At 41.1% G+C, this 144179-nt stretch overlaps 5 protein-coding genes across 20 annotated transcripts in view; 2 read left to right on the top strand and 3 right to left on the bottom strand.

Annotated features, from left to right (window-relative positions):
- Positions 1–9284: 9284 nt before the first annotated feature.
- LOC119133358 (R3H domain-containing protein 1-like) lies at positions 9285–43329 on the bottom strand. Of its 14 annotated transcripts, none has more exons than XM_037269153.1 (29): positions 40985–41149; positions 40732–40911; positions 36831–36984; positions 35436–35627; positions 31617–31634; positions 31140–31229; positions 27277–27400; positions 26676–26754; positions 26528–26587; positions 26107–26247; positions 25854–25962; positions 25588–25683; positions 25294–25319; positions 25004–25057; positions 24545–24777; positions 23091–23360; positions 21418–21572; positions 20192–20296; positions 19369–19704; positions 19161–19302; positions 17367–17521; positions 16805–16926; positions 15535–15623; positions 13046–13227; positions 11764–11899; positions 11186–11268; positions 10974–11058; positions 10716–10743; positions 10089–10262 (listed from the first exon to the last, which is right to left on the bottom strand). In XM_037269153.1, exons 4-29 carry the CDS (start codon positions 35586–35588, stop codon positions 10232–10234), a joined length of 3102 nt encoding a protein of 1033 aa, XP_037125048.1. In that variant the 5' UTR covers positions 35589–35627; positions 36831–36984; positions 40732–40911; positions 40985–41149; the 3' UTR covers positions 10089–10231. The 14 variants fall into 14 exon arrangements, 13 of the variants coding, with proteins under 13 accessions (XP_037124982.1, XP_037125009.1, XP_037124999.1 ...); XM_037269143.1 differs by having other exon boundaries at positions 10089–10265; XM_037269171.1 differs by having other exon boundaries at positions 10184–10262; positions 10716–10738.
- Positions 42832–97660, top strand: zranb3 (zinc finger, RAN-binding domain containing 3). Of its 3 annotated transcripts, none has more exons than XM_037269068.1 (22): positions 42832–42942; positions 44253–44425; positions 51239–51257; positions 51494–51672; positions 53228–53459; positions 55547–55632; positions 58563–58734; positions 61188–61322; positions 65800–65919; positions 67778–67897; positions 67987–68166; positions 70093–70263; positions 70415–70862; positions 74119–74403; positions 78931–79040; positions 82037–82141; positions 84065–84207; positions 89108–89248; positions 93192–93332; positions 93572–93764; positions 96262–96393; positions 97128–97660. In XM_037269068.1, exons 2-22 carry the CDS (start codon positions 44277–44279, stop codon positions 97224–97226), a joined length of 3360 nt encoding a protein of 1119 aa, XP_037124963.1. In that variant the 5' UTR covers positions 42832–42942; positions 44253–44276; the 3' UTR covers positions 97227–97660. The 3 variants fall into 3 exon arrangements, with proteins under 3 accessions (XP_037124963.1, XP_037124954.1, XP_037124944.1); XM_037269059.1 differs by lacking the exon at positions 42832–42942 and adding an exon at positions 43164–43282; XM_037269049.1 differs by lacking the exon at positions 42832–42942 and adding an exon at positions 43515–43677.
- Positions 97661–111966: 14306 nt separating this feature from the next.
- Positions 111967–119419, bottom strand: ccnt2b (cyclin T2b). The gene is made up of 9 exons (XM_037239781.1): positions 119212–119419; positions 118669–118750; positions 118459–118587; positions 117499–117559; positions 116796–116858; positions 115989–116034; positions 114007–114170; positions 113863–113933; positions 111967–113792 (listed from the first exon to the last, which is right to left on the bottom strand). The coding sequence occupies exons 1-9, from the start codon at positions 119367–119369 to the stop codon at positions 112788–112790; spliced, it is 1779 nt and encodes a 592-aa protein (XP_037095676.1). The 5' UTR covers positions 119370–119419; the 3' UTR covers positions 111967–112787.
- A 754-nt stretch (positions 119420–120173) lies between these two features.
- On the top strand, positions 120174–128590 carry LOC119135110 (transmembrane protein 163-like). Its single transcript, XM_037272470.1, has 8 exons — positions 120174–120810; positions 122096–122215; positions 125289–125332; positions 125407–125498; positions 125778–125874; positions 126929–127040; positions 127122–127263; positions 127330–128590. Exons 1-8 carry the CDS (start codon positions 120627–120629, stop codon positions 127388–127390), a joined length of 852 nt encoding a protein of 283 aa, XP_037128365.1. The 5' UTR covers positions 120174–120626; the 3' UTR covers positions 127391–128590.
- Positions 128591–130425: 1835 nt separating this feature from the next.
- Positions 130426–144179, bottom strand: part of mgat5 (alpha-1,6-mannosylglycoprotein 6-beta-N-acetylglucosaminyltransferase) — a 28756-nt gene continuing 15002 nt past the window's right edge. The window contains exons 11-17 of the mRNA XM_037272457.1: positions 141289–141422; positions 135054–135203; positions 132323–132469; positions 132114–132230; positions 131140–131214; positions 130881–131038; positions 130426–130780 (exon numbers count right to left, since the gene is read on the bottom strand). Of these exons, the coding sequence (XP_037128352.1) occupies positions 130582–130780; positions 130881–131038; positions 131140–131214; positions 132114–132230; positions 132323–132469; positions 135054–135203; positions 141289–141422 (980 nt within the window). The 3' untranslated portion in view covers positions 130426–130581. The remainder of the gene's footprint in view (positions 130781–130880; positions 131039–131139; positions 131215–132113; positions 132231–132322; positions 132470–135053; positions 135204–141288; positions 141423–144179) is intronic.

Consider the following 144179-nt stretch of genomic DNA (forward strand, 5'->3'; position numbering starts at 1 on the left):
GCAATGGATAATACCGCTTCTTAATAATTAATCATTCTTGATTGCCAAGTTGCTAGGAGATTTCTGGCTAGAATTTTTATTGAGAAGTATTCCACACATTGCACGGCAGGCCACTTGCTTTTATCTGTCTGTCATCGTTTAATTGGATGGCTGGATGGATGGATGGATGGATGGATGGATGGATGGATGGATGGATGGATGGATGGATGGATGGATGGATGGATGGATGGATGGATGGATGGATGGATGGATGGATGGATGGATGACCAGATGGATGACCAGATGGATGACCAGATGGATGGATGGTTGACCAGATGGATGGATGGCCAGATGGATGGATGACCAGATGGATGGATGGATGACCAGACAAAGAGCATACTGTAATACACATTACATGTCACTCCACAGTGCACATATAGAAAATTATATAATGTGTTGAAAATTTGAGGTAAGTGAAAAGATTTTACATATCATGGTAGACAGTTTTGATTATGCATATTAATTGAGCCAGTGATGTGCAAATAACAAATAAAACACTCCCGTCTTTGCTTGGCCTTGGCTGAATTGTGCTCTGAATTCAATAGCACATAACTCACAGTCCAAATGAGCTGCCTAGAATGTTTTAGACATGTTTTGTTCAGTTGGGCTTGAGCCCCCTGGCTGCTCTCCAGTGGAACCTTGAGACACGGGGATTGATTATGTTGTGCGAGCACACATGAATTGCTTTTAAGAGGTCTATATTTGAACCCAGGGGAGGTTCTGGCTGTTTCTTCAATGCAGCTTTGATTGTTTCCAGTGAGAATTCTTTCAATATGTGTGAACAACACATACAGCCAAAGAGCAACATACACATTTCCTATTAAAGGCTTGAGGTAAACAGGCTATAATACAACACAAATAAAAAAACAGCAGTGTTTTCTATCTTCTGCAACATCATTTTTGGACTTTTGGTGTGGCTAGTATTTTTTTTACTTCAATACAGCTCCACCCTGCAGGCTGTGAGGCTGGAGTCCCGTCTGTTGTGTGGAAACTGTGCCTGCAGGACAAAACACTGCCAGGGGAGTGGGGGACGGGGGATTTTACCCTTTCTGCTATCTGGTTGCCATCTCTCAACTACATTTGGCCTCATTTAAATTCTATCTGATACAATCGTGGAGCTTCACCACCTGGTTTAATGATCATCTCTATTGTTGCAGTCTCTCACGTTTCATAAAGTGACAAAATGGTCATTTATGAAAATATTTTAAACATGGACCACATTGTGTACTTTTAAATCAAATATTGAACAACAAAAACAAAACAAGTGTAGAATGGTATGGAATTTTTGCGTTGCCTTTCTTGGGTCTGCAACTACTTACCAAATTTCCAAATATTGATGTTGGGTTACCCATTAAACTCTAAATCAAGGATACTTTCAAGTGACTGGTTTGATATAAATGTCTGGAAAAAACTGATGTGCTCCAACTTTTCAAGGGTACTGATGTGCTCAAACCTTTCAAAGGGTAAATCATTTTTTCACCAGCTTGTCTCCACAAACCGGTTTGACAATGGGCTGCAATGTGACCTTTCAACTTTTATGAGTTTATTTTCCAATAGTTTAATTTCCAAATTTAACCAATGAAAGTGCAATAAAAAAGATTAACAACTGAGAAGTCTGATGCTGCTCTTGAATAAGTGAAAATCTTTTATGATTTTTATCATTTCTTTTCTATTTTGACCCTGTAGGCTTTAAAAGTGTGTGTGTATGTTGTGAATGTTTTCTCATCAGAGTTCCTTCAAGGTCGCAAATACATTCGCTGACAGTTTTAACAGTCACAAACAATTTTTCTTGTCGCATATCGCTGAGGATGGAATTAACCAAAATGAGATGATGTTTAGGTAACCTTGACAGCGCATCAACAGAAAATCTCCACAGGGACTCTCGGGACTACCTTTCATGTATAATAAAATATGTCAGTGTGCGTGGAACATCCTTGGAAAAAGATTTCTTTTTGTTTGATTATGCAGTTATACAAAACATGATGGGCAATCCTAAACACATCTATTTGACATGTTGGAATGAAAACAAATCACGTGATCTCCTGCAGCTGCATCTGATGGATGTTTTTGGTCACAAGTGGATAATAAAGGCAAACATCAAAGATATGTTCTCATTTTTGCACTTGATCTATCAATACCTTTATCGCAATCCTCAGCTAAATGTGAAGGATTGTTGTGTTAAGAATTTTTTCTACAAAGATCTACAAACACAAAGTTGTTTAATATTAATGACTGCAAATCCCAAGATTAACAGATGCACAGACTCTGTTAAACACAACGATAGCTCATAAAAAGCAACCTGAACGGTTGCAAAAGACAAAATGAGGAGCAACTGGCTGTAGTGAGTGTCCATGTTATTCACCGATATTAAAATGACAAAGAGAAGCAATTGGAACTGCAATGGAGATAAACTGATAGTTTGCCTATCTTCCCCTTGGCTCTATGACAAATGAGTTGACCTACGATTGTCAGTTGAGATTCACACAGGCGTGCGCACACACGCCCAGACAAAGAGAGCAGTAATTAGAATTGTTTTTTCCTCAGGAGTGAGGTCTCTCAATTAAAAAATAGGTTAAGATGTTAAAAATTGGTACATGTGTACCCCATGTTACATTTCTTTTGGTGCGAAATAAATATTTGTAGTTGTAATCCCATTCACCAGCAAAACAAAGCAACTCTGAACTTTCCAATGACGAATAATCAGGGAATAGCATTTAACTTGGGTCACTTAAAACATCTTGCTCGCAAGATCTTCCAAAATGTTGTCATAAAAAAGACTCAAGAATGAGTCACAAATAAATTCAAGCCAACTCTGACGTGATTTCAGCCTTTGGCTCAAAAAGGGCTTGAGGTGAGCGACGAGTCTAGGTCAGTGGGTCTGCCGCCCCTGAGTTATCTCTTGTCGACATGCATTCAATCAGCCGGTCGCTGACATTTACAGCTGGGCCACGCTTACACGCACACACACACAAACGCTTTTCACATCAACAACTAAAATTAAGGGCAGACTGTAAATAATAGCTTTTCCTGAAAACTAGAGACAGTCTTAATGGTTTGAGGTGTCTGGTATAAGTCATGTAAAAGGAAAAATTGCACAAATTGTCTAAAGTGAGTTATGGCAAAAACAAACAGCAAAGGTCAGAGATACATTAATGCTTCCCTGCAGGCAACTTGGAGCCGTCTGATTGAATGGTCCATTTAATCCCGCTCTACCTGAACTACGATATATGAACGTAGAGGATAGAACCATTATGCTTCATGTTTATTTGGATTTTGTTGAGCAGTTTCCAACCGCACCCCCACACATACTGCAACTGTATTTATGCAGCTGTAGTGTCAAGGTTGCTTGGCGACAGCAATTGATGAAAGATAGGAAGGCAGAAATACTCCTTCAGACAGACTCAATTCATCTGTGTATTTTGATTTGTGAGAGCCAACTCTTCACTTCCTTGCAAAGTAATGGTGTCTGGTCCTCATACCTACAAAGGTATGTAGACTTTAGCGGCAGAGGAAATCATCTCCATAATCGCTTGATTACATGACCTGAATGGAATGTGGATTTTGCAAGCGTCACTGATCACAAGTGGGAAGATCCCTAAAAATTCCACTTGTTTTGAGAAGTGATACTCCTTTAAACATCCCTTGACCTCAAGTGTTCTTCCACTGAAGTCCAAGCTTACAAATTTGAGAGATGATCAGTCATCAAGAAAAAAGCAATTGGGCCAAATATAGGCATTTTCCCTTCTTTGACCCGAATGTTGGATGTCTCTCAAAAGATGATCATGAGCAATTATCCTGTGATGCGGAGGATTTTTTCCTCCCTGATATGCTTCAAAAATGGGGCAGAACTGACAATTGAAAATGTTCAACCCTGATTTATTATTATTATTATTATTATTACTGCTACTTGCTTTAATTTTTACATATGAGTCATCTCAAAATACATCAGTCAAGAGAAACACAAGTATCTACAATTTTAAGGTTGTCAGTTGCTTCTGATGCATACAACTTACTGGGACCCACCACCCTTATTTTTTTGCTCCCCTCCAAGCTTACTAACGCATGACATTTTCTTTTAACGAACCATTAGCTTCATATCCTCAACTCATTGTACTGAAGGGCGGCTAGGGCACGGCGCCACACAGAGAGGGGAAAGGCAATGACGCGTTCAAGTACAGTAAGTGTGCCAGTTGCCTTCCATCAGTCATTTGCTCAGTTCAGGCGTAGATGGATACACACTGATGTAATGAGGCACGTTGCGCGGTGTGTGTGTGCATCTGTTTAATAGGCTGAACGATGAATCATTCCGGGGATGACCCGATTCTTCAGGGAGGTATGAGTGTGTGTGTGTGTGTGTGATTTCTGCAGTTAATGGCGCGTGAAACAATGTCTTCATTAGCATCTCTATGTGGACCACATGCAGGGACAATAATCATATCTGTCAGTTTGATTGCATGAAGAATGAATGTCTGTACAATGATGAAACATATAAAGTTGATATCACGAGTGTGGGTGTGGATTCCAAAAAATCTGTCAGTGTTTTTTTTCCCCCTCTCACTCACTTTTGCAAGATAGGAAAATCTTTGAACGAAGAGCTTTTCATTCACACTCACATGCACAACTAGAGACAATGTTAATAGTCTTCAGTGAACTTAACATGCATGATTTTGAAATTCAGGAGCATGAAGAAAAGATACAAACTCCACATACTGTGATAATGCAGAACTGGATCTAAATATGATTAAAGTATGGAAAAAAGCTTTTAGTATGACACAATAATTTATTATAAATGCAACTGCAAAATCTTATATTCTGAATATGGTTGCATGTACAGCTCGGAAGCAACGTGACGAAGATGGAAATATTTCGCTGAGCTCAGTGTAAAGAAAAATTCTCACACGTGTAGGTGATTGAACCAGTAATAGCATTGCATGTACCAAAATATTAAAACGGGAATGTACAATAGCATAATAGTATGTTATGTGAAATCAGTACCCGAGAAATTCCTGCAACTGCAGCAGAGGTTTGGTGGGCTGAGTTTAGAGGGGGGAAATGTCACTTGTCTCCTTTTTGGGGTCTGTCTCCACTTATGGAAGCGCCATAAAAGTGGTAATGCTATGCAGATGGAGACATTGTGCCTGTGAGCGGGCTACATCGAAGGCGCAGAATGCTGAGAATGCCTTTCATCAAGGCTTTATGAAAGGGGCGGCCGCTTTGATGATTTCGCTGACATTTCCAGGAGACGTTAAAAACTTGAGCCTGGCTAATCAAATCATTGCTTGGTTCTCTTGGAGGCATGCTAGCATGCACTTCTAGGAGCATTAGTGGTTTTGGAGATAGACAGATGCCGTGTTTAAGTGCTTTTTGGAAGGAAATAAAGAGTGTGCCGTCTCCGAATGCATGTCTTGTCTGCACAATGCAACTGTGTACACTATACGAATTATGTGAGGTACACAAGTGTAAAAAAAAAGTTAAGTACAACATGCAAATGGGAATGCAAAAAGGAACAGACACTCACCAGCCGTATTGAAATGCCATATAAGAGCTGGATCAAAATAATGGCCATATCCTACACATGATCACTTTCCTTGTTGGCTGACTCCTGAGAATTTACTAGCAACTTCCATCCATCCATTTTCTATACCCCACGGGTGTCACGGGTTACTAGCAACTTGTATATTCTTTCTTAAATTGAATATACATTGACTCAAATGACTATTAAAAATATCCATGCAGTTATTGAATGAAAGCAAATTCACAAATAAACATAAAAAAGGGTCCTACTATTGTTGAGTATGAGTTACTTACAAGTACTATAGACATACTAGACATGTATGGCAAAACAAGCCCAAGTTTTCGGATGTGTTCTGTGTTGCCTGCCAACACACATGCTGTGTTTATTAATTCCAGCAGACAGCTCTGGGTAACACACTACTCTAAAATCTTTTTTCCCCTCTTCATTTTATGTCTGTCATGAATCTTCACAAGGCGCGAAAGTTGACTTTATTTTTGGTATGTTTAGTTTTGTTATACCCTTGTTAACATGTCCACATACTTGGATGATAGTTAGGATAGGAATTTTGAAATATTATGTCGCCTGCCCAGCTGATGCAGGAAGGAATCCATTGCAGCTTGGACCAGGGTTTATTATTGAAGGGAACAAAGACAGAGTGTGAAGTTCACTCGGACAAGGAACAGATACAGGAACAGGTTCTGACCATGAGCCTCCACAGAAGACCAGGGGGGAATGGACGAGCAGAACAGGAACAACAGGCGCAGACACAGACAGGAAGCAACAGTAGACAGCAACAGGGAGAAACACACGGGCAGGGTTTAAATACTTGAGGGAGCAGGTGACAGTCATTACAATGATAAAATGGGTGTGGCTGAGGGTCCGATGGCACGGCACGGCACGGCACAGTTTCACTTTAAAAGTTCAACTTTCATAGTTTTAAGTAATAACTGTCAAAATAATCACACCGCATATTACAGATGGATCGAGAACTAATCTACTTTTACTTGATGTGTTTTCAACAGCAAACTAATAAGGCCTGAATGAATTTCACCAAGAATGTAAACAATTCCAAAAAAGCCTTCATTGTTTCAAAATGCGCGTTGGTCACCTCATGCAGGGAATGTCAAATGATTGACACAAATTGGATAGCGTTCTATGGACCGATCGACCCAAGTGCCCCTTGCCCCCCACCCATCCACCGATCCATCCATCCACCGATCCATCCATCCACCCGTCCATCCGTCCGTCCGTCCAATCTGCACCCATTCACACATTTATTGAAGTGTCTGGAGTGCTGCCTGACTGAAAATGATTTGTTTTCTCTTTAGGTGTGTTAGCCCCCTTCCCCCCTCTATTTCCAAGGCCATTTCTTCTTTCAGCCATCTGGCTCGAGAGGTAACAAAAGCCATGCTTGGCATGGATTTTGTACAGCAATCGACCGGAAGACTCATGGAAAGTGAAAAAAAATAAAAGCACACTATGTCTCCTTTAACATCATAAGCCCTGGGAAATGAAAAAAAAAAAGGCGGTCTGCTGTTTCTGCAGCGAATAAAACACACTTAAGAGAGGCACTATTGTAAGCTTTAATCTATTCAGAAAGCACAATTCCACTTCCTGCATAATGAGGGTGAATGGAAGAGGTGTGATGGAGGAGCAGCATTTGGGGCTCTCAGCTTGTTGACCCAGCGTTGCTATGCCATCTCTCAGCCACAGGCAGGTTTTCATTGTGAGTGCTATTGTTCCAATTGCCGAGACTGTGCGAGTTGAAATTATGGGGTGGTCACAAAGAGTCACTGATTGTACCTGTCACACAAATAATATGAAAATATAATGATTAAGTATACTGCATAGCATTTATTGGGGTTGCTTTTAATATTCCCAGGGATAAGCCACCAATGTCTTTCATGAACGCTACTGCAAAAAAGGAACTTGCCTCCTGATGGATGTTTTCAATGTAGGAGAGCTCCTTGCCGCTTCAACCTATTCCACTTGGTTGTCATGGAAACCTGCCATAGTTCGTGTGTGAATGTGTATGTATGTGTGTGCTTGTGTCTGAAGATGAGTGATTGTCTGGAGTTGTGAGTATGATGGCAATGGGTTTCATTTTACTTAATGACTCAATTACGTGGTGGGAGATGCATAAAAAGGGGATAGCCCTCTGACTGTGATACTAGTTATTTATATTGAGACAGAAAAAAGAAAGAAAAGCCTCATACTGCCACCTACTGCTTAATTTTGGATTTACTTACTCCAATGTACTCTCAAGCAGGGATTGTTAACCGGTGGTCCCGGCCCTCTCGTGGTCCGTGGCGGTATGGTAGGTGGTCTGCAAAATTGGATATGGAAAATAACTAACATTTTAAAAAAAATAAAATCAATTTATTATTTGGACTTGATTTATTTTCCAGTTAATTTTCTGAACAATCAACTGACTTTTTCTTGCCCTCCTGGGAGTTAAGATCAGGAGATGCAGAGAATAATTGTCAACTTTGCCCACGTGAAGCTGTGATTAAGGGCTATATAAATAAAATTGACTTGACATGTTAGTAAATAGTAAAAAAAAGTACAAACTCAAATTACCTGTTCATTGTGTTGAGCATCAATTAGACACGACATTCATGAGTAATGACCTGAATGACAAATAAAATAATAAAGGAGGGATAAAGATTTATGCATGTACCTTTTACATGCATGGAAACAATCTATGTGTACCGTGCACCTCTTGAATCCAAATGATTGCAAATGCACGGTCAAATTATACATTAAAGATGCATGGCAAACAGGTCGTTCAAACGTCATGCCGATTTTGCATGAGGAGGTTGTGTGCATTACCCGCTTTAAATTAAGGGCAAATGAATAATTTTACACAAATTTGTTACATTTGTTTATTTGGTTCTCTAATGTGCGGCGTTTCACTTCAATTAACGTCTGTTTGTCAAATGCCAATTAAACAAACTGAACTTGGAACTCCAACAGTTAAAGTGGTTTGGCAGTACAACTCCGTCACCCGGTGGCCAAAGACGGTAATTACACGTCTTTTGCAATTTGGCAAACGTGTCCTCTATTCTTGTAGAAATAATCAAGACACTGATATTTTGAAGGTTACTTCCCCAAGCATTTGAGAATGACATTCCGAGGGGTTTTCAATAGATTCCCCTGGTGCAGTCATGCTGTAATCCATTCAGTGACAATGATTAATTTTGTTGTTTTGAAAATAAGACAAACCTCAGCTCATTATCTACCTAGTTCATGTTGCTCTGCTTGTTTTATGTACAGCCAAGTTGCACTGCATGTTAATATAAATTGTAAATACAGTAAATATTCCCCAGCCTCTAAAAGCATATCTGCCAAATTGCTCCCATGAGTACCAATTAGTTTACAAAATGTTGCACTAGGACAACACGTAAATGCGACATTGTGCTGTTATTGCCGATAGCAATTACCATTGAATAACAATAAAAACCTGGTATTTTATCTTGACTTTCCAATGGGAGTGAATTGCACAGTATAAAGGGGAACAGTTTGGAAAACAGATGGAATTTTCTTCCACAGAGGACTTTAATGGATGCAAAAGTATTTGCTTTGAAGGGCATCTGAGTATTATCTTTCAAATGGGTAACAATTATTTAAAATGTTGTTCATACAAAACGTTTCTGTAAACATTAGCAAGTGCAGTCATTCTTCATTACCGTTCCATGCGTTCGTCAAATATTAAAAATAAAGTCTCAACTTGTGGAGTGAAAACGTTTATTATTTTAAACAACCACAAAAAACACAACAGTGAGTGAAACAAACAAGAATTCCCCTCACTCTCCCAAAAAAGCCACGTACCTAAATGCTTGCATTTTCCGTGTGCATATAATAATTTGAATTTAAAACAATCAAACTGTGCTGGTTGAGTGCAATAAAGGTCATCCTTAAAATATAAATCTCGGTTACAGGCATTCAACACCAATCAGATCTTCAGTGCAAATGCAACACTGACTTGAAGTAGACATACACTCGGGTGTTGAATGTTTGGGCTCAAATGGATAATTGCTCCAATCACGAGTGTTAAATCTTACTTTTTACCAGTTGCTTAATTTGGCTTGACCTGTTCATTTAAAAAAAAAAGCACTGCAATCTTTCAAAATGGTGGATAAAGCTCTACATTCTTCACAAAAATGTACAATTGTGAACAGCAACAGTGAATACCTCATGATTTACCTTGTAAATAAGGTTGTGAATTAAGATGGAGTCAAAAGATAATTTACAAACAACACACTGTAACCTGCACAGACCTGTTGGCTGGATCGAGGGGGGGGAAAAAAGTAACAAGAAAACATTCACTGTTCAAACCATTATACTGATGTAGGTTTGGGAGATGTTGAAACAGTCCAAAGTGAGGCAGCAGAGGCTGGAGGTTCAACAACATGGTGGCTGCACCAAAAACTAAGCAGCTCCGAGCTGTTTTGATCACACAGCTCCCCCTGAAGTCTGGGTGAGTGACTCCTGGGTTAAAAATGGGCCCACGGGCTGCTGTGGTAACGCAAAGTGTCTGGTTGTGCCACGGCACCGGTAGAGAAGAGCGAGGCTGGCTTTAGGCCGGGGGCGTCTCTGCTGCAGCACAGCCAGGGCTGACGCTGCGTCAATTCACCCTTTTTGCAGACTTGTGCCAGGAGATTTTGAGAGTCTGTCTCACTGGTTTCCTCCTGAGGACAGCCGCTCACTGCTGACAAACACACAACAGAATCAGCAACACGGCTAAAAACGAAAACAACTGTCATGGATAGAGAGAAGCAGTAGACATGCACCAGGGGAGGCTTCAATAAACTGCCGCTGTCAGCTTCAAATGCGTGCAGAATGAGCAATCGCAGCAGTACTTGATTACGTATTCAAAACGTGCACAAATGAAAATCTGAAAAAAAAGCATCTGCACCGCTCTAAGCATGAACGTGCAGCCCACTGGGCTACAAGCAGGCAGCCTCCTTGATTGCATTAGCAACATTTTTGACAAGCACACCTGAAAAGAGTACAAAATATATCGGGGAGTGGGGAAAAAAAAAATGACATGCTATTTGAAATGATCAGCACAACTTCATTTGGTGCAAATATGTAAGGGGCTGCTGGTTACATTGCAATTTTTTCCAGGTTGTCTATTTGACTGCTTACGTGCACATACCTTTTCAACAAGTATACAGGGAGCTGCTCTGGACACAATTTTGGAAAAATAAATAAATAAAAATGAGGGGGAGTATTTCAATACTGGCTGTTTATTTGCTAATGACACCCAACAGCTATTTTGATGTCCTTGACATTATGTTTCATTCTTATTTAACAAACTAACAAAAGTTTCAGTGAGGTAAGATGAGGTCAATTATCTGCAAAGAATAATTGCAGTGTTAAATCAACTGAAGCCTCCCTCTGGATTTCAGATTACCTGCTTCACCTACACTGTGATCTGAAGGTAAAGATTTTCTGCCCGCCTTCCTTCCATGCCCACTGCGCCAAACTCCCATTGGACCCTGGCGAGAAAGGGGTTATTGTTATCGGATATTAGCGGGAGGCAAGTGTTGGAATACACGAAAACATCTGTCTGACAATCAGTACGGCTCAGACAGTTAAACAATAAATAAGAGTCAATTAGTATACCTGATGTTTGGTCATCATATGTGCGGTGTGGATGAGCGGCTTGTACTGCAGAGGCTGGCCCAAGAGAGAGTAGTGGGCTTCACCTAGACGTGCCCACAACAATTAATGACGTGAGTTTTTACAACATTCTTCATTTGGGCCCTCTTTTCAATTGTCGTGTACAATAGACAATTTTTATTTATTTAACTGCAGGGCTGAACATGTAGAGCTTAATTGTACACATGTATTAGAGAGTAATAATTTTATACATTTGTTAAATGGTTACAGAAATAATAATTGCAAAATAGTTTGTAGGGTGGGCACAGTGGTGCTTGTGACCAGCAAGTTTACGTTTCAGTCGTTCTAGGTTTGAGTATTTAACTTCAACTCAAAATGACTCCGTTTCCACTCTGTCAAGCCCTATTTGATACATTGAGGTCGCCATTCTGTAGTGTTTATGTGATTATTTATGCATAATAAATGTGATCATGTTTATTGAAGTACAAATTAATTTGTTGCGTCTGTAAAAAAAAAAAAAATGTTGAAGAATATAATCTCAATATTAAATGGCAATTTAACATCTTGGTGTATTTACTGACCGGGTCCAGTGTGACAGAAGTCTGTAGGGAGCTGCAGTTGTTGCTGGTGAGCCATGACGGGGATGGACGAGATGCCTTTCATGTTGGGCGATGGTCCCGATGAGGACGCGAGCATCGGGGATGAGGGCAGGCTGCTCTACACGCAATAGACCAGTGGTGCAGTCAGGAACAATAGGGAAAAACACAAACACTTTTATTCAAAAACAAACAAACGCCTTACTGCATCCACCGCTCTACACCTCTAATGTACCATTACTCTTTAATGCTTTTATTATGTCTTATTTTTATATTATGTCTCCCGGCTGGCCTGGCAATGCGCCTTGGGATTGCTCGAGCTGAAAGAAGTGGCTGGGGAGAGGGAACTATGGGGTTTTGTGCTAAAGCTAAAGACCCGAATCCGGATAAGCGGTCGAGAATTAATGGCTGGATGGAATATGATTTGCCGAATGCCATCAGAAACCAAGTGCTTGCGTCAAACAAGCACGCACGCACACACACCGTTTCCTTTTTTTTTTTTTTTTTTAAACCAGATTTTATATTCACCTCTCTGTGCCTTCATGAATCCTCAGAGTGGAATGACATTTTTCCGTCCTCTCATTGGTTCAGCTTTGTTTATCCCCTGACTGGTCCAGCTTAAAATGCAAACCAAAAATTGATTTTACAGGGGACGACAGTGTTGGATATGATTAAAAATTCATTTTCAAGGCGCACATTTCAAGGAAAGAAAAAAAGGTTTTATCAGGCTAGGTTAACCAACATTGTTGCTGGCTGATTATTTCAACACAAATGGATTTTTGGGCCACTTTCAGAGCAGTATGTATGAGGGAACAGTTAGCTTACATTGACAGGCAGGCGCAAAGAAAAGTGGTCTGCTGCATCTAAATATTTTTATATTAATATTTATTATAAACTTCTATAATGGAGTGCATAGGTTTTGGAATTGATATAGTTTGGCTTTTTTATTAATGGTATTTATCTACAAATACACAAAATGCTTTTTGTTAATGCCACGCATTGTTCGTATTATTTTGTGATAGTAATGTGTTATTAAGATGTGGATTCGGTCACTTAAGTCTTTATGTTCACTGTTGGCACTGCAAGATATTTTTCAAATACTACCTTAAAACATAATTATTATACAGAGTAGTTTACAAACACAAGGTAAAGTCTGGGTCATTGAGCCAAAATTCAATTTGGATCATACCATTTTTTTTACGAGTATGTATTTTTATACAAGGATGTGTATTTTCCTGCTGCTGATGCACTCACACAGCATTTGTACCTGCATGTTGTCAGACGGCAGCGGGTGATCAGTCGCTCGGCGGCTACGGTGGTGCTCGGGGCCCAGGTGTTTGTGACTGGGTTGCTTTTGTTGGCAGGGGGAGGACGCCTGGGGCTGCTGGCAGGGGGGAGCTGCCATTTGCAGCATCATCATACTGCTGCCGGGGGCCGGAGGCAACAACCCTGCACACGATTAAAAGGAACGCAAAAAAACAGGCGGTTGGTACAAATTTGTGCTGGGGAAAAAAAAATGCAAATCAGCTCAAGCAGTCATGATACAATTTAATTCGGTGTGGCTGGTAAGCAGATTTTCAGCACGTTTACCATTTTTTATTAACGCAGCTCATCACACAACGTCATTAATGCATTTAGACTGAGTGTATTTGTTTGTGCAAATGTGTGTTTGCTCAAAAGCTCTTTTCCAGCAGTTTGGTTCACCTACACACCCTATCCGTGAAAACAACACTATTAGCTGCTCGGCAATTAGATTTTAAGTGCCTCGATTATAAAGGCACATCCATAGGGGCTATAATTGAGTCGTTCTCTTCCTGCTAAATCTTCTGTGATGATCCGGAAGATCCAATTACCTAATTAGTTTGAGCTACGTGAATGTGACTGATGGGAATGGAGGGGGGGGCAATTAAAATAAGGGGAGGCTCCTTCTGCTGCGCCGACATCAAAAACACTTCATTTCAATTCAATACTTTAAAAATTATGTTGACACATGGTTTAACAACAGGTAAAAATCCAATTTCAGAAGCTAATGTTTATATCAATTAATCAAATCAACAAAAAAAGAGACGAGAGATTACAGACGTAAAGCGGTCAACCCAAGATGTTCACGCTTCCTGTTAAATTGAAAATCTGCATATTTACTTAATAGTGGTTTTTAAATTTTAGTCTACCATGTATTTATTATAGAAAAAATAAAAACATGGCATTTACTCACTCATCATCGTAGATCTACTCAAAAAGTAAGCTGTTAAAACTTTGAAATTATGTTCCCATTTCAATGTTTCTTAATTTCTAATTTTTACTTTTTTTTAATCTTTTATTAATTATGTTCATCTTATTTGGGTGTGCATTTTTTTTCTTTTTTTCTATCTGCAATTTCAAACATGTAAGCTGTGTCTTTATGATATTATAATGTAATTGGAAATCACATTAGGACAATAAAAAAATAAAAACTTTCGTTAATTCTCTCTGACGCCCGTGGACTACAGTACTCTGAGTGTGTGAGTTGAGCAAGTATGCCTTTCTCCCATTTATTTCCGAGTACCCTATCTTATTGTGAACACACAAGTTAGGGTGTTTGAGTGCGCACACCGGCTCTCCGTTTTTGCTGCATTCTGAATTTCCCAAATTTGAGTAACTCATTGAATTTCCAAACGGCCGTGCTCCGAGCATATTTTCTGAACGCACCATTAATTTGGTCATGTAAAAACGGAACGGTCATTTTTAATATGGCGCTGTCCTTTGGTTGATAAATTATTATGTTGAACTCTTTTCCTGAAAATGTCATGTTAAGCAGAATACCAGGTTTTTACTCTTGCTATAGTGTCTTCTTTTTAAAAAAAATCCTTTGAGTTGACATCCGCTTTAAAATTCAGATTATTCCCATGCCTGAAGGAGCCAATTAAGAGATTTTACTGGAGATGCTTGAGGTGAGGCTGCCACGTGACCTTCGTCTGACCTCATTCCTGTTGGATTGAAATAATAGCTCCCACCACTCAACATTCACATGTGCATAATAAAGGGCATTTGAGAGGAAACAAACACTTATTTCGATGAGATTCATCATGTCTTCATAACATTAAAAGATTCTTTTGTTCAGACGACAACAAAAACAAAAGAATCTGTTTATAGGAAACAAACACACCTGAGCCTCTGCGGGCCACATGGATAAACCTTTATATTAATCTTATTTGTCTGACTTACAATATGCACATTTATCATGAAATCATTGTTTTTCTTGTCTGCAATGTAGTATTTTATTACAAACATAATACACAGTATGTAAGAAATACATTTGTTGTTGATTTTATGGTGTCAATGTAACAGATTTACTGGGGGCTACAGCATCATTGTCATTTACGCAAACAACAACACTCCATTGTTCATGTGTAATATGTGGTGTTAAATTGAGTCTTGTGTCAGGTACGCATCCATTATACAAACTCGTTTGAGATAATTTTATTATTGGCGTCTAGGTTATGGCTGTGAAGAAAAACTGCGGTTAATCAGAGAAAATTGAGCACAGTGGGGGGGGGCGCTGCACAGAGGCAGATATAAACAGTAAATAGAACTTATTTTCTGGTATATTGGTAAGACATTTCTTCCTTTATGATACATCAATGCGATGAAATGTATGTAATGTGCACTATTCACAACTCATGCCAAAGAGATCATAACACATCCACTCGTATCCAGACGTGACTTTGTCATTTGGCGTAATGCAACTAACGACTGCTTTTAGATTGAAGTACTGACCTGTGTTCTGCTGGGCAACATAGGAAGATGAGTTCTGAGGGAAATTGAGCTGCTCCATCATTGGGGAGGGCAGAAAACTCACAGTGGAACTGCGAAGAAAGGTACTTTCAGGCAAATATCTTCACCACCATCATTTCAAACTGAACTGAAATATATGTTTAGGACATGTCAGATTTGTGCGGAAGGGGGCGATATTTACATTAAATATATGCCCCTGCATCAATTCAAAAATATCTAACAGAGTTGATCTCATCACGTAAATATGTTGAAGCAACCTGGCACCCATAAGGAGGAGTTGTGCGAGCTCAACATTACAGCTGGTGTATTAAATTTGAAAGTGAACGTAAATCTCTCTGCAAAGCAGGCGCTCGGCTCTGTAAGCAGCCTGCCTGTGGGGACTTGTGTACAGCTGGCGAAACACAGACTGCAGGTGGACAGGCAGCCCTTGTGGGAGAAGCGGCGGAGCGCTTCCGATGCTACCGCATAAATCATTCCAGCACGGTCTGTCCAGCGAGAAAACTGTCTAATTTCACACCTGAAACAATGACAATGTGACCTATCCGAGAACGCCCGGGCTTTCTTTGCTTCGGTCCCTCGCTGTCTTTGGTTTGCCACAGATACTGTACAGCCTCGTGTAATGCTCCCAGAGGCACTACAATCACCAATTTCCAGACTGATTGGATCCGTAGAGGCAGAAACTAATTACGTGGTTTGCGTTCTGTGAACTAGTTCTATCAATCTGTTATAACGAGAGCCTGGCGCACCGCACGACTCCACGAAAGCGCAGCCAAGACGAAAAATGGCCAAAAAGCAATTAATTGCAAAAGGTCTCTCAGTCGACAATTATCAGTTGCACAAAGGCGCGGCTCACAGAGTATTGAGGTAATACCATCTTGAAGACCTGTGCTCACATGGTGCTTTGGGGATTCATCAAATAAGAAGCACCTTCACAAGTAAGGCGCAGTGTTACCTGCATATGTTACCAGCAAAAACTTTGACAGCACATAATTTGACCTATTAAAAGATCAACTATGCTCACATGGTGCTTTGAGGATTCATCTAATAGGAAGCACATTCACAAACAAGGCGCAGCAAAAAACTTTTGAAATCCTGACAAATCAAAGCACACAAATTGACCTATTTAAAAGATCAACTCGAACATGCATTAATTATTTCTAAATTAGTATTTTGGATTGAACTGGATTTACATTGTACATTCGGGCAATTGCTTCAAAAAGAACGTGCATGTGCATGAGTATTTAGATGCTACCTCATGGTAGTGTGCTGGTTCGGAGCAGGGAGAAGGCTGTAGCAGGGCTGGACACCAGCGACTGCTACCGCACCTTGTCCTGGCGGGCACAACATTGGCCCCGTATGCTGTGGCAAGGACACCTGGGATGGACCAATGAAATAGCAACTAAGGCTATACAATATATTGAAAAAATATAATTATCACCATCTTGGCCCATGCAATATGCATATTGCACATTGAAAGAAAAATAATTCTTTTATTAGATCATACAAATTTAATTTCTTTAGGTACATCACAAAATTGATACAGCTAAATTCAACAATCATATTTTTTAGTTCCTCACTTTCTGTGCATTTTAATTTAATTCATTTTATACATTTTAGTTTAGCTCCAAACAATGCATCTACACAGACAGGCCACAAAATTATATTGGCAGATTGTCAAAATAGTCGATTAAAAGATTCCGACAGTATGAATCAACTGAACATCAATATCTTTGTAAAGGCAGAATTGTTTTGTTTAGCCCTTGCATTTTACGTCATTTTCTAAGCAGCCATATAATGTGGCTGACCATGCATACCTGATAAGACTGCATTGGAGAGTACTGGACCATCATGCCTTGCATCTGACTGCTAATGCTGCTTTGCTGGACACCAGTGAGAGCAATGTTGAGTGTTGGCTGCATGCCCACTATAGTCTGGTAAGATGCTGGGCTTGACATCACAGGCTGGTGCACTGACAAAAGAAAAGCAAAGCACTCAGGCCACACCACAACAAGCGGACAGAGCAGTGGAGTCAAATTGGGGATTGAAATGCTTGGCCACAAAGACCGGACTCCGGTTAATAGGGTCTTTTCGGGATAAACAACCACCAACAAGGAACATGCAGTGCATCAGCAGGGAGAAAAAAAACAGACGGGGACTTGAGCTGTGCGGTGAGTTGAGCTGTTACAGCAGAGCAAGGTGGAGGCACTTGGGGTAAATGAGAAAGTCGATATATCTGATTTAGCCCGCAGGGGCCTGAAACAGCAACATGAGTGACCAAATGAATGTTGCGAGGAAAAAAACCCCAAACAAACATCAATTTCTTATTAACGCCAAAAACACCTAGGCGATCAGACTAGCAGGGCCATATTCCCAAATGGCATGAAATGGTGGCGCTGGCTCCTGGCTGGAGGGGCACACTGTCAAGGTGACAAGGTAAGACATTTGAAAATTCAGTCCCTGGTGACACACGTGAGGTGCTGCGAGCGACAAAAGAGAGGGCATGCTTTTGTGAAGGTGTCTGCAGTAGGCCTCCTGGGAGAAAGACACAATGAAACAATGAAAGCACCCCATGGAGCAAGGAGCTAGCTATTTTTATCCACCCACCTCTCCCACTTTCCCTCACAAACCGAGCATGAAATGACCGCAATCTTAAATGCACCAGATTTATTCCATTTCAGCAGGCAGCAGATGATTGTGATTCCTCAGACGCAGATAATGACTGACTTTCTCCTCACTGTTTTTGATTGACGCCAGTTTGTCGGGAATTAAATCCTTCCAACTAATCTGAGTATAAAATTGATTTCGCCCTTCCATTGTCTATTTATGACAAACCATCAACAGCTTTGGCCTGCAGGTGAAAACTGAGGGGCTGAAAAAGAGACCGGTTCACTGTGAGATTCATAGAGGCCTCTCAGACAGCGTCCCGGCCCCGCATCCCGCCTCTCATCAGTATTCCTCTTTGATCTGATAATGAGGCTGAGAAAGGAAGTAAAGAGTCGATTTTAAACAAATGCTAAGATATTCAAGGAGATTCTACTCTACCCTGCTCTGTGCCTGCTTCAGCACCTACAATTTGCAGTGCACGCTTTTCCTTTAAGTAATTAGGGACAGTGGGGGGACACACGTTATTATTCACTTAGAAATAATTGATGTCCTTTGCTGTGGTATGGCATCTAAATTTGTCTAACTACTGAACCCAACTAGGGAAACACTGCAGGAGACGTATACAGACTGCAAGAGTGCACATTTGGTTTTATGTTTGAGGTGGCCGCAGTGAGGTGACAAGAGAAGAAGCAAACAGATAAGACCCTGCTGAGTAATCTGGACTCAGAAATACACGGAGGGTGGGAGGATGGAGCAACCCTGTGCCCTTTCCCAAGGTGAACTGTGGCATGATCTTGCTTCTGTATGAAAAACAGTGAAAAAGCTAGAAGAGACTCTTCAACAACATGCCTTTGCTTTTCACAGCATGACACCAACGCAATCAAGGTAAGCGCTGTTGCTTCACATCAAAACCTGCAGACCTGGTTCATTTTGTGTTCATGTGTATCAAAGCAAGCTCAACAAGAATGTCGAGGGCAACAAACCATTAATTGTGAGAGTTGTACCTTGCTGCTGGGCCAAGGTTTGGCTGTGAGGGCTATTATGCGGCGAATGGTTTACAGGCGGACGGTAATGCTGCTGCTGCTGCTGCTGCTGCTGGCTGGAGCAGTGAGGATGCTGGGTGGATGAGCAGTAGCATGTGGATATCTGCAGAAGCACAAAACAAATTCAAATATCAAAAGGAAAGAACAAGTGGAATTGAGCGATGCACACCTGCTGAGCTACCTGCTGGACTGGCTGATGAATGAAGGTGTGCTGCTGGTTCAGAGTGGACCCAGGACAAGCTGCATAACCAGTCATGCTGCTGGGGTAGCTGTGGTGGGGTCCTGGAAGCGGTACAGGCTGGCCTTGGAGCATCCCTGGGTGCCCCCCTGTGGGTCCTGCGACCATGTAGTTAGAAACTTGCTGGTGTGCTCCATGCAACACTACAGGGGCGGGATGGTGGTACACTGCTGTATAATGGCGGGGGTCTGCGGCCGGCGCTCCAGCGTTGCTGGGGGACTGCTGTGCCAGAGTCATGTGACTGAATTGGGTGTTGAGCATTTCAGGCTGGAGAAGAGATTTCAAAACAGCTTACTTGAATTATTGATGTGGATCAATACAGCTTTACCAATTAAGACTTTAATTTAAGATAACCGATAAAGCAAGAAGGGTAAAATAGTTTTGGATGTAGTTTAAATATAACCTCCTGTCTGTAGACAAAAGGAGCCAAAAAGTGGATTTCATCAATCCATACCAATACCACAACTTAAAGTCTTTTCCGACATGTTGTTGTAAAAGTAATGTTTTCCGTCATGTATTATTCAACAATAACATCTGGTGATGAATTAAATATTAATGGAGATTTCGACAGGCATAATTAGTTGCGGGAGCCACAGAGTTAACTAAAACCAGGTCACAAATCAGGCCATCCGTTTTCCCAATTTACTTTCCACTTACAGTGATCTTCAAAAATGTTCAGTGACTTACAATATTAAACAGGCCAAAAATGACTGATTTGTAATCAGCAGAGAAAAGAATGAATGAAGTTATGTACCACAGTGTATTGTTGGTTAGCTGGTTGGAACTGAGGAGGAAGATGGTAAGAGACTGTTGGGTTGTGAACAGGCTCTGAAGACGGCTGGAATGGATGACACATCGGCTGAGGAGACAAGGAAAGAAGAAAACAATTGAGATGAGGAGAAAGGATGTCTAAGGTCTTGAGCACTTGGCTAAGCCCTGCCGACCATCAAGCACTCCATTGTAAAATGACAAATGGAGTTCATGACCATAGTAGCAGACTATGAAACTAATGCATTTTTTAAATATAGTGAAACATTTCCCAGGTGTCAAAATACCAAGGATGAAGAATTGCAGGAACTTTAACGAATATGTTTTGAGGGGGCTGTCCTATCTCATGAAAATGAGCCTCTACTAATACTGCCTGCAGCTTAATTTGTAAAATTCAGAAGAGCTTGGTTATTTAATTTCAAATTTGAAGTGTGGAGAGTCTCTTTAGAGACACAACTACTTGTATAAAGGGAATTAATGTGGAAGTAGAGTAAAAAAAAGTCTTTACAATCGTATTAACTATTGGGCAGCATAGAACAAAGAGTACGATTCTGATTAATATTGCGTATATGGAATATGACTCCTTGTGCAATTGTGATGTTATTTTCAGTAGACAGCAAGAGTGACAAAATAACCACCCCCAGAGATGGATAAAAAACGGGTGGATTTTGGATTAAGCAGTTCTCCTTATCATGGTGGAGGGGCTTGTGTGATTCCGTGATCCTCAGAGCAAAGTTGTTGGGGACTTAATCCCTGGCAGGGTCATGCAGGGAAATAGGTACTAGACGAGGTATCGGACAGGGCGTGGCTGAAATGACTTATGACAGATAAAATCATTGGTGCTTATTTTCGCCACGCCCAGACGTAGGTCACCAAGACCTCTCGGAACTAAGCTTGTTTTGTTTTTGGGCGAGTTCCTAGTGGGGTGGCCTGGACCAGTCAGGCACAACCCAAAAAGCTAAAGTGGATTGTGAGCTGGACAGCATATATATACTATACTTATTGCACCCAGCCCGACGCCTATGAATCCACTTATTCTGGCCATGTCCAGGTGGGATGACTGTTAGATGGGTTTATGCACCAAACAGCAGTTCAGCAATTGAGATTATCCACATGTTGGAATGAAAGCATTTCATAAATACTGTATGTAGTGTATTGTATTGATACATGGAACAAAAAAACAAACAATAACATTTATATATTTTTGCTGACCTGGGAGTGGAGGGCATTGATGTGCTGTTGCTGACTTGCAGCAGAGGTTGGCTGCTGTAGCATCTTCCCTTGGTGGGGGCCCCTGCCGGCAGGAGCTGCGACACTGGCCGGACTATAAGCTACAGCAGTGCTATTAGAATGAATGATTGGTTTTCCTGCCGTGAGAAATTCAAAAGAGAAAACAAATGGGTGAAAGAACCCACATGAGCCTGTATGATGCAAAGTAAACAAAAAAACATTGTGCCTGTAACAGTCAAAGAGCACACACCATGAGGGTACCAACAAATCAAGCGGAGTGAACACAAAATGGTTCGAACATTTAATCATGCCTGACCAATGCTCTGCGTGTGATTGGTTTGGTGGGCATTTCTGAGGTGAGGCAAACCTAAGAAGATAGTTTGAATAACCACGTCAAGGGAAAAAAAAACACGTTTTATTTTTAAAAGAATGCTTCCACTGCCATTGGTTGCTGGGGTTTTAATGACTATGTATGTGTGTCTAGTTATTTAAAATTGAATTTAATGAATTTAAAACTCCAGACTCCTGGGCAACATTTTGTGACATGAAGGATACGTCACAGCGAGTAAGTCAATTTGATTTATTGATTCCTTTTGGGTCTGGCTTGCAAGGGCTACATTTATACCAGCGAGCTCTTCATGAACAAACTTGAGGTGCAAAAATCAACCAATAAAAATCCATAATTAAAGTTGTCGTCAACTAATTTTATGATTGATTCGCTGTGTTGCACAATTACAACCCCAGTCACACTGCTGTCCACGTTCCTTGGCCTCTTAAGGGCAGTGTGTTGTATGCATGCAGATTAGTTGCCATTTAATTGCTTTAATAGCAGTTAAATAACTTTTTCACAGAATAGGGATGGAGACATAGGGTTGTAATTTCATGAAAATTAGTCCATGAAAATAAGTCATTGCTTTTGAATTGTGGTTCAACAAAATGATTTGGAGAAAAAAAAACCTCACAAAACAGTTCTGAACAAAAATGATGTCGCGCCTAGAATTTGACATAATTGGACATAATAACATGTTGAACCAACGTGTGCCCTCTAATTAGCATCACAGTTGTTTTCTTCCAACTAGTAATGAGTCAGTTGGTCTGTTTCAATGCTAGTTATTTGCACTTATCGCAACCCTCGAATGCCAGCGATTTTAGAGAATTTTGACTGATTTTTCAAGACCCACAAAATATTGTGGTCTGTTTATTTTTTACATCGATACACATTTGTTTCTACCCTTTTCCACTCCCTCGTAATCCGCAGGAGTATATAGATGAATTGGGCAATGTATTTAAAAGATCATAATGAATAAAATAACTTATTGTTCCCAGCATTTTTATCGACATCCACTGTACATGGACTTTTGCTATTCGTGGCCTAGTGCCATTCCCCATGAATAGCGGGGGTCAACTGTAAATACATATATTGTTTAAAAAAAAAAATAGCTTCCTTTTTTCTTCCCAGAATGCATTGCATGGAGAAAACATTTAATTAATTAGGTTATAATGACATTTCATACGTGTGCTTATCTTACCAATAATAGTTGAACATAATTTATATTTTTGAAAACAGATGTATAGGTAAACAGAATCTAATTGCACCATTGAACAAATTTCAATGTTTAACCACTATATGCAATACAATAATTGAGCATAGATACCTGTGTGCGGATTCACCAGAATGCTGCCAGGTGGTATCCCCGAAGCTTCCAGTGACATCACATAATAATTTGTTGCATCAGCAGAAGGCGTAGGTTGTAACGGGACACTCTTGATCATGTCAGGGAGTGCTGAGCCTTTGGTGTCTGCAGCTTGGTGGATTAAAGGCGTGCCAGAGATTTTGGGCCGTAACGAGACTGACACGGTGAAAGGACGGTGTGGATGGGAGATCGAACTGGATGAAGAACCAATGCTACTGCATGATTCTGAACCTGGAATGACCAAACAAAGAGTGATACACAATCTTAAAATTAGATTTCATCTTTATTATCCAAGCAGCATCATGACTTGAGAATTAACTATCAATGGGGGTGATAAAGAATAGATGGTGATAATTAAGCAGTGGGGCTTATTCACAGCTTAATAACAGCAGCGGTTGGATGGACTCTTGAGGGACGCGTTGAAGGAATTGGTAGTTCTGCACCATCTGTGCTAGATTTGTCCCTGTGTAATTACTAAATGCTGAGCAAAATAGAAACGAGGCAGCTTCAGATCGGCCATTGGTATTCTGTGAGGTTCAACATGGACTAGCTTGCACTGGATTTTTATCTAAATTTGCATCTTCCAACTGGGTATTGAAACAGTAGACAGTAGCTTTTAGATTTGACTTAAAATATACAAGAAAGAAAAAGAAGTTGTATTTTAAATACATTGAATTTGCCTCACTGTTCCAACAATTTTGAAGATGAGCGCAAGTGTCCTTCAAACGATTACTGTATGTGAAGATATAAGGATAAGGATATTATTTACGAGGCAGGAAATTGTTTCCTTGACTAAAAATAAGGACACGGTTCATAAACTCCACTTTATAGAATTTCACCTTCATTTTTTTATGGGTACCTATTTTATGTGGAGATTGCATGCGTATTTTTGCATGGGACAGTAGTTTGAGGGCAGAAAGAGAAAATGAGATGTCTTCTTGACTAACTGCGTTAAATCCTCATACATCTTTCTCCCCTGTATGGAACAAAATAAGAAAACACTACATAGTGCAGGAAAATGTAACAGTACCTAGATCAATTAGTTTCCTAATCACCTCAATGAAGGAAGCAGGCAGTTTCCTAACTGCTCACCAACTGCTTTTGTCAGGGAGCCCCTTTAATCCGAGAATTTGAGATATTTTCTACCTTTGACAACTTCCCAACAATTTGGGAGGTCCACAGACTTCGATAGAGGTTGGACAACTGTCGCAATGTGGGGTAGAATTTCTGTCTCCAAAGTATAAGACGCTGCTAAAAAAGGATTTCCCATTGATGTCTGTTTAGTGAAATATATTTTTCTCTTTCTAATCAATGAAGCAATATCGATTCATTTGTTATGATTTGCTTTTCTTAAGAGGTTGAAGCTATTTGTGTGGCTATTTGAAGAACAATGGCTTGTGCGTCTTCTTTCTTGCCTGTTTTGGAAAGCCTCCCGGTGCTCTTACTGCTGGCGGTGCTATCCCCTCGTGCCAGGCCGGGGGAGATGCTGCTGAAGCTGCTGGCCTTGGTGATGGCAGGCCGTGGGACGAGGCGGTTAGAGCTGTCCGAGCTGTCAGTGCTGCTCCAGGGTCGGGGTTCGCCGTTTCGTTGCAGCGTCTCTGTCTCAGAGCTGCTCTGCCAGCTGGCGCCTGACGGTCCGGCCCATGACCTGGTCAGAGTTAGTCATTCTTTCAGTCAGTATTAAGAATCACGTACACACATTTAATCGTGTAGACTTTCAAATCTCCTTGGCTCGTCAAGAATAATGTTGGTACCGAGATTTTACCACGGTGTTCAAATCAAATGGACGACTCCCTTCCTTCTTTATTTTGTTTTCTATTTCATTGCAATGGCGTCTTGTGAAGTGTGTGTGTTTCAGGGGGGGTTGACCTTACCTAAAAATTTGCCGCCTGTGCTGGGTACGCGTATATGTGTCTTCATCCTGAGCACTAAGAGGGAGGGGTAGGAGGAATTAGTAGCAGAACGCTGACAAATGATCTGCACCGATCAAGACCAACGGCCGCTCTGACAATAAAAGCACAATTCGGCACACTTCAAAATAGAAATGGCCGCCATCCTCATTATAGATGAGTTGTATTTACATATTAAAGGATGCACTGACTGAAAATTATTCTCGTGAGACTCAACAAGCAAAGACATTGATAATGATCATTATGCATCTTACCTTTGATCCAGTATGAAGTGATCGCCCTATGAGTGAAAATTAAATTAGATCATTGATAAAAATATTGCAATTTACTCAGTAGTATTAATTAGCTTGTTAATGTTTACATGTGGTGTCATTGGTTGCAGGTCTTTTCTAAATATCAAATCAATACCATTCCTGGAAAATTCTAAACACTTAATCCAACACTGTAATTGCTGGTAAAAATGAGCTGAATTTGCACACGAATAGATTTGTGTTAGATTTGTTCAGCATGGCCCCCTCCCCCATCCCGCCCACACAAGGAGAGCTCACATCATGTGCAAATATCCTTTCTCTGGCTCGCTGGTACTCCTCCTCTCGCTCCTCCATCGATTTGCTTTTCTTGTCTGCTTTCAAACGCATCCGAATCTGGCAAGGACACAGCAAACGCACGTACGCACCCCCCCGCCACACACACACACACCCACACACACGGCTTTTTAGCAGCTTTACCAGGGATGCCAGATTGTCCCACTCGTACCGACATATCAGAAATAAAAGTGACAGCTTGGTGGTGGCAGCAGGGTTGGGACACCTACCGTGCTGTCGTCACGATCAAAGCTGGAGTTGTCTCGTTTAAGAATGTAGCGTTTCTGGAAATCGTCTGCCCTGTCATCCTTGATGTGCTCGGAGAATTTCTGATCGGGGCTGTCAGTGGGGAATTTTTAACGGTTAAGGAGGCGAGCTTCATTTCAGGCAGATGCTGACAGCAACATATGTTAATCAACTGGAGGGCAAAAAAAAGCCCCGCATGTTGGCGACATGTGTAACAATTTGCAGAAAGATGCTCACATTCTTGTGTTGGTAGTTTTGTTGATCACAACTGACTTTCCAGTGAGGTCCACATTGTGGTCCATGCCAAAGTAGGCAGCCACACGGTGTAACAACATCCTGTGGTAGGACGTCATGGGCGGGAACGTTCTCTTTTGACTTCTAAAAGGAGACAGAGAGGAGTGGGTCAAAAGTAGAGCTCATCTCTTACATCCATTTAGATAAAACAGAAATCCCAGCACAAATGTACAAGTTAGGAGCAGAACTGAACTCCTTTCAAAATGCTGCAAAAACAATTTGATTCATTCTCATCAAAATTAAGCACCATCAAGGATCAGAAAGTGAAAATATTCTTCTGTGTTGTAGTGCTCAAATGCTAACCCTATTCCTAAATTGGACTTGAAGAGGGATGAAATTCAATGAAACCAGAAACAGGACTCACTCATTATTGCCGATGAAATCCAAGATGTCTTGCTCAAGCTTCAGCAGCATAATTCGGTCCCTAAGAAAATAATAAAGACTTTCCATATAGTGCGCTTTCGGGGTTAACGCGATTCCCAAATTCAGAACCCCAAAGTCCGCGTACTTACCTGGGGTTGCTCTTTAACGTGTTCACTAAAAACTGATGAAGATCTATTCCTGTTGAATCAGTGTAGTCTTGACTGGAATCTAAAAAAAAAAAAAAAGATCACAAGTCCTGTGAGAACTTCTTCGTAAAACTCAATAAAAACGGAGGTGGGCGGAAAAAAATCGATATTGTTTCCCAATTTCCATATAAATTTTTTTAATTTAATTTTAATTGTGCAACTGTATCAGCAAGGGTTCAAAAGTGAAAACCCACTCAGCAAACAATAGTGTGGTGGTGACCGAGAAAGCGTCTGGGACCTATAATTGGGGCCTTGCCTCATCAGTGGTATTCCCTCCACCAAAGGGTGGCAACTTCAGCCTTGTGGGAATCCGTGTAATTGCTTTACACTTTTCAGCCCACCGCAATTAACTGAATCACACTCATTATCTGCCCATCACAAGATATAATTGAAAATAGAGAAGCACTTTTGGACAAACGGGAGGGTAACTTGGGCCTATCCACACAGGCACAAAACGAGAAAATATGAAGTGCGTTGGTTGTGAAATGGTCGTGCGCAATCTACACCGAGCAAAGCCCTCACTGGAGGCTTTCTATTTTCTCACCTCTGCACAGCATTTTCCTCTGCGTTCTGTCAGCTTTGTTCACCTTGTCGCAGACGACTTCTTTCTGAGCCTGGTTTTGTGCGGCTCCATCATCCTTTTCCAACATCCGAAGGAGGATTTCATCCTTAAGTGGGCAAAAACAAAGACGGAACTGTTGTCATTCTATATTAACGAGGTGTTGATTTAGTCACTGAATCTTCAAGCGGAGCACACAAAAAGCCTGATTGCTTGCTATTGACATTTTTGGGGAGGAGGGTCAATATCAAACAAGCGTAATAATAATTTTAGAAGGTAAATTCAGCTTTCAATTTTCCTTTCATCTTACCAGAAGTTCAAGGTTAATTCAAGTGCATCATGCACAATAAAGGCAAATGTTGAAAACACTTCAAAAAGCCTCATGGTTCATCATTCAAATATTTTTCCTTGATGGTAACGATGCATCTGCATCCATGAATTTCAATGACGATAGCAATTAATCATCAAGATTAGCTTGTTTTTATTAAACCATCTGAATAATACATGAATTCCGTCCCCAAGTTAAACAACGCAGCACATTTCATTAATTAAAATTCAGGAGTGGGAAGAGTTAGAGAAGTTCTAACGCCAACTGCTGCAATCTGACTGCAAGCTTTCGGAGGGTGTTTTTTTTTTGCTTTGTTTGCTTCCTTTGTGGAAATGAATAAAAGGGTGCCTTGGTTAACCCAAGCAGAGCTCTTTTTTTCCACAGACCTGTAGCATAACGGTAGAATCGGATTTGCTTTTCAAGCAGTTCTGCATGTCTTCAATGGCTTACAAGTGCCAACAATTCATGCGACATTTGGTTTTAAAATGCGAGTCAGTGGCCACAACAAAAAGTTAACTGATCTCGCAAACTGAAGATAATAGAATGCAATGCTTCAATTTCAGGTGGTGTAAAATCTGTAAAATGTAATGAGCTAATGAGAGCTGCTACAAGGAAATTCCCAAGTGGGATTTTGAAACGACGTCGACATGTCAGGTTTGAGTGCCGCTTGAGCGACAGCACGTTCCTGTCAAAGTAACAATAATGAGAAAAATTCTGGCACGAAGCAGTGGCGGTTGTTGCCTAACGCCACCCTCTGTATCGCATGGAACCCGCCCGGTTGATGTGCAGCTCTTGTGAATTGCCTCGTTTGTTTACCGACACCCATTTATTTCACAAAAAAAGGGAAAACAGCAGGAAAATGATGGCCCTCTGAATGTGTAATGAACATGCTGTCAATCTAACACAAAAAGTACAACGTCCATTCAAAGGCCCTTGACTATAAGGCATTTGATTTGAATTGACAGCCAGTCATAAACAACGTCAGTGCAGATTTTTTTTTCTTCTTCCAGATTTGGACAGCCTATGGATTTATACAGCCTTTTGTTAATGTGTGCAATTTGACAGTGAGGGAGTGACAGTGATGTCTAATAGGAACAATGGTCAACTTCATCATCATGAGCTACAGTTTCACATGTTCGGATGAAAAATTTTGCTTCAAGTGTGCTTCTTATATATCATGGGACTCTAAAGTTGAATTCATATGTCGATTTAAAGCTAAGATTGATCTTATTCGGGTATTGAAAGACTCGCACAGTTGAGCTCAAACATGCACCAATTCAAATTTGGCTCTGCAAAAAGTCATATACAGTACGGACTTCATATTTCAGATGACCTCATTTTGTATGTGTGGGAATTTTGTCATCAAGACATGTGCCAAGCTTTATTAGATTCGTCCTCGGCTCATCTCTCCACAAGCAGTGGAAACCAGCCGAGCAGTTTTTCAACATAATTCTGCCAACCCACAAACTGCAATAACACCCTAGCCTAATTTGGTGGATGAATTAAAAATTATTCAAGTACTAGTTTAATAGTGTATGTGTAAAAATCCTTCATAATGCATGCGAGTTTACAATGGAGTGCACAACAGAAAGGTTTATTCCAAACCAACGTTCTTTTTCTGATTATGAATTAAAATATGTAAATAGCGTTTTGTCCAGAGTGACAACTTCTGCTTTTAAAAATTTGCATTGCCACACTTTTAAAAAAAATAAATAAAAATTCACCCCTCTGGTAATGAAAGAATAACCCACGTGGTCATAGAAATAACTTTGTAATCAAAGTGATCAATAAAAATGTAATGAATACTCCAATGAAAATCCGACATTGCTTTTGAATTGTGGTTCAATAGAATTATTTAAAAAAGCAAAGCAACTAAAGAAATAGAACAAGTCTTTTGTTGCACAACGTTTTGATGCAACTTCTGCACCTATCAGTAGGCCCACTCCGTATGAGCAAACTGCTACAGTAGTCTCAGGTTTGCTTTCTACAGATGGCACTTTTCATCTCCAAGCGCAGATGTTCAATAGGATTTAGCTTTAGCTCTGAGCTATCCCTGAGTTTTTTTTTTTTTTTTTTTATCTGTGTGTTTTGGGTCATTGTCCTGCTGCAAGAGCTATGACCTGCAACTGAGATCAAGCTTTCTGACACTGGGCAGTATATTTCACCCTAGAATATCATGATCGCCTCAAGATCTTATTTTACCCTTCACAGATCTAAGACACCCTATGGCGGATACAGAAATATAGCACCAGAACATAAAAGAGCCTTCTTCATGTTTCACAGAAAGGAGAATGTTTGTGCTGTTCTCAACAGTGGTCTACACCTTAGTTGTCTCCCGTGAGGTCCACTTTACCTCAAACAACAAAAGATGTCGCAATCTGATAGTGATGTACATTGACCTTGGAGTTAACCTTTAATTTCTTTGAGGGATGTTCTGGAGTCTTTTGTTATCATTCACATTAACCCTCTCTTCAATTTGTCATCAATTTTCTTCTTGGGACTGCACCAAAATTCCAGAATAATGGGTGTAGTCCCTGGAACACCAGCATATTGGAAATGGTCTTTACTTTTGACATGCTTGTGTTTCGTCTGCTTTCTAATCTCCTGAGACGGCTTTCTTTTTTGCTTCTTCTGGTCCATGTTTAGTGTGTTACACACTACGTTATTAAACACTTGTCACCCTTTAAACAGGCTCAAGGTTTTTTTTTTTTTAAATAATTCTGTTGAACCCCAATTCCAACGCAATGACTGATATTCACTGGCTCATTTTCATGAAATTACAGCGGTATGGCTCCACCTAACTAATGTTTTGCTTCATTCCCTATTGTCCTAGCGCTCCCCTCCAGGATAGCTTGCCAAAAACAGCCCCGCTCAGAGGCATCTCTACCAATAACTGCGGCGGGGGAAATATCAGGAGTATTCAATTAGGGCACTACATAGCAGTCGGTAGGTGATGTGCGGAAATTGCAATTTCCTCAACATGATTGATGGCGGTAATACAAGACGTCGTGGGAGTGCAGGCAATGAGAGAGCGCGGTGGGAATAACATTGCCCTCTGGTTATGGGGCACGGTGCTGACTGGCTAAATCGTAGGACGAATTCACCTGTGTGTGTGTGTGTGTGTGTGTGTGCAGGCGCATAAATATATCATTAGCAGAGCAGAGTGGCATTTAATGGAGTTTAAGTTTGATCTGGCGGTGTGGGCGGGGCTGAGGGGGGGCTGGGGACTCTTTGTCTGGATGCTGTAAAATAGTTGAATTAACAAATTATATTTCTGCTTGCTGTTTGTGTTTTGATGATGTGATGCTTTCGCCAGGCTGCAATGGTCAGGTATTCCATCACAGCTGTCAGAGGAAGGCGGCTAATAGTTCGCTAGAGGTCCTCCATCTCAATTTTAATGAGCTGAATGGAAGAACTCATCCGTGGTCAGCACTTCCAATAGAGCTACTGGATGTGTGTCCAGCTGATGGGATGACGAATGGATTCAAAGAGGTATTAGATACGCTCAGGGAGTTTTTACCTGAGGTGAAGCTGAAGGCTCAAGAATTGGACAAGGGAAGGACTCCTCACATATTGCCAGGCTCCGAACGAGCTTTAGCCTGGTCTTAGGCTGTCGAGGGGGGGTGTAGGAGCAGACAGTTAAAACCATACACACAGATAAAAAGCAGCCAAAGACACCCACAAGCTAGCAGAGAAAAAAAAGGTTGCAAGCAAATTTTGTCTGTCTCGTGACTGAGGTTTTTTTTTTTTCATCCCATGATGCTTCCGTCAACTGTCCCTGGAGAGGCATGACAGCAAAGCAGCAAACAAACCACCACAGCCTCCAATGTGTGCATAGGCAAACTGACGCTTCACAAGACAAATTGCAAATAAGTCATCTTACACAGATGAGATTTGACAATATTCCTGACAGTAAACACAGGTGCAGCTTCAAATGGATTCCAAGGAAACAATTCACATGCTTCATTTCAAAACATGCGAGTCAAGTGATCCATACCTTCAAGTACTTCACGGGCTGCACCATGTAAGCAGGTGTTTAGTTGGAGGGAAGTTATGCGGAGGAAGAATACAGGAAGTTAAAATCGTCACAAAAACCACTGAACTTTGGAAATTAACACTGTTGCCTAAAAGATCTTAAATTAAACATGGATGGCCAACAATTTGGGCTTCTGTCACTCTACAAGAAATCTGCGGAAAAAGGACGATATAACCCTGCATATCCAAAACACCGTAAAAGAGGAACACAATTTTTAAGGTGAAGATTCAGAATTTATTTGGAACCTTTTTTGCAAAGCCTATACATTTGTCACCGTCCAACAGCAACCATGTCGAGTTCATTTTCTGACAATAATGTCTTTAAATGAACTTGCCAGCGCTCACTCTATTCATTCAGACAAGTCATTAGAAAAATGAACATGTTAGGAAGGTTGTGCAAATCATTTCCAAGGCATAAGTCTTACATAATGTGCTCTTTCTGTGACAATCACTTGAGTTGAATTCCTTTTGGCCATCATGTGAATCAGACTCAGAAGCGGGAGAGAGATGGGGCGTCTGACAGTATAAGTTAAGGTTCAGTGCTCCTCCTTTTGAAGCACCAGAGCACGACACTAATACATGTTAGAAAGTTTCATCGTGCGTTGAGGACACAAGGTGGCGAAGGTAGCAGGTGACCTAGCAGGAGTCGTTCCAGTATAAATTGTACCCGTGCCCTGTACTGTGCCTGCTAATCCCAGCATGAATATCCGTCCTTCTTGTCTGTCCTCTAAAAAATCAAGAGGACAACCACCAAGCAACCCCTTTCTCGAACTGAGCTTGAGGGCCTTAAGTTGCATACAAATTGAAATGGGACGCTGCCTGTGACCTACAGCACCCCTTTCTATATCAGGTAATACGGAAAGGGAGGAGTGGTGGGTAAGGTGGGAGAGGGCTGCGACTGCGTGTGCACCGCTACGCCAGCTAATTGAGCAGCATGGGGCCAGTGGGGAATGAACAATACCAGCAGGAGATAAAGGAATGGAAATAAGAAAGAGGGAAAGGGCTGAAGTCAGCAAAAGTAGGGCGGCCACCAACAGAGGATGGAGCTGCAGAGCTGGAGGCAGATGGTGGCAAAGTCACACAGTACTGCCTTTCACTGAGAGTACACACACTAGCAGATATGCACGTGTGCACGCACACATGCATGCATACGCACGCTCTTGCACACGCAATCCCACTCTACCGTAATTTTCGCCTCCATCACAATCTGTCTCCACCATTTGAAATTCCAAATTTTAGGGGACAGCATTAACTATCACATTGAGACCACAGAATAGTCATTTTTTTCTAATTTGAATAATTTATGAATTTACCATACATTTGATACTAATTTCAGGATGAGTATATAATGAAAGTTGGCTGGTAAGTAGGAACAAGAAAGGACAAAAATGTCTATCGTATAATCAAATGTTCCATCATACAGCATATTTAGCATTTTGTACAGGAAGTAGGCATCTAAGTAGGTGAACAGTTTGTTATGGATCTAAAATGGAGGGCAGGGGGGTCTGCGCTTCAAGTGTAGAAAATATGTTGGTTAGAGTAAAAATCTGAATAACACGAATGTGACGTCGTCATCTGTCCCTTGTACCCACCACCTGCTGTTCAGTGATCACTTGCCTACGGCTGTAGAGCAATTTTTATTTTTTATTTATTTTTTTTAATGGTGAGGTGATGCTAATAAGTTGCCGTGAGGGGGAGGTGAAAAAAAAAAAAAAAAAGCCCCGCCTGCTTTCTCATTTGGGATTAAGACATTAGTTATATTTATTTATATATTTATTAATCTATGTATTTATCGAATTATTTATTCATTTTGCATCAGTTTTGACGCTGGAAAATTGCAAGAATGACTGATTCATCAGAATCTGACCAAGAAAATGCCGCGTTGAATTGAGGAGGTGGCTGGGTAGACGGCTATCAACGCCCCTGCGTCACGACTCTCCTACGGTTAACAAAAAAAAAAATATATATATATATATATATATATTCAATATTTATTTTCATTTTGATGTTTTTTGTTTTAAATTCATAGTTACATTAAAGGCAACATTTATTCTTGTTTAATTTGAGTTGAAATATGCTCGAGCATTAAATGTTCAAAAGAGACAAAATTGAAGGATTATCATTTAATGAATCAGTTGTGTTACATAGTACTGGAAAATCATCCAGACGCACGAGTGAAGGGGTATTTGTGGTACGATAAAAAGGTTTGGAGGCACGCAAGAGAAAAAAGGTTGGGAATCACTGCATTGCTCGAACATAAACCATCTGACTCACTCTCACAAATATATAAAATGTGGAGAATAAAATCTCATGCAGTATATCATACAAGTCACTCACTTCTGTCTTGGTACACAGCTCCTTTTTGCAGCTACCGAAGTCAGTCATGTGATTCAAAAATCTAAACTTGCTCAAGTGGGAAATATGAATTCGCAAGTTTGTTCTGTCTGTGGCTCGAAGGAACATGGCAACCTCCCATGCGATAATGATTTCCTTTGTTTAGCTATAAGGCGATTCAAAAAAACAATTTCTCATTTACAATGTAATGTCAGACCTCAGAGAAGGGACGTCAGCGCGCTGCAACATGCAGACAGCATGAAACTGAATAGATCACGTCGTTATGAATGACAGTGATGTGTGAAAAAGGGCAGTGATGTGTGAAAAAGGGATAAGAACCAATTTCATTTTGTAATGCGATACATTCTAATTCATACATCCTTCATTTTTGAAAGTAAAAGAAAATCTATCTGTAATTTACTTAGATCAGACATTCTGAATACTGTTTCAATGATTTTTAAGTACTCTTTAGATGTTACAGTGTTACTAACGCCGTTATAGATTTCCACTAACGAACAAGCTACTTGATTACTATGTTAATCGTTTTAACGCTACTAACAATGAAATGTGGCTGCTTGGGACGCGTCGACGCGAAAGACAAACGCTTCCGCCTCTCCGCGGACTAACTTTTGACTCGCTACGCCTCACGTCAGCCAATCAGCTTCGGGAATGTGTCGTGTCAAAAACAGAACAATGATCATCGTCGCCGTTCGTGCTCATCCCGAGCTGTACAACACTTCTACCTTATGTAACTGTATTGACACATGCTCAAAATATCTGAATTATTTACAAAGGTGATGCAGTAATTACTTTCCCTAGTAACTAATTAATTTAAGAAGGGGTAATACAATGACTAATTCAATTACTTTTTTGGAAAGGTGACTAGTAACTAATTACATTTTGGATAATTTGTCCAACGCTGCTCATACTGGCAGAAAAGAAAAGGAGAGAATTTGAAGCACCACTGATTCTCTTTAATTGAATTAAATTGAAGCCCTGTGAGTCACAATGGGGGAAGTTGCGAGATTGCCTCGGCAATTCACAGCCGACAATACTTCCTTCATTGATTTAGATATTCACCGTGGTCAGCAGAAAAATAGAGTCAAGCCCCGTCCAGTCGGGAATAATGACGTTTTTCAGAATATATTGTTTTGTGACCTGAAACACCGACTTGGGAATCACCCAAATGCCGCAGGTACGTGTAAATCCCCTTGGGCAGTTTGTGTGTTGGACGTTGACTGTTACAGAGTCACGTGCGGAGAAAAGTGGGGGAAAATATTCCCTATGAAATGCATTCAACCCACTCAGTTTGCTGGGCTGCCGTCCAAAGCTCACTTTTCCATTTAGCTTTTCAGATGTGGCTTGAGCACACCTCCTATCATGCTGTGTTATTAAGACAATCCAGAAGAAGCACTATGTTAGTGGAAAACAACTAATCCTCATTTACCTTGGCTTCCATTGTGGTGATGTTGCCAGCATTTTCTTTGCTGCCTTCATCAGAAACCTCCGACTGGGTGGCATCATCTTTTGAAAACGCCTCAGCGTTGGCAGTTTCGGACACCTTCGTTGTTTCAAAGTCTACTTTATCAGACATTCTCATGGCAAAGTCTTACTGGCAATGTTGGCAAAGTGTGAGAACCTGAAAGAAATGTGCGAAGAAAAAAAAGCAAACTGTGAGGCACAGCCGCTTTCTTCTTTTGGGGGAAAAAGCAAAGCATTTGCAGTTGGTTTAGCTGTTCTCAACACATTATTCATAAAAATCAATATGTATTTAAATTAAAAATCAACAAAACGCAAACATTGCTAGGGAAGCTAAACAAATCATCAAATTCAAATCAAAATTATGGAGTCGAACACAATTTTCAAATAGCAAACACTATTTTTTTTTAAAGTAATGCTTCATGCAGATCATTTAATTATTTTTTTATCCAGATCTATATTTTAGTTACTTATATGATGTCTGAATACATTTTGCGCTTAAGAAATAGGGCTGCACAAAATATCGAAAAAATGCAATATGCATATCGCAAAGACATGCAATGCAAGTTTCTACTTAGATTAGGTCATAAAAATGACATTTCTGGAAGTGCAGTGGAGCTTTCAAGGTGGGGCTTTGAGGAAGGTCAACCAATGTGATGAGGAGTGATCACTACCATTTTCTTATCTGATGGCGGTGCAGCTATGCATGTAACTGACTGTTTATGCTAAAAGCACTAAAAAAGTGACAGTCAATTCGTCCACGTCAAAGTCATTGACTTGTAGCTCGCTCCCAGTGTTTTTCCAGAGAGCAAATGCTGTGCTGGGCCGAGAGGCACGCAAAAACACAGCTGGCATCTGCAGAGTTTGTTGCGGAATTTCAATGACCTGTCAGTCGTTTGACAAAAGCATCGCTTGCTGCTGCTTTACATTATTTTTACATTCGGAGGGAAAACAGCTTAATACTCTAGAGTGTTGCACATTCCTTTGAATATTTAGTATCTTTTACTGACATTTTGATGGGTGAACTCTCTCGAGTTGCCCTGTTCAAAGATTTGCATTACTGGACAGATATTTTCGAGAGCCAGTAAATCAGTATTCTGTCCCTCTCAGCATCATTCATTCCACCAGACACGTTTTGCCTTGGGACAGGAATGTCAGAATCTTTTGGGGTTTCTGACTTTAATATATTTTCATGTTGATGCGTCGTTTCCGAGAATGACTTCAGTATGCCAGTTTTGTTTTATGGATCATCCTTAGTTTTCCATTAAGGAAACATTCTTGAATTTGATTGGCGGAAAATCCGTGGAAACTCTTGTAGCAAAAGAAACAATTGCTATTAATTCACATCAAGCAAATGACATACTTGCGTAGCCAGCGGTGAAGGTCGCGGCAAAGGATGAGCTGTCGGGGGAAGTCAACAAGGCCTACCGATCCTGCCGGAGACTTCTTGTCCATGCCTGCTTCAGTCGCTCTGCATGGCAACCGGGGGCCCCGACACCCTCATGACCCCTGCTGACCTGGCACAAAGACAGGCACTTGAGTTAGCGCTGTGGTGTGTTACAGGTCAGGGGTTACGATTGGCAGCAGTGACAGTAGATTCAGCAGGTTTTAGTGAGCAGCATGGTGGTGAGTGTGTATTTTGGGTCCCATTCGTGCCTGTGCGCCATAAATAATGAATGAATGTGGAGATGGGAATGCAGCTAAGGCAACAGCAACATTAGCTATTCAGAAAGAAGCAAGGAAAGAGCATTTCTGTGCTGAGAAAGCCTTTGCCATTTGGTGGCACACGCTTATCAAAACGCCTGCCGTGTGTTACACGCTGAGAAAGGATGTCTAAAAGAATGCAGACCAAATCAATGACTGACAATACCACAGAAAAAAAAAGTTACTCGTGTTGTAAAATGCTTTAATATCAAATTTGTATTTTTTTTTTCACACGTAACACATTTCCAACTGACTAATGTCCCAGAATGCTCATGTTAAATGGCTGTTCAGTTCTCAAATGAGGCAGATAAACGTCAAACGCAAGACATTTCTCATTGCCTCCCAAAATATCTTTTACTTTCTCTAATCTCTATCGCACTGAATGGGTGTGGCACGGTGCCGAGGCTGGCGTCCAACAGTGCCAAGGGCTGGCTGCTGCTTATAATACGGTCTTTTGTTTCACCCTCCCCCTTCCAGAGCCCCAAAAGGTCAAGTGGCATCCCTGCTAACTCTATAATCTTCCTTCACATGATGCCATCGGCGTCAGCAGCGTGAGGCGATAATGGGTGGCAACTGAGAATCAAACGGTTTACGCTTTACCAGTCAAGTGGTAAAATCGCTATTATTTTTCTTTCAATTTTGAATTTCATTACCGTTTAGTTTCTCTGAGGAGTAATTCAGGTCTTGGGTTGTCCCAAAAAGTGTGCGCCACAACAGCGAACAATCAAAAATGATGCAAAGGCTCGGACGAAAACAGCAAAGAAGACGGCTACGACAAAATGCAAATGTTACGGTGGGAGGAAACATGGCAAAAAGCGTTCCCGCAAAATGTGTTCATGAGGAGAAGTTTTTATATGACTGGAAAAAAAATTTCAAGATACTTATTGTGTATAGAGAGAATGAAAGTAAAGACACTGCATTGAGGACAGCCTTTAAAATCTTTTAAAGTAATTTTTTGTTCCATTTGTGCCATTTCTAATTTCTAATGTGATTATGTGCAGTCACTGCCGTGTGTTAGTAAATTGAAACACACACATGTATTACGCACATTAATCTGTCATAGTTTTGGTTGACATTTCAATATATTCCAAAGCGTTATTATCCTGCCATGAATTTAGACATTATAATGTGATGGCAAATACCATGTCATCTATAGTGGCAGCAACATGCTACAAGGCCCTTTGATACACTCATTTACACAAAACACAGCTTTTGTTATTCAAGAGAACGTGTTCTGAGAAACTACAGCTGTTGCAGAAAATTAGACATGACACACGTACGATAAACGCTGCTATAACATCAATGCAGCTCAGCCAGGCTGTGGGCGCTCCAGGAGGGCGGACATATTACAGCCGCAGCGGAAGATACCGTTACCGCCTCAAACTGAGACATTCAAACATGAACAAACGGTGGCCGTTTTGATTGGTATCCCACAGCTTACATGCCGCATTGAAATTGCATTTTATTTTTTGAAATTCATCCATTCGTGCATCCTCGGGGCAACGTGCCGTCACTGACAGGGAGTGGTTCGCTGATATTAAAAATCACAATAGAGCACAACAATCCTAAAGTGGGTCCCTCCGGCGTCGTTCAGAGTCACCTCGCCAATTCACGACACATAAAATGGCCATCAGAGCAACCTCACACAAAGCAGAAGACAAATTATAAGAGTTCATAGCTCATTTCAGGTTCATAGCAATCAAATCAAAATAATAAATAATCAACGACATACGGATCATATCTTTTTTTGGACTGAACTCATTATGCAGCCATGTCATTTTTTTTCTCCCTATAAAGAAATTGTTAAAAGAGGTTACCAGAACAATTTCATAAGGGTGGCTGAGTTAATCACACTCCTCTTAGCGGACAACACTCACAGACAATTATAGAGATGGCAGGTTAATGAAAAATTTCTGAGGAACATAAGAGGCGACAAGTGATGACACGCGCGGGAGCTTGGTGGTGCAGGTGTAGATGGATGTCGTGACATCGAGACAGTTATTTCCCTTCCGCTTCACATGAGCACACACCTAAATCTCCGACAAATTCCCACTTTTCCCTTCAACACCTCCACTCGGTTCCGCGTGGGTCGGAGCAATTGCCTGGGCTAAAAGCAGCTCGAGTGGAGCAGAAGAACCCTCGATTCCATTCTCCAGGATCAACTCTGCCTTCGGCTCAAATGTGGGGAGAGGGTGACGACGAGTCAAATACAGAGAAAAAAAAAAAGATGAATTCTCCCAGTGAGGGTGGGGAAAAATATTACATTTGTTAATGATGAATTTATTTCCACAAAGGTGGAGGAACATAAGCAGAGAGCTGTGACTGTCCACAAAAGAAACAAAAGCACCAACACAAAGAGGTGAAAACTTGACATCAGCTTTCCATTTTTTTTTTCAAAACCGGCAAAAAGATCCCATAAAGGAGACATTTTCTTTCGAAGAAAGAAATCAAACACAACCAATTAGCCACATATTGTGGCGCTACAATTAAACGATTTGCACACGGCATGCCAAAAAGCCACTTTCTATTTGGCACAGCACACACAACCCGACTAATGAAATAAAACACCCAATAAACAGCTAATTAGATACTAATGCGGCTATACACTCACGGCACGGCAACAAAATAGATTTTTGTGTTTCGCTCAGCCGAGTAACTAATCTACCATTTCCTAGCTATTTCTCCTAATTGCAAAGCCAGGAAAGCATTGACAGGGGAGCTGGAAAGCCATTAGTGTAAAGCCAATGAGATGATGGCACTTTCATCCCCTGCTTCCCTTAATTTCAGGGCAAGGAAGCCCGTGTCATCTAAAGGAACTGCCAGCAAACGGACGGTTAAATTAACTGCAAAAGCATGAAGGAGCCCCTAATTGCGTGCCGTGCGCTGCCTCCGGGTCGCATATGGTGATGCGAGCTCAGGACGCTGCGGTAGAGGCGCAGGCAGCCAGCATTAATAAATTACATTTGCAGCAGAGCATGTAGATAATCCATTACCGGTCCCAGAGGTGAACTTCTTGGGAATATCAATCTGGGCAATTAAAGGAGACACAATAAAAGTGAGAAAACCCACATGCAAGTCTTGCAACGCTGCCTGGTGAGAACCCAAGTTCAAAAGTCTACCTTAGCCATTAAAAGTCCATTTGCTCAAAGGACGAGTCAAACCTCTTACTGGCTCATCTCGGGTAATAACGCCGCCGTGAAAACCCGAGCCCGGGCAACTCTTGAGGAGATTGGCGGCACTAACTGAGCAATACGGTCTTGATGTAACGTAGCAAATCTCACACGAACAAGCCCAAGGGAAAGATTGCACACTTGCTCGGCGATCTACAGCACAGCCATCATGAAACCCGAAAAATATATACATCTTTTTCTGAGTTTGATTTCCATCTGAATTAATTAACCGACCTTAAGGACAAACTCTTCAATCAAATCAACACATCTAATGAATTGCATTAAATGACAGAGGAAAAGAGTCAAGGAAAAAAAGAAGCACGTTGGCAAAAAGGATCAATTGAAGAAGCGCAAGACAATATTGAGAGACGGGAAGCTTGCAGGACCTACCTGCCCTCCATCCCCAAAGCAACTCAGCTCTTTAGCTTCCATTGTGTACAGGAGGCAATAATTTTTGCTGGCTGAAGAGACTGGAGTCGCCTCCCAGCTCGCACCTCCAGCAGCTGCCGGCCGGCTGCCTCCTGCACACTCACGCAAAAGAGTGAGCGTGTGAGATGGGGAGAAGGGGCTCTAAAAGAAGAGGGTGAAGGCGAGTGGGTGTCACAAAGAGGGAGGGGAGGATGCTGCGCAAGCACAAGTCTACCTGCCACAACCCATCAAGCCAGCCAGCCTTGGAGACAGCGCCAAATCAACAGCTGGCTCCCGTGTGATGTCAGAGCCCAAACAGCCAGTCGCAGCAGCCGAGGCCGGCCGACCGGCGCTACGGAGGGCTGTATGAACCAAAGTCGGCGGCGCCTAAATGGGTCTCTTCATTAGCTACTCTGCTCTTCGGATGGAGGCGGGGGGAGGCGGAGAAGGAGGAAAGGGCATGCAGGGACATGGAACAGAATGAGATGGAAGGAGGGAGGAAGGAAGGCGGCATAGACAGAGAGTGAGAGCGCAAAAGGGGAAGAGGGAGGAGGAGGGGGAAGCAAACCTACATCGAAGGGGAGAAGGAAGTTGGCAAGCACAGACGAGAAGAGGAGAGCGGACGGTAACGAAACGACTGCGGCCTGCTAGGTGCTCAAACACCAGGTGGAGAGTCGATGGGGAGGCGCTGGCCGCTGAGAGGCCGAGCTGTTCACTGGGCGAGTGTCCCAATAAAGCTGGCACCCCGCTTCTCACACAAGTCCACGAGGCTACAGCTAATCCTACTTGACTCAGAGAACCTGAAATACCGCCCAGAGCACAGACTGAAAGAAGCCCTGTACGAAAGCAATCTACTTGAAGCAAATTACAAGCTTAATGGATCTGCTGGAAACAATTTTCTGCCTGTACATAATGAGAGCAGAGCACTGACCACCTCCATTTCATCTAAATAATCACTTTGGAGTATTTGATTGGGAAAATAATTAGAGATCATGACATGCCTAGAAGTGTTAATTTCATTAAAATATCTAATATTGTGAGAAGATGGGGAGGTCAAGGTTTAAGCCATCCTCACTCACTAAGATGTGCACTGCGCAACAACCAGTGTCTAGACTGCCATTTTGTGATCGTTTCTGAACGTTTCTCAGACGTTCAATAGAAAACACGGTGGGCGGTGAAGTTCCCACTGTCACTTAGCAACTAGCATCAGGCTGTGACAACCATTCCTTCCTTCGAGACTTCGGCAACAAATGTATTATTGTGCTTCTTTTATCCTATGAAAAGGTCACTGATTAAACAGAAACAATTTATGGATTGACAGTTGAATTATTTAAGAGCCTGCTGGACCAAATAACACAGGGAAGGAAGATTTCCCTTTGGAAGGTGATTAATTATTTAGCCACCGAGCCACATCTTTTTTGAGAGAAAGACACAATATCCTCAACCTCAATATTGGACATCAGCTTCAAATCAACCCTTGATCTGTGCAGGTAACAGTGAATTAAGGCATAACCACTCAATGATTGATAGTACATATTTTACCATTTCGGACGAAATAATAAAATGTCGTAGGAGGGAATACTTAATGCCCATGTTTTTTTTTATAATTATTATTATTATTATTTTTTACTGTGGAATAAAAAAAAAACTATCTGCCAATCTATCTGCACCAGGCTATAGTGCTTGCTTCATGAAAATGACGCCACTGTATTGGTATGCTCAGTCATCCATGCAGTAACTTTAATCTCTGTACATTTTGATCATGAGGCACAATCGCCTATGTTGATACATCAAAATGACCGGACCACTGATTAGACAAGCCCGATGAATTATTCGCAAATCAAAATGAATGTTTTGCCACATTAGACATGTCTTGCTGACGACAATAAATGGTAAACTTCTCTAATTGCATTAATATTCCCCACGTTGAACTCTAAACGTGCAATATGGGCAAAACAGATTTGAAGAACTGCAATTTCAGCAGGAATATTTACGATGCTATTTTGCTTGGATGTTTTTGCTCAAGCAAACACAACGCACATGCAACTTTACAACCACTTACTAAACATCAAAACAAACGGGAACTGAAAATGGCTAGCAATTAACATGTGTTGGCAATGCATGCAAATCTTCTTGCAACACAAACAGGCCGAAAAGTTACTTAGATCAGCGTGGTGACTCTTGCAGGAACAGGTACATACCAGCAGCTAACGTGATTACTAAGCTTGCATATCTAAGTTTCCTTTCGGGCCATGCTCTTTACAGTAAAATAAAAAGACGCAATATCAGAATTGACAGCGATTCGGGGCTAAGCTGTCAGTGTTTAGAGCTAACACCGGCCGGGCCAGCTGGGAGCTGTCACACACTCGCGAGACTGCTGTTTGCAGCTGCTAGCTACAAAGTGCGACATGCCTCGCTTCCATAAGGCAACATTACTTCTGTGAGGGGATCAAGTGTTCCCTTACCGATTGGCTTCACAAATGGTGCAAATTGTATAGGAACAGCCTCGGGTTGTTGTGAGTGACGACGTGAGGTAACGAACACAAGCAAGCTGATCGAAAGCGGTGGCTCCTCGGCTACTTACGCTCGACGGGAGGGCGTTGGAAAATATGTCACGGTTCGCCGTCGTCCGGTGTTAGTGTGTGTATTCATACACAACAGTCATTTTCGCTCTAAACTTCCTCGATAACATACGTTTAAATGATTGCTGGTGTTATTGTTTGATCCATGAGTGTATTTTGTGCGTGTGGCTGCCGTGAATTACTTGTAATAGAAAGTTGATTGACTTGTTAACGTGATGCTGAGGGTCGCAAGGGACGTAAACCGAGTGCACCTCCATATTTTGCCGGGATCTTCGCTTCCCATGATACAGTTCAAGTTGCTCTTTCCAAAACAAGTTTGTTTTTTTACGTTCTACTTTCATATATGGTAGGTGGAAACGCATACGCTTACGCAAATTAAGGTGACGACAGCGATCTTACCTAGTTATACTGACCAAACTATGACGTAAGCCATGCGATCAGGAGCACATCGTGCAATGATTAAAAGCTATGGTGCATTTTGCCTGTCACACTTTTGTCGGGGGGGAGATTAACTGTATATTATTTTATGCATACTGCACAATTGTGCAGGCCTGAAGTTGTCATTTGATTGAGTTTGAGTGTGAATGTCTGAGTATACACGCACACGCACGCACATCATAATTCCATATTTATATTTTGCCCAATTTAAATCCAATGATAAGGGTTGAACAAATGTGACAGATTTGAGGTCTCCTGGTAAATGATGACTTCGGAGGTATGAATATTCTGTCTGATGCCAGTAATATGTCCTATAAGCCCAATACATTGATAAGAAAGCAATTGTTATGCACCCGTTTCTAAAAAAGTAAACAAAATTTGCCCTCTTGTGCCTTCTTTCTGTGCGCAGCAATGTCTTTATTGTAATTTTGAGTGATTTCAAGTGTTTACAGGTCAATGTTTTTGTTTTCATCTTAAATTCAGATCCAAGCCACTGGTGAGGACATAATGCCCGTGGATGATAGTGGCCCGCCGCAGCCCTCTCACTGTGACACAAGATGGTCACAGCAGATGTCAGGCCTCCCTCACAAGCTCCTGCAGCGCTTGATGCCTTTCCAACGGGAAGGAGTGCATTTTGCCCTATCTAAGAATGGAAGGTAAGCAACACCCTCAGTGAGATCATCCCTGTTCTGTTATTTGTTGAAAATATACTGTAAGTCAGGGCAATTTTTTTTATCTCATTTGACCACTATCAACTGCACAGTTATGCACACAAGACTGATGTGATGTGCAGATATGGAAACATCGGTTTGTGAGCATCTGCAGCTGGCACAAGCTGTAAACTAGGAGTGCAAAAAAGTGGTGCCAGCAAAAAACCACAAAAGAGGCTATGACAATGTTTTTAGCCTCACAGTGCCATTGTATTGTATTTACAGTGTAGTGAAACAAAACGTGTCTAAGTGTGTGCTCGATGCGTTATCATTATTCACTTGAATTTATTTATGAATGTGAATGTCTCACGGGTGTTTTATTTTCAATGTAAGTGTATCAACAATGGGGTCTTCTGCAAACAAGCATTTATGACACTCTTTGAGCCAGGAGCATGGATGTAAACAACATTGCATATTATAATGGCTTATAATGTACTATATTTTATTAGTTTTACTATCAGATACTTTGAACAGTATATTTCCTCCGAACAATCCTTTACTTTATCTTAAATAAAATTTAAAAAAGGACTAAAGACCCACCTTTTAACTCTGGCATAAATATTTGTTTTATTGCTTTTATATTTTTACTAGTCTCTTGTTTTAAAGTGTTAGTTGCACTGTAGCACTTTGAGATTTGGTGCCAAATGCAAAGTGCATTATGAATTAAATGTATTATTATTATTATTATTATTATATATTAGTTTTTTCTTATCTTAAATTGGTACAAATAATTCATATGTTGACTGATATGAAACATTTATATTGTGATACAATTTTCAGTCATATCCTGCAGCTCTGTTTGGAAGGTAATTTAGTCAAGGTGGATTTTTTTTATAACTGTCTCCCAAAGGAAGTTTCTTAGCTTCTCTCAAGTATCGGAATTCGGCAGCATAAGTAGACCAGGATCTGACTGTAGTCTAACTTATCCAGTTGATGCATGCTCGAGTTCTCAGGGAGGTCAGCACTGGGGCAGCCAATCTGAGTAGCTTCGCTGTGATGCAGTGGCCCTATTGATTCAGGAACACGAAAAGGCGCTGCTTATGTGCACGGGCAGCTCAGAAGTCAATTGACTTTTGTTGCATTACATGAACAGCCCTGTCAAATGGCATCAGTGTAACAGGGAGAGCTGTTTGGTTTCTGTGTCGTCTGAAAGACAAGCAGAAGTGATTTTGGCATGTCTGTGTCTGTGGCACAACGTTGGTCATCCAGTACCCGAAAGGTTCGCTGTTAGATTCCGGCTCTGCCCGAGTCATGTTTTTGTGTGCTTTGGCAAGACATTTCACCCACCTTTCCTCCAATGTCCCTCCTACTGGTGTATGACTGGGTGTGAATGTTTGGTGTTCGGAGGTGCACACTCAGGGCAGCTGTGGCTACAGAATGTAGTTTGCCACCACCAGAGTGAGAATATGTGAATACATGAATAATAGTATCCACTGTGAAGTGTCGGAGTGTCCAAAACAACGCCATATAAATCTTATTTATTATTATTATTATTATTATTGTTATTATCGTTATTATTTTACACAATATTCCCATAAAAATAGGGATGTGTCTATATGGTGAAAACAATGTTGTTAGTATTAGATTTAGTGATATAAAGTCTAGATGTTAGATCATAGTTGTGAAAAAGTGTCTAATTTAATCTCACCAAACAAGTAAGGCTAAGTGATATGGCCCAACATTCATAATATCCAAAACACTGGAGGACAGGAATTGGTGTCTGAAATCTACTAGGGCTGCTGAATTAATCGAATTTTAATCATGATTACGATTTTGGCTTCAGATGATCTCAAAATTCATATAATCGAGGAAAAATGATTATTTGGTGTTTCCGTTCTAAGACATGCAACCGCTATGCCCCAGCCCCCGCATGTGTGGAGAGTTCAGCTTGAGGCCATATTTAACAGGCAGTGTTCTACCTGAACGCGTTCAATGAACGAAAGTTCATGAACTCGTTCATATTTTAGATGAACGTGAACTGAAGGTAGCGCATTTTAGCTCCGTGAACGTTTTTGTGAACGCGCTCATTTTGGGGCCAACGAATGGTTTTGAATGGCAGTTTACTTTCGTTCAAGGATGCCCCAGGTTTTTAACCTTTCACTTCTTAGACTTCAAGTCAAGTCAAGTTTATTTATATAGTCCTAAATCACAGGCAACAGACTTCATAATAGAACCCTGCTAAACACAATGCGGGGGTAAAAGGATTTGGCAACCCCGGCCACCAACAGTCGCACGGCGCGTGCCTTATTAAAATGCGCCGAAAACACGACGACAGATGCTCCATTCGATGAAAACACGTCATGCGACAAGCATCCCCACTCGCCCTTCCTTGTCAGATGGCAATGATAAGATCTCATCCTGTGAGAGCATTCATGAATTTTAAGAAAAGGTTTAGTGCTCTCAATGGCGTTGAACCACAATTTACTCATAATGAAGTCGTTTCTCTTGTTTTAGTAATTTATTTGGGCTTTGCACCTTTACCTTTGTAATTTTATGTCCCAAATTTTTCCGTCTAGCCCAAAGCAAACCCATGACCCCAATGGGTACATAGAAAAGGGATAAATTAAATAAACCTAACATGTATAATTTTGGGAATGTGGGAGGAAATCTGATTATGCAGAAAAAAAACCCACTCATTGAATGAATTTGACGATGATATAAGCTTGTCAAATCTGCCTATCCATGCTACATTTTCATTGGTTTGATGAGATACTGTAGCTACTGACTTTCATTGTGAGATATTGTAGAATTTTGAGAATGGAATCATTTGAAGAATCCAGCAAACAACAAACAGGTTTTGGTGTAACCTCCTTGTTGGAGGACAGTTTTCAGATCTTAAGTTGTTCTATCACAAGCTCCAGAAATGAAATTCATTGGTCAGATATTCGACCTCATCTTAGAAGTATTCTTTTTTTACCTACAAATTTGAATGCATTTGCTGATCTGATTTATCAGAATTCCTGGGAAATGTAGGGTTTCACTGTACCTGGAATGTAAGTAAAATAGATGTGGAGAATGTTATGGTGTAAAAATAAAAAAGGAAGAAATAGCAGCCCTTTATTACCTCCGATAAGACGCTGAACATCATTGATGTCAGATGTCAGAGTGTGGGAGGATTCATATGCAGATTTTCATTTTAAATCTCACACGTCTTTTCACATTCCAAGCATCAGGAATACCAAACGAAAACACCAAATCTTGCTGCAATTCATATGCTGATGCAGCATATGGAGGAGGACGAGAGGAATTTTATGGGTTTAGATGACAGATATTGTGGGGAAGTTATGGCACAGCACAACAATAAAATGCCATCGAATGTGGTTAGATGTGTTGTTTGCGAAACGGGCGTGCAATCAGTTATGCTGAAACACATTTTGCCCAGAATGCACTTGGTCAGCACTTGAGTGTGGCTACTTCAATATGGGAGGGAAAACATGTCAATTTGAAGTAAAACTGCATCCATGAAGAACTCGTTGTCACTTCCATTAAGATTCTGACAGTGATGTTGCATGTGCTAGCCTTTCCCGGTGTGAGCTGTCCAAAATATCACTTCAACTGACAGCCTGAGTTTTTATTGAATGAGGTCTGCTGCACTCATGCAAGAGGGGATCAATAAACGGACTTTATTGTTCCTTCATAACTCTGTGCTGGTTACATTATATTACTTAGTTTGCTGCGCACGTGTTTCCATCTTAAAAGTCTTCATTCAATAATTTTTACCACTTTTTTCCCCCAGACAGATACCAGTATGAGTATTTAACTCGATAGTTCTCACCAATACTGATACCAAGTAGCCGATACCACTAATAACGTCTGATACAAAAAATTATATTATTCCTATGGCAGATCATATTCAAGAGGGACTTTTATGCATTTCAAAGATAAAAACGCCCTGTTAGCCTTGTAGAAATTTTGTCAACCAATAAACATAGTTTGGTAACAGCACACAAACCATGCACTATAAGCATTCATATAAGCAATCTAAACATACCTATACTTCTAGATATCACATCCTATTCGGATTATAAGAGGATGGATGGAATTGGAAAGACAATAGCAGCCAGTGGAAATTAAGTTAAAAAATAAACACACATTTTAGTAAAAACACACTAGTAATGCATTTTAAGCACAACTATAAATTGAATGTTACGTGGCATATGAAAGGATTGACATGGATAGTAGGAGCACTGGAAAAATATTACTTTCAATGTATGAACCTGAATTTTAAATAATTCATTTAATATTTAAATTCAGCTGTTTTTTTTCTCACCATTTTACTGAGAAATACTAATGTTTTAAATTGACATTTTACTGTGCGAGTTTTGGCACAGCATAAACCCATTAATAACTACAAATGTAAATCAGCATATTTCAGATGCTGTGCATGTTTGTTGTTATTGACAAGAGAATTTGTAGATGAATTAAATTGTTTGCCTGACTAAGAGCCAATCCCAATCCCAAAGGTGCGTCTGTTCAATTCCCACTCAAAGACTGTCAATGTGAGAATGTACTGTTGTCTACTTTATATGTATGCTCTGCCACTGCTACTGACTGGGGACCAGTCCAGGATTTGTCTCCTTTGGCACACGAGGTTAATGTGGAGAAAAAAGGCACTGAACATCCTATTGGCTATTGTTCCTTGTTAGAGTTATGCAGGGTCTGCCAATTAACCCTTTTGCGTTGGTGGCCCTGTTATTAGAATAATATTGGCCCCATATATATATATATTTTTTTAAATATAGTTTAAGTAATTATTTATTTACCAGCTTTATACCGTACCTTTGCACTTATGGCTGACTTCAAAGAATGATTAAAAAATTCTTAAAATATTTGCATTGTACTGACATTCCAACCATCCACAAGCACAATGTAATTTTTCTTTTACTTAATAGCAGCAGCCCCCAAACAATACTGTAGACATTGCAACGGCATTGAAACAATTTCAAAATATCACTCACCACTTCAATGTTGTATGCCGTATTCCGAGTGAAATGTTTACGAAGATAATGACACAGTTCCAAATAGTTTCTTGATGTGCATTTCAAGCATGACTGAAAAATAATGTCTTACTTTTTGACCAGAACTCAAAATTCCCCTGACTATTGTATCTTCATAATTACAATTCTTCAGTAGCTATTCTCTACAGATGAAAAGAAACAAAACCTTTTAGACATACTCTAATGTCAAATTCAACACATGGTTACTCTCTTCAATACAGTTTGCTCTTCTCACCTCCACTGTGAAATACAATATATCCTTAAATGAGCTTGGACATGCTTTATTAAATGGGGATTTTGTCTTGTTGTCCACTCTGTATTGAAACGCTTGAGGTAAATGTCTTGCCGGATACAGTGTTTTTTTTTAAACTTTGTTTTGATTTCCACTTATAGCTCAGTACGCAGTAATTTTACACTTTGAACCGTGTGGGAGCCCCACGAGGTCAATTTTTAGCATCCTACGAGTCGGCCATTTGCGCAGTGTCCAGCCGCCAATCAGCTTTTCACTTAACGAAATGCGCCGCACATTCAGAACTTTAACACTGCTGAAAGATTGGGGTTAGCCATGTGACACATCACTGTGCCGAGGTCAAAGCCATCAAATGGTTGCAAACGCCCTGGAAGGCAAGGCGGGCCATTTCCTGACACTTTGGGGCTTGTGGGTTCCTGAGATAACATTATAAAGATGCAGCGACGGGGATCGTGCTGTCGTCAGGCAACAGCGGTGCAGCATCCTCGTGGTCTCAAACCGTCAAGACGACACTCGGGTTATTTAAAGGAGGATGATTAATGCGTTGAGAAATGGCAAACACCTGCCCCAGCCACGCACCTTCCCCACTGAGTGTGTGTGCGTGTGTGATATGTGCACGAGCACACAAAATATGTTCGTTTAAATCTTTTCACACTTTTGTGCACACCTCCTGTTCCTGATCGCATGCGTGTGCGAATGTGTGTTTGCACGTGTGGACAATGCGCTGACTGAGCCGGTGTGCTGGCAATTAGAAAAACCACCCGTGGCAAGGTGCACATTAATCATGTTCCGCAGCTGAAAGAGAGAAATGGGGCGGAGATAGGGAGAAGGGGGGAGAAGTGAAGGGGAGGGAAGAAGAATAATGAGAGAGCATGTCTGAGGAACTCAGCTGTTCTGTTGCTCTGTTTGGGCTGACAGAAAGGCATTCATGAATACGGCGGGTCATTACAATAGAACCAAACCGCTTGGGCATAGTCGATCTGCTCGCACTACAGAATGTGCTGAAATGTTCATTGTTTCATTGAGGTGCTTTTTTTCTGTATGTTATTTAAAGTTTGCTTCTAGCACAACAAAGCCATGTCAAGGATGGGGCACGTTTTGCTTTACTCTGCAACGGTCACATTTAACGTGGCGCCGACCAAAGTGTCACCTACCTAATAAATCTAGAGGTGGCTGCCACTTTGCATTTTAGACAATTTTCACTTCGAAAGCAGATTAGTGAGGTGAGAAGTCACTATGCACATGATCTCTATTCTTATTCATATCAGTGATGTTTGATGAGGGTCTGAAAAAGTTCTACTTGAAACTCGCCCTGTGAAAGTTTCCCATTCGGGACCAAATCCATGCATTCGTTATTTATTGAATTGTTTCAGTTAATGCTGGTCAAAAGGCCAGATGTCCCCTTTTTTTTATATCTATAAAGCGTACATATTTGTAATTCCAGATGTTTAAGTAAAAGAACAGAATTTCAGCTTCTAAACATGGTTTCTGTTTTGTTTTGTTTCTTCACAGATGTATGGTTGCCGATGAGGTAAGCACACTCAAACCTGGCTAAGCAAATCTATTTTTCCGACCTTCCAAATGAATTTGTCATCTTAGTGCTGCATTGCTACTTGCCTAATCATTTTTGACAGAGGACTCATTCTTGGACCTTATTAGACTTGGGCCTCATATCAGCTCAGCCGTCATGTCCAATTTGCCGAATTGCTGGTGCACAGTTGACTTGTTTTTCTCCCCTTTCACCGGGTGCTGATTTGGCTGGCCCAGATGGGTCTTGGCAAAACGGTGCAGGCCATTGCAGTGGCATACGCTTTCAGGGAGGAGTGGCCCCTCCTTGTGGTGGTGCCCTCATCCCTCAAGTACCCCTGGATTGAGGAGCTGGAGCGCTGGATCCCCGAGTTGCAGCCTGGCGACATCAACTTGGTGGAGAACAAGAGCGATACCATGTAGGTCATCGTAACCCCCCCCGACAAAATAGCATGTGGTTTATAGTTGGAATCACTGTGTAATTTTGGGCCATCTGGCAGCATCAGGCAAAGCCATAAACCGATCAATGAAAATACCGCGGCACATTGTGAGGTGCACAAAGGATGTAATTGACATAATGTGGATAATATTCTGTTATCTGTCTTTGAATTTGACAAGTTAATGACTGACCTAGCAGGAATGGAGCGATACACAGTTCTGTACTGTGTTTAGTGTAACAAAGCGTGAAATTATTCTGACCCTTTTTAATTTAGCATATAGAGTAAATTATCACTCAAATATTTTTCTAGTATGAAATTATTCTGACCCGCTTTAATTTCGCATATAGAGTAAATTATCACTCAAATATTTTTCTTCTCGAAAACCCAGTGTTCCCCAGTGGCCAAGCCAAAGCAGAATAAAATGTTTTAGTAAAATAAAAACTGAAAATATTTGTTAAGGTACTTAGCACTAGCGGTTCCTTTTGTCGTGATCACCATTGAGATGCATTTCTTACAGCACTTATAGCATTCCTTACAGCACTCTTTAATTTGAGTCAACTCCAATTATATTGAAATTTACAGACATTCTTTAAAATTGCCTTTGTATGGCTTTACAGCTGACAAAGAATATCGGCAAGAATCCAGCAATTAATTCAAATAAAATGCCATAGGAGTTAAAATATTGTGTCAAAGCACAAGGATAAAACTTTTCAGGAAATAAATTCGGATGTACTTTAAATGGAAGATGTTTATAGAGCTGTACTCTCTGGCCAAACTGAGCAATCGGACAAGAGTGATCAAGGTGACCAAGAATTTGATTATTTCTTTGGCTGAGCTCTATGAATGCAGTTTTGAGAGAGGTGAAACATCCAGAAGCCAAGGTGTTGTGAAGGTGATGAATGTCCAGGTTTCCTCAACATACTAATGGCTTTTGGAATTGTGGACAAGAGCCCCAAGACCCAAAAAAAAAAACTGGTGTAGGTGTTTAGGGTTCATATCTCTCGCAAAAAGCTCTTTTCTGATTGCTCACACTGCTCACTGTAGGAAGAGGTCATCACAAACTTCCGCCAGAAAGACCCTTCAGCTATGAAACCATTAACTGTAGCTAAATGTTTTTCTAGCCTTGCAGTTCCGTTGACCTTATGGCTTGTTTATGCCGTGATATGCTTTTTCACTTGTGAGGCCTTGTAGGCAGTGGACAGGTTTTTAGGTGTTTGCCCCTTAGTGTTGTCTTTTTTGAGGGGGGGGGGGGTCAAGGAGACACTTTTGACAGTTTGTTTTTCTTGCTTATTCTCATTGAAAATTAATTTCATAAGCCACAATGTGTATTTACCTCACCTACATGATCCTCATCAAGTCCACACTAGCTTAAGAGTTCTGATGACATACCTCAAGCACACAAACGCTGGGTAAATGTTTCCGCTTTGTGATGAATGATGATTTGTTGACTTTTCCGCTTTTGTTTTTGTATTAAAACATGTCAGTCAGACATTGGCATTGCCTACGTCATGCTTATTTTTCCGTGTCCTTGCAGGGGGATTAACAACAGTAAGGTGACCGTGTTGGGCTACGGCCTCCTCACTACAGATGCTCGCTCTCTGATGGAGGCGTTAACCAGGCGGAGCTTCTCAGTGGTTGTGGTGGATGAATCACACTACCTCAAATCCAGGAATGCTGCTCGAACCAAGCTTCTGGTGCCTATCATTCAGAGCGCTAAGCGAGCCATCCTCCTTACTGGGACACCTGCGCTGGGCCGCCCGGAAGAGGTGACGCAGATAGTTTCTAATTGATTTTTAATGATGTCCACTGGGGCCCATTTTGGTGAAATTCTACAAACAACTTAGAGATGAATTTTGCAAGTTTCTCATGCAAAACTCCTTGTTCGGATGAAGGTAACTCCGACAGATTAGGATGTTGGATATTCAGATTTTAGCAGGCCACAAAATTAATTCTACTGTTGCCTCCTGGAACTTGCCCAAGTGCTCCAAAATACCAATTAATTCATTCCAGCATCTCGCGATCTTGTATATTCCAATAACCTTTGTAACAAAAACATCATTTGCAAAGCTCAATATAGAGAGATGAATGCAGTGCAATAAATGAGACAAGTAATAACAAAGCACACAGGGACAGAAACTATTGAATTTAGAGGCAATAAGAAGGGCTCTTCACAGGGCAATGTTGTTTGCTGAGCCACACAGTCATAGTCCTTTTTCATAATGATTTATGATATTTTCATGTGTTATATTGAGATACAAGCCTAGATTGTAGACATATTCTATTGCGTCAGCTTCCAAATATTTCCAGTAAGTCTCATTATGGCACAATGGATTTTGCTAAAAACTAGTCAGCTCATTATAGGCTAATCATGACACATTTTCATCTCTTTTGGCTTTTACACATTTGCATGGTTTCAATTGTCATTTGAATTATTTTGTCAATGTAATTCAACTTGGCCATTACATTTCAAAGCATTTTTTGAAATGAGGACTTTCTTGTTATTGTTTGTTTTGAAATTACCATTAGCACATTTCCCAAATGAGAACAACTTGATTTCAAAATTATTCATCTCCTGAAATGCTTCACTTATCTTGTACTTCACAATGTAAAGAAACTGCTCCATGATATATATATATTTTCTTTCTGAATAATATTTACTTGTTTTCTGCAAGTGATCTGAAAAATTGTCAGCAAATTAAATGAAAAAAGCAGAAGCCGCAATTGTTCTCCTCATTAGATCAGAGATGAAGCGGGCCTGTCATTGAGCTCTCACGTTTTGACTGCTGTGGTGAGGTTAGATTTGAGATAAATCTCTCTCTCTCTCTCTCTCCCTCTCTCTCCCTCTCTCTCTCTCTCTCTCTCTCTCTCTCTCTCTCTCTCTCTCTCTCTCTCTCTCTCTCTCTCTCTCTCTCTCTCTCTCTCTCTCTCTCTCTCTCTCTCTCTCTCTCTCTCTCTCTCTCTCTCCCCTGCTAGAATCTGAAACGGCATATAACATTTTATCATCCGTAGTATAAATCTGATAAGCTCGGTCCCTTTCCTCTCTGCCAGTCTTCATTGCGCTGCCATCATTACTCACTGTGGCTGACATGAGGTTAGTGCACAGCTCAGGGCATGCTGCACCGTTTGTGATGTGCCCCCATTCCACCCACCTATTATATCAACAGTGTGAAGAAGGATTGGGAGGTGGAAGGATGTCTGTAAAGCCTATGATGAACAAGTGCTGAATTCTGAATAGAGCTCTTGCAGTGCTGCTGATTACCTACCATTAGCTCAGATGCAAATACAAAGAAATTGACGTGGAGTGTGTGTGTGTGTGTGTGTGTGTGTGTGTGTGTGTGTGTGTGTGTGTGTGTGTGTGTGTGTGTGTGTGTGTGTGTGTGTGTCTGCATGCATGTGTGTATTCACACATTTAAGTATTCATCTTCAACCTAATAAGCATGAGTGGTGGGAATTTATTTTAAATAATCTTAAAATATTTGAGACAACAATATTAAATAAGAAATATTTAATTTTAATCATGATATTACATATGTAAGCATCTTGATCCATTATTTGAAATTGCCTGTCCTTATTTGAGCCACACAACTCTAAAATGTTTGACTGTTTGTGACGTGTATTTGTCACCCGGAGTGTAGAAATGGAGTGCGATTGAATGCTTACTTTTTAACGTTACTTTTTTCAGTGATGAATCCAAATAAAGTCCAACTTCAAAATGAAATGTGTTCACTCCATTACTAAAAAAAAAAAAAAATGCGCCCATTAAGAAATATTGTTGATGATTGAACATTGTTACGGCATCAAGCTGTCAGCAGATTTGCAAATTGTTGATGTTTGTTTCTTGTGTGTTTTACAGCTTTTCATGCAAATTGATGCACTTTACCCCAAAATGTTTGGAACCTGGACTGATTACGCCAAGAAATACTGCAACGCCCATTATAGGTGAGAGTGAGTCAGACACAAATTAACATAAAAACATTTACGGTGGAGCCCTACATAGTGGCATTTTGGCACCCCCTGATACACATATTCTCAATTGTTTTCTTTTTTTCAATATTGTTCAAATTTGTACAACATAGGAAAAATGTGATATGCAATATGGTTGTCAATTTTATTGTGATAAATTTGGTATTTCTATTTTTTATTATTTTTATTATCTAATGAACAAATTGAATGTTTTTTCATGTGGCAAAATAGGCACGCTCACTGTATTCTTAGCTAATTAATTGTAATTACCTAAAATAATGTTCAACTCTTGGATAGCGATGCCAAGAGTTTATTGTTAAACTGAACAAGTAATTTTGCACATTGCACAAGATACACTACCACTCAATTTAAAATCCCATTGATGGGCTGATAAAAAAATAAATAATAATAATGAATGTTCCCACAAATACTTTAGGAACTCAAACAGACAAGGAATATAACAATACTCAACGGCACACATTTTTGCTAAGTTCAAGTGTAACTTTCTTCTTCTACTCTTATCGCATTGTGTGCACACCATGCATGCACAGCAAGACACTGCCCCTAAGAGGCAAAGGCGTGTACAGCAGGAATTGCTGGTATTTAGTATTTTAAAAAAAAAAAATCCCCCTGTTGAAAGTCTATCCATCTGAGTCACCAGTGTATGGCCATCAAAGTTCGAAGCGTTGAAACCCTCCCCTTTGCTTTTTGTATAAAGATCAAAATATTCATGGAATACCGGTCGGAGCCAGACACACCAAAATCAAAAGCCACAGAATCTTAATTCTTCAACATGTCACGGAGTCTATGTTTGCACCATGATGGAAAGATTTTGAAGAGGGCCATGTTGTGTTGCAACATAGGTGTTGCTCAGTTTATCAAGTATTGAAAGTATGGTTGGATGAGTTTGCTGTGTAAGTACTTGCAAGCCCTGACCTCAACCCCATCCAAAACATTTGGAATGAACTACAATGTCAATTATTACTTTTGCGCTCATTTATAAATTCCCCACACCCCCAGCAGAGAGCAAAATAGCCTGCTCGATTTCCCTCCACGGGGCCTCATTAAGCAACGTCATTTTAATTATCGCTATTCATTTTTGGCCCATCAGTGTTTACATACATCAGCTCTGGCATACACTCAAACTATTACAGATTTTATTGATTGTTTTGACGCAGCCGTCAACTCAAAATCGACATTTTCAAAACAGTTAACGTAGAGGGCTAAACACATTCCACGGTGGTCAAAATGACGTGTTGTTTGCAAAAGGCAGTACCTGTGCCAAAACATTTAAAATATGGAACAAAAGCAAATTTTGCTGTCAAACAACTCAACTTTGACACAAGTGTATGATCACCTATGACTTTATGTCGCTTACATGCCAGTGCCGTTTGTAGTCAAATTTGCCCAAATGCATCAGATATGCTTTGATGCAAATTTTATTGATTACATTCTTTTTTTCAGACTGTGGCTGACAAATAGAATATTCACACAGAGAATACATGGACATAAAAATAAAATCCATTACTGTGTGATAAATTAGGAAAAAAAAAAAAACAGTATTTCACAGTAAAGAATAAAAATCTATAGTAGGCCTATACTATAAGAGTATAAGACAAGTGATCTCTTCTGAGCCCTTCCAGCTATGCCTCCACCTCGCACGCAAACGCCTCTTCCTCTGACCCCCTCTACCTCTTACGCTCACTCTACCTCTCATCTGCTCATCTGCCTTAGACCTCCTCCATCCATGCGTGCAAAGGTCTGAAGACTGATTGCAAATTGAAATATTTTGTGAAGAAGCGTCAGACAGGTGCTTTTAGTGATTACATACTGATCAGGGAGTTTCTAAGAGTTCAGAGCATATGGTTTTTGTTCTGCAAGCACAGCTAAAACAATGGAGTTTGGACTTCTTGAATGTTAATTGTTTTGCAAAAGGGTGGAAAACTGTGTCAATCCAATGAGAATGTGTTAATACATTTGCATGAGGTGTCTTCTGCTCTGCTGAAATGGTGATGATGAAGACTGAAAGGTTCCTAGTTTCTTCAATCAGGTTAAAGCAATCAATAAAAGTCCCTAAATACGTATTTTACATATTTCCCCCTTCGTGTTTGTGTTCTTAAGCCCCCCTTCATATATATTTATTTTTTGATTGTTTCATGACTAGGGACATGTTTTGTTTTATTCATTGATTTATTTTAATTTAGGTCAAAATGAAAATAACTTTTAGATTGTATTCATGCCCTTTTGAATTAAAATGATTCTTTGAATTTTACATAACATAATCTCACCAACTTCTTTGAATAGACGTTTGTACTGAGTAAAAAATTTATTTTTGCCCATTTAAGATTTGACTTACCCTGTAGGTGAGGTCTTCATGTCAATGATCTCATATTCATAAAGTGAAGAGGAATGAAATAACTACTGGTAAAAGTATGTAAAACTGCCAATAAACTTTTTAAAAATAAATAATAATAAATAAAATATTTTCCCTTTCCTCAGCAATATAAAGTCCGAAAACACTCAAGAGTAAAGCTGCAGATTTTGGCACCCCATTGTTCATTTTGTCCAGCCAACATGGATGGCAGATAACCAGCCTTTGTCTACAAGGCCACTTTTATTCTAAAACCCCATTTGGCTGTTGAGTTGTGAAAGTTTGCCATGGCCTCGAGACAAATTTCTTTGCTGCTCTGTAATTGCCCTGACGCAAAAACTCGGATCCCCAACTGTGTGAGTCGAGCTTTTTTCGCTGTTCACAATGCAAGACTGTTCCAGTGCCTGGCAGCTCCCAGGTGGGAATTTTTAAAAGTGTTTAACTACTCCTCCAGGGCACTTCTGTAAATAAGTATATTTAAGGAAGTTTGCTTCAGCTTGTAATGGGGTTTTAACTCTTAATTCCTCTCCTGCAGGTTCTTTGGAACCCGCAGGCAGTGGGATTGTAGAGGGGCATCCAACCTAGAGGAGCTGCACCAGCGGCTGAGCCAGATCATGATCCGTCGCCTTAAAGCTGAGGTGCTTAGTCAGCTTCCCCCCAAAATCCGCCAGCGCATCCCGTTCGACCTTCCAAAGGAGGCTGCAAAGGTAAATTTACATTCGATATTCTAGCGCTCCTTTGCCTCAAGGGATCTTCATCTGTGCATTTTTTCAGCTGTCCAGCGCCCTCCACTAATATTTCAATATTAGGGATTAAGAATAGCTTGGAAGAATCACAATCATTTTCAAATGAAATGAACTTCCATTGTGTATGGGGGGGTGATTTTTTAATGTTTATTGATTTTAGAAATCCACAATCAATTTCAATAATATGCAAATATTATCAGATTTTTTTTTTTCACATCATCGAAGGTCTAGTCGATTGTCAACTGGTTAGCACGTCCACCTCATAGTTCAGAGATTACCGGTTTGATTCTGGCTCCAGCATTTCTGTGTGGAGTTTTTATGTTCTCCTTTGTGTCCTTTGTGATGATAATTTGTTTGCACCTCTGCTGAAGTAATCGGTATTAGAAATTGTGTTCACTCTGACACCGTAGTCGCGCTTTGACCTTACTTCGTTGCATTCTATTCGTTCTTCACTAGATGGCAGTGAAAGGTCAAACATTTCTACACTGTCCCTTTAAATGTGTTTGATGGGGTTGAAGTCAGGGATCTTTTAATATATTCTAAGATGACAAAATATTTTCATTATGAACTAAGGGATAAATCGCAAACCCTGACTGAATACAATGTAATCATTTGAGCCATATCAATTTAGAATGTTTTTATTGTAGACCAGAGATCAACTTCCTACTGGAGGTAACCAGCGCCAGCGTATTTTATTTTTTCACATCAGCAGCTGCAGGAGTTTACAGAGACACAAAATGAGTGCTTTCGATGCTAATTATGCCCTCAACCCCATTTCTTGGAGTGACACAACAATAAGCAAGACCCCCATGAAAGTGACTACGCTGCAATTTTATCCCTGAATTTCCCTGAATGCTTTATTTCCCAGCTAAATGTGGTCAATGTTTCTCCATAGAGGTGCCAATTAGATACAGACTGAACCGTTGGAAAACCTATTGTGTTTTGTAGCTTTCCTTGAGCAGCTCCCTTATCTGAAGTTGGCTGATGCAGATAATTCGTCTCAGGTGGATGCAGTGGCTGCAGCAACCCCTTAGTTATTAGATGAGAGTGTTTTTCAATACTTAAATGATTATGGAGTATCTTGCAGCTAATGATGGGAAAGGGGGACATACTGTGTGCATAATAAGCCCAGCATAATAAAAAAAAGAAATATCCACCCACCATCCCCAAAACCCCTTAAAATGTGTACTCCAGGACCACTCACTAGCTAGGCCCTGGCCCTTCTATCTCATTTTACTCCCTAATGATGGCTTTTATCTTCCACTGCCAGACACATTTTATGCCCCGCCTGCCCTTTACATTTTTAGTCCTGCCCTTTTTGTCTATGGTGGTCAAGTGACTATCATCATGGGCGTAGTGTTTAGCCACTCATTTTTTTCAACAGCAGGTTGTTAAGCTTGAATGTGGCATTCATAATTAGAATCAAAACTCATTTCCAGTCTGTCAAACCCTTGTTTATGCAGGTGCTACTGAGTGGAACATCTGAGCAACAAAACATAAATGGAACAGAGCTTTGTTCTCCTGCAACATGATCTCATTTATTCATTCAGACGTCCTTGACTTTGACGAAATTCGACTGAAATGCTAATCTTTTCGCTAAATGGAAACGCTTTCATGTTCCAAACCAAAACTTGTTTATTATCTTGAACGCAAAGTGGCACCAATGAAACTCTTACAGGATGTGCACATTAATACGTTTCTGGTGCGTTTACCCCCCCCTTCATTTCTTCTTCCCCCTCGAGGAGCTCGCCATATGGTTCTGATGCGACACTTTAGGACGGCATTCAAAGTTTTGCATGGTCTTTGCGATTCAAGTGAGACTTGCAAACAAAAGCCCCAGCATATACCACGCTGCATAGAAATGTAATCAAATTGCAGTGATTCACTACAGCGTGCACATTTTTTGTCAGGCTTTTACATCATGTGGCGCATTATAACCCAAAATAGTGTAACAATGTAGGACACCCTGCTGTTAAGCAAGCACGTATTGCCCTGTTTTTTATGATAAACAGAGCCTGTTTATGAATAGCAGGTCACATATGCTGCTGGCAGCAGCTCCCACTGCAACGCTCTTCACGCTTGCTTTAAATACTCCTCGCCAATCACCTTGAGAGCACACGAGGCATCTTTGATTTATTGTAGCGGCCTGGCTGCTTCTCCATCTTCGACCCCGGCTTGTCACAAGGCGGCTATAATTGGGAGATGCTCCTGACCCACCTAACACAGAAGCCCAGTCGGAGGGGGTGGCATCCTTGGGAATTCTCTCCCTCTTTTCCCCCTCCGTTTTTCTCTTGCCTTCCAGGAAAACTAGGACATCCAGCAGCACCATTAATTGTTTTGCCCTTTATCTCGCCAAAAGTGTTGAGATAGAAAGAGAAAGATGTTGAAGAACTTGCCCTCTCCTTGCTTTGCAGGAGGCCACAGCCAGCTTCGCCGAGTGGGAGAGATTGATGAAGGGATGTGGGTCAGAGGTTGTCGCCACCAGCAACTCCTTCACTGAGGTCATGAGCCTGATCACGCAGATGTACAAGCAAACAGCAATTGCCAAGGTAACGGGGGACCAGGTTTTTTTTTTTTTTATGTCTATGAACTCGACTCTTTTTTTTCCCCCCCTGAACACTTTGTTCCTCTGTTTTTCATATATTGTATTGTATTTGCAATCAAATCAGGCTAAACTGTAGAAAAGTATAACTTGTGGCTTCAAATGCAGGAACATAATGTGAAATTTGCACCATTAGTGCCATCTGATACCAGTCACCAACACTTTTTGAACTAGATCAACCTATACGACACATCTGAAAGCCAAGAGTTTGCAAAGAATAGCACTTTAAATGAGTGGAATAATATCGTCTTCAAGAAAAAGGGTGACTTGATGTTCCGTCTCGGTGAGATCTCATGGCAGAGCATTGCCATGGAAACAGAACTTAATGATTGCGGGTGAAAAGCACTTAGACAAAGGCAGGGATCTAACTATAGTATTATTTAGTCACATCCAACCTGGCATGATTACACCCTGCACCAACACCATTACACCTCTGTAATTGTGTTGCTATGGAAACAATGGCTTTCAGTTTAAAGTGAGAAGGAAATAAAGCAATGGAAGAGGGCGGCAGCATACGTGCAGCGTTCCATTCCTGTACTCTGGGTTTGGAGTGCAGTTTGATCCTCTTGCTATGGCAGCCTGTCTGCATTCCATTGCACCAAGCATAGCATCTGCCATATGCGAGAGTGGTGTTTCTCTTAATTAGCTCGTTGACCCGAGCCGCGAGCAGCGCTGCCCCAAGTTTTGCAAACTCCGGAGATAACCGTCGAATGCAATCACCGTCGCTACTTGACAAGCCCTGAGTTTGTATCTTGTTTTGGACTCCCATGTTGTTTGCTGATTGGATTCTGCTCAATTTAGCTCAGTGCTGGCACTCTATTACATGACAAAAGCCATCTCCTCTGTTTCAAGGCAGATGTTTGTTTGTCAGTGGACAGGATGACTTAAAACTGAAAATTTCCACAAGGGTAAAGGCCAGAAATTTTGGGGGGAATTCCTTTATTTAGCTGTGAATTGATGCCTGTGCAGAAGGTGGGTGTCTATGAAAGTGTACTGTTTGATTCCGATCCACATCCGGATTGTTAGCTTTGGCAGCGGCCTGTGCTTGACCGGGTGCCATCCTGGTGTCCTCTCTTGCTTTTAGTGGGTGACACACTTTCTATACTTTGGGGATTTTTTTTGATCGGTGAGAGTGAAAAATTGCATTTATGTCACTTTGACGAGCAACAAGACTGCCTGCCCGCCTGCCCGCCGGTCGGCCCAGCGATGATGGTGCCAAAAAGTCTTTGGGGGTATTTTTATTGCTTTACCCGCCAAGCATCTGCTCCCAATTACCCAGAGAGGACAGCTCTGATGCCGGACTTAAAAGCTAGCTAACGGCCCGCTTCAGACAGTTGAGAAGTTTGTGCACTAATTAAACTCAGCGGAAAGGAGCCAGCAGAAGCAAGCCGTAATGAGAACCCCCCGATCAGAAAAGGGTCAGCAGACCTGGTGAAGTGAGTTATGATTTGGAGCACCGACTAATTATATCAGTAAGTCAAAGCATAGGTGCTCCTGCCAGAGCAGGTGTCATGGCTGCTGAGGTTGTCAGGTGGAGGTGAGATTTCACACCACCAAAAATATTCTCTGAATTGTCCAGCATTGGCTTTGTTTGACTCAAATATAAACCTTAATATTCCTTGGCACTATCCTCAGTTGCCTCCTTCCCTGCTTGGGTGAAATGAGCTGAGCCCAGATGCCGGACGATACACATGCACTGCACTTCCATATTCCAGCCACAGCCTCAGTCATCAGCGGGGGTGATGGCTGGGCAGCAGCACACGGTGAAATGATACGAGATACCTGCAGGCTACAGTTAACTCAGCATTACATGTTTTCTTAGCACTATAAGCTTCAAGCTATCAGTCAAGGTCACAGGTTGAGCAGTGGCAAGTAGGATGCTGTGTTTAAGTTGTTGTTTGGACTGTCATCATTTGTACTGTGTGTACTTTGTTTTTTCATCAGAACCTAATTCACTTCTGGTTTGCGTTTTGTGTTTTTTTTTCTCATTATCTTTATTTCACAGTCTTGACTCTCATTCTTCATCTGCCTTGCAAGTAATGTTTTCAACCAATCCGAGTTCTTTCTATGTGGGCCTTGTTATGTCGGTAGTCTGTGTTCCTGGTTTGTGTTTTGTCTAATCTGGTTGTTGTCATTTGTGTCCCTGTGTCCGTTTTGCTGGTGTTTTTAGAATTGGGGAATTTTCACGCTGGCGCTTAGGTGCCTCTGTATTGTAAATACTAAACTATATTTGTGTTTCATGCACGGCTTAAGGCCAGGTTCTCCCATGTGCTCAAACACTTTTCCAGCTGTGCACTTTCTCTTGTCAACTTGATGATGCATCCACTCTGGGAAATTTTCAGCTTATGCGCTTCAGGGACTTTATAAAGTCCAGTTTTGGTAATTCTAGAATTCTATTACAACATACACCGCCACACGTTAGGAGGGATTTCTAGAAAGAGATCAAATGAATGTGAAGAAACTGAAAAAGTGAGATTTTATCACAGAGATCAAAGAGGCACTGTGAGTCAGTTAGTACTGTGTTTTAGTTGTGATATTAATTGCCGCTAGCTGACTTTATTTCACTTACAACTGCGAGGAGAGACTCTTGTTAAAACATGGGGTCTGTTTTGCATTCAAAGACAAGCCATGGGAGTTTGGGGAAATTGCAGGGCTCCCACTAGCTCCCACTGTTACAAAAACTTCAGTAATGGCGCCATAGTTAGTTACATATTCAGTCATTGTTTTTGATTTGCTTTTATGCCAAAATGTGTCCGACTCTCGGTCCATGGTGCAAGGAAGGTTGAGCATTGCCGATCAGTGATGCCAGTTACTCATTACTCAGTAGCGAGTTACTTTCACGCGATACATTTTCCACACAAGTCGTCAGACTATACAGTTACTTTTGTAACAGCTAACATTTTCTCAAACACAGGCTTTTTTTTAATAAAAAACAACTAGCAATGTATTATTTAAAATCCAGATTTTTTTTTTTAACTCAAGTCAAAAAGGTTGTCTTATTTTATTTGAATGAAAACTAACTTTATTCTTTCATGTCTGTGTTGAAAACACAAGTAGCTGATGTAACTACGTATTATAAATATTCTATTATAACTCACTTTATTTTAAAGCAAGTAATCAGTTAGTTGCATTAGTTAAGTTAGTTACTTTTTCAAGGCGACTGTGGAAACATAGCTGCTGATCTACTTTTTTTTTTTAATGGACCTCCAAACATGCAAAAAAAATCATAACAAGCACAATGTTATCATCACATTGGTTTTAGTGGATTTATTTGAGACGTCGTTTTAAAAAACATGTTCTTCTTCAAAGTGTTAATGTAAGCAGTCCCCGGGTCCTGACTGCCCGACAACACGCTCTGCAAGGTATATTCATATTCAAAGGGTGCTACATTTTTCTCAGGGATTTCAATATTTACAAGTTTCAGGAAAACTCCCATGCTCATTGACTTATATCCAGCTTCAGAATTCAATGAATATCCTTTTTGGTGTTTGCGCACACATTCTCATCTTGTGTGTGTTGGAACTCTGGTTGGGGGAATATGCGTAGATAAAAAATGACTAAGGCCGAATGGAAAAATATAACCCTTACTGCAAATATGCCATGCAAACATACCCTCCTCCAGTTCTTATTTTATTGCAAAGCTTCCCCACATTCATGGTAAAGATGATCAAATAAATATTAATACCAGACAGATATGCAGTAACCCAACTAAACATAAAATGCCCTTTTAATGCAATTTGAAAGAGATATAAGTCCATCAATTTTCAGAACCGCATATCCTCACGAGGGTCACGTGTGTGCTGGAGCCTAGTGTCTGAAGATTTAGTAAATAAAGATTAATAAAATTCAATAAGGTACGTTATCTCATATGAAATCTAAATTGCTGGATTAGTTCATAATACCTGTCTAACATTTCATCACCGCTTGCACCGAGTTACATGACATTTGACGGCATGTTTTCCCATTTAAAAAGATGCAATATTATGTGGATTCCCGACTAAATTTTAATTGGAACGTAAAATCTTCTTGAATTCATGACAGCATTTCAAATGTAAAATTATGTAATGTGTTCAATCCAAGATTCACACATGAAGCTTTGAAGTTAAATTTTTTCTTCCGTAATCTCAGCGTAAAGCACCAATCATATCTCTGAGTTGGAAGGTATTGATTTGGAGTTGCTTTGTGTTCTCACTCTCTTTTTAAGTCCAGATCTGTTGGCGTTCAATGAAGAATTGATCACACTGAGAGGAGGCCGCTGTGATTAATTGACTTCCTCGCTGATCGAGCCAATTCCTTCCTGTGCGGTCCACAGGTGGATTGATAGATTCAGTGGCTTCCTTTAATCTGCGTCTATTTCTGTGCGTGCGTGCGTGCGTGTGTGTGTGTGTGTGTGTGTGTGTGTGTGTGTGTGTGTGCGGTGCTAGGCTGGAGCAGTGAAAGACTACATCAAAATGATGCTCGAGGCAGAACAACTCAAGTTTCTTGTTTTTGCCCACCACCTCACGATGCTGCAGGCTTGCACCGAGGCTGTGGTTGAGGCCAAGGTAAGGGCAACATCACCCATCTATTCACCATTATCTGTCATCCCGTCATTTTTCAATTGCTTTGAATCGTAAAAAGAATCAGTGAAGAAGTACTTTTCCTCACTCAGAAAGTAAACTTTTACTTCTGCGGCTTCTCGCCTACGACGTAATTCACAAGTTGTCACAAGCAAACGGCATCACTTTGCTCAGCGCTGGAAACTAGCAGGAGGGTTCAAGAGTGTGTGTACGGCATAGGTCGAGGAGGTGTTGGATGTATGTAATGCTTCACGACAATGTGCGATAACACCTTCGGATGTGAGACGCTCATTCCGCCGCGTTCGCACTTCCCAATTAATACAGTGGGTCTAAAAAAAGGACTAATCTGTGAAGGATTGTGATGAGGAGAAGAGGCGGCTGTTTCTTGTGTCTACTAACACAGCACAAATAGCACCTTGCTGCTGCAGGCCTTTTCCCTGTGGCACAACAGTTGAGGTTGCGTTTGAACTTTCTAAGTTCTTTTTTGTTGAGAACCCAAATGCCAGAGAAAAGCGCAGCTGTTAGAACAGCGGGCTATTTCCTCTGCGTCTCATGGCCTTGAGACGATGTTAAAAACAGACAAATCCTTCTTTGTGACGTTTAGAACTCAAACTGGCCTTGTATTTGTATTTTCTTAGTGAGCCACCTCTAAATATTTTTGATGCTGTACTTCAATTGAGGTGCATGTTGGAGCTGCACAGTGTGAACATGGAGCAGCTCTGCATGACCCAAGGATCCAAACAAAAGAAAAGAGCCCTCGCCATGATGCATTAACAACTCAGCCAAGTTGTGCTCGAGTGGACCTTCAGCTGCTGCTCTCTTTGTTTGGCAAAACAAAATACTTTTTACTGCCGTTAATTCATCCCAATCCTTCCACTCAGCTTTGTTCATTTGCACGTCTGTCACAGAAATGTCCCTAATACGAAGTACATGTTAATAATAAACTGCCCTTTGTTTGCAGTGTCCAGCACGAACCACTTTTCTTTTGCAATTGCAAAAGCTTTTTTTTCAAATCAATTACCGTATGGGTGAACACAATTCGCACACCTGACCTCTTTCCAATTGTGTGAGCGTATTTTTCCCTGAGATAGACATGCATTAGTAGAGAAGAGCCACACTATTACTTGTGCACTGCATGCTCGTGTTTTAAATGACATAAACACCATAACAAATGAAAGAAGTGGTGTTTGAATAAATATAAATTCTTTTAAAATTAACATTTCTCTGGCATACTGGATGGATGGATGGATGGATGGATGGATGGATGGATGGATGGATGGATGGATGGATGGATGGATGGATGGATGGATGGATGGATGGATGGATGGATGGATGGATGGATGGATGGATGGATGGATGGATGGATGGATGGATGGATGAGTGCATACTTTATTGATCCAAAGAAAATGTATGGATCTAGCAGCAGCATGCAGATATATCTTGAATATACATTCGAATTAACTATAACACAGTAACCATACTGAGATAAATGTGAATTAAAATGTGTTCAGAAATTAAGAACAGTGAATTTGTAGCAAACTTAAACATCTGCAGAAATTGAAATTTGTATACTATAAAATGCTTTTATAAATAACTGGGCCAAATAACATTTGTCAATGTACTCACACATTTAATGTTGCAATTTTACAAAACTTTGCCCACAAGTACAGTATCACAAATCTTGATATTCAACAGAGAGTAATCATCATTATCAAACGTATGGAAATTGAGAAGCGGATAAAATCTCATTTGGGTGAACTCATTTGTTAAACGAATCGATAAATGGGGATCTACAGCTGCTTTGGTAAACAAGCAGTGAACATTGTTTGCTTTTGTTACACAGGCAAGTTATATTCGTATCGATGGCAGCGTCCCGTCCTCTGAGAGAATCCAGTTAGTTCACAAGTTTCAGAATGACCCAGACACAAGAGTGGCCATCCTCAGCATCCAGGCAGCTGGTCAGGTACTGTACGCAAGCATGCACGCGCACTGCACACATCATTTGGCACACACAGCACTCACGTCAGTGAGCAATTTTTGGCTCCTCATCAGGGTTTGACCTTCACCGCTGCCAGCCACGTGGTGTTTGCTGAGCTCTACTGGAACCCGGGACAGATTAAGCAGGCTGAGGATCGCGCTCATCGTATCGGGCAAACCTCATCTGTCAACGTACACTACCTCATCGCCAAGGGTACCTTCGACAGCGCCATGTGGTCCATGCTCAACAAGAAGGTATTTTACAGTCTTAAGAAACTCCCGATTCCAATTCAGTTCTTCAAGTTACAATTCAATTTGACTCCTCAGGTTAAAAATACACCAATAGGAGTACATTTAGACAATTTAGAATTGTTATCCCTACCATGTAAACATGTGGCATGTCACCTCCATTTTTTTGCAATAAAACATTTGAAAATAAAAAAACAACTTATTTGTGCATATGAAGTATAAAAGACAATGACAAGAGTTTGATGGTCATAAAATATTGTGTGCCGTATGACTAGGGGTCATTCGCTCTGGAAGTCAAACTGTTTCATGAACTCTGTCGACTTCAACAACTCCAAAGCCGCTATCTTTAGTATTATGTCAAATTGTGAATCGTTGTTCGAGTTTTTCTTTCACAATCTTAAACTTCTCTTTTTCCATGACACTGTCCTGGCGTGTGAACGCAGCAGGAGACTCAGATATCTTGGCGGCTGTTTGCAGGCAACTTTGCAGAGAATCCAAATCGACCCTAAACTTCAGATTTAAAAAATAGAAGGCGCAGAAGTTCCTTTCAACATAAGCGTTCACACAGTCTCAAATACTCACGCGCCGACTCACCGACATCATATGCAGAAATTTCCATAAATGTTATTCTTGCAATTTTACCCATTTCGGAAATAAGTTTTGTTTTTTACTTGGGTTGTCTTTTTTAGATGTTAAAATTGCCTTGTGGATGCAAAGCAATTAATTGTGAGGATGGATGGTGGAGCCTTTGGTCCGTACTTTGTCGAGGCTATAATCGTGGCAGTCATTACAGGCTCAAGTTTTCTCTTTTTTTTTTTTTTTTACTTTGTCATAACCTTGGCACACCTACCTTTGGGCAATTTCCTCCATTGCCCTTGACAGCCCCTCTCGAGCTCTATCAGGTTGAATGGGAACCATCTGTGTTCAGATTTTCAGATATCTTCGGAGTTATTCAAACTGACTCAAGTCTAGGATCTGGCTGGGCCGCTCAAGGACATTCACCAGAGTTGTCCTGAAGTTGTCTTTTGATATCTTGGCTAGGTGACACCTGCTGAAATGTAAACCGTTTCCACAACCTGATGACAAAAAAGGAGTAGATTTTTGTGCAGGGTGCCTGCAATTTGCTGCATTCATCTTTCCCCCAATGTTGATAAGTCTCTCAGTTCCTACTTGCTGAAAACATTATTAAACATTTTTCATTAAGATTGGATGAAGCCCTTGAGATGCAACATCTCATTTGCGAGGGGTCCCAAAACATTTGCTGCCGCCACAATACTTCACTGTAAAAATGTTTTTGGCAAGGTGTTGAGCAGTGCCTGGTTTCCTTCAAACATGATATCTGGCAGTCAAGCAATAGAGCTCTATCTTTGCACCATCAGACCAGAGAATTTTGTCTCTCATGCTCTGACAGTCCTTCAGATGCCTTTGACTACAGGCTAGCTGCCATGTGCCTATTGATAACATGAAAGAGTAGCTTCCGTCTGTTCGCTCTACTTTACAGACTATGAAGAAGGTTCTCTGTTAATAGAGGAACCATGGCGCTCTGACAGACAGTGATCACGTCCTTGGTCATCTCCTGCCTAAGACTTTTCTCTGCTAATTGCTCAGCTCTATGAAAAGTCCTGATATTTCAAAATCTTCTATTTACTGTTTATGGAGGAGACTGTGCTCATTTTTTTCGATTCAGATCTGTGCCTCAAGACAAGCCTGTCACCTAAGGCAATTCATTTGACTGAATGCTTGATTTATTCTCTGACATGCACTGTTTTATATTTTATTAAGCTGCACTCATTTATAACGATCTGTAAAGGGAGGTTTTTTATGCATTTATGAAACTTCCTGTTGTTTTATGATGAAGTATTTTGGATTTGAAATGTACTCAATTTACATCAGTAGAGTTTTGCAAAGCTCAGGAAAATTTGTCTTTGAAAGGAAACCGTGACAGGCAGCACTCTTAACGGAAGGAAGGAGTACCTGAAGGCTGAGGAGGGGGACAAAGACAAGTGGGACTTCCTCAACTTTGCCAATGCGTGGACACCTAGCGAGCTTCCTTTGGAGAAGAATACTGGACTTGACGCAGATGGGGAAGTGTTCTTCACTCATGTGAGATGGTGAAATTGTTTCTTTTAAGCAGATAATGAAAGATGGGAGCAAAAACCAGTATTGTGTTTTCATCATCTTGATGAGGATATTAACAAATAAGAGGAAACGTCATGAGCCAAATGTATTCATCTGGTTTTTTTTCCCCCCGTAGTTTGAAAAGGAGAATCAACATGATATTCGTAACTTCTTCTCTCCGGATAGCAGCAAGAAGAAGAAGAGGAAACGACTGCAAGATGAAGATGAGTCTTCTTCCGTCTCCCCAGAACCCAACAATTCTGCTTGCGGGGGAAGACATTCTGAAATTAAAACAAAGAAGAAAGAAGAGACCGGCTCCCAAATGTCCATCACAGACGACAGTGACTTCTCCCCACAGACGAAGAGGATCCGAGAGGTGCAGTCCAGCCCAAGCCAAAGGTCCGCATCCCGGGGCAAGCGAAGGTTGACGCAGGAGGCGAGCACGTCGGCCCAACATGAGTCTTTGGAGTCAAACCCTTCCAGTAAAGCATGGGCCTGCGGAGCGTGTACTTACTCAAATAGCAACTTGTTGCCTTACTGCGAGATGTGTGAATGGCCACGCTCGTCTTCAGCTTTACCATCAGGTAAGAATGGCCAGCACTTTTCTGTCTTCATTTTTCTCACTGTCATGTCAGGCTGTTGCCACCAGTGTTATAGCAGTTTTGGAATTTTAATTAGAGTTAGTTTTTGTATTGTGTTTGTTTTTTAAATTTAGTTAGTTCCAATTTATTTTCAGGGTAGCTTGTAAGTTTTAGTTATTTTTAGTATTTTTTTTTTAAGTGATTTTGTTTGTTGGCAAGATTAAAATAAACCTGGTAAGTATTGTGTAATTAAAAATTCAACAAAAATATTACTTTAAAATATTTGGATCAAGCAGGGTTAAATCTTAAACTAATTGGCAAAGACGAATACAAATGACTTTTGAGCACCATCGCAGACTAAGATGTGCGACTGGAGGCAGGATTGCCAGATTTTGAAATAGCTCAGCTGCAAGAATATTGGGTGGCTCCTTTTCCCTCTCTCCCTCTCTCTGCTGATGACAAGTTTTCAGGATAATTCTCACCTGTCAAGTCGAGAGCTCGAGAGAAGGCTGCAAACGTCTGCCGCAAAAGTTGGGAAAAAAATATGCTGGCTCTTGCCGATATCTGTCAGCCCGTGACTGAGTAACATCTGTGCACGCCTCAGAAAAAGTTCTGGTCTGTCTCATCAGCTGTAACATCTGAGCTGCACAATGCCGCATGTATTTCATTGCATTCTTGTTGTTACTAGTAAGACACACACACACACACATACAGGCAGAGTATTCATTTAAGAATTTGTTCAAGCTATCTACTTATCCTCTGAATGCCACCTGTAAAGTGTAACAAAGCTCAATTTTGCAGCTGACTGGAGAAATGTACCTGATTCCAGATGGCAACAACAGCAGCTTTCATTAATTGAACACAAATTGAACACTGTTATGCGATATTGTTGTTAATGGAGTTTTGCTTTTAATTAAACTGTCATGCATTACTGACCACTTTGGGTACCAGAACGTGATGTCTCATGCAGGTAGGTGAGAACAAGACGTGCAATTGATGTACCACCAATAAATCTGGTTGAGGAAGATTAGGACAGCTTTGATATATACTACAATGATATCATGTTTAATCAGAGTATTGTCCTTTAACAGGTAATATATCTCTCAGCAGCTGCTGCCAAAATAGTCCACAGGAAGAAGTTTCCTCCTGGTTCTTGTGCTGTCTCTGTCCAGTTTTTAACTCGTTTCTAGCATTTAATGACACCGCCCCGGTCGCAATGTCTCTTTGAATGTTTGATATTATGCATCATGTGGGCTTCCCGAACTCTTATCATCTCTTTTTTCATCCCACAGTTGTTTTGGCTCCCTGCAGACAGGAGACTAAAAGATTTTCATCTTTATTTCACACGCATCCTAATAGCACACGTGTTTTTTTGTTTTTGTTTGGATGATTTGTGACTCAAATATGAAACCTTATCAAGGCTCTAATGGGGGTCCTCATTTGCAGAATTTGATAAGGAAAGTCATGTTAAGGCCATGCAGGATTTCATTGTTAACATCTTCCTCGGTGGGGACAGCGCAACACAAATTGAGCCTTCTCGCTTGGCGGTCTCGCTCAGCTTGTTAGCAAAGGGGGACAGTGGCGAGGCCAGGTGCCCAGAGAATTGTGTGACATTTGAGCAACTCGTTTGTGGGCTGGCCTTTTGAAGAAACAAGTCACAGAGAGGAAGGATCACTAATTAACCCTCCTCTGCATTCCTGAATCTCAACTTTACATATTACGTAAGAGGATGTGATTTCAATTGAACATGTGATGGAAGAATAAAAATTATGCTCATTGGTACATATATTCCACCTTTGAGATGAACTAAAACACGGATTGTGAGCTATGGGTGACCTCTGACCTCTCACAAAGTCCCCTGGATCCTTTGAAAAGAAGTGGAGCGTTTTCTAAAGATGAAGCAGTTACAAAAGAGGCTTGTAATTTTCCATCTTCACTATACATTAATAACAAATTTGTAAGAAAACAAGTTTTCGGAGATTTGCCGAAACATTTACTGTTTTCTATAATGTTGCATAAATGAATTCCTCGCAATGACAGTTCAGCAAAGATTTCCGATTGAAAATAAATAAATTCACAAACATAACTTTGAAAACATTGGCGCGGCGAATCATTTTTTACAGATTCAAGCCCCCAAAATGCCGCCACACTCTAAACCAAAGGCACATCCAAATATTTTGCCCTTTTAACCCCACAAGTGTACTTGTACGGGCCCTTAGAAATTGATAGAAATTTATTCGTCAAAGGGTGTGTCCTCGTTTAAATTGAGCAGTGGATAGGCTGGCGTGCTTTTGTGAATGTATTTGTATATCTTTGAATACCTATAGCATAATCCTTGCCTTCATTAACATTTCTAGAGTCTTAAAATCCCACCCACTCTTATTTCCGTCTGTGACGAGTGAAATTACACCGCAGTACACCTTTGGTATTTCAAGGGAGGTTGAAATGAGCTCCCCGAGCTTGCCGTGATCACCTGGGTAGAGCGTTGCACAGATGCGGCAATTACTGGGATTGTTATGTTAATGCTGATTGCACACATAGCAATGTAGGAGAGCAATTAGGAGAACAATGTGGGATAATGATCATTCACCCTCTTTGAAAATAGCACCCAACAACGAGCGAGAAACTGTCAAAGGCATTGCAGTTCGAGAAGATTGGAGCTGACCGCCATGCTATTTCACAGATCTGCACCTCAATTAACCCAACATGTTCCCTCTTGTTTACCGCTGATCAGATGAACATTCTGATTGTCTGATTACTTTATTAGTGTTTCTTTGGAAGGAGGGTTAGGGTTAGCACATTTGCGGCGCGGTTCGTAGTTCAAATTGGGACTCGAGCCTTCTTTTGAGGAGTATGTTAGTGCTCAGGTGTAACGCCTTCTTCTGTTTCAATTTACCGTAGCAGCTCACCTGTTTGGGGAATACCCCGTCTCTTGCCCAATGTTAGCTTGGCCCGGCCACAGCTCCCACAAGAACCTAATAAGGACAAGTGCTTTGAAATTTTGGATGGATAGATGTAAATGTACTCAACAAATTTGTCTTCATCCATGCATATCTTTAACACATCTGTTCAAACTGATCTGCGGTCACACAATAATTAATATGCCATATTGAGATGATTTACATCCAGACTCTTGGCCACACTTTGGTAATTCTTGAATGATGGATCCAAGGACTGGAGCTCTGTAATGTGTAATTAAACTCTACAACTCAGCCTGAAAAGATGATCTTAATCATTCTCCTTATGTCTCTGCTCTCAGAGCCCACCAGGCCTCAGCTACCTCCTTCAGCCGAGCGGGCGTGTCATAACCCGTCCAGCTCTGACCAAGAACCCGAGCCCAGTTGGCAGGAATCCCACGCTGCCAATACGTGCAAAAGCAAACAGAGTGACGAGGAGGAGGATGTGCCTACAAAAGACAAACAGCAAGCCGGAGATGCAGAGGAAGGGGACACGCAGCAGCTCAAAGGCAAACAATCAGCGGGAAAGCGAGGTGGCGGCGGCGGCACCTGTGGTGGCAGCTGCGTCCTCCCTGACCACACTCACGGTAATCCCACCTGCAATCTCCTTTTCATATCTGGGAAAATTGGCCTGCGCTACCCAAATAATGCTCTTTAATTTCATCTCTGCAAACCAATAAGGGACTATATCTCTTTCCATATGGGGCCGGGTGTTCTTCTTCATATTATTATGCATATCCTCTTTGGGATATTGCCTAGTTCTGCTCAGTGGAAGCGAATGGGAGATATTGAATAAAGTCCCACTAATCTCTTGAGTAAATCTTGTCAAAGCACACAATCTGCTCCTCGTGAAAAGTGCATGCAAAGTTTGAGGTGCAGTCAGTGACCATCAGTGAACCAGTAAAAAAAAAAAGCACTGCTACTACTACTAGTAACGCTAGTTCACAGGTCACAGTGAATTTTTTAAATGGTAAAACCTGAGCTGTCTTGCATTCATTCACACTGTATATAAATGAATGATGACAGATGTTAGATACATAAGTAGTGTGATATCAAAGCAAGGTCACACATATTGACCCTGAATTTAACAAATGTAGGAATGTGACAGTACGGCATAGTATGCTGGTGTTGTCATACTGGGTTCAGTCTGTTCATACATCAAGTCCTGGGATGTATAGTGATTTTTGTTAAGGTGTTAGCATATTAGCATTGCTGGTATAGTATCTCTTTGACAGGGCTTTCACTTGCAATGTAGATTATATACAATTACTTTTAAACAAAATCTCACTGTAGCTTCTGCTGCTGTTCACTCCTTACCATTCAATTACTGTACTTAGCACACTTACCTGACACCTCTTTTGAGGTATAGGTCAACAAGTAGAGACCTGCAGAGTACTTAATCACAGGTCTTCTTGTCAATCTGTGTCGAGGTGTATCCTGCTTTAGATCCTTTTGTCTCCTTTAGCGGTCCCCGATCAGGGCCTCTCTGGTGACGTTTATTAGCAGTTTTCAAATTTTCACAGTCCCATTCCAGCTTCCAATTTCTTTTGAACTAGTGTTTGCTGTATTTCTGTCCAAAGCTTGCAATTTGTGATTTTGTTTAGTCGGTAAGTATTAAGGATTGTACATTACCAGTGATTAATAATTCCATCCCTCCATCCATCCGACTTTTTGTACTGCAGCCTTTGTTGCTCTCTACATCTCAGCTTCATAAAGATTTTTATGTTGAATATTTTGATCTGTTGTCATCTGTTTTGAGCGCCATCATTTCTGAGAAGGAATGCCTACTTTACTTAGTGTCCTTGACAGGTGCATTTTGCACAGCCTGGTTGTCAAAGACGCTGCCCAACTATGTAAAAGAATACTTCTTTCATTGCGGTACCATCAAGTGTGATTACTTTTTCTGATGTCTTTGGATTTTTCTCCACAGGCAGTAAAGCCTTGAGGTATAATTCAGTCACCAGAAAACAAATGTTAAATGTGAGCAAAGAGCACCATTTAAGTCATCTGGCGAAGTAAAAAGCATCCATTTTTAAAATGGTAGAGGCACTCTTGCAACATTGCCTTGGACATTTCCTCCTCACAACCCGTAATCATCCATCTATCATGCATTGAGTTTGTTTGTTACATGCTGCTGTAAGTCTGTTTCTGGCAGCACAAGTTTAATATGGAACACAGAGGTTGTCCAATAAAGGTGACCTTTGGGGTCAGGCGCGTCGGCTAATGATTTCTCTCTACCTGCCCGGGGTTTTCGGAAGCGAGCCACAGAGCTGTCAGATGCTCCTGCCTCTTGATTGCTCCGAGATTACTTTCCTCATGGCACGCACAAGCAATCACTCCTCCCCCATCTCACCGCCTCACACGCTCTGCTGCCTGTCGCCCGGGCGATCTGCATGAGTCCAGCGTTTATCCACGGATTCATGTTTTCCGGATGTTAGTTCAAACGTTGCATCAAGCTCAGCTCCACCGAAGTTCTGCATTCTTGAAGTTATAGTTGATTTTTTTCTCTCATCTTTTGTTTCAGTCCTGCAGAAGATGAGATGACTCAGTCCAATTAGGCGTTGTTTTCTTTCCCTTGCAGTAAAATAACAGATAAATCCCAAGGCGTGTGATTTGAAGGCACTGTTCATACTGTGCAAGTGACAGTCTAATAAGACGGCTTTGTAAGATGAATTGCCCCCATCAAATAAATGGCCCACTTAATGCAGCTTGCCTGTTCAGCCACTGCAAACAGCCAATTCGGGAGGAAAAAAAATGCTTACAACAAAAATCAGGTGCACATAGTCGAGCTGTTAGGTTTCATTATAGATGTTGAAAGACAGCGGGAGTTTTATTTTGAAAGGCCAAATATGTTCACAATGCTTTTATTTTCAACATTGGGGTGACCTAGTAACAAAGGTGATAGGAAACACCAGCATCTACGAGGGAAGCGCCAACACAAAAATAAAACAAAATGATCAATTAAACAATGAGACCCTGAAGGAGAACAGACAAGATACGAAACCAACTAATTCACAACTTGCCTCAACATACAGCTAAGGCCTTTTTAAACCTAATTAAACAAAGCCCATGTCTTTATAAAAGTATTTTAGCTGAAGCAACCAAGTTGGCTGATCATAGAGGCATTAGCGACATCAGCCAGTGTGCAAGTCAATTGAACACTTAGTACACACACACACACACACAGGGCCACATGAAGTGATTTAAAGCAAGTATTATCAGCGTCTTATAGGTCATTGTCTAAATGAAGCGTGGTGGAGCAGCGGCAGTCTCATTTCCACCAGCTGACCTTTTCTTGTTCGATGCTGGCAGGATGAGCAAGTTACATTGCTGACAGTAATGACCTGCTCTCTGTCCTCCCTCTCCCTCCTCTTCCACTCATTTTATCACTCACACTCACTCTCCTTTTCTGTGTTGTTGGTTGTGTGAACTTGTTAAACATAAATTGGAAGCGCTCTTTCCAACTAATGGGCCTTCTGTGACTGCATAGGATTACACAACTGATGAACAATGAAAATGAAATTCCAGGTAAAGTGTTGTTTTTTCCGGGACTCGAAATGGGACTTCATTTTCAAGTTCATCAGAGATGTCTTTAGATTATCTCTGCCTTCCAAGAAAGCTAAGAAACGGCTCAACACAGAACTAAAACACTTGATTCAGAAATACAACACATTACAGTACAATGCAACTTTATTTACATAGCGCATTTTACAACCGCTGCAGCTACGAAGGGGTGAAAACAGATGGAAGTATCTTAAAATGCAGTCTAAAATATATTGGGAGCCAGTGGAACGAGGCCGGAATTGGGGTTATGTGCTCCCTTTTACGAGCTCCAGTTAGGAGGCAAGCGGCAGCCTTCTGGACTAACTGGTTACGCTTGAGGGAGGACTGGCTGATTCCAATATAAATTGTATTACAGTAGTCTAGCTGAGATGTAACAAAAGCATGGATTTGTGTTTTTGAGAAAGGAAGGCCTTTACCTTAGAAGAATCTGGATTTAACAACAGCACTGATTTGGTCGTCGGAGACTGTCGGCTTTAGACTGTCAGGGAGTGAGACAGGGCGACCAAATGCAGCACGATCCTTTATTGAAAAGGGGAAAAGGGAAGTGAGACACTGGACTCGCGATCTGGCTGGCGTAGCTATGCTGAAGAGTGCAGCGCGTAGTCGTGGCGAGCAAGTAGTCGGGGCAGGCGGCGATCGGAGCGTGGTCAAGGACTGGGCCAATAGTCGGGGCAGGCGGCGATCGAGGCGTGGTTGGTCAGTTTACCGAAACGATTGGCAACAGAGAAAAGGCACAGACTGATAGGCTAAACGCTCAGGGAGCAACGGGTAGCATACAGGAACGAACTGAAAAGGGAGTGACTGGATGACAGGGTTTAAATAGAGAGCCTGACAGGTGTGGGTGATCCAGCCGATTGGGGCGTGGCCGAGCGGCCGGTGACGCCGGAACGTGACAGACAAGATGCCAAGTGGGCCCCAGTCAACAGTGTAGGATGTACAGGGACCACTGGGACCGAAATCCATAACATCTGTTTTCTTATAATTGAAATTTATAAAATTCAGTTACATCCACACTTTGATATCCTCAAGGCAGGACATGAGTGGACTTAATGGGAAGGCATCATCTTTGCTCAACAGGACATACGTAGATCTGACTGTCATTTGCATAGTAGTGGAAAGATAAGCCATGTTTTTGTAGTATGGAACCTAAGGGCAGCACAAATAATGAAAACGGCAAGGACCCTAATAAAGATCCCTGTGGAACACCATACGACAGAAGGGCAGATCGGGACTCAAAGCGACCAGAGAAGTCAGCTCGGGTTAGCTAGTCTAACCAAATTCCATATTCTAGCTGCAAAAAAATGTCAAAGCTCCATTTGACCTTTTTAGTAAAATGTTTATTTTAGCAAGGCTTATTCCTTGCTTTAATTGGTTCGACCCTAAGAGATGTATATCACTGCAGCCAAGAACTGGGGCAATTTGTCTGGTTTCAATTCAAATTCGTCTTCACTCACAATAAACGATGGGATTCATCACAGAATGCCCTGTGTTCTTAGCATGTCTGAAATGTTCAGACTATACTTCATGTGAACGTATTCTTCTTTGTCCAGACCTGGAAGCTACGAAAGCTAATGACTGTGAGGAAGGTGATCATCCAGCATACCAGGGCCTGCAGTTCTGTGCCAGCCAATACACAGACCGAATATATATCTACGATAAGGTACATATGTGCTTCTTTGGTCTATTAAACATTTGGGCAATCGACAAACTTATTATGTATTTATCTTTCTTGGTACAGGTGTACATATCCACTCAGGCGCTTGGGTCGAGTAGTGAAGTTCTGGGCTCTGCTAGTCACTGAAAATGTATAGTACTGGTCGCAGGTGTGCTACCAAGCTCAAGCTTTATGCACACATTAATATACTAAAAATAATAAGTTACAATTACTCAGTATTATGATGATGATGATGATGATGACAGAACTTTATTTATCCCACAGTGGGGAAATTTACTTGTCACAGCAGCGTACAAGAGTGCAAGAATACGAGAGAATGATTGTGTTGTTTTCATTAGCTTCTGTGAGTTAATAAAAACTTTTTAATGTGCCCCATATTTTCCATTTTAAGGCAAAATAGCAGACAGCTGAGCAATCATAATGATTGGCAGTGAATGGGGCTTATTGTGAAACCACACACATATACAAAAGTCATTTTTTTTCCTCGCTTTTGTGCCAAATGTGATGGGTTCATTTTCAGTTCACGTGCCATCCCTCCAGTTTCACCAAAATCGCAAATATTATGTAGTTTTATTAATCCTGCTAACAAATAAATCACACTATTTCCGCAGCGTGCGCTCGAAATGCGCTTATAGCCCAGCGAGGAAATCTTTGACTGGACAAAAGAAGTGTCAGTTGAATCTTATGGGCTGTATTCACTAACGGTGTGTACACACCAATTTGTGCCTAACTGGGTACTTTTTTGCATGCAATTGAAAAAAAACTTAGTCTTTTATTATTAATATTATTAATATTATTAATATTATTACCATTATCATTATTATCATTATTATTAATATTGTTGTTATTGTATTATTACAATTATAATTATAATTATTATTATTATTATTATTATAATGACCATTATTTAAACCCCTAAAAACTTAGATAAAATAAAACAGAGACCTTTTCTGTCAAAATGTTCTTCCACAAGTCATTGTGTTCAACTTTAACCGGATGCACCTCAACTTTCTGTAAGTTACAGTATGTTAGCAGAGCTTCATGACTCCTTTTGAAGACAAACTATTGTTTAACCCGAGTGTGACTCTGATTACACTCCAGTGCATTCCTAACACACGTCGTGAGTGTCACCAACCAACAGGGCCAACTATCGATCGCTCCGTGATTACTCAATCCTTTTGTTTCATTCATGAGGGATCAAACTCTCACATGGATGAGAGACACGAGGGTTTTACCTAAAGGGGACCAATGTGTGTTGAACTGAATCCACAATGCTATATTAGCATGACACCAATAGAGAAGTGTCATGCATGCATGGCTGAAACGATAAGCAACAGAGATAAATGTCCCCCGCTGTCATTTAAATGATAAAGTCGAGGAGTTCTGCCTGGAAAGCTGTCACATTGGGATAATCCTGGAGCAGGAGTAGAATTCACATGGGGTGGCAGCTCAGTTCACAATCAGAGGACAATTTACTGCCAGATTTAAACTGAGAAATACTGTATGAAGAATATGAGGAAATTGATGTGGAGGTTCTAGACGTCATTGTTATTTTAGTCACTGCTCCTGTTATCAGGTGACTGGTGTGTCAGATGGCAGCGACTTGCCACCTACGTATAGATAATAAGACTTGGTTTTCAGCGTATTCACAGTGGATGCATAAAATGGAGCGAAAGTAACAATATGTAGCAAGGGTTGAGTTTTGGTTTGTATTTATGAGCGTAATGTTACATACCACACACAATCACTCTCATGGAATTACAACTTCATTTAGTCTTTGTGTTCAAGTCTTTTTTAACATCCAGAGTCCTTTCCTTGTTCTTGACTTTGAGAATCCCAGTCCTTTTAAATCAAATAATATTTCATAATTTGACCTTGTGTAACCCATAATGCATTCACATGGGGGGCATTGTATTTCAAGTATACAGAGGATATCAAAGATTTTAAAGGTTCCACTGCATAGTAAATGATTGTCTTTATTTCACCTCCCCTAAATCGTGATGCACCACCTCTGCTGATGAGATGAGCTGTAATGTTGTTGACAATGTAGCAGCTTTCTCGAGCAAGAATATTGTAATGCTAAGTGTGGGAATTGGGAGGATAGTGTGCATTTTCTATCCACTAAAAGTCTAATCCTTTGCCATGCTGCTGCAGCACAATCCGTTCCCTGCCTCTCTGCCATTTATGTGGCCATAATCTAAATAAACACACAAGCCACTGCACATTGGTGATACTAAGGAAAACATCCCAGTGCTGATTTGGACCCGAGTTCCATAAAGTGTGTTATTAACCTTTTCACTTTATCGCTTCTCCTGCCTGTCGCTCTCCTTGCTCCACCATCTTCACGTCTGAACTGAAGTGTCTCTTGCCCCTTAACTCCACTTTGCATTCTCTGTTTTGTAAAATGCTCATGATGCTTGACAGTAGTCCTCCTTCCTGAACCCTCTCTCAAGCTCTGTTCACAATGAGGGTGCACTGAATCTTCGCCGAGCAAGCGTGAGCACTCCAAAAGTGGGAATTAAGTGTGAAATGAATGAAAAAATAATCGTAATTCAGGGGTTGTTGATGGTGTTACTTTTTACATCGTCGCGCAGTTACTAGCAGATCATTATCACGGTGAGTATGCGGCTATGCACCAACCTTCTCGAGTCATTGGTTTTACTACGTGCGCATTGTCACAAGAGAAGTATTTTCTTTAAAGCAGTCTACATCTATGTATTTGAATTAAAGAAGTGAGGAAACTGATGAGAATTACTGTGGCAACCAGCAAAGAGTGGCAACTCTTCACTCATATGGGGTGCTTATTAGTCATTGTTAATAAAACAAGTAAGATTGTGTTAGGACGTCAACAAGCACGCACCACATATAGCAGTGACTTTGTCTTGAGTAATAAGAACAGCGAGAGATAGAGTATTAATACTTATTGGAACAAATCCTCTCGCTTGAGGCTAACCCTTGGTCTCCATCGTCTCATCTGTTAGGACGGCGCTCCGTTGAACTTGAGCTTCATGCCCCTGGACATCAAACTAACCAACTGGGACGACCTGCCTGAGGATTTCAGCCGGCACAGAGAAAATCAAATACAGGTCTACCCTTTGTGTGTGCTCGTGTGTGTGCGCGAGAATGTCCATGCATGTGTGTGCTTGCTGTAATTTATATACCTTGCTATTCTGTAACGGAACCTTTAAGGAGGAGTTCGTAGTGTTAAATATTTTAACAATAACAACATGACAAGATTTCCCAAAAATGACCGTCTGTCAAAATGCTGAATCTGGTCGGGACGTCTACTTCAACTAGATTCGAAGACATCTGTGGGTCAAAATTATGTAGTTTAAGACACAGACCCTTGTCGTAAAACCTCATTTTAACTCCAGTACCAAGAAATGGAAGATTGTTCGGAAGAGCAGTGTCTGCAGTAGAATAAGTCATGTACTTCAGCAGTCAATTCAAGGATTTTCAAATTATTCTATTCTGTTTTTCCCCAATGCCCTAACTTCATTGTAATTAGGGTTTGTAGAATAAATATAGTTTATTTTGCAGATGGAGATTTCAACCACTTACTGAGATACTTGGAAATTCACAATTCTGACCCCAACGTTATTGGAGTGCATTGCACTATTGGTTAGTTTTGGTTTTTTCCTCTTTGTTTTTTTATATTTACGTATCATAGTTTTTTTTACTGGCTAGAGTAAATTTTATGTTTTTGCTGCCTTGTCTTCAGGCTTGTGGCATCCATTTAAACTTAGAAGCTACAGGCTGACCTTTATTTTGCAGTGTGATAAGATGTAATCGTTAACCTAGTAAAGACGAGGCACAGCGTTATCAAATCTAACTTATACCTGATACCACCGCTGGCAATCATGAGCAAATAGCACAACATTATGGCTCAGTATGGACACCAGTTTCCACCCCTGCGGGGTCTAGAGGGAGAAAGGCTGGAGGAATTGCCGGGAAGGGGGTTGAAGATGGAAAGAAAGCGAGGGAGGCTGAGCCAGTGTCAAGAGACAGGCAAGGGAGCGAATGCAGTTTTATGAGGATCATTACAGGTAGACGGATCATCGCCTCAAACGACCCCGCGTGCACCAAACAGCTCGTACGGAACCCAGCAACCTGCCTTTGCAGCGGCAGTGCCGCTGACACAGTCCCCATCAGTCACGTTTATGTCCATTTTTAAAGGCAAGGCGTGAGTTGCAACCATTATTTACATCCTGCTTTGCTCCACTTATCCACCTTTTTTTTTTTTTTTACATAGGATCAGATAGGTTTGGATGTTTTTCTGCTTTATTAAAATCACGTCGAAACTACATTATGTATTTGATTTGGTCGTTTTTGTAAGATGTCAAATTGACTTGATGGTCCAAAGCATTCAAGAGGGATAAATATGCAAAATAAATCACAAATTAAGAAGGGGACAAATCCTTTTTAACAGCACTGGCTGTGTTACACAAACATGATGTAGCACATTCAGGGTTATTTCAATGATTTATATTGTTAAAATAGTATACTGTACCTCTGACAATGTTCATCAAATGTGATCATTTTCTTTAGATTTTAATTATCAAAGAAGTCAAAATGTCTATTGATTCAATGTATTCTGGCTACTATACAGTAAACAACATGCATAGATTTTACCATCAGACAGCCAGCACCCAGTGTTTTGATAGATTTGAATGATGCTAGCTTCTCAATACTATATTTTTGGCAAACAGTAAATACCCATCCAAAGTGTAATATTATTATCCATTAAATTTTATGTGGGCTACCTGTTATTTTTCTTTTGGATTTTCTTTGAAAGCCTCACCTGTTCTAAAGCATATCTATCACTGTGTCTCAGTTTGATTGGTTTTATTTGACTGGCTGGAAAGTCATCTTCATGTGTATGCCTTTTGCTGATTGTTTTTGAATAGCTCTACCGTGCCTTAGATATAAAAAAAAAAAACGATACATTCTTTTCTTGCCACCTTTCACCCCCAACTTCAATACGAAAGATTTCAACGTCTGCCTTGCAGGTGCTGCGCTTCGTTCAGGGATGGAGCAGCCTGGCAGCCATGAAGCAGAAGCTGCTCCGACGTAGCCGTCTCCTCTACCACAGCCCCGCGCTTGGCTTGCAGCAGCTGGCCAACACCCAGCGACCTCACACCAGCACCAAGAGGTCAGGCTCTTGTTGAAAATGTGAAAGAGAAACTCAGCTTTGACTCTTACTTTGACAACCTTTCATAAAATATTCTTCATGATGGCAAGGTTGGAGTCACAATTTACTAAACTATTGGTCAGAATTCAATTCCGTTCATCCATCCATTATTATCCATGTAGTGATAAAAATAGCTTGCTTTTGTTGACAATGCAATGTTAATGGTTGAACAAAATGCCGTTTTATGGTCTCCTGAAAAGTGAGTCATGGAACAGCAGAAAAATATGCAATTATTTCTTGGCCCATGCCGTCACATTTCCTTTTTTGTGGAAAAGGTTGAGACCGTTTTTGTGTAATTCTGACACAAAGAGGGTGAGAGAAGTGCAACTTCTGTTCCACCAATTACGCGAACGACAGTGTGAAGTCAAAGTTTGTGCACTCATCTGTTTCAAAGAGTAGCCTCCAGCTTTTCACCTTATCATGCACATTAATAGCATATTGTAACATTGTCAGTGGTGGAAACACAAACACCACTAAGTCACAATCCAGTAGGCGACGTGAGATATCACAAGAAAACAATCTCATCAATACATGGCTAAAGGCAGAAAATAAGTTTTGCGTGTGGGCGTTTCAAAGGGAGTCAACTGAGGCAAGAGAGAAGACAGGATTACTGTTGTGCATGCGAATTCATATTTTTATGGACAAGGGACACACAATTGTAGGTGTTGTGGACATGATATGTATGTGCAAGGACTTTTCAAGTGGAGAAACATGTCTGGGTGCATGAACCTAATCAAGTTGTAAGTAGGAGGCAATTGGCCCAGCTTGATTTGATAGTTGTTTGATGTATTCACTAATCAGAACCAATCAGCCTCCGGCTCAGACGCAGCGGGGCGATCGCATCTCACCTTTTGCACCACTGAGACGTTCCACTTTCAACAACTAAAAATCTAATGCATTTTGCCTAGGTTGCCAACAATGATCATACTTTCATCACATGCAACTCATGAAGAGTCATTGGGATTTTGAGAGGAGTGAAGAGGATTTAAATTGAGTTTACATTCAGTTGGAGTACACCGCATGCTGAAATTACGGCAAATGTTGTCCCGAGATGGTTCATTACCACTGGATCATTTTCTGATTACTTTGTATACAGTACATATTTGGAATCTCAAACACAATGTATTTTGGGAAGCTGATCAACTTCAAAGTTGTTTGGTCTTACCGAAAGTTTTTCTCATTTCAAAGTAAAAAAAAAAAAAATCTGCAGCCCTCTTGTCGATTAACTTCGCCTGTTTTGACTTCTGTCCAGAACTGGAGATAAATGTGCGAATGGTTGTTTGTCTGTATGCCCTGATTGGTGTTAGGATGTTAGAATGAATTTCTAAACGCACCTTCTGTTCATAGTAGCAAGCTAGTTTTAGATGTATTCAAAGCTTGTGCTTTTAACAATGGAAAAAGTTTTTGTTTCCAAATTAAAGTGGCTTTACTAGAATCCCACGACGCATTATTGCCAAAGGTAGAATCCTAGTTATTGCACCTTTTGGTGCTGTAAATCCTTGTTGTGGCGTAAGGAAGCCGCATGTTAAACTAGCAATAGGTCACACATCCGTTGGCATGACTACTACTTCATCTTTCATTTTGCGGTTTGCAAATACTTTTGTTGTCTCACTCAAGCAGATGTGAATCATGACCTTTAAACCAGGATACATACAGAGCTGTGATTTTCAGCATCCCATCCCATCCTTAGCTATCTTACTATATATTCATGTGGTTTCACTTTTGGAACTGTGCATGAGGTGTACAACAAAAACAATGTAAAATTAATTTACCTTCAGGGATCATAATGAGTTCAACACATAAAAAAAAAAAACACAAGATTCAGTTGTACTTTGTTTCTGCTATTTGGCAGAAGTTACTCAAGATCATGAAGGAAATACTAATAGGGTCACTTCTACTATAGTTTCCTCAAATGTGCTGGAAAGTTGGAAGGTATTATGGCTTTAAAGTCACCATCAGTCTGCAGGAGGATGGTTCCTTCTGGAACCTTGAGACCTCTCTGTATTCGCCACTGGTCATCCGGTGCCTGATACTTTAATTTTCCTCAAAAACAGCTTGAGCTTCATGACAGCTGACCTCGGGTGGTGTGAAGCTGTGGCAGCCCCACGCCAGAGAGCAGCAAAGTCGTGTTCAGCAGGTGACGACTGGTGAAGCAGCTCATTAGCTAGCTTTGACACACTTGAGTCAGTGCTGACTAGAATGAATAGGGGTGGGGGGGATACCCCCACTAAAATAATTTTGTCAGTTGTAATTATAACATCTTCTACTCTTTTGGAAATGGAGACCAAGGAAACTTTGTCTTCTCTTAGTTTAATCAGCATTTGAATCCAAAAGGATCACCTGACTGTGTTGTCTTTGCACATAGCGATATGAAAGGAAGCAGAAACTCCTGAAGCACACACCCCCGACCTCTCTTCGCAGGAGTCACCTGGGCCTATTTTGCTTGTGCGGGCTTCATGTGGTTTGCTTCGACTGTTTGAAGCAAAAAAAGATCATCTGTTTGATGACGATACACCATCAGCCCTTCCTTTTTCATAGAAACTTCTCCCCTTGGATGTTTCCTTCCTCTATGTTCTGCCCCCAATGTCCATTTTGATTAATATTTTTCATATCTTCAACATTCTTCCTTTTGCTGCTCTCATATTGACCCAGTCATAGATCAGGTGGAAGCACGTAGAGATCACAAATACAGTCTTAGCGTGTGTTCTTTTAAGATTCCTTGCAATCTGCATGTACTCGTCGTCACTGGACGTAAACGTTTGAGCTCTTCTGGGATTTATTTCCCGAGGTGTCAGTCCAAGCAATAATGTTGATCAAACATGGCTGTCAAAACAAATGTTTGTAGAGTACAACATCAATTATTGATTCATGCCACTGCTTCAACCCTGGTGAAATAAGTACACAACCCCACGGATAATCCTTTTTATTTTCTTATTTTTCTTGTCTGTGCATCACAGATATGTTGTAAGCACTCGGCACAACTTATTTGAATCACACACTTGTTTCTTTAAATGAGATCTCCAATATCTTTTCAAATTGTTTGACATTATTCCTCAAAAGGGTCAGGGTCATTTAATAGCTATTTTACATTTAATTTTTTGTTGTAGGTGGCAGTAATCTGCGCCCTGTGAGAGAGCTCAGAGCAGGATTTCTTGAACACCAAATGACAGCAACTGAAATGTATGGACAGACGGCTTTATTTCATAAATATCACTTGCAATAGATCATATTAGAAAATGAAACTGATTTTGCGAGCAGCATACAACACGGGACTTGTTGTTAGATTGGTGTCTGAAGATGATTGGCGGCTGCCCATATCCGCCATCTCCAAGGCGAGAACCCCAACCATCGGGCCGTAGAACCGTTGACGCTCCGCTCTGGTAGCTGGAGTTTTCTCATTCAAGGGAATGGGACTGTTGGGACGCAGTGTGTAAAGGTAGCCACTTCTTCCCAACTCTGGTGTAAAAATTAAAGTGTTTGGCTTCTTTGGGAAGGACCCCGTCGTTTTCTTGGATTGCGAGGGGCTGTTGCTTGGAGACGAGGAATTAGCAGGAATGCTCTAAATGGGTGAATAAAAGAAATCACTATTTTGGGGGTGTTTTTGATGAGGAATTAGTATTTAATTATGGCCAAAAGCTCAAAAATTTGATTTAGCATGTACCCTTTAAGTAAGGAGCCCTTGTAGGTCAGTTTTGAAAATGTCAAATGATTGCTTCAGTTCTACCGTCAGTGGTTTTAAAAACTGATGTCATCAAGTTTTTCTTTCACGATATTGTTTGGCACCTTTTTCATTCACTTTAGCAGCCTCTCTGCTGTATATTCTGTCAACTCGGCATGACGAGGTCATTTTAATTCTTGTCCAGATTGACATAAAGCGTTGAGTGCAGTTTTCAACTTGCACACCTTTGCACTAGGATAACAAATTTGGCTGTGGAAAGCAACTGCTAGTGAGATGGAGTAGATTACATGATTGACGGTCCCTGTGGGGAAATAAGCTTGCTGCACTGACAAAATGGGCACAATTCAGGAGAGGAGAGAGCACAAATGGAGCAATGAAAATCATCGTTTTGAGGAGCGATGTTGTATAGTAGTTTCTTCAATTACTGAAGTGAGCATTCGTTGTTGACCTGTCAGTGGACTGTAATGTGTGTCCAGTTCCACCGTAGCCGATGCCGCAGTCCACATATCAACTATATCATTTGTTAATTTTTTTTTTACATTATTTTAGTACATTATTTGGAATATGAATGTCCCAAGTAAATGGAATTAAACAGGCTTCATGTTCAAATTCCGTCAACACATACAAACTAACAGTTGTGTAACTGTCAGTGTTGTGATGTTTTTGCCTTCCTCAATTTTCGTACTATATGCGGTCTGCTTGACTATCGCATACCAAACAGAATCTGTTGTTTGGTGGACAAGATATTTAAAGAATACACCCCCCTCAATCCATGACTTGAGGGCCTGATTAACTGAAAGTTCAAATTGTGGGTGCCGAATAGAATGTTATTTTTTGTTTCCAGCATTTCAAAAATGTTTTCATACACATAACAATGCTGTTTTTACCTACCATTGCAAAACCAGTTATGGCAATTTGTCTTTTTGCAAATTCTATTGCGCTTGCTAAATTCACCTATTTGCACATAAAAATAGAATGTGCATTTAGAATGTGCAACAATTTTGGCAAACACAATCCTGGTGCGGCAAGTTTGTAGCTCAGGTTCCACACCTATTCGCGTGACCAATCAAGTTTGCACCCATTTTGCATTCATAAATCAGGCCCTAATTGACCCCCCCCTCCACAAAACCACACTAGTTATGTAATCATTGCTCATTGATCACAATGTTCCCATTACTGTAGGTACCTCAGTCGGGATGAAGTGGCTGAGGCCTCACTGAGCAAGGCTCAACAGGAAGGAGGCAGCGTGCGGCTGGTCACCAAAGAGAACTTCTTCAGCAAGAGAAGATCGACCTCATCACTAAATTCACCCACCTCAGACAGGTATGATTAATACCTGTATATAATAATGTATAAAAACAAAAATGCTTGCGCTTTTAATTGACAATGTGTCTTGAACCTAGAAACACATCTCTGTTGCTTCTGCTGCCATCGACACAAACTTTCCGTACCCGAGGCCTTGTCGCCATCATGTACTCTAATCTACTGTATTAAGACTACTCGTGATCCATTCACTGTCTAGTAGCACATTCGTTTGGTGCATATACTTGATACTTTGGTCAATGATCAGAGGTGGCAATAGTGATGATCTTACTATATCCAGCGTTGGGACTGCTCGTGGCTGGGCTTTGCCGCTAAATTGAGCTTAGCATAGCTTGCTTCCTGCAAACAAATTGACACGTTTGTTATCAACGCATTGCAGGAATTGAGTGTGAGTGATGTGATTAAAGTGGGAAAATATTATAAGAAATAAATAGGCCAGCGGGCCGGGGGCTTACTCGCAGCCACCTGAGATGCGTCCTTTGTGGGCAGGCACCGCTCATTTGCTAAATCTTGTTTTTCCAAAGGTTTTCGTATCAATTAAATTACTTGAAAATATTTATCATAACGTGACTCAGATGTAAGTAGCAACGTTTTGCAATGATGTATGTTGTTGACTGGCCTGGAACAAACTAATGAACGTATATTTTTTTGTTTTTTCTTTTTGTTTTCTTCTTGGGTGGCAGGGTTAACCCAGTGCCAGCAAGCACAATTTTCACCCAATTTTAAATCTTTCAAGGAATATTGTTCAATGAGCCCGTAAAGATGAGTGTTCATCATCTTCCCATTAAGGTGATATGTGCCCCTTCCTCTTAGCAAATCAATTCGTTTCCCCATCCCTTTGCTGTCTCCATGGAGACGTGCATCCGCCTTCTGTGCAAGGCACAAAGGCCCGCTGTGCATGTTCGTTCAGTAAATTTAGACCATAATGCAATATATTGGCAGAGACTCAACACCCGACCCAGAAGCGAGCCACCGCGGGTACACGAGCAAACACACAAACTACACGCACTCATCAATGTTTGTGCAAGATGTTTCCATGTGAGGTTGCCACTCTGTATTTGTGCTTAGTTTTACTGCCGGAGGAAGCACAATGCCAGACAGCTCTGGATTGTGTGATTATGGCTGCAAGGCGTGACCGTCCAAAGAGGCCACCGGTCAATTGCAACAGAAAAATATTTACAGTGCTGACTTGACTTATGAGTCTTATTCAGTCGGTAACTCAAATCACTCGTATTTTTTGTGATGAATAGTCCTTGCGGCAAACGCTGGATGCGTTCATGCTTCTTCTTGGGAGCTAGTTGTCATTTCACAACCCGGGCTGTAATGCAGTAAAGTTAGTTTTAGGTTGGAATAAATTTACTTAAGCTCCATGATTCCTCGCCATACACCGGCCAACAGCAGATCCCAGGGTGGTCATAACCATTGATCCATTTCCTAAACTGGTTATTGTTTTGGTCCAATTTTAAATCCATCCGCTCTTGTTGTTTTATTTGCCAGTTAGTGCAGAGATTGTGACTCCAGCGGCAACAAGTCATCAAATTGCCTTTGACATTACTGCGTGAAAGACTCATCCTCCTCCTTGCTGCGTTAATTGCCATTTCCCTCACAAGCTGGTCTGTAACTGTCAGGGGACTAACAACAAAACGGCACTTCCCATGATGCCACACCATCTCATTCAAGTCTGCAAAATTATAAATCAATCATCGGTATGTCACACCCAATTAAACAAATTCATGCTAATGCATTGTATTCTGAAACATATGTATGTGGCATGTCAATTATCAATTTATGATTTTATGGATTCGGATGAGATGGTGTGATGTCACCGGAACTGCCATTTTGGCAGCCTGCCTGCAGTACGTGTTAGTTTTACGGTACTTTAATCCTCCTCGCCGCATATCATTTGGTCATGACTTCACAGTAAAAGCGGAAAATATAATATTAAGACAGACAGTCATTCATTTCATTCAATTAATTCTGACATACTGTCCATTTTCAACGGAAAGAAAACAATGTCTCGTTGGACTCCTTCGTAATAATCCCAATTGTGGGGTTGTTTTGCAGAAAAAAATTGTTTTGTGCTAACAAAATGCAACGTTGGGTGAAATTGACCCAACTTCCTGGGTCAATCCAATTTTGAACCCACATTGGTTTGTTTTTCAACCCAGCATTTTTAAGGGTGTTCTCTCCAGTCTTCAAATATGATGTTTACCCGAGTGCTTGGCCTGCGTCCAGCACTGGCAAGTTTCAATCTTTTTTTCCTCACTTATTATGGTTTTTTCCTCTGAGAAACTTTGGGTGTCGGGGGCGTACTACAGTCGATAGCGGTCTCTTCTGAGAAGCGGTACGGCAAAATAATGGCCTCTGGTCACTATGACAACGCGCTTGACGTCACATCCGCCGAAAGAGCACAGGAAATTCGAACCCAATCCAGTCTGAAATTTCCTTTTCAAAGGCTTGCAAGAATATCCATTGTGGACAGCTTAAGTGCTAATCTGCAATTTATAAGATGTATGAGTCATAGATGGTCAAATGAAAAGGCTATTGTAAAGATATTTGGGGGCAAAATACCCCGGAATGCATCTTTAAAGGCTTCCCGCCTTCCGCCCAAATCTTCTGTGTCCTGACCATTATTATTTTAAGCACACCATTAGAAGCTTATTTCTGTCTCACTTTCATCCACATTTTTGGCAAAACACAGTTCTCTTGGTACCAGTTTTTGGTATCCGTCTCAAATTGCTTTTCTATTTAATGATATTTTTAATTCTTTTGAGGGTTTTCTTCTCAATATCAGTGAGGGCATATCTATCTGTAGTGTTGCTCAGATTCTTTGTTGCTGCCCAGGCCTGTATGAAATAGAAAACACAAAGCCGTGGGGAAACAATGAAGTCCATCTGTCCTTCTCTTATGTGGCTCCTGCACCCTGCTGGGATGATATGGCAAATGCCCAAACTAGTTGTCCTATTTTTTTTTTTTTAACACTCACGCAGATACATGCTGGTCATTTGCATAGATCATCATAACATACATACATTGAATGTTTGGCACAAAGTTAGAATATTAATCATAAATAAGTACCAGTGAAATCTATAAATGTAGCTGAATATTTGTGTTTTTAAAATAAACAGGTGTTTTTGTGCGCGTGTGTGTGTGGGGTTGGGGGGGTCTAAACTAAGACTAATACAGGACCTGTATGGCAGGTTAATGACCATCCTTTTAACATTTTACTAAACAGCCAATGCTCAGCAACCAAAAATTTGCATTTCCATTGATTTGGTGCACGCATAAGGATTCTATAAAGCTCAAGAGATCGTTTATCCGTTATAGAGCAGATATGAAAAATATATATTTTTTAAAACTGGCATTTCATAGTTTTGATGCACGCTCCAATAATATTGAGTGTCTTCTTCCATTTGAAATAAATTAATTAATTAATAATCCCAGGGACACATCGATACATGACAGAGTGGGAATTGAACAGTGGACTCTCAGGTTACTTGACGACTGCTCTACCTCTGAGTCCCCTTTTTTTTACATTTGTCTTTCCAAATTCTTACTATGTTTGTTCTTTGAGCTTGTTAGATAATATGAGATTTCCGTTTTGGAGGACTTGATTCTAGATCGTTGAACAGAATCGTTGTGTGTTGGTATTGGGAATAATCTATTCTAAAAAAATAAATGACTGCCCTACATACCTATGGTGTCTCCAATCTTGTATACCACAGCTCTAATCCTCACAGTAGCTTTCAGTCTTTCCAAGCTAGATTTATTGGGAAAGCTTCAGTATTAATGAGGGTAGCTACGTATCTATTTTATCCTTGTAAGACGTCAATAAAAATGTGACACCTGAAATCTGATGATTTAATGTTTCAAGCTTAATAGAGCCTTGTGACATCATTCATCGTCAATACCAATCAATTATTTAACAACTACATCTTTACAGCTCAAGCAAAGATGTCGGCGAGCAACCATCACCAGGTTTCCTGCAGGCGGTGGACGGCCAGGGTGTCCCTCTATGTCTGTCCTGCCAGAAGGCCTGCTTGACCACCGGTGGGGCCTGGGACACCCGATTTTGCAGCAACAAGTAAGTTAAAAAAGGCAGTGGGAGAGAAGCAGCTAAAACGGCTCCATGGAATTTGACCTGTGTTACAAAATGTTGTGACTTTGGAAAAGTCCCTCCATTTTTACTTTCTGTAGCTGGAGCCAGGCGTCCCAATGATTTTGATATTTTTTATTGACTTGCAGCTCCATGGTGTTTATGGTAAATATCAGTCCACATGTCACACAGTGCAGATATTAAGTCCATGTTCTCCGCCCCCGTAGGTGCCAGGAGGAGTTCCTTTTGCGCTCCAGTCAGACGCACATGCGCTCGCGGGTGCTGGAGGCAGAGCGGGGCGTTTGCCAGCACTGCGGCCTCCACGCCCACGACTTATTTGTGAAAGTCCGCGATGCACCGCCGTCCCAGCGCAAAGAGATGCTTGAAAACACTTGGCTCGCCCAGCTGTCACTCAAACAGGTTGGACCCAAGCACAAAACTATAAATACCTGATGCACACACACACACACACAAATTGATCTTCACGAGCTCGGGCTAGCTCCCAGTAAATGGATTGCAGGGCCCATTGATTTTCCTTCCTGTGCCAGGCCCTGACCAGTAAGCCTGTTTGATTTGGTTGGCGGTTATCCTGCGGTCCCTGCAACCTCCTCATTGCCTGCTTCTTTTGACACACATACACACACACACATGGATATATATCCCCCCCCCCTCGTTCCACTTCCACACAGTGCCGCCGGCAACAGCATCAGCGCCGATCGATGTGGCGAGCTTGAGAGGAAACAACCTCAGCCACATGATAAGATGGCGTGGTGGTGCAAAAGCCTTAAGATTAGTGCCTCATTCTTCGTTTCATACTGGGGGTTCTTTTGTGTATGAGTGTGTTTCGTGCTCCACATTTCTATGCTTCGCCATGTGAGCGTTTCAGTCTATTTTCGTTCAGGCATGTGTGCGTGTGTGAACTCTGGCCCTGCGCTTTATATCTTTTGGGATCAATTCTAGCTCACTCCCTTAATGTCAGCAAAGTAGCACTCAAATTGGGCAAATTGATTTTTGGTGCCCAACTCTTTGACAGGCTGCTCTTCAATCATCTTTAGTTCTTAATTGATTTCTTCTCTTTGTCTCTCCAGATGTGATCAATATTGTTGGTCTTTTGGGTTTTCACACTGCTTCAAAGTGAATCTGACTCTCGAGTCCTTCTATCTTGGGAGTCAAGTGTGCTGGAATTCTGCTCCTGTGAGGCAAATTACATTACTTTCTGCCCTCTAGTGCTTCTTCTTAGAACTTCTTTCAGTTTTTGCGTTCTTATTATGTCTGCCAAGCAGAAATTGTGTTCGTTCGTTCGTTCATTCGTTCGTTCATTCATCTTCCAAACAGCTCATCAGATTTAAAACCATTCGCAAAGGAGCCAGAAAAGAAGCCACAAAACAAAGTTATAAAGTTCCTATGAATAGGTTTTCATTCATTTTTCACTTTTGGGCACCCACACTTGCCTGGAGTGGAACAGCGCGACCTCCTGACCTTTAGGTAATCAAGGCTGCTCCTGCCCACACTTAATCGGTCTCCATTTTTTATAAACTTATTTACAAGTAAGCCTTTAAAGATAGACTACTGTAAATTGTAATTTTGGAGATGTCGCTATGGTCACTCACTGTGATCACCACTACTGTCTAAAGAAGTCAAATCGATCGTATCCTAAGGAAGAACGAAGTCTTCAAAGTGGTTTCTTTTGTGAATATAGAATTTATGTGAGTTCAAATGGAAAGAAATCTGACGTCCCTGTACAGTGAGCATTAGTTTTACATACCATCAAAGAGTGTTGTCAACAACCTTACCAATTTTTTTATCATTCACTGCCATTGACTGCTCTAGATTTCAAATATCCACTTTAACTTGGCTGGCAGTGAATGAGTTAAACAATCTGCAAGTATCTACCTGAAATGAGGTTGGAAAGTGATGAAACAGCAGTTCTCACTACTCTCAAAAATCGTGGGCAAATCAGCTGAATATGCGAAAGCCCTACCCTGTCAATCAAACACTACTTCTCAAATTTAGGAAAAAAATGGATGCTAGTCAATCTTGCGACTTTTCTGCCTCCTCATAACTACATACATGTTTGAGACATGAAAATATATCCACTTAATGTGTTGCGTTATCTTTTCTATTCTGTTCCTATTATAAATAATCTCGTACTGGCTCTGGCCGTGCACAGAAATCGAGAGGAACCGAGGAATGGCTGAATCTTATGCGAGAAGTGCAAGCAAGAATTTTAATTTCCTTGATTGGGATTCAAAGCTCTAGCTCTAGCGGAGGAGGTCACAAAGCAGCAAATTACATCTTACTTGCTTTGACAGAAAAACAACAGTTTGACTGCTTTCATCACCTGAGTTCAAACTTTAAAACAAATTCAGGATGACCTACAATTATGACATTTTAGTGAGCCTTTTTCAAACTAACATCATACCATGTAGCTGTCATCATCACAGAATTGCTCAAGTTATTAGTTCTAAAAGCAATCATTACATGCAGACGTCTCAAGATAAACAGAACGTCACATTGTCTGTTTTTTTTAAAAATAATTTTCATTATTTCTTGCTCCGTGCTGTCATGAGTGCTCTCTATTTGTTTTTGTTTCCGGTAATGATGAGCCACAACTGCATTGTGCCTCTAAGGTGCATATATCTGTTCAATTTGAGTGTTTGGCCTCATGTGTGGAAGTGTGTGTGTGTGTTGCAAAATAAGACTTGAGGCGGGTGTAGCGCTCAGCGAGAGCTAAACACATCACTGCTGTAGGGAAAAATCAACTTGAGCATAGATGGATGGTTTGGGAGGGTAGTGCAATCACAGCTTGTTTTTGGCAATTTGCGGCTGTATGAGAGAACATGAGGGTGTTGCTCCGTTTTTTTTTTTTTTCATTCTCTGTGTGTGTGTGTGTGTGTATATGTGTGTGTTTGTGCAGCTAAACGAGATGATCCGTGCTCCAGTGGAAGGCGATTTCTGGCAAGTGGACCACATCCGTCCAGTCTACAGTGGAGGAGGACAGTGCTCGCTGGACAACCTGCAGACACTCTGCAGCGTCTGCCACAGAGCTGTATGTGCATCATTCAACACTAAGCCCGAAATACATTTGTCCAGCTTGATTTTGCCGGTGCACCTTGGCCAGAGCTCTCTTTTATCCTGCTTAAAAGAAAGTTGCATCCCTCATGTTGAGGATCATCCGAGGTGGCAGTAATGTGATACATGGCCAGCCTTCTCTTGCCAGTAATAACATCCCAGCAGGCGGCTATGTCGTGGTGATGTATAGCATTGGCTGCAAAAGGCCGTGCGTGTGTATCTAGTAATCACACGCGATTCCTCAAAAGAGACATTAGAGAGCAGGGATGTCGAAATAAAAGTCTCTTCTGAAACGTGCTCTAATGTCACACCAGCGACTCTTTTGCTTTCGTCAGGGTCTGAATACCATGTCTGTAAAATGCCTCTGCGGAAATACCCCGAGGATGCACAAATTGCCGCAGACTTTCCGTCCTATTTGGAGCCCCCTCGAAGGCAGACTCTACTGCGGGGTCTGCCGCTGTATTAAAGCCTTTCCATAAATCACTTTCCTAAATAAAAAAAAATTAAAAAAGTTCATCTGTAAAAACGACATTGTGTACAGTTTTAATGACAAGTGATAGTGATGTCAAGGGAAATTACTGCTGTTTTTGTATTTCAACGAAGCTCATACTTGGCTGAGCAGCCTGGACAGAGAAGAAAAGCAGATTCATACTGTATGAATGCCACACCTAAACTGACAAATCATCTTTGGGTTATTTTGCCCTTCCACAGAGGACGGCTCAGCAGGCCAAGGAGAGGAGCCGGTTGAGGAAGAACGCTGCAGCCAACAAGGTTGCGTCAGACATCAGCAGATTCTTTATGAAGAAATGATGCTCCTCGCTCACTCAGGTGCATTGTTGAGTCCCAACTGGCACTGACAAGATGCATTGTGATTTTTCTCTCTTATTGGAAACAAAAGGCCAAACTACTTTGTTATCCGCCTTTTTTTTTTTTTTTTTTAAGATAGCAAACAGGGACAACAACCGCATCCCCCCCTCTTGTCCCCGAACCATCACAAGTGTGTGTGCGTGGGGGGGGGGGGGGGGTCGGTTGATTTATTGCAACCCCCTTTAAGCTTGAGGCATAAATGGAGCAGGTTGCTTCAGAGATGCCCTGCTATTTTCAGATTTTGCAAAGTTAGTGCAACGTTGCAGGTGAGCAGGGTGATAAATTAAAAATGGACCGTTCTACAAGCAAAGTCTTGTTTGTGTTGCTTTTTGGAAGATAGATGACTATTTTGTGGAATAAAACCCCATTTTTATCTACCTCCTGTGTCTTTCCTCCTCCGTTCTTCGAGCGCTTTCTCCACAGTTTGAAGCGTCAATACACCAGGACATAACGGACCAGCTAGCAAAAGGTGTCATCGCCTCAAGTCTGAAACATTATTGTCCATACACCCGCTCCTCTTCTGCTGTGCTTGATGTTCTGAGCAGAGCTGCAGTCAAGAGGGCTATGTTTAGAGGCACCGAGAAATGAGTTACTATGGAAACAAGGCTCCAGGTTCAGCAGTGTCGAGAGCATTGAATGTGTTCTTGTGCAAGTTATACAATGAGCCAGACAGACATCAGCGGCTCCGATCAATATCAGCGGATCCTGTCCAAGTGAGGCACAATTCCACCCCGCACCCCCACCTACCTTTTCCTCGTCTAACTCAGAATTCAGTAGAATTTGCCGTCCCCAAAAAGTTTGGAATTTTGGCTGTCAGCTACTTCTTGGTGTGAAACTTTACGGGAACCCCTGGAAGTGTGTGTCCATGTGTGTGTGTGTGTCCCCCTAAGGCTGCTCTAGGTCTCTACTTAATAAGGCCGCTCTTCCTCCGCTGTCTAAAACGACAAGCTTGGTGAGTAATGAACAACGTTGCAAGCAGCCTTCCAACAACAACAGGTTTCAGTGTCAAGCCCCTGTCAGCAGCCCATGACTCTGATCGCATCTTTTATTGCACCCAAAAGATGCATGTGTGTGTGAGAAAGAAAGAGCACAAATGAGGGATGGAGGGTGATGCACTTGGTTGACATGGTGTGCAAGGTAGCAGAGAGATGTGTGATGGTCACATGGTGCCATAATGAGCCAGTGTCCCAATAAAGATGTATCATCTCCCCCGCAGGGCATGCTGGGTTAAGAGCAGCGCTGCAACCTACCTGTATTTGACAAGCTGTCAGTGCAGGCAGGTGGGACACGATGACAGTAGTCAAGATGGACTCGCATCAAACGAGCGACCGCCAGGGTATTTGCCTCCTGCCGCTACCTCTCGCTTCCATGGAAGCAGAATTTCTTTTTTTCCCCCCACTATGTACAATCAGCATAATTGCAGTGCAGATTTACATAGCAGCCCAGTGCACTGCGAACATCACTTGGCCAAATTTGGCTTGAAGCAATCATGTCGTTAGATCATTTATACTTCCAGGCATAGGATGTATGGAGTGTAATTGACTATAAATCTACTGTGATGCAATGCTGCACGCAGGACACCCACTTTTTGCCCCTCAAAAAGGGGAGAGACATTTATTTGGTCGAATGGCTGGTGACTCTTACGATCTCTCTTCTCATTCATGGTGTGAAGGTCATTTTAACAAGTCTGTCAGCCGCAAAGCATCAAATAAATCTGTAATTTATTGTAAAATGGCTGTATTTTTAATTTTCAAGTGGACCTGGATCTACTGATCTTATTGCTATCGCAGCACCCTTGAGCAACATTGTATAAGCACTACAAATTTACAGAGTGTTAGCACTCACAAGAAACAGTATGGCTGACCTGGTGTCTCCATAGCAACCACAGAGACACTAATTGCTTTATTACAAGCCATCATTTTAAAATAGGATAAAGGAAAAAAACTTCCCTGCTGACGCTTTAGATATACTGAAGTACCTCTGGGAAATGTTCCCTCTTCCTTCTTTTGATATCAGAAGACCTAGTGAATCAGATTTCACTAATTGCATCTGCTTCTCAGAATCAGCCCACAAGATCAATGCAAAGCTTACTAAACATGTTAAAATCTTGAATCTGCTGGGGTTTTTTATAAATAGCAATATACAACTGTAGTGTTGTTTGTTCTATACAGCCATTAGGGCTGAATCTAAAAATGATTTTAAGAATTGATTATTCTCAATCACTTTGGCATGCTCATTGTGAATGAGTGTCATGGATCGGCATGGAGCAGGGCGACCGAATGCAGCTTGGACCAGGGTTTACTGAAGGGAAAAGGTAGTTGGAAGAGAGGATAAGGGGAACAAACTAACAGAACCGGCAAACTGACATAACTTAACGGACCGACCGACCGACAGACTGGCTAACTGAAACAGAATTGACAAAGTCAGGAACCAAAAGAAACAAGAACGACAACAGACATGACGACAGCAATGATCCAAAGAGGAGTGAGGGGCAGACAGGACTTAAATACAAGACAGGTAACAAGAGGCAGGTGACTGTGATTACATTGATGGAGGTGACAGGAGGGGAGGGGCGACGCCAACAGAAACCATGGCAACATATACATAATAATCCAAGTTTGCAAATGATACAAGACAAAGACAACATTGGTCAACAAACGTTTACCAAAAACAAAAATTAATCACAGATGCAAATGAATGTTTCTAGATGATTTTTTCTTTTTGTGGTGATTCCGAATCTGCCAAATTTTCTCTGTAGCACATCATCTTATTAGCATTAGTAGTAGTAGGAGGAGGAGGAGTAGGCGTAAATAATAATACATAATGCGTATTGGAAATTTTCATAGGTAAAAAATATGAAAATACCACAAAAACCTGATTTGCTAGAAGAAAGTAAAGAAATGTTTAAGAATCAGCATCCAAATTATGCTTCAGGACACATAAAAACATGGCTGATTTAAATTTTCTATTGACCAATTTAATCGGTCTGCTTACATGCAGAAATACAGAAATCTGAGAATAGTTACTGTTCAGACACGGAAATTCCCAGGATTTTTGCAATTTGGCTTTATTTTCAAAAATAATTTTGGATTAATTTGCTAATCAATTAGCTGTCAATTATTCAATGAATCATACCTCTAATTTTCATGTACCTACGTACGTCAATAGACATGCTAAATTGAGAAGCGCGAAAGAGGAAGTCTATTAAGCTACTAATTAACACCACCACAACCACCAAGTGTGCAATTTGATTGACAATTTTCTTCTTAACTAGAGGCTGAAGTGCCTACAAATCTGCTTTCGACCAATTGTTCTTGATGCTTCTTCGTTGCCCACCTGGAGGAATGGATTGGTAGGAAATCCAATCCATTTAGGAATGTCTCCATATTATGATGATTCCATGATGGAAAAAAGGGATTTGGATGTCGTTTCGTTTGAGCTCCGCTGCTCTATTCGGGCAGGCAGCGTAAACTATACAAATAATTCATAATTCCATTATAATTTGCATTCACATTCCACCAGGCCGTCGGTTATCCCATTCCGACCTCGTCTGCCTCTAATCCACTTTGGTTCTCTCAGCAAAGAAAAGCGCTCCTCCAAACCCAATCTTGTGTGACAGGTGTGATGGAGAGTGGCCAATAAAAGCCGTTGCTGTCACCGCATCTGAGCGTTGTTTGATTCCCGGCCGCCGTGCTCACCATTGTCATCGCTGTGGGTCCGCAGCCCCTGCTCACGCGTCTGGGCTGGGCTGCAGAGGAAAAAAAAACAGACGTAGAGGTCGGGGGCAAGGGGTGATGGGTTTTCTAACTGGAGAATGCCATTACAGTAAAGGAACGGCGCTCCAGTCCGCGTGGTTGTGTTGTTGGCTTTTAAAGCACCACGGCTGATGACAGGCTTTGTCTTTATTGTCACATCATGTGGTGGGACGCCGAGGGGATGGATGATGGATGGTTCCCTGCCGCAGCCTGGCACTAGCTGAATGCTGGCACGGCTCTGCGGGGTGCAACAAAATGATTTTACGGCTGGAGTAATTGGTGGCAGACCATTGCTCATAAGCGGTCTCATTAATCTCATTAAAATACAGTTTCTGGTTTGCAGACGCTTGGTCTTAAGGGCCACTGCGACGAAAAGAGATTGCTGCTAAAATGGAATTTGGCATCCCGATAAGTTGCGTGGTTGATGATATTTCACAAGGAAAATGTTCAGCCAGTAAAAGGAAATCAATTGAACTGGATGTAAACCGCTATTCTTTGACTGTCACCCTGCGTGGTGGGGGAGATCCAGCTGTAAAAGGATGCTTTCTCATTGCTCAGCTGGAGGTGGCTTTTGTCAAGTCCAAATTCTATTTATTCAAGATGGCTCTCCGCTTGCTTCCCAAGACGCACGGCGTGGCGTGGATTAACAGCAAAATCGCAATCAATTCACCCAGCAAGAGATGAGACCAAATAACAGATAAGGTTCTTAGCATAATTCATACAGGCTCCAATCTGGCGTGGATTTATGTACGCTCGGTGGCGGCGTGGGGCTTAGTGGCGGCGTGTGATGCCTTTCGTTCAGGCTTTGGTTGGAGAAGCGGTCAGGACTTGACCGTCAATTAGCCGCTCCACTTGCTGGTGGTGCGTATTGTCACACTGGAAAAAATGTGTTTATTTTTTCAGATTAAAAAAAATATATCTATGTATGAAGAGTCTATCTGTGTATCTGGATCCAGATGATTTTATTTTGTGCAACCACTTGGCTCAGCGGTTTCTGCATCATTTGAATCCTTGAGGACACCTGTAGGCTCGAAAAGACAAAAATAAGCAAGCTACTTCCGAAATAAGTATAGGAGACCCCAGTTCTCCTCCATGGTTGTTTAGGCTTTCAATGCAACTTGTTTTTGGCAGTGTGAGAAGATGCTAATTCAATTTAATTTCAACCTTGATTTATCCAGCCGGTCTGGCATTTGCAATGCTGACCTGGCTCCGGGGAACAGAGAGAAGAAAAAGCAAAGAAATATAAACTAGTCATCTGTCCATGGAAGACACCACATCAGGGCTATTCAATTAAGAATTCAGCTGGACTAAATGTTTGAAGTCAAGAAATGTACATACATAAACGGACATGCCTCACCTCTCTGCATCTTGCAACTATTCCCGTTTTTAGCACCGCCAGCCGCGCTTCAAAATAACACCGTTAGCAATGCTAGGCTTTCACAGTATCAAGCACTGTCGGAATTTTTGAAATCTTACGAACCGGGATACCCTCAGCTTCTCTTGAATGCGATTCAATTTAGGCAGCCTGGACCACAGACTGGGCCAGTCGTTAATTGAATAGCCCTGCCTGCACTAGGTCATTGCGAGGTCAATGTGTCAGCTGAGAAGCATTTAAACCTGCCTTTGGATTTGAAAGGAATAAAAGGCTGGAATCACAAAGACCTTATCTCTGCCCCCTGTGTCTGAAAAATAGAGTGATGTTATGACTTCCCGGCAGCCTGTTTGACTAACAAACCTTTGCATTGAACCAAAGCAATTAATGTTAAAACCATAATGTGAGTCATCGAAAGAGAAAGCCACACTGAGCTCCAGCTTTATCGTCTCGCCCTTTCATGTATTCTGCGGTCCAATGATTGAGGTTAAAAATGAGAAGCTGAACAAAACGCCCTGCCAGCTCCTTTTCACAAGACATCTTTTCATCTCTCTTCTCTGTACCGAGGCCATTGATCAGACATCTCTCACTCACCGACTGCTTTCAGACAGGAATTCCGTCGTGGTAACACTGCTCAGCATGTCTCTCTTTCACTGGCCTGAATCACAAGGTCGACTTTTTACACTTACTTTAAAACTCACATCGCAGCCCTTTGTTCATTTGCAATGCACCATCCATTTTCAGGACCTATTATTTGCATAGCGAGTTTGCTATCGATGCTAAAACTTCCTTGCACTTGCTTCATCTTCTCGAATATTATTGTGTTTCTTTGAGCCAGCAAAAAGGTCACGTCAGCATTGTGATGCGAGCGATGCTAGCAGGGCATCATTACGGAGGCGCTCTGCCTAATCACCTTTGGTCACCTCATGAGAGGCCGTTCCCATCGCAATGTTTTCGGCCCTAATGAGGACAGTCAGCCTTACGTCTAATGAGAGGAAGGACATTTGCAACAGTCTCGCCAAAAAAGCATCTCGGATTGCCAAGAATACAAGAAGCGAGAATTGTCAGTCCTCAGTCATCATCAGCCCTTGCGGCAAGCTGAGAAGGCTGTCAAGTATTTTTTTCTCCCTTTCCAGCAACATCCTTGTGCTACTTAATCACAAGGAGCAGTGTGTGATTAAGGCTTCTTCAATAAACGTAAATAGAAGAGATGCCGCTTAATCAGGTGTTGGATTCAAGTCGGCTATATGCTTAATTCCCACTTTGTGGGATCAGGAAGGCTTTTTCTCTTGTGGTCAAAGGATGGTTCATTCCTCAAGGTGTAACTTGGTTGAGTTTGGTGTGGAGGAATTTAGACAAAAATCAGGCCCTCCTGTTCAGCGTCAGACATAAATCGTTGATATTTCAGAAAGGCAAGAAGAAAAAAAAGATCCCTGGTCGGCAAGTAAATAATGAATAAAACTGACGGACAGATATTGCTTTAATTAACTAAATAATAATAATAAACTGGCCTGTACAAAAATGATGGTAGATCCCCACAACAGTCTATTGTTGTGTTCTTCACCATTCCTTGGTGTTTTTATCTGCCTGTTTTGGGACATTATCATGATCTGCAGCTTTTTTTAAAACTGGCCAGAACATTTTACTCCGTGATGCCTTGACTTGAAACTGTATTGTACCTGGCACATATTCGAGATATGCACCATTTCACAGTTAACCTTGACAGAGGTCTGCAATCAACTAGGCAACAATGGAGTTATCTTTTGTGATAGAATTGTCGAAACAACAAATCAAATAATGTTTGCACATTGATTTTGGCAGGCTTATTGTCGACCCATCCATCTATGTTGTCCTAATGTGAGTATGAAGGTGGATGTGGTGGGCGTGTTTTTGTTCCTTACCTGACTCAAGGAAGCCAACTGTTGTGTGAAATTCTAATGTCGGCCAAGAATCTTGAGGTTTTATTTCTCAGCAGCAACAGTTTACTTATTATCCGGATCTGGGACTTATGCCACCAAATAATTAACACCTTGTAGTTAGAAAAGAAATGAAAAGAACACAAGTTTGTGTTCAAAATTCTGCAGTGTAAAGTTGTCAAAGCAAGTGATAAAACCTGAGGGCATTTCGGAAACCATTTAAAGCATTTTGAATTCATTAAGCACTACACCAGACAAGTTTTTTTAAACTGGTGGTGTTAAAAGATATAATTCATGAAGATTGTTCTTGACATGAGGTGATAAAAAGAGCAGAATATAAATAAATGACACCCATAAGAAAAGCCAACTGAAATGCAACACACATCTTTCATCAATCTTTCATCATGTTAATCAGATTCACAGTGACGCTCAAATGTCCACTGAAAGCTTTTGATAAGGACTTCCACAATTGGGTTTGAGTGGGTAGAATCTGGCCACTCAACTGTGGACATCTTCACACCCACTCCCTCTTCTTCTTTTTCTATATTCAGTTTTGCCAGGTTCTCAATTACTGCGCGAGTGGGCCGGTGTGAAAAGACAGGAGGGAGGGTGAGTTGGATATAGCAACATTCCCTGTCAGCCCACACAGAATTATTCATTGTGATGATATAAATCTTATTAAACGCGGTGATAACGGGTCGGTTGGGCGGCGGGATGAAAGCGGTGAGGTGTCCAATGCGTACCTGGAGGAGTTTAGGGGGGCCGCGCGATTGAACACACTGCAGACGCTTGTGTGTAAAAATAGAGTCACGCGGGCCCTTACATAAGTCCAGAACATTGGCTAAGCCAACGCTTTTGGAACGCTTTTGGAACTTGTCATTATGTCATGTTGACGTCATGTTACGTCAAGAAGCAGAGGTGTCTCATGCATGGGACTTGCCATGAACCCGTGGGTGAATGAGATGGCTCATTAGTCCATTCAAATCCCCGAACCTCAGAACTGTGTTCTAACCACCGGGCAACCGTGCTGCTCGATTTTTTAAAACCCTGTTGTGGTCTTTAATAAATATAGCATCAAGAAATGTAGAAAATGGTATAATAGCCAATAAATATAAATCCTACATGTCTGGACATTTTTTATGCTGCTTTTAGATTGCCATCATGCAGTTGCTCCCTGGGCCCTGAAAGAGGATTGACCCAACGAAATCCACCTCTTAACAATCACATAATTAACTCGTATGGAAACCATCAATACGACACAAAAATTGGTTGTGACTCGAGACCAAGCAACTGTGATGTAATTTTCAGTCGACAGCTGTGATTTATAAAAACAGGTGGATTTTGCTGCTTAACTCATATTCCACCAACGCAATGTCATGTTTAGACCAATGGCAGCACACACAACATATTATTGTAAATACATTTTGGGCGTTAGACTGTCCCTTTAAATAAAACACATTACAAAACAAAATTACAACTCAAATTCAATTGGTTTTATGAAATCCGTTTCCGATGGCTCTTACGAAACAGCAGTAGGGCACAATGCATGTTCTTTCATTAGAAGCCAAAAGTGTCAGTGCATGCAAAGTGATGAACATAATGTATAAAAATCTTCATTATCATTATTATACATGATGAGCATTTGTGATTAAATAATAACTCCTGTGAGTTTCATTTGTTTGTGGCCCATGAGGCAAATGTTCCCCAGCCCCAATATACCAGTAAAATGAGCACTAGTGTTTTTACAAAGCCGGTGAGCTCAAATCGTGACACATTAGCACACCTCTGACCTTCAACGGTGCAGATACTTAAGCTACTTTTCATTTTCATACATAAGAAATAGGTAATGGTGTAACACCTGTGCTCTTTGCCACTGAGAAAAAAAGTCATTGGTGACATTTTGTCCCCTAAAAAAAACTGCCAGCACTTTCTTGAACATTCAGGAGGGGGGATGTCTCCCAAAAATACTGCAGCAGAACATTTCTCTATATTATGCAACGCCATGATTTTGGCTCCACAGTAGATTATCTTCTTTTCAGATGATATTTGGATAACGGCTTTTGGCAATTTTGTACGCTAAAAGTACAGAAAAAGAATGAATCTTTGTACACTTGACAAATCTTTTCCTCGTCCTTTGTCGGTCCCTCACATTGTAAAATCTGTTACGATGTTAAAAAAAGATACGAGTGCACACCCCTTTGCCGTGCTCTGCTGTTAAAAGTGCTTCTGCTCATCTAGAACTATCAGAAGTGGCTATTTGCATGTTCCCCTTAAAATACCAATGAAGCCTTGGCACTGCTTCACCCCGCCGCTCGGAGCGCAGAACAACACATTTCCACGCTCTGTCGACACAAATCCAGCTTTGGAAAGACTTGACTCCCACCTTTCCCATTCGACGTTCCCCATAAGCAACTCATCCTCCTCCTCACACTCCCACTCGGCCTAGTAATCCATACTGTTTTGTTTCGCCGCCACGCTGATCATGTCTCTCCCACTGAACGCTGACGAGCCAAAGAATTACTTCCGCCGTGTTGAGTACATAATGACCTAGAACTTCCCAATATGCTTCAAAGACATAACTCAAGTAATACATTTGATTTATATACAAATGTACTGTATTTTCTTTCCCTAAATGCAGTGACTTACTTTCCATTCTAAATCTTTTTGTCAGCGTTTCATTGGAATAGGTTCCTAAAGCTCAAGTAAATAATACTACTCAGTGATGAATTACTCCAGGCAACACTTAGCATCTTGAGAAAGCTGAATAAAAACAAATGAAGAACATAAATTTGTGGTTTTTCAAAGCAGTAAATGAAAAACTGCAGTTATCACTGAATTATTGTTTAATGAGTGTCCGATTATACTCCACTCCGAATGCGCAATCTTGTCGGATCTCTGAACAGCAACCTGGCTCTATCCCAAGCCCAGATAAATATGATGCATCGCACTAGGCAGTAAATTGTGATTTTCCAGTTGATTGTGATAATCAACTTCTTTGATTAACAAGCATGTCTTCTCAAGACACATGCCTGTGGGAATTAGTTGCGTGGTGTGCAGCCACTCTAAATGCTATTCACAGCACCTTTATCTTCCTGGACTGTCCTCTAATTTGCACTTAAATTCTTTACATGGATGATTGGCACCGCATAGCCACTGACAACACAATACCTGGCTCCTCGCTTATGTCCTGCACAGCCCCGTTCTGTCCTACTCACGACACATCGCATCTCTTCCATATGCTGCTGATCATCCACTCCAGTCTTATGTTACTGTTGTCATATACTAGGTATTTTGTTTTTGATTGTTGTTTGCTTAAGATTGTTGGGAGCTTAAGATCAGGGGATGCTTTGAGAATAATTGTCAATTTGTTTTGTATATGTGAAGCCCTTTGAGACTGCTTGTGACTTAAGGCTATATAAATAAACTTGACTTGACTTGACTTGACTTGACTTGCTTGTCTCTTTTTCCCAAACAAACTTCAACCTGTTTAACTTCAGTACATTTCCGATAAATATCCATCTCAATACAAATGACAACCGAGAGAGTATATCACCCTAATTTCTGGCATAATACTTCATACAGTATGTGTTGTGTTGTGTTGTGTTGTGTTGTGTTGTGTTGTGTTGTGTTGTGTTGTGATGGTGTCACTTTTGAAATAAACCAGTAAAGAGACTTGGTCTGAATTTGTTTTTGTCAGGTAGTGAGAGAAGAACAGTGAATACATTTGAACAGCAGCAGCATAATTAAAAGTAGAGCGGAGCGGCCGAAGAGGTCACACAACAACCCACATGGGCGCTGTGTGTTTGTGAGAGCTACTGTAGCACATCATGTTTATGCATGTGTGTCTTTGACTGGAACAGGCACCAGCGTCAACTCCATGTGCTGCTTTCAGCTTTCATGTGACTGGGACCTTGTTTAAATGGGTCATACTAATGCACCCAAATTAGCTCAAACATTCAAGATTGGTTAATTATTGATGACTGGAGACGGAACATTTGGTCAACTGGGCCCAATCAGTGTGTGGTTATTTATGTGTCCATCTTTTCTGTCAGTTTCCTTTTAAATGACAGCTGCTCTGGGCTTCCCACGATAAACCCGGCCACAAGATTTTTTTTTTTTTTTTTTTTCCCAATCAGGTTGTCACAGAAATCTGATTATATTTAAGCCATTTATACTAATGAAAGGGAAAGATGAAAATAGAGAACGAAATGTTAATCTTTCATGTCCTTACTTTATTGACAGACCGTTCATGCTGCATAGTGTCAAGAGATCCGAATTAAAATAAGCTTTCAATGTTTTTTAATTGTTCCTAGTTTGCATACATCATTTGCATTAAGTTTGGTGGTGTACGCTCATGAAACGACGCTTCTCAGAATGTGTTAATTAGATGGATCACATCCAAATGTTTCAAGTCGCGAGCGAGGCACCTTGGATTCATGGTATCAAAAACAACCAGCGTGCCTTTCAAGGTTATTCAACACAAGTTTTTTTTCCCCTCTCAATTTTCCCAAAATAAATTTATCTAAAAGTGAGAAATGAGTTTTGCTGGGCACAAGCCTCCCGGTGGGCTGGCTGGAAATCAGAGCCAAAAACAACACTGCTCTCTAGTGGACACAGCGCGACATAGCCAGTGCTTTGACAATTGAACGCTGCATTACATTACTATATGGTCCTCGGTTTACGTTTACCAGCGTTTGCAAAGGACGACATTTCGATGTTATGAACATCGCGCGTGAAAAAATCACGCAAAGGCACGCACAGTCACCACACAAGAGGATAGTTGCAAAAAAATAACGTTAATCACATTAACGGAGCTTAAGATCAGGGGATGCTTTGAGAATAATTGTCAATTTTTGTCTATGTGAAGCCCTTTGAGACTGCTTGTGATTTAGGGCTATACAAATAAACTTGACTTGACTTGACTTGATTAAACATTACATATCTTGTTTCTGTAGTGTATTCGATTGAATATAGGTATTTGCAAATAATTTTTTATTTTATTTTTTTTTATTTTTCATTTATTTCAAACATGTGAAAAGAGAATAAGATTATTGTACACAATGAAAAGACATGACAAAATACATGCATATACATATATACACATACCGACATACCCACATACATGCATATACACATATATATATACATATAAAAATATACATATACATATATATACACATACACATACACATACACATGCCTATAAGCTTAGCAATAAAGATATAACCGCAAAAGAACCATAAGTCACATTCACATGTCTGAAAAGGAGTAGGAAGAAGTATAACTTATTTAATCCCACCCCCTTTTAATAATCCCTAAATACCCAGCCATAAATCATTTTGCCTCAGTTATCCCAACAAAATACTAAATTACTAAATTATCTCCCACCTGCTGCTCGCTTAACACTAAACATGTACCTACACACTATTAATACATACGTATATTTCACACACAGACACTTAACGTACATACACACCTCAAATACAACACAAAGATACCTGAATGGTAGAAATAAACAAAATAAAACAAAAATAAAAAACAGCCTGAACAAAACAATGACAAACAGACAAACAAAACCAACAAAGAAACGTAAATCAATAATTACTAAGCACCCCATGATACTCATACACCCTCATTTCTGTACCTTGTAAAAATAATTTCTTCTTTATATCTTTTTTTAAACTGATAGATGTTTGAACATTCCCTGAGCGTTTCCTCCAAAGTATTCCATAACTTAACTCCACATATTGAAATACAGAATGTTTTTTTTGTTGTGCGTGCCTTCCTTATCCTGTAATTAAATGTCCCCCTTAAATTATAACCCCCTTCCCTCCCAATGAAAAGATTCTGAATATTAGTTGGCAACAGATTATTTTTTGCTTTGTAAAGTATTTGTGCTGTCCGGAATTCCACTATATCTCTGAGTTTGATGAGTTTTGACTCTAAGAATAATGAATTTGTATGATCCCTGTATCCTGCCCCATGAATGATCCGTATTGCTTTTTTTTGTAAAATAATAAGTGGATATATTGTGCTTATGTAATTATTACCCCAGATTTCTACACAATACATGAAATATGGAAGAACTAGTGTATTATAAAGGATGCGAAGTGTTGTATGATCCAGAGCCTGTTTTGCTCTATTTAATACTGCGATGCACCTTGAGATTTTAGTTTGTACATGTTTAACTTGTGATTTCCAACTGATCTTATCATCTATTGTCACCCCTAAAAATTTAATCTCATTCACTCTTTCAATAATAACCCCATCCAGCTTTATCTCTAGTTTCAAATTAGTTCTGTGATTACCAAAAAGTATTACTCTTGTTTTGCTTAGGTTTAAGGATAATTTATTGCTGTCCAACCATACCTTTAATTTTCTTAATTCAGTATTTATTAGTGTTGTTAAGGTGCGCAAATAATGTATTCTTTGTCTGTACATTTTACTCAACAACCCACCCACAAGTGTTTTGTAATTATGACTGTGTGCGTGCGTGCGTGCGTGCAAGCGTGCGCGTTGCCGCGTGCGTGCGTGCGTGCATGCGCGCGCGTTGCCGCGTGCGTGTTTTTGTGATTAATGTCATGTTCCTAATTGTATTCATTTGAGAAGTACTTTATTTTCCGTGCGTTTAATTAAACTATTCGATCAAGTTGTTTACAGGTCGCCATCCTCTTCCCTCTGTGCGTATGTTTTTCAGGATGTGGGCGTCAAATTCGCTTCTTGGTTGTGCGCTGAAAATAAACCATCAGCCACCCACCAGTGTGACACAAGTCCAGATGGATTTCTTTGTACTTAATGTCCCTCAATATCTCTCAAGTCGGCATTAAATTTAGACACAAGTGTACTTAGAGCTGGTGGTGATTTTTTTTTTTAGGTTGTATTTGTATTTAAATGTTCCTCCCACAAATGAGTTGAGCATGCTGCACTAGACCAGTTTTCCTTCGATTGTCACATTCCTAAAATAATGGCCAGGATCTCTTTTTTTATACACTGAACCGCTTATCCTCATAAAGTTGCGCGTCTCTGGGTGAGTAGAATACACTCTGAACTGGTCGTCAGCCAATCGCAGTGCACAAATGGCACCATTGGTCAGTTAACTTGTCAATCAATCAGTTTTCCGTGTTTTATTTCCGTGTTGATATCCATCGTCGCTCACGTCCCTGCCCATGCGCGTAATTGCGAATTTTGGATACTTTGTAGCGTTCCCTTCTTGATTGCGGAGCTAAATGGCTAATGAACGTCGTGATGATGATGAAGGTCCTCGCAAAAGGAAGGCCGTTTTTGACGTCTTTGAGAAATATGGCGCTCATGCATGCGAGTGTGGAGGCGTTTCTTGAGATGTCTGGGGAGGAGGGACCTACGCATGCGCAGTATTCAAAAACGGACTTAAATTTTCATTGTTTCCTGATATTTATTTAAGTTTCATCAAGCAGTGGCGAGAAAAAAAGCAAACAAAAAGGGCCTTAAATTTAATGGGGACTAAATCCAATATTATGATTGCATAATTTGGAGTTTGCCCTCACATCCACTTGCTTAAAATATGAAGTGAGGCATGAGAAGTAATTCAAGTAAACCGTGTTTCGTCCCAGCACATGACCTCACCTCATTTTAAGTATAACTGGCACAGTGAATGACAGAAGTCACTGTAACATCTTTATTTGGGTTCCCAATACACAAATTGAAGAGGAGTCTGCTTTATATTCCAAGAGACAGCAAAGGCATTGACCAACAACTTTAAATGTTAACTGCAGTCCTATTTACACCATCTTGTAACAGACACTGTATTTTCAGACAATTCCATGTATCACAAACCATGGAGGGTGGTGTGATTCGCAGTACAATCAAAAGGCCTCTTGCAATTTCAGTCGATGGAGCAGAAATGCACTTTTCACAGACTTCAATCAACTTCAATCGTGGATCTAAACTGGGCCTGCCCGTGGAGCTCAGGTGCTGCTGTTGGGCGATTTAAACCAAAAAAAAAAAAAATAACTACAACAGAAATAGAGCAGACTGTGCCCCAGGGAGGTACCAAGGTTCTATATATTGAATGAGGCGGTGAGTCTCCAACACAAGCAGGTACTGAAACCCAAAGATTTGATCTTATATTAAAAAAGTTCATGACCTGAGATTTTTAGTGGAACATTGGATAAAAAAACAACAACAAATTAATTGTGTAAACTGATATGATGGCTGCAAGCACTAGCTATGCGGCTTCCCTTTGTTTTAAAACTTCAAACATGCACATTAAATTCATAAAATGAAAATCTCAAATTGAACATGTCTGCCACACAAAGCTTGATGCATAATGCTGTTACATTAGACAGCTTCACAAGAATCATCAGCAGTGTGGGTGACGAGAAATCCATATAACTTAAGACAAATAAAATCTTTTTTTCATTTCATTTTCTTTTTTAAAAGTCTATTCAATGTGGTAATACAGTCGCGTGGACAACACTGGAGGTTATAAGTTCATTCCTTGGGCACTTAGTAAAGAGTCCAGCATGTCAAAAGTGTCTTTGTAGTCGGTGTGTTGGCCGTTAGCTGTTAACAGGCCATTGGTACCATCGTGGCCGTGATGCTCAATCATCCTCTGGCTGCTATCCGAGTAGTGGGCAGAGCTGATGGCCGCCTTCGAGCTCCTGCTGCTCTTGGACGAGTGATGGCGGTGGTGGTGGTGGCCTCCATCAGGGTGAGGCCTCTTTCGAGAAGAGCCAGAACCACAGTCACCGGCGTGGCTGCTCGGAGGTCGCTGGGATGCCGAGGCGACGTCCGCCCGGCAATTGGCGCTGAGGGAATACGGGTGGGAGTGAGCGTGTTTGGAGTGGCGGTGGCTCGTGTGCTCCTTGTGCTTGTCCTTGCTCTGATCAGAGCCACCGTGACGCTCTGATGAAACTTTGATCCTCATCTTTAGCTCCTCGCTAGTGGCCGAGCCGTTTTCCGCGAAAGAACTGGGCGCTCGAGTCTTTTTGGAGCTCAATTTCTCTCGTCTAGCATCGCCCGACTGGCCACCCGGTAGTGTCTGACAGCGCTTCTTGTGATGATGCGAGGCAGCAGAAGGAGGTGGCGTGTACATGTCTGTTCCAGCCTCCTCCTTGACGCCATTCTGCAGAGCCAGCTCCGCCGCATGTTTCTCTCTGTACTTTTCTAGAGTTAACACTTTCTGCGGCCGCAAAAATGGTGCCGCATTTGCCGTCAGCTGCTGGGGTTTACCAGCAGAGCCACCGGACGTTTTGTGTTCGTGTTTCAACAAGGTGAAGTCCGAATGGGGGGGCTGCGAGAATGAGTCACTGAGCGGCTGGTAGGAGGCATAGGAGCCTGTCATGGCAGCGAGGGACATTTCTGCAGAGTCTGAGGTGGAGGGGAAGAAGGAGCCGGAGACACCAGGAAGGCTGTCTAATGATCCCCCCTGGAATACACCGTCCACAGCAGGACCTTCCGTCTTTGGCTTCTTAGCAGCTTGAATGGCCTGGAAGCAAACAAATCAATATGACGCAAAAGAAACCTGGAGCTAAAGATGTTTGGCAAACATCACATACCCTCCAGTTGCGTATTCTCTTCAGCCTGCTGGGCGTCTTCTCCAGGATCTGAAGAAACTCGTGCGTGAGCTCTGCAAACACAAACAGTGGGATCAGGACCCGGCTCCTGGACAAACCATTATGAGAACGGAGCGGCGCCTTCACCGTCCAGCAGCTGCAGCGTCACCGTGCGGTCCACATACTCCCACCAGTGCTTGCCGTCGGTCGACACGGGGATCTCCCAGTTGGACCACTTACACGCCAGGTGGATACAGACGCAGGCAACCACAGTGGGACGATACTGCAGGCAGAACGTGGTGAGGTGCAAACTGTAGGGAAAGACGACAACAGCAAGGAGAAGAGACAAAGGTCAGCACACAGCGCTTTTAAAAGACCACATATTCAATCAGAGCAATACAGCTTTCCACCAAACAGAACGCTTCAGTTTGGCATACTCAGTCGGGGCTTGTGTCCATTTCACAGGGTGTAGTATGCCAATCAATAACTAGCTTCGTGCTACACAACCATATCTACAGATTGTCAATATTTACAAATTTTAAAAATGGGGGTGAAAGTGTACTGAAGTAAACCAAACTGTGCTGTTTTGATTGAAAAACTCTACATCACATACACAGGCCCTCACCTCAAACATTAAAATACGTTGCTCAGTGCAAGTACCTTTGTGGCCTTAGATTTTGACTTAAAAAAGGGGGGAAAGCTCAATGTTAAAACAAATGTTTTTCAAGCAGTTCTTTCATTAAACAAATCCACGGACATTTGTTGGCCCGGAACTAAATATGTGGAATGCGAGGCTGTGAAACAAAAGCCTTCTCTTCCTATACCCACAATCCCAAACTCCACTGCAAACATCCTGTCAGCAAATCAGTGAGAAAGCCTCAACTGGAAAGTGGACCAAGGCACTAACACTTGCTGCTGCTCCTCCATATTGAGGTCTCTTGGGCAGCTGATGAGGATGCTTCTTTAGAGAGGTGTTACAGACATGTTCCACAGGGAGGAGCCCCCGGGGAAACCCCAGGACACACTGGAGAGACTATGGCTGTGTCCGAATGTCCACAGTTATCTACTCATCCGCTATATTGTCCCACATCACTAAAACTATTTTTCTCCTCGTTCCATTATCAGATGACCACCTTATGGGTCATGACCAACCGATGCAATAAGATCTATGACAATTTATTGTGAATTAAAGAAAAATATTTAATGCTCCCTGTACATTCAAACACCCCAATAAAATGGCGTGACCCCTTAACAGCGCACTAGATGGGATATAACGTGCGCATTCGGACACAGGCTACGTCTCCCAGGTGGCTTCAGTACCTCCCTGAAGAGTTGGATGAAGTTGTTGGAAATGGGATAGTATGGGGATTGCCGCTTAAGCTGCTGCCCTGTAACCCGACCCCGAATAAGCAGAAGTAAACGGATAGAGGGAAGGAAATTATTAGGACATTCACCCAAGTCAAGAGCAAATTCCCAGTGAATTAAGAGCATTAGGGGTTTTTTCCCATCAACAAATGTCAATATGCTGTTTTTTTTTTGTCAATACTCCCTTAGCGACGACAATCTTACAATACAGGACAAGAAGGACATTAGATCCAATATGTCCTAAAATCAAGACTAAAGATGGCCATTAACTCGTACTATGAGGGGCGACTTCCCACAGCATTCATTTTGTGCGTGTGCTATAAAATCAGTTTCACGTCACCTTGGAACAAAACCGAAGACCAAACGGTCTTACAAGACATTCATGCTCCTACAGAAGCCACATTCAGTTTGCAGTATAGTTTGGTGGGTATATGTTATTCAATTTGGGATTAAGAGAGAAAGTGTCCCAACAAAGGCGGTGGTGCCTATACTTCTAAAAAGGTACTCAGGCTACCATCTGAGTGTTTTTGACCTATGCACTGTGTACCAAACAATGAGAGGTAAAGGACATCACTACATTCCACGCTATGCATTCAACCCCCCTGTGCCAAAGCCCTTGTACAATACACCGCATACGGCAGCCTGGCTGGTTCTGGATTCCCAGGGTCCAGGTGCACACAGGGTGATGGACACAGGAAGGGGTCCTGCAGGACATGAAGCTATAGTGTGCCATTAAAGTGCAATAATGGGAACAGGATAATAACCTGTTGGTAGCCATGAAATAGGAAGTCTGTGCCAAATCCTTGCTTGCTGTAAAAGGAAGGAGAAAGTTGGTTTTAGAAGCCAGTTAATGGGTTGCTTGCTACAAAACAGTCATGGTCTGTGGGGGTGTCACGGTTTCACTTTCACGGACTCGTGTCCACTTAAAGAAATGAACCTTCACATGGGTCATGTAGAATTCAGTTCAAACAAGCTCCGGTGTGCTGGATCTGCTCATGCGGTTCATTTAGTTAAATGCCAATGTTATCACCCAAATGTTGGTGCGCGCCAATCAAGTGGGTCGTAAATGGCAGTCTTGGTCCATTTGCCAGCAAACTCTGGTATGGTTTGGTTAATTTGAGGTCAAAAGCGCAGAGACTAGCCTTAAAATGACATATCACCGCAACAAAATGTGAGCCCCGCACCCACAATTTCATCTTAGCTGGTAAAATAAAAACTGTGTACTGAATTGTTTGGTATTTATTAATTGTGAATTTATGCGTAGCCTTATGAGAAAAACAGTAGTTTGACCATCAGGTGAACCAGACCAAACAAATACTGTTCATAAGCCTGAAAGTCTTTATCCAATGCAGATGAATCAAAAGCCTGAAAGTCTTTATCCAATACAGTTGTGAGAGTAAGTGACAGCATTAATAACACCAGAAACTGTGACACCCCTCCTAACGTTTAAGTCACAAGTCATGCAATTGCGGAAGACAAACTCCGTTCCCAAATTTTACCTGCACTAAGAAAAACATCACCTTTATAGAACTCAACCAGAAGCTAAAAAAACAACAATAAAAACACTTTACCTCGTACTAGCTGGGAGCACCTCACAACATCTGTGTGTGGATGATCTACAGTTATTTCAAAACCTGTAAACATGACGGCGAAGGGAGAGACATTAAAAAATGGAGGTTTACATTTGTCGCAGAGGAAACACATATTGCACATATCTCTTACTAAGGTTGGTCGATATGTATTGAGCCCTGTCTGGCAACCTGTTCAGGGTGTCCCCTGCCTACTGCCCGATGACTGCTGGGATAAGCTCCAGCACGCCCGCGACCCCCATCAGGACAAGCAGAACAGATAATGGATGACTATCCATCTATGTGAACTTTCCACGCCAGCGCTGAATGAGGCTCAGGCCAACCAACCACATACCTCCTTTAAAGTTTGTTGCTAAAGCCAGCATTTGACAAGCTCATAGAGAGGGAGAAGCACGCAGGCTGTGCGATGTGATATAGGTTCACACATTGCTGTATTTTAAATGAAATTATTAATCGCAAACTTTTTTGCTGACAATTATCCATGTTTTAATTAAAATAGTCTCATTCCACATCCTTTAGGGTTTGTATTTTACTTTGTCTTTAAAAAGATTTGATAGTTTTCACTGAACCCATTGTAATATTCTTGTTGTACTGTTATCATCAAGATATCTGACATGGGCATGGAGGTATAAAATGTATTCATATCGCCCAGAGCTAGTCTGAATGTGTGAGAAACAAAGCTCACCCAGGGTTTGCAGGACGATGGTTTCCAGTATTCCAAGCTCTTGTGACTGCTGATGGAATGCCTGGAAAATGCCAAACTGTCAGACTACACAGGTCTGCTGCATGTATCATCTTCATGCTCTGTTCTAGGTTACGCATCAGAAATTTCCCTCAATGCAACAACTATCTGTTGTGAGAAAATTGATTCTCTGATGGGAACGGCTGCGATCCCCAATTATCACGAGGCACACCGATGGTAGATGGAAAATCCTCAATGAAGAGAAAGTATATTGAAAAAAATGTTTTAAAACAGCTTAAACTCTGCCTCATGCTTGAATAAATCTTAACCCATTAAAACATTTTATAATTATGAGCAGCTGTACCACCTGCCTCAAAAATGAAATCATATTTAAAACCACGTTTGCAGCACCCAGAACCAATGTTTGGCCACTTCTGTGTATCCACATGGATCGTTGTAGCTGCGGACACAATATTCCTGTAACAAATGTCCATAGACATGAAGATGCCCAGGGTGTGTCTCTGCCTGCACACTCACTTGCCCTCGCTTCTGCATTCTCTCGCAACACTTGTGTGCACATCACACCAGTCGTAGATCCCATACTACCCGATATTCTGTTAATACTTTGTGTCACTGCCATTATTCCTCACTGCTGACATGAACAGTAGCAAATGGGTTAGTCCCAAGAATTGAGCTGTTGGTTAATGTTCGACTCATCCACTAGCTTTACTGCTCACGATTGAGCAATATCGCATTACATCACCGGTACCACAAGCTTTTATTAGCAGCAATATTCAGCGGTCAATAATTTCCGTATGAAAATACGGATAATACGTAACAGTTGGCAGCTCTGTAAACATGAGATGATGGTCTAAATCATCTGAGAAGTTCAATTCCATTTTGAGAAGACAAAATCATCCAACCGTGGCAAAACACAGCACACAAACCAGATGTCATACTCACATTGCTTTTAGTGTCGAGGGCAGGCTCTTGGGGGTTTATGCAGGCATGAGCTATTTTAATGACGTGCTCCAGCTTCCGGGGCTGCTCCTCAACTTTAGCTGCTAGGAACAATGTGGTTTGGGAGATAATCTACGATAACAAATGTCAGTCCGTTAATGACTTTTTCCACACTGCGGGATCTGTTATCAAAGGGCTGAGCGCAGTACTTACGTTTCGGTGGAACTTGGTGAAAGAGTGAATCATATAAAATCTGTGCATGTATACTATTGCGGTGTTTATGATCAGTTGAGAGCTGGGGGTACTGTTAAGGGGGGGTTTAATGACGACACCATAACGGTTACAACGAACACGTTCGTGCTAAACATTGAGTAGTGGGTGGCACTTGTACATATTAAAAAACACACTTCAATTACCACTCTGAGAAACAAAAAAAGGTTTCACTTCACTCCAATGACGAATTTAACGACACGCGGTCCAATTCTACAGCAATTTGCTTCAGTTAACAAAGAAAGGTAGAAAACAAAAGCTAAGCTAGCGTGAAGGCCCAGACGCTACCAATAAAATGGGACTAACAGGTTTGCTGAGAGACCATCTTGTGTATTTAACAAGCAGATATTTGCCAAAAGCCAAGTAACAATGTAGAATAATTCATTTTTATATATGTCGCGAGTAAGAATGAGCAGCAAACCAAATGCTAAAGCTAACCGAAACCCGTCCGTTCTCAGGAGAGCTTCAAAGAGGTTGAAAGGATACACGTTGAGCCTCTGGCCGATATCTTGGATTAGGTTGGCGGCTTGTTGTCGGTAAGAAAGCTCCCTGTCAGCCTCAATACCGCAGCGTCGAGACGGCGTGTTTTCAAGCTGTTCCCGGGTGAAGAGCCATTTCGTTGAGGGTCCCCGGTGCACCGCCATTACGCACCAACAACCAAGCCCGACCGGGAGGGAGCTAGGTGACTGGAGCACCGGAAAGACGTCAACAAAGGCCGGAGCGGCTTCCAAACCGGTAGGCCACAAAATTCACAGCGCCCACTAGCGACTGTTTTTGCAAACTGATATTTCAAACTACTTCAGCTTGTTCGTGGCTATTTTATTTCCTGCACTTTTCATTTTTCTTTTGCCGTTTGGAACTGATAGTCCCTAAATGTTTAACCAATATCGGTTCTTTTCACTTGTTTATTTTTCGGGTTATTCGATTTTTTCTGCGCAAGATCATGTATTACATAGCTCAGTACGAGTACCAGGTTTTGCAGGTATATTGTCCTTCTGCAGCCAGCAGAGGGAGCTACCACTTCCTAAATTGAAATGTAATTCTTAACCATGGGTCCACTTGAGTCCACGAATGCAGAAAATATACCTCATAACCGAATTGCACCCTTGTCCATAAATAGATTAATTGCGTAATCTGGTCGTAACCACAAAGTGAAATCTTGTAAGTGTTGAACGTAAAATTAAAACAGACGCAAATTATCATTCCGTCCAAAAAATTATAATGGGATTTCAAATTTTATTTCACTTGGCTAGAAGTGTCCACGATAGAACAATTGGGTACAGTTGGATGTAAACAAGTGTTTGCTACATTAATGTATTTAAAGAAACGAAGTTTCAAATTTAAAGAACTGAAGTAATAAAATCTGACAAAAATCTGTTGCTAGATTTGAAATGGATGGAAAATATTCTGCAGCGGTCAGGAGTCGTGCTGTATTTTGGTTTTAAATTTTTGGGCGTGTTATGACAAGTGGCGAGGTGACGTGAAGTATCGCGCCCCACGAGGACGGATCACTATGGCAACTGGTGCCCACCCGCTGGGGTGGGTCACGAGGACTTGGTCAGTCTGTGTCATTAGTGGCCATGTGATGTTTTATCACCACGGCGCCACTTGTGCAACGGGGAAAGCGCGGTCGCTTTTCTGCATGGGACAAAGCACTTTCATGCCGTTTGGGTTGTTACAAATGTTAGTGTTGTCTTGTGATATGTTTTCCCGTTTTTGTCAGTGTACAAATCAATTAAACCGCGTGATGACCTTTAATCGAAACCGTCTGTAAGGGTCACAAATCAGCATTGAAAGTGAGGTCCTCCCGTCTCTCCTCACGGTCCGCCTCCGTCCACCTTTCTCACGCGGGTGTGACATTTTCTGAGCGCCACATAGAAGTCGCATAGCAGCGCGGCGACATGACGGACCCCAAACTGCCCGACTCGTCCGCCGCCCCGGACTCGGTAGAGCCCACGGGGAGAAACGATCAGTACCAACAGTCGGACTCCCCCAACCAGCGCCACCAGGCCAGCAACGGCAGTCAGGGAGAACTGATCAAGATGGACCAGGAGATGAGGATTACCGAGAGCATAGAAGACGGAGGTAAAGTTGACACGTGGATGGATACACGTCACTGTGCGTAAAGGTTAGAAACTTGTGCCAAGTGAAACTCTCGACACTTTTGAGGCAAGCGAGTATACTTGGAGGGGAACGCTCCATTTTGTGTATGTACTGAATAATTTGTCAACTATATGGATTCACAGAATATTTCATTTCACATCACACTATTATAAAATGCTCAGAAAATGTCTGTGCCTTAAAATCTATAGTGTAGCGAGGCCAAGTGGTTTTCCAAAACAAATAAGTTTTATTCCTAAAGACTATATTCAATGCCAGTTTTTGCATAGATTGAATATCAACACATGCACATATGGGGGGAGGCTGAATTTAAATGGTTTCAGTGAAATGTATATAACAAAAAATTTAAAACAAACAATTCTAAAAGGTTACATACAATTGGATTGTATATAACAGCCATCCATCTCCGCTTCTCCTCACAAGGGTCCACCCTGAACTGGTTGCCAGCCAATCGCAGGGCACGCAGAGACAAACATTCACACTAACACCTGTGGGCAATTTGATGTGCACAATAGGCCTACCATGCATGTTTTTTGGAATGTGCAAGGAGTACCCTGAGGAAACCCATGCAGGCACGGGGGAGAACATGCAAATTCCACTCCAAAGCCTGCACCTCTGAACTGTGAGACAGATGTGCTAACCAGTGCTCTTGTATATAACAGTCAAATACAACTAAACTGGATATTAAAAAAAATAACTGTACTCTAATTATACACAGTGATTCTTTCACTTACCATTAAAGGGAGCCTGCTTAAATGAAAAATTATCATCGTCTTTAAATTGACATATTTAATAATCCGTCCAGAAATCGGTTCTTGTGGACTTTATCGCAGTATTCAAAGCACAAGACACGGCAGTGTTTACAGAAGTAAATATGGCGCAGCGTGTAGAGGCTCATCTTTTTATCATCTAATATCTTTAGAGGAGTGATGCAGGGCAAGGTAGAAATATTTTGGGGGAAATGAAAACACTTTTCTTTCTTTTCATTTTATGGAAACATCTACTAAAGATGATGTCACGTTATTGCTGGGCTTAATTGTAAAATTGCATGATAGTGACAAAGGAAATGTGTGTGTGTGACTATCAATCAATATACAGTCAATGTACAATATAATCAAGGTTGCAAAAAGCCTCGCAGGGTGCCATCAGCGTCACAAACAATTGTGCTTCTTAGGTGAAATGATGAACTGTAAGATAAAAAAAAAGTCACCGGCAGCGTGATCATTGTGCCCCATGATTCTGCTTGCAGGTCTTCTGGAGAGCAGCATGCGCCTGAAACCACATGAAGCACAAAGCTACCGCAAGAAGGCATTGTGGGTGTCCTGGGCGTCCATTGGGGCGACCATCATCCTAGCCATCGCTGCCTTCAGTGAGTGGCCAGTTTCTGAAATCTCTCAAAAGAACTACAAATACGAGGGATCCCATAGGAGAGCTGCACCATATTTTCAAAGAAAATAATGTTCAGCGTTGATTGACACTATAAGAAATGTATATTTAAAATGTATGTAGTTTGCAGTAGTGTAGCATAACACTGCATCATACTGACAGGTGTTTCTAAAATTTTTATCCTCTCATGTACTGTTAAGCACAAAAAAAAAAATAAATAGAAACACAATTTGACATAATGTAGTGCAGCTCAAATTAAATGGCAATGAATGTTGAGTTTACACTGAAGGACTAGTCAGTCAAATCATGTTCCTATTTTCTGTATGAGAATGAATTCATTTTCCAATCCCATTAAATATACTCAGGCCAACACATCCTAAAGACCAGACAGCCCATTCCAAGAAAAACAATTTGGTGTATGCTGCAGTACTGTGAGAAGTTCACTGATGTGTGTTTATTAGGGACAAGCAGCCACCGAGGAGGCGCATGCTAATATACAGACGGGCCAACTCTTTAGCGCAAAAGTAGTCCATTTCACAAGGTGATGATACTACAGTAGCTACTCAATTGAGTTTAAGACTGTTTAAGAGTGACTTGAGTTGACTTGAGTTCTCTTCCCTGGTATTTTGTGTCAATATCAGTGGTGAGCCAAATTTCACCAGTCCGTCCTCCTTCCTACGTCCTCGACCTGGGCATCCGTCCGTCCTCATAATATAATTTATATCATAGAAAAATGAAGCTTCAAATTTGCTTCATCAACCAGCTGTGTTTTTTGACTCCTCTACATGACACTGTTTTAAATCAAGTTGATTAAGGAATTTCAAGTCGGTGAGCCCAATGTTGAACAGATAGTGCCATCTAGAGGAGTCAAAAAATACAACAACAATAAATACAAGCCCCCATTTTTGTCAATGTTATGACTCGTAAATAAAATTTAAGAAAAATCACTTCATTTGAGTCTCCTTTTGATACCTTCTGCATGAAGAAACAAATGACTGCCTCCATTTCTGATAGTGTACTGCAGGTTGAAAGTAAGTCCACTTCTTGTCTTGGTATGGTTGCTAGAGTGGAAGGTCAGCCGCTCTAACATTTGGCCTCGCGGTCATGTGAAAGTTAAACTGCTGTGTGTGGCATGCTAGACATTACGTTATCTCATTGCTGTTTTAAAGGGGATCTCTCGTCTTCCTTGCTGGCCTATTTCTTGTGTGAATTTTGTCTTGCAAAACAACGTCGGTAAACCCAGTTTGGATGTGAGCCAATCACACCATCTGCTACCATTCCTTGACAGATCTTTCTCTGTCAAACATTGCACCGTTCACTCATGTGAAACTTGTCATGTGCAGCGGAGCCGTGTTTACTTAATCACATTGGTCTCTTGTACCTCTTGGCATGTTCACGGGACACCTATAATTTTACCGCCAGCTCGTGCAATGTCTTGTTGCCCTCCTTGACAGAATTTGAGCGAGCTAAAATTTTAGTGTGTCTATGTTAAAAAGCCTTTGCAACACTGGAGTTTCAGCAATATGGGAGCCAGCACGCTTGTCAGACGTGACAAGCATGTAGTAGGAGCCAATTAACTAGTGACAGGTTCGGCTTGTAGACTTCTTGATGCCATTCTTCCTCTCAGTTCCTAATGAAGGAAACAGGAACCATGAAGTGTGGAGGAAGAGATCGACATGACTGAATCCAATCCGCAGCTAATAACATTTCAGGCACATGCATAAGGCCTTAGCCTCGGGGTGGGCAAAGTGTTGTGACACACATTAGATTTAAAAAGAAAATCAGACAGATAGGCCAGGTTATTCAAGAAATTAAACTTTTTAAAATGTAAAAGAAATGTCAAATGCATATTGTTGAAACAATCATTACATTTTTTTAAATGTTATTTACAATAAATCAACAACAATTAATTCTTTGATGTGATTAATCAATTCAATCTCCATGCACGTACCAATAGGAAAACCTCTGCTGACTCCAAGAGCGCCAGATACAAGTCCTGCATCGGAAAAAGATAATTCTCATTTTCAAATTTTGACTTGACTTGACTCATTTTTAATTTAAAGTTTGGTTATAGTTTGCACATTCCAATGTAGTGCAGAACAAACCAGTGATGCAGTATGGTTGACTTGATTCCAATTATTTTCCTTAACATTTTGATCACTAATTGGTAAGCAGGTTGTTGATACTGCCCTGGGTGTGGCAGAAACATTCCTCCACGATGGTAATGCTCAATATATAATGAAACACAGGCAGAAAAAATGTGTAGTGAGATTATGAAAGTGAAGGAGAAAATGGAGGGGGGAAAAAAAAGCTCTTATCGTGCGTAGCTGAAGAGGGGTTGTCAGCCCCACTAGTGTCTCTTACTAAAAATAAACCTGGGAGGAGAGGTACCCTCCCCACTTCCCATTTGCATCTTCCGTCCTCCTTTGTCTCCTCTTTCAGTCCATTGCAGGTGTGTAAAATGAAACAAAGCAGTGTTTACCATTCACATATGATTCCTGAAAATTACTGTGCAGAACATTCAGTTTTTTTGTAAACAGGTTTACAGAAGAATCTAACAATAAAAGAACAAAAAAATATATATAATTCTTTGAAATGCATGTTTAACACTTGTAAACTATGCTCCATCTTGTGACTTGAGCACTTGCCTGTCATTCACAATTCAGTTGATGCAGAAATTAATACCACGTCTCTCTGTCCCCATTTTACACAGTATTACTGATGCCCTGCCTGACAGCGGATCACAATTTCCCAAACCCTAATGATCCTAGGAGCCAAGTTGTCTGGGGCTTTAAACCCTTGGCAGGTCACCCATGGCAAAAAGGCCAGACAAAGCATGGCTCATAGATCCCTTATGATGAGAAAAAAATAAAACATATTGGGAACAACATCCTCCCAATTCCTGTGTGTAACAAAAAATAAAAACTAGCAAGATCAGATGAGACAGACACTGTCACAATCAGATTGATTTGTCTCACATAATTTTGTCTCACTTATTTGTGACTCCAAAGAAAACAATCCTGTGTCTTTCATACCATTGTTGTGGTGTTTTTCAGCTGTCTCCATCATGCGACACAGCGCTTCTGCTTTTGGATTTGCTGTAAGTGGCATTTACATGGTTAAAATATCTGAAATGTACACAAATGTTCCTAAATCTTATTTCTTTGTCTCCAGTTTGACGCTATGCTGGATGTCCTGTCCTCAGTTATTGTGCTGTGGCGTTACAGCAATGCTGCAGCCGTCCACTCAGCTCATCGGGAATACATGTGAGTCGCGTAATAAATGTGTGTGTGTAAAGTAAACATCCCCCATCACGCGTTTAGGGTTTACAATCTTACTATTTTGCAGATTTATTTTTAGAGCAGTTGTAACTCAATTATGTGGTTTATTTTGAAATGTAATTCCACTTTCAGTCTTTTAACCCAAATTAATGTGTTCATTTAAACGTAGCCAGTTGTTGTGTGTTATTTGGTCGGAAGAGGTTCCACTATATTCTTTTGAAGTTGAGGTTCTGCAATTTATAATGTGCATTTTCTCTACTACAGAGCCTGCATAATCCTGGGTGTGATTTTCATCTTGTCATCCTTGTGCATAATGGGAAAGGCCATCCATGACCTGGCCACCAAGCTGCTGCCTGAAGTGGTAAGAATTGCAACACGAGCAGCAGATGAAGCAGCACTTTAGATTTTAGCAGCAGATTGTGAGCTTAATCCTATCTGAAGATGGAGATCTTCTGCTATAAAACATATGTTATTTATTTAATGGGGGGGAAAACACACTGCTGGTTTTCTATTTCAAACCCATCTGCTTAATATTTCACCACTTGAGTCACACTGGAGTGGAGGCCGGTCATTCCTTGCATCCAGCACAGAAGCGTTACTTCTTGATAAGTACTGCGCATCTTTGTTCCACATTTCTAGAGCAGGTCCTAAGATGAACACATTTGTTAAATGACGGGACATGCATCTGTGTTAAAAGAAACACATTTTCACCAGGTGATCGTGTTCTTAGCCTGTGCACGTCCTCAAACAGCTTTTCTACCCAGTGACAACAAACAAAGACAAACTCAGAAATCTGCATGAAATCATAGAATTTCACTCTGAGCAGAACCAAACCATGAGATATTTGTGGAATAGCAGGATTTATACAACCGCAGGGCACAGAAATCTCTAGCTAAAGATTATCCCCACTTGCTGATGCTCCTTTGATTTAGCTTTTTCAATTCCACAGAGGATTTTTTTTTTTTTTTTGCTGTCCAAAGTAAATGTCAAAGCATAATTCGCATTCTGTGCAGAGCTTCTATGTCACACAGTCTGTTTTTTTTCTTTTTTGGGTAGTATTCTTCTCCCTCCCGTGGGCCCAAATGCCAACGCAAGCTTGGTGTGTGTCAATGTGTCAATGTGTTGAATTCCAATGTGCTAAAGGTCATTTTTGGGGCTTGGTTTGGGTTCACGTACAGACTAAGAGCAGCTTACAGTGGAAGCTCTTATAGTGGCGTACAATCAAAGAATACGCACAACAATCCTTTTACTACTGTCTGAATTGAAGCTGTAGTGGTTTGCACAACTGCCTTACGGGTGAGAGGTCAAGGGTTTGAATTTTGGCTCAGGGGCAATCAAATCTCAATAAAATAGTACTTAGTTCAGAACCCTGAGGAATGCCGCAATTGCACTGTCAAACTTTCATTTCCCGCTAGGATGACTTCCTCTTCAGTGTCTCCATTGTCAGCGGAGTGGTCTGCATCTTACTGGCCGTGATCAAGTTCATGCTTGGAAAGGTGCTCACGAGTCGGGCCCTCATCACGGACGGTACGCCAGTTACACTCGGGAAGAGCAGACAGCGGTTATCGAACAGCACAAGCAAATAAGCTGCTTTGTTTCTTTTTGAAGGCTTTAACTCTCTGGTGGGGGGCGTCATGGGCTTCTCCATCCTTATCAGTGCAGAAGTGTTTAAGCACGAGCCCATGGTGTGGTACCTAGACGGGACAATAGGTGTCCTCATTGGCCTGATCATCTTTGCTTATGGAGTCAAGTGAGTGTCTTTCACACAGTTCCTGCATGGCTTTAAAAATGTTGTTGACCTTCTTTCTATCTGCAGGTTACTGCTGGACATGGTCCCACGAGTGAGACAAACCAGAAATTACGAGCGCTTTGAGTAACGCCACACTGTCTGGCTCATAGTGGAGATGTTGACAAGGAGGGAGGGACTGAAAAGAGGAAGGGGCCAGTCAACACAGCACCCCCTCTCTGCAGAATTTGTGTGGCCGATACCGCTCCGTTCAATTCTTTAAACTGCATTGAGAATGTTGACTGTTTTAGAATGCAATCTACTCTACACGATATCAACTATCGTTATGAGGTTGATCAAGACGGCTCCGTATTTGAATAAGATAAGGGGACTTTCTCTAAGTTGCTGACACAAACTGCCACATGTTGTTTTTTCCCACAGTCATCCAAGAAGCCTGCCTTCCTCTATGTGGCAGTAGTCAGTCATGATGGAATTGGGCCACAGTAGGAGTCAAAATGCAATAGGAATGTAAAGAACTGTGCTGGTCTGCTGTTTTCAAAGAATTTCCATGATGGCATCGATGAATATAACGGACTGTATGCACGCTGCTGTTAATCTTTAAGATCATTTGGGAGCTTTTGATGAAAAGACAGTCAAATCCAAATAGTTTATGCCTACATAAGTATTTTGTATACTAAGTGTAGGGGTACAAAATGTATTTAATTGGAACTACATGACAATAATTTGTATATTATCTATTATTCTGCGCCCGTGTTCCAAATGCAGACCTAAAAGATACTTTTGTATGATAACAACCAACCTGCCGGGCACTCAGTGAGTCATCTGTCCTGCTGTAATGTCAAATGATCAACCAGTCTGAGCCCTTTTTTCCACAGAAAAAGAAAAGGTTTATTAAAAAATAAAATCACATCCCTCTTATTGAGAATTGTTAACACAAAGACGCAATTGTGTCCTCCTTTTTGCCAGTGGGAAACATTGCCACTCTGGATGATACGTGACAGCACCAAAGAATATCAAAACATTGAAGGTCATTTGGACAAAGGACAGATTTGTACATTTGAAATAAAGGTCTGGTATCTGGTATCCAACGCTTCATTAACCGCGTGCTGCGCTCAAATTCTCATCAGTTGCTTCCTCAAATAAAAGGACAATCCAGTGATTTATTCTCTTCGGGTGGACAGGCCAATACAAATCCCTAATGGATGTTACGTACATTTATTTGATGGACCTAATAAAAACAGTGATAAATAACTTAGCTGCAGATGTGAAATGCAGATTTACATTTAAGCCACGGTGGTCAATGTAAATGGAGAGACATGCATTTTTTTATAGCAGGCATGGTCAAAAGTATAAGGCAAAAAGTAACTCAACTGCACTGGGTGATAACATTACAGCTCACTTGGAGCAAAGCGTTGCAAGCTAACAGTTTAATCCATTGACAGTCGCTTCCAGCACCCAGGACAGTTACCTAATACACTGCTTACATTACAAATGTATTTAAAACAAGATGAAAAGCGATTCGATTCAATTTTCTCGAGGAAAGCAGAACACCAGATTCTGGTGATGAAATCAGAACAAATTCAAGTTGACAGTGGCAGATGAGTTAGGAACTCAACGTTTGTTTCTATTTTTGGCAGGTGATTGAAGCTTGTGATGAGATGGACGCGGGATTGTAAAGGCACATCATGCTCTGTGAAACAGAAACTTATCTGTCGAAAAGGAAGAGGATACAATGACTGAATAAAAAAAAAACAGTCTGTGTCAGAGGCGTCGTCTCTGGACTCACGAGCAAACCTTGAAAAATCGGCTATGAGCGCCTGCACACTGTCACCGTATAATGAGGCACGTTTGCTGCCGCTGCTGTCCTTTTTAAAAGACAGAAATGAGAAGAATGAAAGTAAATGATAAATTGCCAAACTGTCTTTGAGTGATATCAACCAAAAATGGGGCATGTATTATTGATCTAACTCAAACACTGCGCCTCTTATTACTGCTCAAACCAACGGAAGCATACAATGCCACCCTCTGGTGGTCATAAACGAAAAACTTTCTCTTCATAAATAAGACACGCCTCATATAAATAAAGGTCAAAAGCAAAAACAAAGATGAACATCAGTATACAAAATAAATAGAAATTGTAGAAACCCATATAAACAGTGTACACTGCTAATAATATTTTGTTAACTTAGGCAAATACAAATGTAGTGCACGTTCACCCACAATGTTTTGGAGTTTTTTTTTTTTTTTTTACCTGTTCTTTGAATGCACTGATATCTGCAAGAAAATTGAAATCATTCTGTTGCCATCAGAAGATTTGGGGCTGTTTTGTTTTCAAGGATTAGTGTACAAAACAACATTTCTCCAAGTTTTCCATGTCTAGGAGAAACATTATTTAACATTTCAATCTCTTGCTATCCTCAGCGGTGCGGTATCACTGATACAGACCACAGTAATCTATTATGTGACATAGTAATAAAAAATCTATCCATGATTAACCGTGTTCTAAATCCACCAAGATAAAGTCCAGCTTTCATGTGACCCTGAACAGGATAAGCGATGAAAAATATGAATGAATGAATCATAAAATGACAATAATCATAGTCCTGCCGCAGGGCAGTTTTACCTTCAGAAACTGGGGTCTCTGTTTCTGAATTTCCTACAACCTACTGGCCTCTATATTCAGCATACGCTGTCGGTCCACTTTACATTTTTACATAATAGATACTTAAATTAAGTGTGCAATTTGTGTGAAGAAAAAAAAACAACACTTTCATGGCAAAATATCTGCAACTAGACATTTCAGAAAATGATCATACTTCCAGGATACAAATCTAGATCTCTATACAATAGTTAACTTTCATGACTTTTTGACAGAGATTTATTACAGTGTAAAACTAGCTGTCTGTTTAGTATGCTTGTTGGTGTTCCAGTGTAAATCTACCTAAAGAAAGAACAGATTCTAATTAAGCAGGGAACACGAGTGGAGGATGTCGGGAACACTATTGGGGGGGGGGGGGGGGGGGGACAGTTGGCTTGCGTTTCTGCCGAAACTGGAGACAAACGGGACGCCACTCACTGATATGTGCTGCATTTTTTTTTTTTAAAGTCCAAGATGACTCCCTTTGTTGATTCAAGTAATTTTATATTGCCGCTGCTCTATTCCCGTAGAGGTGTTTTTCTTTGAGCAGTCGACAAACGAATAAATATATTGAAAACTCACAGTCCTGTGTTTGTCCAAAATGCTTCCCTCAGAGGAGTCCGGTTGGGTTTCATCAAACACGGCGGCTCTTCTTCCTCTTCTAAGGGTGCGCGCTGCCGCTGCTATAGGCAAGTTTTGCACAGCGCCACCTGGCCCTTCATGTAGTCACGGCAGGGGCAGATGCGCTTTAGAGATTGGTGGGCGCCGGCGCAGCTGAAGAGTAGCAGGTCAGACTGAAAGATGCAGTGGCGACGGCTCTCGCTGTAGGCCGGGACCACTGTGTCAGCGCTCGACTCCACCGTATGGCAGTCCACGCCGAATCTGTCGGGTGAAAATAAAAACTGAGCCTTCTGGTGCTTACGGGTCAACATCACAGAAATGTCACAGAAGTCTAATTTGCAGTTTTGCGCTTATACACCACCTGGCCAAGTCCTTGTCCTTGTTAAGGTGTTGAAAGAAGGATGGCTCGCAGATGAGCTGTTGCTCTTGACACACCTGCTTACAGGAACGCCCTGGTTCGGCCATTTTCATTTGCAACGCACTGAGTGGAGGCCACATCACCTGACCGTGACAGAAGTCCTGACGACATATGACAATGCGCCCAATCAATCCATGGGAATTGAAGTTTCTGATTTGCTCAGTAAGATTTCTCACACGCGGGAGGGGATTAAGGAATGTACCTGGTTTTCAATGAAGGCATTGACTCTCTGTAGCATCCCCTCACAGGTGAACTCAAATGGCAAATAAGGCTCGATCTGCTCACACAAACACACAAATACAATACTGGCAATATTACAAGTGTGACAGTGCGGACGCAAAAGGCAGAACGAATGTGTGTGGCTAAACATTCTAGTGCACAGGTGTCAAACTCAAGGCCCGGGGGCCAGATACAGCCCGCCACATCATTTTATGTGGCCCGCGAAGACAAATTGTGCATCAAATTCCTGTGTCATTACTAGAATTGCAAATTGTCTTCATTTCTAAAAACATATATATATATATTTTTTAATTTGACCAGTTTTTACTAGTCTGATTTGAAAACGAGTTATTTGTCAGTTTGTTTTGTAGCTTATACTGTATATAATATGTGGTGCTCATACATTTATTTGGGTTGACAGTCATAATGGCCCTCCGAAAGAAACTATGACTACAATGCGGCCCGCGAAAAAAAAAAAAAAAGAGTTTGACACCCCTGTTCTAGTGGGATCTGTTGTATTTTCTGTGTGCGTGCGTGTGTCTATAGTTCACAATCAATTGACACACTTACAATATGTTCTGTTGCTTCATTGTATTAAGATTCTATAGCGGGTTGAAATCAACTGAACTGTACTGTGATTGGGGCTTTTGAACAGGGCAGATGAATAAGTGAGGCTTTTGTTATCGCACCAAATCTTCCACAACTCATACAGTGTCCTTGAGTAGGGCGGTGGACGGGAACAGGGATGGTCAAGGACAAGGAGGGATGTATGCCAAGGCAAGCTGGAGCCTGGCAGGCTCTGGGATCGCAAAGCATATGGGGGGGCTCTGTCCAGTGAACAAAGCAGTTGTTCGGAATGTGACAAAGCACAATGAAGCAGTAGCAGCAGCTTGATGTATTTGCATCTTGGGTTGGTCGGTTAAACGTCATTCAAATTAAAAACTGTGACGTGCTTACCTTCTGGCTGAGGATGGAGCGGATTGCTCTTTCTACTTCAGCGGCATTATCAATATCAACAGTCCACACATGGGGTTGACCAATATAAACCTCAGCGTAGGGATGCTGAGAGGTCAACTGAACACATGGAGGCACAAAATAGGTTCAAATACATTAGGAAGGACTTCGCCATTTCAAATGGTTCATTTTGAGTCTATAAAACGTGTCACCTCTCTCAGGGTGGGCTTTCCTTTGAAGAAGTCGGTATTCTTGCTGCTTTTCGGTGGTTTGAATTTAGGATTGAGGAATGCACACCCATTGGCGATGGCCTCCAGGGGAGCAGGTCCCTCGTAGGGAAAAGACAGACCCACAAACAACTGCAACAGAGGTAAAATAGCGACAACATTCGGGTCAATAGAATTTCCAAATTCAAAATCAGTTTAAAAAGAAGAAAATACTAGCAAATACAAACACCAGCTGGGTCTAAGTTGACACTAACCTAACAACCAGGAAATCAAACACTGATGCAGTGAGGCAGCAGCATGTGGCAGCAGCCAGCTCGCAGCTACTAAAGCGAGAAAATTCACAAGGCGTGTGTGAGAAGCCTCTGGTGTTTGCGGATAGAAGAAGTTAGTGTGCTGAAATAAACAAGCCACGGATGAAACCAAAAGAAAATTCGGTTGATGCAGGACGAGGTTTTGAAAACAAGCGAAATGCTACGTCAATGTACAGTGCTGTGAATTTTAAGTCCTCATTGGACTGTGCTGAGCTGGCTACAATTATTTTCATTGATATGGCATTAGAAACATTTATTTTTAAGATGTGTGTTGTAAACATGTTTGATATTCAATATTCCCAGTTAGACTAGCACATCTTATGTGGTTAGATAATGGAATACAGTGAATCATTGTCTGTCACAGGGGACACATTCCAAACTCATTTGCAATACTTGAAAATCTGTGCTGCAGCGAGACTGCACAGTATAATCACTTGAAAAAAATGGTTTTTACCCTTTTCCACACTCACATATTTTAACTTGTTTGAAGACGCCTACATTTTCTGCATTATTATTGTAGAAAAAAAATGCAAGCATAAAATGCTCTTAAGTCAGGGAATTACATCAAGTATATTAAAAATATATTAAAAAAAAGACCATCTAAATAAATGTTACTGCTTTTTTTTCAATTCTGAAATGTATTTCACTATTCTCAAAGTGTTGACTGCAATAAGGAAATGTTTAATATTTTTTATTTGTTTGGTCTTTGTACTATTTTATTCTGCTTGATGATTGATGTCATTGTTTGGAGAAAAAATAATAATAGTGGTGACATTTTCTTTGCGGTTTTTTTCAATTGGAAAAGCACTCAAAAGTTGGCATCAATAAGGCCCAAACTATATACAGTAGGGCAACAGTCAGCCACCAATTATGCAAGTTCTCCCACAATACATGTCCAGGCCCGTCTGAAGTTTGCTAGAAACCATTTGGATGATCCAGAAAAGGATTGTCATTATTACATATTTTCCACCATAATTTGCAAATAAATTCTTTAAAAATGATTTTCTGGATTTTTTTTCATTTTGTCTCTCAATTCTTTTAATTGTACCTATGATGAAAATTACAGGCATCTCTCATTTTGTAGGTCGGAGAACTCACACGATTGGTGGCTTTGCCCCACTGTAGTAGTTATAGATTGTCATTACAAGTTAACTTCACCAGCTACAGTCTGGTTGCAAATTTTGGATTTTGAAGTGTCAAAATAATTATTAAATATCAAATTGAATAAACATTCATATATATTAATATAATATAAATATGAATTAAAAGAAACAAACATTAGTAACTCATTACTCCACGAAGACAAATGCAAGTAACTAACAATATGAACAGCATTACATTTTGGAAGTAACTTGCCCAACACTGAATATGATACAACACTACAACATTATATAATATTATAATCCAAATAGTTTTAAGATATTTCCTCTCACATAGCACTTTCCTAAGTGTACTGGAGTTGGCCAAGGATTTGTCCAAGACCATGGGTGCTCATCCAGACCAGTAAATGCGGAACTGATAACACACCCGAGTTGGCATGTTACAGCTTGTTGAGTTCACTCAATGCAAAGGAGACCCTGGCAACATTTCAGCAGATACCTGCTTACTAGCAAGTTTCAAACAACAGGTGGCAGCAAAGCACACCACTTCTCTACATGTGAGCTGTGTTGTGTAAGTGCAGGCAAAAGATGATCTTCAACCTTGAGGAACAGGCAACCTCTATTTATAGGGACTACAGAGTTGAGGGGAACAAAGACAGACACCGAGAGAGCTATTGTAGCTGAGAGGAGTGCATGCTGAAATATTCAAAGGCAAGCTAGCTGGACCCCACATGATTAGGTCTATTGCACTTAATGATGAATGACTGCGTTTTGTTGTTGTAGAGCAATAAAGCTGACCTTTTGGATGGAAAATGTCATCGCTTCCTCATCTTATTGTGACATTTGTGCAAAATGTTAAGATGAATGGTGCTAAATTCACCACTCATGGTCACAGACATGTTTTGTGAAGTCACAGCGGTCTTGACCTTTAAGTGAATTTGAATGGCTCCATCCTCATGTAATGAGTTCCACATGCGGTCACAAATATTAAAACCAGATCAAAATGACAACGGCACCATCCACAGAGATGTGTTTTGCACCATGAGGAGAGGCAGAGCTGAGCACACCCAGAACCTTGAGTAAATATTTAGTGTTAGATGGGGAAAAAAAACACAGACGGACGTTCCCTACGGACATTTTCCAGTACAGCTGAATGTTCAACCCCTTGAGGCCAATTAGTTCAGGTAGTCTCTTGATTGGTACACAAAAGGTGAGGAAAACACGCCCTTGCAAGACTGTTAATTTTCTGTACACCTAACTGACACTCAGAAATGGTTTGCTTTGTTTCATGAAAGACGAGCTAACCTTGGTTTCTCGGAGGAGGAACTGCAAGTCTCGTCCACTCAAGATGCCGTGGTTCCTCACGTAGCTTGGGAGATGGACAGTGCTGGTGCCATGCACGGTGCCGTGAATTTCCATGTAGCTGTGTATGATGTCAAGGTATTTTTTCTTGTCCTAAGACAGACAAAAAGTGTTCATTAGGGACAGGTCAACCCAACTAAAATGTTTGTTTTGATTTCACGATGACCACAGCAACAGTATTTCTATTACAAAAGATTTGGCTACAGAAAAAAATAAACAAAATAAAATATGCAAAACAAACTGTGCAACTTGTTTTGATTTCATGATGACCGCAACAGTATTTCTATTACAAAAGATTTGGCTACAGAAAAAAAATAAACAAAATAAAATATGTAAAACAAACTGTGCAGTGTGTGATTTGGCTACAGAAAAAAATAAACAAAATTAAATCTGTAAAACAAACTGTGCAATGTGATTTATTTCCGTAATAAATTAGTTCAGAGCATGTAAAAGATTCATGACAGACTAAAAACAGATGCCGTGACCATGTACGGTAACCCTCAATAACTTTTTAAATCATAATGGGATGAATGAGGTCAATGATGTATCAGTACAGCAGGCACAGTCACCTTCCTGCTGCTGCAGACTTGAGCAAGGAAGACAAACATTTACTTTACTACTGTAATGCTAATAAATCAAACACACTAAACAATAAAATAACTGACATCTGCATGATTCACATGCTTCTCTTCAAAACTGCTGCTATGGACCAGGTTGTCATTCATCTCAGCAGCTGGTGAGGACACGCCAAAGAGGATACGGATCTATTCGTACAATCCCCAAGGTGTGATGAATCCTGTTAGAGGACTGCTTTCGTCATCAAGGAAACCTTGGTGGTGCGCTTTCCCTTGGTCCAGAACAAAAAAAAACCATGAGCTCCCCCCCAATGTGTCCAGTGCGAGACCCAGAAGCGATCATTCTCATCTTTCCTTGCCATCATTGGAACGGCACCTCTTACTAATAAGCCCACGAGGAAGTGATGTGCTTTCCAAGCTGCTTGGTAATTCTAGTCTTGAAGAAGAAACAGTTTTTACAAACTTGGCCAATAAAGACGTTTCTGATTCCATAAAGGTGACGGACAGAATTAGTGCCAAACGGTCAACAATTGACAAAGTGGTGCTTTCCAGGGATCTAGTGCAAATAGGCATTTTCTCTATAACGACAGCATTCATCAATGGAGCATTTCCCAGTGTGTGTGCTCTGATGCACTCACAGAGTGTTGATTGATTACCTATACGTAACTTGAAGACTTCTAGGGGTAGATCGGCTTCTTTTTTGCTGAAATCTGCAGTTTAAAATTTGCATACAAGCCGACTTAAAATGCAAGGCAGCCTTTTCCTAAAAAGTTGCTTCCAACACATTTGACTGCTCTCGCCCATGTGTGGCTCAGTGCTTGGAGATTAAATTTCAGGTAGCCACTTGTCAAATTCCCAGTGGGCCAGGTTATCTGATGCCTCCAGCCGCCCAGCTGTAACTAAAGCAGGCAGGTGTGTGTATGGATGAGAGAAAGACGAAACAATTAGAATATGAAATCACTCCACTGTAATCTTTTCATTCGGGGGAGCTGAGGATTTGTATGCACGGAGGTGTGCTTGACAGCAGGTATCTATTCAACTCATTCCCAGGGGCTGTGATGTAGAAACGATTTGGAGTGCAACTTACTGTGACCGTGTGGAAGTCGGCGTCAGTAATACTTTCCAAGCAGTTTCCTGCATCAGTTTATTTGAACAGGTTTTCAGTTCCTTTTTCCTTTTCTATACGATCACCAACCCCGTAGCATTTAAAAATGTTTTGCGCATCATCAGGAATTTGTTAATGCCACCATGTTCGATAATCAGCTACTAGCTGAGGACATTGCAGCCAAAGCTCCTCAAATCTTTCCTCCATATTGTAGGTAGTGCATAATCTTTTAATGCCATTTTGTTTTGTGCACCATATCCAATCGCTCATCATAAGTCGGAGCGCACTGTATTCCTATTGGTCAATTGCAACGAACCACTCGACTGACATTGTAGGTTATGTCACACTATCCGGCAAGACAAATAGAAATTCTGACATGCCAGACTTTCATCGAGGTTGTCGTGAGCGACCGTTTGGCAAACATTTGTGACGGCCGCTTAGTGGAGTAGAGGCTTAACTTAATTCAAGCATTATTTAAGCAAAGGGTCATGGGGTCAAGAAAAAGGTGGCTCGAGATGCGTGCCTCTACAGTAAACAGGTATTCATGGTTTTGAGTTTAGACCTACAAAAAGTCAGTCATGAGTGGAACAATGTAATTGAAAACCCCCAAATACTGTTTCGTAACTAAAAACAAATTAAAAGAGGAAAATTGGTTACTTGTTACATGCAGAAAAAATATCGTAACTTGAAGCAAACTAAAAGGCAAACCGTTGTTTTTTGTAAGCTCTCGGCTTGAGCATATGTGCTTCACTGTCAGAGCACATCACTCGCCAAATGCTATTTGAAGCATCACTCTCAAACAAATGCACCCCATTTGCAGATTGAGAGAAAGAAAAAGCAAGGAGATGCAGAGAAATCATGGTTAAAAGTCCTCAGAAAAAAAAACTGACACAACTTGACCATTCATTCTTATACACAAGCAATATGTAATGTGAAACCAGTAAGTGGATCGATTGCGGGAGGAATAAAAATAATTGCGTTAGCTAGAGAGGTTGATTGAAGTGGGCCAAATGGAGGAAGACGAGGTGAGGTAAACGATCTTATAAATCAGAGGGGATTGGAACCCCCTAGCTGGGAGAAGAAATGGGAAAGACGGCATCGGCTTTCTGCCAGCTTAGACGAAGCGCGGAATGAACCCAAAGACTTAATACCTTGATCCAACAATCTCCAAACAATGGATTAGATTTTGTTCATAATATAATGGAAATAATGCAGAATTATTGTTTACAGAGGCCTGCAGAGAGAAGTCCTTTCTATTAAATCTACAGATTGGACTGAGATCAAAAAGTTTGATTCTGGAGTCGATCAGACATAACTCAGAGTACCGCTATGTTTACAGTGGTTGAAGATTTAAGTGGCTATCTGAAAACTCTGCTCTATAAGGTTGGGGCTTATCAATAAAGAGATATTCTTATTTCACACTAGGCCTTGTGAAGTTGCAACCAAATAAAAGGTCTTATGTTAAAATGTCACTTTGGTCTGTTAAGATGATAATTTGATTTCAGCAAATCCAAAATTCAAATGCGGAAATGAACATGACTCTTTTCAGTTCTTTACAAACTGTGAAAGGACTTAAAACAGTGCCATGCATAATTTGGAAAGACACTACTTGCCAGTTTGAATTTTTGTTTTTTTACACTGAATAAAGATCTTTGCACGATACAATTTCAATTCACTTTTGTAGTTGAAAGAACATGTGAAGATGATTTACTGTTTATTAGCGTATATATGTGTGTGGGTGTTACAATCATCCACATTAACAGACTAAGTGCATATGTATGTGATGTGGTAGAAATTAGCTGCGAAGCTAGTGTAGAAATAATGGAACTGAATATTGGCCCGTTTCCATAGAGACTCATGTTATTTTATCCGTACTGCAATATACTTTCCATTACAATTCTAACCAACAGTCGTTCCCACATAGCGCATGTAAACTTGAACCTATGGTTCATGTGGCAAACGCTTACTGGAGTCAACATTTCCCATCATCCTTCCGCCAATGTCCACTAAAACACTGTCATGCATCAGTAACATTATCTTGCAGATAAAAAAAAGTGTTCAAGTAAATTCATAAACCAATCGTAAAACAAGGGCACACTGTTGTCTGTTTATGAGAGGTGAGCCTGTGGGTTGCATATGCCGACTTTATTGAGCGTATATGTGCCTGTGAGCTAGCTCAGTGTCTTTCTCTATGTCGTCTGATCTGCTGCCAAGGGCCTGAAGCTCTCCTTCACACTCCCCCTTGCATTCCTGCTCTTATCATGCTCCTTCTGCCTTATCAGAAGGGTTAATTAGAAACTAAAATGGTAGAAGCTAGAATGGAAAACATCTCAGTCGCTATAATGATTGGATGAGGGGTGCATTTTGCATAGAAAAATCTTAGTCCACTTATTTAAAAAAAAATACCATGTATAACTGCATACACAGACTGGAGATGGCTTTTGAGTGATATTTTTCAATTGCTTAGACTGGGCTTCTTTTTTAAAAGAAAAACAAAATTGAGGTATCGATGTTTGTGGCTACAGATAAAGCTCATCTTTTGTGTTTCCTTTCCAATACTTTAACTGGGTTTCCATGGAAACTGCTCTTTTCTGATGTCACTCCATTTTAATTCAGGATTGAAAACAGTTAGTCAAACCTGAGGTGAAAATAAACATCAAGATGAACTCAAAATAGAGATTAGAAAGACATGACACTAAATGTCTGTATACAAAGCGAGAGAACAGTTTGTATAACAAAGCATCTATTTAGCATCTCATTTGACTTTCAGTACAATGGTAATTGCTCTATTGTAATTTTAGAGAAGAACGGTCAATAATAAATATTTATTGAGTTGCATTACAATTGTATTGCTGTTAGTGGTCCTAAAATATTTACTGTAAGGGCTTAATGCAAAAGAAAATACAATAGATTCTCTAATCACGGTTCTATACCAGTGGTGCGGGGCAATTTACAAAAAAAAAAAAAAAATCACAAAATATTCTGCCTCACCCAATTATTCCCAATATTTTTTGGTCTCAAATACAGATATGGCATCCACCAGAGATTTTGAATAGGTTATACCCAGTTCTTACCGTAATAAACCTTAAAATATTATCGGGCTGACTTCTTTTTCCAACCTCAAACATGAAAGCACTTGCCCCACTTTCAATTTACAAACAATCACTTAAAAGTGATAATCTTCTGACATGGACTCCCCCAACATGAACAAAGGGACGGGAGGAAAGACAGACCAATTTAAAAGATTGCGGGAGGGAAACAAAGCAAGCCAGTCGGCTACTAGTTATCAGTCGGGCCCAAAATGGCCCTTTAATTAAAAACAGGAGGTAATGAACACACTGGGGAATGTGATTAGCAGCTAATGCCTCATGCTGTGAACTGATGGGTCTCCCTGGTCAGCCTTTTGAAAGTTAGAGTGGATGGAACACTGCTGCGTGAGGAAATCAGAGACCATTGACCTCTATGGAAATCAACAATTAGTAGGGCTTTTATTCCTGTTGATAACTTTGGATCTGGCTTCTTAGTACTGGAGGCTGGTCCCAGATGATCCTTGTGTCGAATACAGTCTTGCACATTGCTTTTGGTTCATCAAAAAGTCTGCGATTCACTTGCAAAGGGAGTTGGGCAGATTGAGCTGGGAGAGCTTGTCTTGGAGTAGAACTGGGAGGATGGAGTTAAAGGGCTGAGCTGAAGTGGCATAGTTTCCAGAGGAGTCTCAATGCTGCAGAGGTGAACGGCCAGGTTGATTGCATTGTCTACTGTGATTGACTTGAATTTTGGGAGCACAATGTGGTCAACTTCATGACTACACTGATGTCTGCAACTGTGATACAGTCTAATGTTTAAGTCTCGAAACGCAGGGCCATTCTTTTTTCGCATCCATTCATACGTAAACAATATAAATATAATATAAAATATGCTAGCCTGCATTTTCAAGCGAGCTCCAGCTTGTTTACAAACTAAGGGGTCCATCCTGCAGAATATGCATTGGACGACAAGGTTAAAATGTATAACTTCAGATACCAGGTTGGCTCAAGTAGAAAGAAACTGTTGAGCCTTCCAAATCAATGAATTCATTTAGGTCCAAAACAAATCTTTTATCCATTAGGCAAATAATGAATGCGACTGATCCACTGATCGGAAGGAGCTTACTGATAAACTGTGTGTGAAACCTCTAAAACCTCACTAGGACAGGAGCAGTAATCCTGCTAGCCACAATATGCTAAACAATGTGCGAGTCTGTCCAAGCCTCATCATTTTTCGTTGGACACTTTGCTCTCTATGCTGCAGTGTGAGCATTAATTTGAATATATTACAAGTCCACAGAGAGGCTGAAAAGCAAAATTGGGTCTTCTCCACTACACTGCTATTTAGTTGTCTGCAAGTTTTACCCATACTTAATGATCTGGGAATTGGTTTCTCTAGGTTCGGGGTTGTTCTTCATATATACATAAAATTAAGCAGTTATCGGTGATGTGTTAAGGATGAGTTGTCCTACCTTCCAGAAGTTGTCAACCTTGCCGTAGACTAGAGACTGATTTTGTCTCTTGATGTCATCAATGTGTTTGATGTCGCTGGCATTAAGATGTTGCTCCACTACAAAGCCCAGGAAGCTGTTGTCTGGAGTGTGAGCTGGAAAGGAGAAAAGCAATGATTTATTTTCATACAAACTAAAGGAGTTTTTCATTATTCATTATTTTGTTGGGTGCCTTAAATCAGAAGCTTTATGGCACTTTAAGTATTCCAAGGATAAAGATGACAGAATATGCCTCGGTATTTTTACACACATTTTACTCCTAATAAGAATCTAATTTTTGTGACAAGTTGGCACAGAAAGATGAAGGTCTGCACAGCACTACTCTTCCTGAATGCTGGCATTTTGCACCCTCTGTGATGCTTTGTTTTTAACAGACTTGTGATACTAAGGTAACTAAAACCCAGGCTGCATCCATTCCATGGGTGTACTTTGCTTCTCGCACAAAGAAGACAAGTGGTATAGGAAATAGATGATTCAGTTGGAAATTAGAAAAGGATAGCCCAAGAAAAATAAAAGATAATTTGTTCTTGAAAGAGAGCAAAAAAAAAAAGTGTCTGGGATTGTTATAGTGTGTATTTGTGGGAACCTAATACTGTGGTCAGACCAAATGCAAGCTAAACATTTCTGTCGGCCTGTTTCCATATATAGGCATTACAGTTTGCACGGTCAGGCGCAGTTGCGTGTCGTTTGAAGCAAAAATTTTGTTCCCTCTCCTATTTTGCTGAGGTGGGCTAAAGTAAACGTTTGGAGGCGGAGACAGACACACACACATAATATCTGAGACTATATCACTGCGAAGAGCTTAGAAGTATACAACACAGCCAGTTTGCAACACAGGCCGGGGTCGAGACCAAAAAGGAGCAGGGAAATGGTGAGCGAGAAAGTGTAAGGAGATTGACTTGTTTCGAGCTGTTGAACTGTTAACCAAGATAGTTCAGCCAACACAATCACAGGTCACCACATTGACTTGCATTATCTGTTTCTGTCAGAGAACCCCCTCCTCTTCTCCACTTAACGCAACCCTGATGTAGTCAGTCACTCCTGTCAACAAACACGCGATATTTCTCGTTCGGTCTGAACCTAGCATTATGGTGTTGCTGTGGTCTAAGGTGACTTACCAGAGGCCAATTTTGGTTGGCTTTTCCAAAGGAAATTGGTTTTGCAGAGAAAATAATAATGTTGGAACCTGTTCATGTTAAAACACCTGCTCTAAATCGCAAATGTATCTTAACTGATGTCCATAACTTAAATGCATGTGATGTTTTGAGATGAATAATATGTTTCTCCAAAGAGTTTCATTTGTACAATGTGATTTTTTGTAAACTGTGATGCAAGCCTGTCTTAACTCAGGAGCCTGACACACTTTCCTGTCTGGACATGTTGACTAAGTAAGACGTACGCTGTTTTTTGTCTGGGACGGGTGCCATACACGTGCTACTACTACGATGAAAGGTTGTCTTCACACTGCAAGTGATTACAAATGTCAGTAGTTGGCATGCAGTCTGGTTGCGGATCTGATTTTGTTCCGTTTGCTTTTGTACTGCCAAGCAATGTTACGCACAGTGGAGGCTTTTGTCTGCTCTGCCATATGATTTCAGGAACTTTGTGTCACATGTGAGGGTTAGAGCACAGGAAGCTAAAAGCAGTAAGACCTGTCAGGCAATTCTAATTTAGAGTGTTTGTTAATGAGTTGTTTAACTTTATGAAGCCAAAATACCTGAAACAAACTCATTAACATTAATGTATTTATTATCTGTAAAAGGTTCTCCACCAGGTTGTAGGTTTAAACAACACAGAGGTCAAAAGGGCCACTTGGAAATTAGTCAACTTTAATTGATTGAAAAAGTGATTTTTTTACTTGTTCCAAGCAATTACAGTGGACTCCCCCTATATCGTGCTTGCTGTCAGTCAAACCATCCAGCAACCACTCATTCTCGGCAGCCTGATCAATATTTTGAAGCTGATGTAATGCCTCCTCGGCTGTTTACGTTTTTCTTTTTATAGACCACGGTGACACCCAGCGGGTCTTAAAAAAAAAAAAAGGCAATGCTGATTTACAGTGAAATGAAATAGATTTATTAGATTGACGGTCAAGTAGTTGAAGGAATCATGACAAGTCGTAAATATTTTGAAATTCAGTGAAATTGCCATTGATTTGGAAAATAGTTTAGTATTTGTCAAGATTTTGGGGTGGGCCACAACAGTAGAATAAAACGGCTCTCTACATTCAGGGCCAAAATAACAGCAATTTGTAGTAACATGACAATTTCTGAAGCAGTTACTTGAAGATCAAAATGATAAGTTTGGACCTTGACTCGGCACAGAAGAGGGAGAAAATATTTTGCGTTTGAATTATTAACTGTGGCCGACTGGTTAGCACATTCCCCTGACCTTCAGAGGTCTTGAGTTCAGGTCCGAGCTCCAACCTTCTTGTGTGACGTTTGCAAATGTGGCCTGTGCTCTGTTTTCTCTGGGCACTGTGGCTTCCTTTCACGTTCCAAAAACATGGTGGGTAAACTGAAGACTGAATTATCCGTAGGTGTGAATGTGAAAGAGAATGGTCGTCTCTGTATGTGCCCAGTAATTGGCTGCCAACCAGTCCAGGATATACACCACCTCTCGCCCAAAGTTAGCTGGGATATGCTCCAGGACACACTAGTAAGGTTGAGCACTCCAGAAAATGGAAAAATGATTGAATTATCTACATTTGCCACAGTTGCTTTGCATGAAATGAAATATGAAAAGAACTATATTCCTATTTTCTTTTTTACAATTATTTATTAGTTGTGGTGTTTGTAATCAGGGGTGGGGCACCCAGAAGGAATGTGGGTACAACAAGTACAAGCTAATCC

The sequence above is a fragment of the Syngnathus acus genome, chromosome 2 (genome assembly GCF_901709675.1).
Source record: "Syngnathus acus chromosome 2, fSynAcu1.2, whole genome shotgun sequence".
Classification (NCBI taxonomy): Eukaryota; Metazoa; Chordata; class Actinopteri; order Syngnathiformes; family Syngnathidae; genus Syngnathus; species Syngnathus acus.

Excerpts from the sequence above, each read along its gene's own strand:
- LOC119135110 (XM_037272470.1), top strand. The coding sequence starts at position 120,627 with ATGACGGACCCCAAACTGCCCGACTCGTCCGCCGCCCCGGACTCGGTA. Across the intron at positions 120,811-122,095 it reads CGAGAGCATAGAAGACGGAG|GTCTTCTGGAGAGCAGCATG; the intron begins GTAAAGTTGACA and ends TTCTGCTTGCAG. Across the intron at positions 125,499-125,777 it reads TCAGCTCATCGGGAATACAT|AGCCTGCATAATCCTGGGTG; the intron begins GTGAGTCGCGTA and ends TCTCTACTACAG.
- zranb3 (XM_037269049.1), top strand. Across the intron at positions 65,920-67,777 it reads AGGCTGTGGTTGAGGCCAAG|GCAAGTTATATTCGTATCGA; the intron begins GTAAGGGCAACA and ends TTTGTTACACAG. Across the intron at positions 74,404-78,930 it reads CCTCCCTGACCACACTCACG|ACCTGGAAGCTACGAAAGCT; the intron begins GTAATCCCACCT and ends TTCTTTGTCCAG.
- LOC119133358 (XM_037269096.1), bottom strand. The coding sequence starts at position 35,588 with ATGAGAATGTCTGATAAAGTAGACTTTGAAACAACGAAGGTGTCCGAA. Across the intron at positions 21,573-23,090 it reads TCTGGTGAATCCGCACACAG|GAAAACCAATCATTCATTCT; the intron begins GTATCTATGCTC and ends TTCTCACGGCAG. Across the intron at positions 11,269-11,763 it reads CTTCTGTCACACTGGACCCG|GTGAAGCCCACTACTCTCTC; the intron begins GTCAGTAAATAC and ends GGGCACGTCTAG.
- ccnt2b (XM_037239781.1), bottom strand. The coding sequence starts at position 119,369 with ATGGCGGTGCACCGGGGACCCTCAACGAAATGGCTCTTCACCCGGGAA. Across the intron at positions 118,588-118,668 it reads TCACCAAGTTCCACCGAAAC|ATTATCTCCCAAACCACATT; the intron begins GTAAGTACTGCG and ends TTGTTATCGTAG. Across the intron at positions 113,793-113,862 it reads AGAGAATACGCAACTGGAGG|GCCATTCAAGCTGCTAAGAA; the intron begins GTATGTGATGTT and ends GTTTGCTTCCAG.